The sequence below is a fragment of the Cyclopterus lumpus genome, chromosome 10, assembly GCF_009769545.1.
Source record: "Cyclopterus lumpus isolate fCycLum1 chromosome 10, fCycLum1.pri, whole genome shotgun sequence".
NCBI lineage: Eukaryota > Metazoa > Chordata > Actinopteri > Perciformes > Cyclopteridae > Cyclopterus > Cyclopterus lumpus.
In genome coordinates, this window is record NC_046975.1 from 13,251,410 (window position 1) to 13,374,739 (window position 123,330).

At 42.0% G+C, this 123,330-nt stretch overlaps 3 protein-coding genes across 3 annotated transcripts; 2 read left to right on the forward strand and 1 right to left on the reverse strand.

Annotated features, from left to right (window-relative positions):
- Positions 1-16,157: 16,157 nt before the first annotated feature.
- Positions 16,158-106,765, reverse strand: LOC117737082 (dedicator of cytokinesis protein 2-like). Its single transcript, XM_034542728.1, has 51 exons — positions 106,621-106,765; positions 104,027-104,110; positions 103,742-103,782; positions 103,500-103,555; positions 103,321-103,417; positions 103,093-103,241; positions 102,708-102,843; positions 101,804-101,961; positions 100,789-100,870; positions 100,403-100,538; positions 99,972-100,047; positions 99,741-99,817; positions 97,778-98,028; positions 97,446-97,544; positions 97,151-97,223; positions 96,824-96,927; positions 95,360-95,558; positions 93,896-93,993; positions 93,709-93,798; positions 93,420-93,520; positions 91,376-91,510; positions 79,707-79,815; positions 79,279-79,349; positions 77,028-77,134; positions 63,412-63,554; positions 59,207-59,302; positions 34,195-34,293; positions 33,944-34,038; positions 32,857-32,935; positions 32,676-32,776; positions 32,325-32,383; positions 31,824-31,972; positions 31,573-31,658; positions 31,112-31,268; positions 29,248-29,288; positions 26,942-27,032; positions 25,896-26,006; positions 25,284-25,373; positions 24,302-24,406; positions 23,665-23,806; positions 22,414-22,495; positions 22,234-22,318; positions 21,169-21,255; positions 20,820-20,996; positions 20,221-20,304; positions 19,985-20,122; positions 19,347-19,474; positions 18,781-18,976; positions 18,538-18,643; positions 17,781-17,929; positions 16,158-17,283 (listed from the first exon to the last, which is right to left on the reverse strand). Exons 1-51 carry the CDS (start codon positions 106,661-106,663, stop codon positions 17,221-17,223), a joined length of 5,511 nt encoding a protein of 1,836 aa, XP_034398619.1. The 5' UTR covers positions 106,664-106,765; the 3' UTR covers positions 16,158-17,220.
- On the forward strand, positions 48,819-57,131 carry LOC117737083 (protein INSYN2B). Its single transcript, XM_034542729.1, has 3 exons — positions 48,819-50,380; positions 52,930-53,004; positions 56,948-57,131. Exons 1-3 carry the CDS (start codon positions 48,819-48,821, stop codon positions 57,129-57,131), a joined length of 1,821 nt encoding a protein of 606 aa, XP_034398620.1.
- A 3,165-nt stretch (positions 106,766-109,930) lies between the features above and the next one.
- Positions 109,931-118,070, forward strand: hrh2a (histamine receptor H2a). The gene is made up of 4 exons (XM_034544254.1): positions 109,931-109,960; positions 115,186-116,443; positions 116,630-116,801; positions 118,046-118,070. The coding sequence occupies exons 2-4, from the start codon at positions 115,438-115,440 to the stop codon at positions 118,068-118,070; spliced, it is 1,203 nt and encodes a 400-aa protein (XP_034400145.1). The 5' UTR covers positions 109,931-109,960; positions 115,186-115,437.
- The last annotated feature ends 5,260 nt before the right edge of the window (positions 118,071-123,330 follow it).

Below are 123,330 nucleotides of genomic sequence, written 5' to 3' on the forward strand. Positions count from 1 at the left end.
GAAGTCAGTACACATGAAACTCTACAGAAAAGACAAAGTATACGAATAATCCTATTCCTAGCTAATAATAGCTGGCTATTTACAATTTTTTTATTCTATTGCAACTATGAAACCCGAGTTTGAGTACAGAGACTAAACTAACACTTTCACTATAACTTGCTTTGAGAAATATGAATATGTTTTTCTACAAAATCTATTTAACAAAAGAAGTTCAAGTCAATTAGCTTAGCTTAGCATAAAGACTGGGAGCAAAGAGAGTACAACATGTATGTGTGTATGTTTAAACTGTACATAAACCAAGCATAAGCACTTTACTCACATACAATTTCTTTAAAATGGTCAAAATAGTGGTTAAAATCAGGCACCATATGATAAAAAATAAGTAGACAAAAGTGTGATCTGACCAGACATTCAATTCCAATTTCAGTAATCAAGTTATTTTGTGCTCCAGAAAACATCTCAGTTGATGTCAAAACAGTATTGAGGTTCCATCCCCATGCAGCTCTATCCATTAGAAATACTGTCTAGCCGTGATTCACAACAACAATAATAGCTTAACAGAGGACAAATATGTGTAGGTGTTCAGATCTTAATGTTCTTGGACTGTGGTCCTACAACTCATTCTAGTCCATGGCTTCAAGGAACTACAAAAGCAATTGAGTGTGTTGTGAACACCAGCGACATCTCTTCACTTCTCAGTGAGTTCATCATCCTCCCGACCTTCACAGGGATAGAAAGACAAACAATCCCCTCAGGACACTGAATTGTGTCCTTTGTGTGGCCGTGTTTTGTGTGAATAAATTAGATATTGTAAAGGGGGTGTTGTCTTCTTTGGATTGATGAGACCTCCATTGTCACAACCCTCCCCTTTTGTAAACAGCCTGTCAGCTAGAAACATGAACATACTTCTTCGTTGTGTACCGTTGACTTATAACTGACAAGCCTTCTGCATCAGCAGGAATAACGAGGTGTTTGGTGGTTCACCTAAAAACTGTGATCCGTAGACTAAGCTTCTTTTTCTTTTTAATGGTTTTTAGTGATGAATCATTTTGACATCCTCGATATATCCTTTTAATGCATTCTGCAGACCCGTCTGTCTGCTTCTCTCTGAAATCAATTCATGCATTTATTTAAATATAGTCAGGGAGTGCAGTTAGTGACAGTGTGGGCTCCATGGCAGCTCTGACAGCTTGATGAAGGAGCAGCAGTGGGCGGAGCTTAGCAAAGGTAATTTACTACGACAGTTGTAATGCTGATGTTATCTCACTTTTGTCTCCATGGTTGACTTATTTGACAATAAATACACAGACAATAATACCAAGCACCTACTTCATTTATACTAACACTGGTGTACTGTATATTATCCCACCATCAGTAATTCATGATTCATGACTTTGGCTTTCAACTTTCATCCATCTCTCGTATTTTTCTTGCTCTTTTTTTTCAGTCATTTGTCTCTCTTCCTGCCGCTCACTCGGTCTTCTAATAACATCATTCAACTGGGAGTAGATAAGTGTGGCTGTTGTGATAAGGAGCTGGGAGATGGAAAGATGCAATCTGTCTCCATCTCCTCCCACTGTCGCAGCAGTTCTGATCTACTCGTGGATATGAACGTCAGCTCTACTGATGTGCGTTGCAGCATGGCTGGTACAGAGGATGCAGCATCTCATCTACAGATGCTGATAAGTTCCCCGCGCTTATCCTAGTATTTCTCATAACGAAAGATGAAAGCTTTTGTGAGGATGGTAATGGTCGTCAATGGATCTCTTTAAAAGGGTTTAACAGGTTCAATGTTTCAAGTTTTTGAGTAATGTTTGATTGTAATTAAAAGGTATACATTGATAGCTCATTTTGAATCCTGGGGATGCATGAAACCTTTAATTGTTTTCTATTTACTTATTATTCCTTTATGCATGTTCCAGATACACTATTTGCATCCAAAGGCAGGGCTATGCTGTTCACAGGTTAAATAGTTATTGATTCAATTATGCTGGTATTCAGCCACTTTTCAGCTATTTATCCAGTCTATCTAAAAAGGAGCACATTGTTTTGAGTAAAGCAGTACACATGAATGCATTTTGCATGACAAACAAGAAAATGCATTCATTAAAAAATGTAGTAATATTATTATTATTGCTTGAGCTTACACAGCTATCCCTTATGCTTGACCTAAATTGGCTTCATTCTTTCATCACAATACCTAAACTGAATTTATAAAACAAAACAGGACTCACTGGGAATTATTTCACAACATGTAGTGTTATAAAACTGAAATAAAACTGAAATCCAGATACATTACAGCCACTAACTAGCATGGTGCATGCTTGCATGTTTAAAAAATAAATAATCACAAAGAGAAAAAAATACTTTAGATATTTAAGTTTCCCTCATCATCCCCACCTACAGCTAAAAGCCTAATGTTCAGCTGTGACGTTAGATTTCTGTTGTTAGCAAGACAACGTTTGTGGATTTACCATTATATGGGATTCTGTGTTTCTTGGCTTGAAGAGTGTATCAAGTCCATTTCACACGTTTCACTTGTCACCAATTTATCTTCACTCACCCAGAAAAAACAAGTCATGTGAACCATGTTGGCTAAACTGGGCTGGCTAAACACTGTTGGCCCTGATAGCTCTAGACACACTGGAAACGTGCCCCCCCTAAAGAAACATTAGCAAGGTAAATAAATAAAATGCCAACAATCTCTTCAAGCAACAGTCTTGAAAGACCCTGCACACTTAAGGAAATCCTGCACAGGTGCGTTACAATACTTTAGCTGATTGCACCCTCCTCAGGACTGTGCACATGTGTACAGTCCCACACATCACACAAATGTACACACACATGCACACACTCACTCATTATCTCTCTCCCTCTACCTGGTTGGTTAAATTTGACTCAACCACTTCAGTCAGTATACACATTTTCTCCTAAAACACATCTGTATTTTGCCCACAGTTCCTCTACGTCACCTGCCTAGCATACATGTTTTTGATCCCCTCCATGTCATTCTTTGATCCCTCTCTCCCGACTGCCTCGCACTCAGACACACATCTGTCTTTGTCTCTCCCTCACCTTTCCATTTCTGGTGACTTACTTTGACACATGCTTTCAACTTTTCTTTATCCCCCTCCCATGTCTAGTGGCCGGTGCATGATTTGATTTGCCACATTGCCATTTTCACAGCAGGTATGTTGGTTAGTTTGTTACGGTCATTAATTACATCTGTGCTTTTCTTGCTATCTGCTGTGCTGGTGCTGTCTAAGTTAAGAACAACTCTTTCCCCAGTTTTAGTTCTAATATTACACAAAACTAAATAATTACTGCCATGCTGTGTGATTATTTTTATCACAAGAAATGTGCGGGAGGAGTCTAAAATATAATGTGAAAACAACCCTCGGCTCTGATATCACCACCTCCGCTCAGCAGGACTTTTCAGATAACTTTACCTCTGGCAAAAGAAGAAAACAAACGTCTTCGGGGAAGTCCACCGCTGAATCCCGACATTTAAACTCCCCACGAGTCTTCCTTTTATTCCTCTTTGCGAAAGCTATAACCAGCCATCTGCTTTGTTTTTGAAGCATTAATATCCATTTCAGTTTCTCTTCAGTGATGCATTTGTCTCGGTGGGAGATTTGTTCAAAGATTGTAGCAATTTTAAGCAGATAAGGGAATCATAATCATAATATATCTTTCATGTGAGCTCTCACACCCCATGCTGTATGATTATAACCAAAGTGTAAGAACTCTCGCAGTAAGTTCATTCAAGCAAATTGTACCACCCTTTTAAGAGTCTTGGCATTGGTTACATATATTGAATGTGAAACAACTTGCAAAGTTTGTCTGATGCAGCCATCGACTCAATCTAAAGACTGACAGACTCATATATTTACATCCAAATCTTCTTGTACTTCAGGAAATAATTCAGTTTCACCTTCCATGTGGGAGAATGTTTCTGTATTGTCAATACAGAATACAAATACTTTTAAACTAGTTTTAAAGTCAGGGTTCAAATTACAAGGGGATTGTCCTTCTTATCTGTAATTGTAAATATTACAATGTATTCCCTATTTACATGCCTGGAAGAATCTTGGATTACAATATCAGACACACGTAACATTTGGGAACATCACATTTCAGTCAGCCGTTGTTTTGTGTGTGGGTTTGACTGGCTAGCAGTTTTGCTCTGGAATTAGCTACTTAGTCGGTGACCCCTGACTACAAAGGTTGTTGTGTGGTATGAGCTCCACGAGGTGGTGTAATGGATTTTATTTATCATCATCTACAGACTGCAGACATTACGTTAAACAAGCAAAATACTGCAAGGACTGTGAGACTTCACTGAAACACGCACCTGTTCTGTACTGGGTAGTCCGAATGCACTCTGTACACAATGTGAAATGGTGTTACCTAGTAGCTATATGTTAATGTAATTGTTGTCTACCCTATTGGCAGAGTTTGTCTTCATAAAGTTTCACTAAATTCAGAGGTTTTTGCCTGTTTCCAGTAGGGATTTCCTCACGTTTTTGGTGTAACTCAGCCTTAAGGATGTTCTAGTCACGCTGGTGTTTTAATCTCTTTTCTTTATGTTCTATTCAATTCAATTCAGTTTATTTTGTATAACCCAATATCACAAATTACAAATTTGCCTCAGAGGGCTTTACAATCTGTACACATACGACATCCCTGCATGTGTTCTGCATCTTCCTCTTGGAGACAATGTTCTCTATAAACAGGCAACAGTACAAGATTTTGGTATCGGAGGTGTTCTTGTTTTTGTTATTGTTGTTAAATAGTCCATGCAGAGAGCAGAAAAGGCTGAATATTGGCCAACATGCAAACTGGGAAATCACCGGCTATCGTCTGACGATGAATTTGATTTGCAGTATATTTGTGGAATTTGGGGAGTCGAGAAATGGCTGTGGACTTGTTTCTCGATTTCAGAGAACAGGCAATGGGGACTGCACCTTTGTGATGCACACTTCACATTAAAAGCACACATTCATGCTCATGTGGGAAAATTCAAGAGAGAACCACCTGGCTACATTATTTTAAAAAAACATTACTAATAATACAAACAGAGCGTCAGTGCTATACAGTTACATGCGTGCTTGTTCTCATACAGGATGACATTGAGACAAAGCATGCTGATCTGGAAACCCCAGAGTAATTAATAAGCCCACTGTGCATCACAGGGACGTGAGAGGGAGGAGAAGAAGAAAGAGGGATGGAGAAGGAGAAGGCTGTGTTTAATTAGACTCAAACAGAGGACTGTTCATCCTGCGGGACCTGCCAGTCCTCCATAAACTCTTACACCAATTACCATTCTGCTGAGACAAGAACCAGCGTATGGAGATAGAGAACAGGAGAACAATACAGGGTAGTCAAAGGCAATTAGGTGTCCCAGTGGCTAAGTACTGTAAGTAGGGCAAATACTGTACTTTGCATTCACAACTCAAATTCAAAATTACTTTTCTTTTATTCTCAATTCTAAATCACATTTGCAAATTTATATTGCAAGCGTTCCAAATAATTGGTAAGAATCTAAAGAAACAAAGTATGAATGCAAGAATGACAATTTTCAAATCCACAGAGGGAAGGAAAACATTTTTGCGAGGCCCACAGTTCCAGGTGGGTAGATGCGAGTTGAGGTCTGTCTTGCTCTGATACGGGCCAGGCAAAGCTCAGCATCCATCTGGCCGTCAGGCGCACACAGATGGAGGGAGTTGTCTCCGAGGCTCAGGGACGATCACTTAATGCACCCGGAGCTTCGGAAAAACGTGTGATTCTGACCTGAAACCACGACTCTTTCTGTATCTCTATTCTCCATCTCTTGTGAGGTAGAAATTAATCTCAGCAGTGTGTCTCACTCTCCCAAAGGCAATCTCATTCTCATCTGCAGATATACAGGTCAGATATATGTCTGCCCAGGTCCACATATCTTGTTTTCCCATTTTCGCTGTAGCACTTATTGATTGAAGGTACAATGATTGGAACATTTAGCTATAAATAAACAAAAAGAGACAACAACTGCAGCCTCCAACTCCCACCCCTATTATGATTAGTGCCTTACTTTATTTTGAAAATAGCTTAAAACCCAATTTCCTTTCAGCCTTTTTTGCACCTGGAGATGTTGTTCCTGGTTGTCACACAAACAGACATCTTTCTCTTTTCCACTGCATGGATGCTTTTTTTCAATTATCATTTGTTCTTTCTCCAGCTATGGTTCGGGTATAGCCAGTCATATCTCCATTTCAATACAATTCTTGTTCATTCCTTCCATACTTCTGCTACTCCCTACAATAATGTCTGAAAAGAAAAGTGAGTGAGAGGAAAATGAAGAAAAGCAAACAGGAAGTGGACATGAGAAATATGGAAGAATAAGGACATAAAGCCAGGTTGGACTCATTGAAGCAAGAAAGGAAAGACATAAAACAGGAAGCCAAGGATGATGAAAGCAGGAACAAACTTGGGGACAAAAACATGGAGGGATGACAAGGTTAGTGAAGAGAAGAAAGCATCAGACAAGCAAAATAATCAAGGCACTGGAGAGGTATGGAGAGTAATGAGGAATCGGTAAATGAGGAAAAAGTGATACGTACGAAAAATGAGGGGGATAGAGCAGAGCGAAAACAAAGATTAGAAGAAGGAAAAAAGGTAGGAACGAAAGCAAGGGTGAGGGAGATGGAGAAAGGGAACGGTGAATTATGAACAACTCTCTCCGTCTGTCTGTTTCCAGCTCAGTACTGACAGATTTGTAGTGAGCTGCTGCCACAGATTGGCATCACAGTCCATAACCAGGGGAGACAGTGGCCACTCTGCGTGACCGATAACACAAACATGCTGTTGCGCACTCACACCCCCCCCACACACACACACACATACACCCACAGACTTACAGACATGCAGATACACGCATGCGCTAGAAGTTTGCGAGCACTTGCCCTTTGAAAAAGAAAAAGACAAGGAGCATGTCAGAGAGTGAGAGCGCAGCAGAGAGTGGAGAGCAGCAGGAAGTGAATGAGAACAGGAGGTGACAGAGGGCTGTTACCTTGGCAACCAGGCCTCTGTTGACAACTGCCTAATCAGTGGGAAGACAGTCAGATACCCAGGGTGATTCCCCAGAGACGTATGATCATTTCCCTTGTGGATCACTGGAACTATTTCACATTACCAAGATGCAACTTTTCACACAATCCCTTTGAGTCCTTACAAAGCCTGCTCCTGTTCTGTATGCACACTATGTTGTTTAACAGGAGCTTTAGTCCAACACGATGCTAGCTGCACTTCATATTCTTTGATTTTGTGGGAAGTAATATGCTTTATTAGAAAGACTATAGTTCCCTATCTGATTTAAAGTGGTGAAATTAGTTGTTTTTTCATATGAAAATAGTATGTATAATATAAGAAACCCCACGTGTATTTGTGAAGCATCCTCGTACACCAGGAATCCCACAATCTCAGAAGCACGGGTCAATGGGTCACTAGAGGCCTGTCATTGGTGGAAGTCTACTCTGGGAAGTAAAATACAAACCGATTCTAATCAGCTGACAGTATGTTGACAAATTAAGACAAGCGTCAAACACTATTTGCATGAATTTAGGATTGCGAGCACTAAATATGCAAGGTTTTGGAATTTGAATGGCCCCTCAGGCTACCAGCTTCAGCACCACTAAGGTCCTTGGGGGTTTTACATTTTAATCACGTCAATGGAAACAAGTGGCATCCTGAAATAGAGGATCTAATAATAAATGCAATCTATTGGCTGTGGTAGATCAAAGGTCAAAGCCTTGAGTGACAAACAATTTTCCAAACAAGCATCAACCAGATTGGGGTCAACACTGACCATCTATGATGGGGGATGAAATGCAGTGTCTACTCATTTAGCAAAGGCCTTTGACGACATCACCATATTCAATGCGTTGATCCAAGAAGCTTTTTTTATTTATGAACACACCGTCTAAGCATGTCGACTAAAGTATAAATAATAATACATTTTTCTTTGCATTGTTTTTATCAGAGCGTATTCTCAGTTCATAATTCTCTACACAAAGCACTACACTGGCTATTTCTTTCTTCCACCAACAGATAATATCCTCTCCTTTCAGTTTCCCTCCATCTTCCGGTTTCTCCATTTCCTCTGTTGCCATTGTGTCTCTGGCCGGCACAGACTGTCATTAGGCCAAGGAAATATCTGTTAGCAAAAATAGTGTCACAGAGGACACAAAGACACCCATACAACTCATGTAGCACTGCATTGCATACACTGAGCTTGGATACAGTAAGGTGATCACCAATTATTAATGTCCATTTAAAATGTCAAACTCACTCCTCTGCTGCTGCCTGCCCTGCGGCTACCTATGAATGTCATATTTGTTAATCACACTTCTATAAAGTGTGTTGCAGAATTGACATGGATCCCACTTACCAAACTTTAATTCCAGCCACTGAAGATCCAGCAGATAAAACTGAGGAAGAGCTGCTGCCCTCATTGCTCCTGTCTAGAAATCAAAAGTCTGTGCAGTGTTACAACCCTGGCAGGTTAAGTCGGAGATATGTTCCAGTTTATATGGTCTTGGTTATGAATATACACCTTAATATGACTCTTTTACTTATTATTCACATAATACAGTCACAATTTGTTTTTCTTCTTTTTTTCTTTGTGTTTTACTGTACTACAGATTTCTTCTACGTGACAGATTTTTGCACAAAACAGGCTCCAAAGTCAATTATGTGTTTAGTTATTTTTACCACACTTTCAAAGGAAGGGTAATTTGCTAATTCTTGTTTCAAAATATAAACTACACGCGACTCTTTTCCTCGAAAGACTCTACAACATCTAGTCCGGTATGTTTAGACCAGAGACTGTATACGAGAAGGTTTGACATTGAATTTAAGAATTAAACAATACGGCATTCACGAGGACAGCTACGTGTTCTCTTGCTATGCTCAGCAGCGCCGTAACTACGACAACAACACGCATTCGGCCGAAAGTCGCCAGTTAACACGGCCGCCTGTTGAACCATAACAGCGGTAAGGCACTGACTCTGTCAGAGTCAGATTTACAAACATATGAACCCAGTAGAGTAGCTTAAACCACCTTAAACCACTATTCAATTAACAGCTTGCAAATTAACTACTGGTTGTTTTTCATAGTTCATATCAGCATTCTTTACACTCACATTCTCTACACATACGTAAGGTACATATTTGAATCCACCAATGTATAGCGGCTCAGAGAATGAGCGCATTTCCTCTGCACCCTCTGCATGCTTTTAATTTGCCATCGCAATTCTACAATTAATATTCAATACAGATACAAATAGGCCAAATATCCTACTGCAGTGTATGAATGGTTTTACCTTTACTTGTAAATTAAATCTCCGTGACTTTGTTGTAAAAGTCCTCCGTATATTCTTTGTTTTAAAAGTGTAGAAGAAGAGCAACGGCAGAACAAGCATATCTGACCCGTGGGCTCTCGCACGCCCCCTTCCTTAAGACAGAGGTACTGTTGGCTTTTTCACTGCGGTTTTATGTCAATCAGATAGACTAAATAGGTTCTACACATACATGAAACACACTACCTATTCGACTGCACAGATCAGTAGAGAAATATTAATATTTATTTTATAATTATAATTTTTTTTAACTTGTCATGATGACAGGTGAAGCATGCAGATCCCTGGTGTAACTATTTTTCTGTAGTATGTTACATTGTTTAAGTTTGACTGACGTTATGATGTTATTTAAAGCCCAACCATGATATTGTATGTTTAAACTTAACTAGTTGCGTGAAGTGTATTTGTTTAAATGTACAGTTTGTGTGTGCTTACTGCGACCCACCGTTTTAGAAGGTGTTACCAAGGGGTCTTACAGAGCCTCAGTATGTGAAGAGGTTGAGAACGTGTCGCATTACGCAGCATGTCATTTGCTTCAAATCCTGATTATGCTGCATTCACATGGAATCAAACTGGATATCTCACAAATGAATGGGCTGTCGTGCTGTTACGCCTGATTAAAGGTGCTAAACCATGCTGATTACAATTTGCTGCACACCACACCGTAAAAAAGAAATCCTAATTTTACGTAAAATAACTATTTTTTTAAAGTAGTTTTTTGTTTTTTTAAATAATATATATCCTAATAACTCAGTTATCCTAATAACAAATAACGTTTTTTTCTCATTTTTGTCCAGAAAAAATACTGTATTATTTATACAGTATTTTTACTGGTTTCTTAAATTATATCCAAATTCATGTAAAATAACAATAATTACATGTAATTAAATATCTAGCTCATTATATAAAGGTTTATGTCCATACTAACAATTTAACGATTTTTTTTGTAATTGTAAGGTAAATAATTGTAGTTTTATATTCAAACTCTGTAATTCTGGAACTCAATTTAGCTAACATTTTTCATTACATCAAACATAATGCAGTCTTTTTTTAAAGAGTACAAAGTAGAAGCAAGAATGATACGTTTTAAGTCCTTTAGAGGCAACATAGGGCGACCGTGGCCCAGTGAGTAGAGAAGGTCCTCTGGTAACCGCATGTGTCGTAGCGTCCCTGAGCAATACACCTAACCTCTAACTGCTCATTGTAAGATGCTTTGGATAAAAGCGTCAGCTAAATGGTATGTAATGTAACATGCTTGAAAGTTTCAACCTCAAGAGAGCAGTGCAGCAGAAACTTTTGCCATATGGGATTTAGTGTGGACTTGCAATTAAAAGTTGATGTTGGTTGATGTTGATGTTCACAAAAGGAAGGCTTCATAACGGAGAATAACACAAAAGACAGTGAAGCGTCAAACACCCTTTATTTTTAGTCAAAGCAGAAAAGGCAGATTACAAAATAGCCTTCATATAAAATGTGAATATTGTTAACACTCTTGACTGGAAGGGTCCAGGGATACCCTCTTCACAAAACGTTTTCAAACATCAGATATGAATGGTTAGATACAAGTATAAAAGTACACAGAATAGCAGACTCTTATCTCAAATGTCAAATATCCTACTCTTACATCTTGGTTCCCCTTCTTCATACAGTTCACTATGTTCTGCTTAAGTAGAGCAGCTGGTGCCGGGTGAACACAGGTGTCCTACAAAACCACATCAGATCCAAAGTTGGTAGAGTTGCATTTTGTCACAATGTCTCACAGCATGTGGGACATGGATCATGTAGCGGATGCTCCACCTCTACACATGCTGCCCTGTAGTTACCATCAGACTCTGTGCATGATGCAGTTTGGGGGATTTGCATTGAGCTCTTCCTGCTCTCACTTTCACTGGTGTAAAATGTCAACGTTGTACCGAGTTTAATGAGTTTCATGAAGGCTTGCAGCACCAAATCAATATATTTATATTTCCTTTTAATTAATGTTCCTATACTGTGAGTGAGTTTAGAGACTTAATTATATCAACCTGACACAGTTACAAAGGTCTATCGGTACCCCCTACAAAATGAAAGAAAATATATTGAGTTATCAGTAAATTCTATTACATTATGGTAATTCTGAGATTAAACTGTGCATTGAAATCTGTCAGTAGTCCTGCAAATTGTAAAAGTGTTCATCTCTGCCCTGTCCATCCAATGACGCACTCCATCATCCTGTCATTTGCAACTTTAGGCTGAACGAAATGCTGCAGTATATATTAAACAGTATATGTGCTGCAGTATGTTGCACATCTACATAATCCATACTCACAAGCCTGCAGGCACATGATTACATGTGGAACATTACACTCACATGCATCCTGGTGAGCGATTCCAGAAAGAGGAGCAGCACGGCCTGCGTTGATGAGCTGTCAGATAAAGGATTACCAAGGAGCGCACAGTTACAAACTCAAACACCTGGAGAGAATTCAAATGGAAAATAATCACCAGATTCTTCAGAACACCAGAAATAGTAGCTAAGATGGGACCAACACATTCCAACTTGTGTTGGCGGAACTGTGGAAGCGCTGCCAATCATACACATATATTTTGGCTATGCCCTAAATTAAATACAAACTGGAGAGAAGTCTTTGATGGCCTCAAAGAAATCTTTCAACAGGACATCCAACAAGACCCTACAGTAGCACTATTGGGAGTGATACCTGAAGGCCTGGATGGGAGGGCCAGAAAATACCTCCTAAACATATTACTCACAGCAGCATTGAAGGGTATAACCATCAGATGGTTAAAACCGGATCCCCCAACATACGACTTATGGATCCAAAAAGTATGGGACATCTATCAAATGGAGCGAATCACATATTCATTAAGACTCCAGAAGCCGATCTTTACCAAACGGTGGGGTCCTGTCGCAGCATTGTTACTACAGTGATTGTTATTACTGAATGTTGCTCGGCCCTCTGTTTGAACTGCTCTTGTTAACTGTCTCTGTGCACACACACACATCATACACAATCCTCTATGAAAAGCATATATAGCACATACACTCAGGAGTGGACAATCATTATTCAAACTATTTATTTTATTTTATTTGTATCATTTGTATTTAATTTCTATTTTATGCAATCTTTTCATCATCCTCATTTCTCCTCTTCTTTTCATTCTTGGAATGAGCACCTTTGATGTTTGTTGTTCTTTATGTGTTGTACACTGTACCTGAATATCATGTGTACCAAAACAAACTGAAAAATTGACAGGAAGCGATTGTATGAAAATACATATTGTTTGTTGTTGAAAACTAAATAAAAAAAAGTGAGTTAAAAAAAAAAAACTCACAGCAGGACTGTTCCATTTTCTGCTCCCCCATCACTGACTCATTCAACACTGCACTCTACAGACTAGAGGGGGATTTCAAAAGGTAAAGGGTGTCTTGGAATGGATACTGTAGACACAGGCTGATATTTGGAGGGGGGAGATAATTAATAATGCCCACCTATTAAGTATCTGATACAATAGCTTTGACGTGAAATTGAAATTAATAGGAAGCAGCTCTCAAAGGCTAATGTGTTTGGTTTCCAGTTTCTCCTCATTGACACATTAGTCAACATGTAACAGCAGAGTTCATTGACAATGGCAGCTGTTGTGTTATGTTGCTGTTTAGACAGTCACTGCACTGTGAAACTGGCTGTAGAAATCAAACTGGGTGCATATTACAACACAATCAAAGTAACAACTCAGTCAGTAATTAACAAAACTATTGAAGAAAAATCACTAAGTGCTCAGTTAGAACCAGTGAGAAAAGTAGACTGAGGAGAAACAAGAAGACTTCAACCTTGCATACCACTGTAATATCTTCCTACACAATTGCTTTCTTGTGCACTTTCCCCACAATATTCATAGTCTACCATTTATTTGCACAAACACACAAAGACTACAGGAATAGATTTGAAGACCTGGGCTGGAAAAAGGGGAGCATAGATCAAAACATTGCTAATCAAAGACAAAGTAAGAGCTGAGGAAATGAGAAAACGGACATTGTGCATACGTTTAACTCTGGAGGAAGAAAGTTTAATATCTTGGAGCCAATTTGAAGTGAAATTTACGATGCAAGACCAACGAGCCCATAACACTTTGTTCTTTCCTGAACTTCAAGAACAACTCCGGTGTTAACCCCAGCAACTTCTAGCTGTGTTGCAGAATATACATAATTACATTTAAATGTGCTACAGGATGTGTGAGGATGTAATGAGTTACCCTTCATGTTTCTACCAGCTGCCATCTTGGTGAGGTGGTTGCTTACTAGGAGAGGAGATGAGCAGAAAGTCCCTGCAGCTGTGTGTAGCTAAAAACACCAGCAGGAGATTCACTGAAGCCTTTATTCTCACAGGGGTGGTCCGCCTCTCTAATGAGAGAACACAAAGACCTCACCTCTCCTGCTCTTACAACAGACCAGAACATCTTCCATTCAGCCACCAGTTCATCAGATGATTTCTTACATTGCTCTGTTCCTCTGAGGATTCACAACATGCATGATGGTGATCCGTGTCGTCATTCGTCTCTGTCCTCTAAAGCCTTACATCCTACTGCCCCCTAGTGAGGAAATATCATAACTACAGCTCTCATCATAGTGCTCAGGGACATGAGCCTGCCATCCTCAGGTCTACGGGTCGTTTTCACTGCCACAATTATTACAATAATGACAACGCTTATGAGGAATTTAGGATGCTGATCTATAATTTGCTCTAAATTAGGTGTAAATGAGCTTGCTTCCACTGCGCTGCCTACACATTAGTAAAACTGTTTTTCTTTATTACGTTCCCATTAATTTCTTTAAACTGATATCTGCACATGAATACTAAATCGTCTTCAGACCGTTTGCCGATGGAACTGCTCATTATGAAATTCATTATGATTTCTGACAGAGCGGAGCTGCTCAGTCGTGTCTGTCATCCTCAGAGCTGCAACAGCACCGAGCAGCTTGCAGATCTCAGGCTCAGTGCAGCTGCGCAGTTTAGATAGATATTGAAAACTCCAGTGAGCTCAATCTATAATTTACTGACCACTTCACTCCATCCTAAATAAATTAGACCTTAGACTGTGCTTTAATCACATTCCCCGACTAATATGTCAAACAGCGTTAAACAAACGCATCCACTCTTTAAAGTGTTTTATGATTTTAGCTCTCTGGGGGAAGCACAAACAAGATACAGCTTTGTTTCTATATTGATTTTTATTTAAAGTATAGATCCAGGCTTTCTGTCTGTCCAGAGGCGGCAGAATCTTATGGAGATATTTATGTGTCTGTTAGTGTATTTACTTATACATTATGTATATAGAGATATTTGAATAAATCATTAATTGTGAGGAAAATATATTAGTGATTAAGTGATATACATTAGCCAGGTAAACACGCAGGCTGTCTTTTTATGTTGTTTTCAGAAAACTCTGAGTGTCTGTTGCACATGCAGGCCTCCACGCGATACATTATACCAATTAATATGACATGTAAGTTGCACCAAACAAACAGACAGCTCCAATGAAAATCATTGGAATCTGAAATGTCTTCAGAGGCTCAAAGTAACACTTAATAATAATTGCAGGAGTTGTGTCTTGAGTTTTTGACATGTTTACTGTCGGCACACCCAAGAAGCCACAGCGCAGGATCATTAACTTTGATATGAATATAATGAATATAGCCATGGGCCATTAATGAGTCTGTTAGTCAAATAAATCTCTAGCGTCGCGACCATTCTTGTACTTTTAAAATGGAATATTTTACACATTTTTCCATTTATACACAAGAGATTTTATTGATTAGTATTTTGATAACTTTGCATGACAGTCTTGGTATTTTAGATGGGAATTAATCTGTTGGTCAGTGATCCGATGCAGCGCTTTCATCCCTTGTGAACACACAGCGCGTATCATTTGACTGAGCCACCCATCCATCCTTTTCTTGCTCAACTGATATCATCACTCTGTGGTCATGGAGCAATGGTTTAATCAGCAGATCCACACCCCAGACTGAAGTATTGCAGTACAGGACTTGGACGAATTGTATAAGGCTATTCTGCAACTTTAAATGGAGAAACATTGTGGTCAGTGTGGCACCAGATAATGTCAGTATTAATAAGAGAAAGGAAAATGTCTCCGTTGTTCTTAATTGTCCTCTGAATGTCTGTACTCCTTCAGGAGCACAGAGAGGCTGTTAGGACATAAAACCACCATAGGGCAAATGGGAGACATTCATTCACATCTATGAATCATTAAAACAACCTTATTTAAAATGATTTTTTTCTTCTTACGTAATTACCTTTTTACAATGTAGGTGATTTGTTATCTCTCTCGTTGACTGCACTGGCCACTAATTAATATTCATTGTATGCAACAGCTGGTCTTCTTTAAAGAATTGATTTTAATATTTTTATTAAAATGTCACTAAAGTCAATGAAGAAAGTAAGACTTCAGTTAATATCCTGCCAGCTTCACTTACTCACTATCTGTCAGGACGTTGAAGTGTTGTGTTGCATGGATAAAGGATGGACCTGCAGGTTGACTGTACCCGTGGGTTTCGCCAACGAGCGGCGTGAAGACGGGATAACACAAGTTGTACATTAAAGTTCCACACTGGCCTTAAGGCTGCAGTGTTTCTCCTACTCACATTCTTTCTTCTGCTGCAGGAGAAAAGACAAAATCAGCTCAACACCCTCTTGATTTTTTTTTCTTCCTCTGGCCGACAAAAGTTCCTCAGATCCAGGGAGATTCATGCCACTGCAGACCCGTCCGTCCTTTATTACATACATTATTCACACTCCCTCTTACTCAGCGATCAGATTATTTGGGGAACCAATGTGCTCATATCGAGCAACATCAACAAAGATTACCAGTGGCAAGTGACCCCCAAAAAGACCAAGCAAAATCTATGACATCATCAGAAAATAATGAATCACTCGCTCAACATTTCAGGAAATGGGCGTACAAGAAGTAGTGACTAGTTACATTTACTCAGTCACATGTACTTGCGAGACTACTTTTAATGCACCATATCTTTCACTCAAGTACATAAAAAAATAAAAAAGGGCAATCATTTTGTTAAGACTAGAACAGACTAGCAACATACACTAAATAGAGCCAGGAAGCAATTAGCAGAACACACTATTCCTTTTAAGCTTGACGTTTTAAGATTAGAAATCACAGTAAATGGTAGTTTTAACTCATGCACAATATATAATATGATTTAGGTTGGAAAAAAAAAGATAAACAGTTTTGTCTCATCTCCGTGAGCACACAACACATGCTGTAGCGTTTCTACAGTGGGCTCCACAGTTTGTTGCTCCCTATTATTTGTGAATGTATTAGACTTCGTTTGTTGTATCAGCTCCAAAGCTTTTTGGCAGTGTGTTTAAAGTCCTTTGGGATGACACGGTAAACCTCTGTGCCTCATCAAGTGATTATTTTCTCATTAACTTCAGTCAGTCACAACAATGCTAAAAAACGTATAATAAGAAGCTTTTTAATCAAGCACGGTGGGAGGATGGTTTGTGTTCGCTCGTTCTTGTGGAAGCAGAATTGATTGAAAAGCTGTAAGATGGCATTTAGCTTCAGTGGAAATAGAGTTCAGTTGAATTACCAGGAAAAGGTCACGCCACAAAAATAGTCTTTATTGATAGGTAAAATCAATTATATTAAGGCAATAGCAATACTGAGACTGCCAGGCAGACTGAGTGAGTGTGTGTGTGCATAATGTGTTTGTGTGAACTTCTTTGCAAAACAAACGCATAAAGATGAGTAAAGGAAACAAGAAATAAAAAATAAAAAAAGGATTTCAGAAATGATTGGCACTGCCTTTGGCTGAATCACTGGGCTTCACGTCCTCTGATTTGGAGCTCTGTTGAAACAAATGTAAACACAAGGTTTTCTCTTAGTAGGAGGTAAAAATAGCTGAAAATATGTCTGGAAAATATTAAAATATCAGTAGATCAGATCTTTTACATTGTAACACTGTTTGTGATAATCAAGATAAGACTGATAAATATTGAGAAATATTAATATTAATTTTCTCGCCAAGAGTTAGATTAAAGGATCGATACCACTCTCATGTTTGTTGGATAAATATGAAGTCAGTTAGCGTAGATGACCATAGCATAGTATTTGTACTATTGAACAGAGCGAGGCTAACGGTTTCCATCTGCTTCCAGCCTTTATGCTAAGCTAACCTTCCCCTGGCTGGAGCTTCATATTCAGCATACATTGCGTTGTCAATATTCTCTTTTCAGTTTCGGCAAGAAAGTGCAAAAGCATGTTATCCAAAATCCTATCAAGTTACACCCAAACTGCTGTTCTGATTCTTGGACGTCAAACCTGCATGAAACCTGTTGGTCTCACCTTGGACTTGAAGAGGAGGTTGATGACGCCCTTGGAGCGTCTGTCCGCTGTTCGGTCAGAGTTCACACAGACAGACATACTCTTACTGTCCCTCTTGGCTCTGACAGAGTCCAGCTCCTCTGCGCCCCCCATCACCGCCAAGGACAGACCTCCACACAGAAAAACTGACGATTTAGTGTTTGTCTCATTCATAACCAACTTACAATGAACCCTCCTCCTACAGCCAGACCATTTAAAGTGACTGAAGCTGTTCTGCTGATGAACTGTGTGCTCTGGTGTCACCGGTAGAACTGTGTGTATGTTCAGTGAGGCTGTACAGCTGTAGTCAGCGATGCTCAACAGACATGGTGTCACCTCACCAGAGTCGATGCTGGCTCAGCTGGCCTGGACCAACATGGGAGGATGCGAGAGACACATACACCGTTTTGAGGTGAAGGGTTATGTAACTGAAGCAATGATGTAGAAACTGAATAAGGCTGGTGCCCATTTCTGAAAATATTACAATCAACAAGACTGACTCACTAATGTGCCACCTTGCATCAACGTTTCTTTTAGGTCAGGCTATTACTGCAACAGCTTGCCAATTTGTTTTTAACACATTATTTTAAAAACAGGCATATTCCTGTCATGACCTTATGTGTCAGGAAAACAACACAGGGCATACCTTTCTATTCTGACCCTGTGTGCCCTTGGTTTACAGGTGAAACTCACTTCCAGTACACTAGGTAGCACCATGTAATGTTTGTATGTTAGTCACCTGTGATGGCAGGCAGGGATCTGGAGTTGGCGTTGGTCAGCAACACTTTTCCTTCATTCGGCTCAGACAAGTTGGTGTCACTGCGGAACTCCTGTTTCTTGGACAGCTAGAGGGAGACAGAGATCACACAAAATTCAGCAACAACACTTCCACAGATACTCAGTGCTCACACTCAATCACTTCTTTCTTTCTACCTTTCATCTTTCATCCCATGGTCTACCTCCCACTACAGCTCAGTCTCACCCGTTTGGAGTCCAGTGTACTCGTCCTATCTCTTTCCTCTGTGATGAAGATCATGCTGCTCCTCTTCTTCTTCTTCTTACTCTTCCTCAGCTTCACCTCTGCATCCCCCACCGTCACCACTGTACTTGCACTCATGCTGCCGCTGGAGCGCGGCAAGGTGGAGCTCCAGGAGGAGGGCGACTCTGGGGGGGAATCCCTGGGAGGAGGCAGGAAGGGTGCAAGTTGTAAATAAAGGGGCTTAAATTAAATCTTTGTATATCCACGTTGTTGTGGCGTACATTTGTAAATGAAGAATATATCTTTGCAGATTGAGATAAGATGTTTGCCTGACCTTATGCCATTAATTAGAAATTAATGGACATTTTATTGCACTACAGCCATATATGCGTTCACATATAAGCATAGAGACATATCCAGTATGTTCATCGATGTGGGAATGAAAAAAGATGGAAATAGAAACAAGCTTAAACACAATTCAGCAGTGGACTAAAATGTCCAACATTGTGGAGATTGGGCCCAAAATAAAGACAGACTTTTAAAACTGGATACATTTATGACAGAGCTACCTGTCTGCATAGAGCTTAGTTGGAGTCCCACACTCAGATCCCTGCAGTGAGGAGATGGAGATGATGGACTGACGAATGGAGCACAGCATGGAGCGAGGACGAGTGGACTTCCTCTTATCCATGTCCGGCTGGAAATAGAGAGGTGAACATTGTTCTATAGGACAATACTACAATATACAAGACAACAAGGATATTACTCTACGGACACTACTGAAGATATTAACAATGAAACAAAGAGAACATCATTCAAAAATGTAATCAAAGTGGAGTTACTCTTAGAAACAGTGCATCCCTCCTGCCCATCATTAGTTTAATCGCTCCTCAAGGGCAGAACCAGCTTACAAGTTAATGACCATATTCAGCCAGTCAGAGCATCCCACCATGCTCTGGTTGTAGAGAATTTAAAAAGGTACAAATCCTACATCAACAATACACTCAAAGGCTTTTGAAAATGCTTTGGTCTTTTTAAATCCGCCTGGGCCAGCTCATTTGCAGCTTAATTAGCGAAGCTTTTCCACAGTAACTATTTGACCAGCCTTGCAGAAAAGAACATGTTTTGGATTATAGAGAAACACCATCTTTTATTAAAAAGTCACTCCCCACATTTAGCCTCTTCTCCCTCTCTCATCAGTTCTTACCAGCTCTCTCACTCCGTACTCCTTCTCCACTTTCTTCTTTAGCTGCTTGAAACACTCCTCCATGCGCTCGTGGAAAGGACGGAGGTCATCCATCACTCTCTTCCCATGGAGCGAGATCCCCCCTCCCAGTAAAGGGATCTATAAATGGTGTCAACAGAACGACCACATAAAAGCAACATATTCATATGTGTGTCTGTGTACATGTATTAAAAAATGTGTGCTAGCATGTTCAGTACCTGCCATGCGATGAGGTCTTTGAGGCGCAGCAATTTGTCTCTGTCCTCTGGGTGCTGCTGATTGTACTCGTCGGTAAAGAACGCCTGATACAGAGGAAAAATTATAATTAAAAACTAATTTAACAGATTGCGGCTATACATATCACCTGCCCAATAACCTGTTCAGTTTGTAAATGAATTAAATCTTTTCCACCCACATGTGCACTTTTCTTGGGCCCCTGAATTCAACCTGTGCGTGATATTATCTCACCGTTTGAGGATGAACTCTACTACTACCCGAATAAGTTCCTTGTATTTAATGTAATTTTTCATTTCTATGTAAGTCACCCTCAGGAAGTGATACTGAATGTACTCTGAAGCTGAGATAGTCTGTATATATAAATAAAAAAGGTGAGGTGGTTGAATCTTTTTCTACACACTCAATGAATCATAGCTTTTTTAGATACAAAATCAAAGCCTATGAAAAGCAAGCCATAATCAAAATAAACTTGAGATAAACAATGGATTGTAAACTCCAATGCCCCCAGACTATCATAAAAAACAATGTGACCATCGTCATAGCAGAGGGTTAGAAATTGGGTTGATTCTTTACATTTTACCTTTTCATACTTGGCAAAGCCGCCCATGACAGCTGGGTCCACGATGCCATTGAGCAGCATAGAGAGGGGGTTGATGGGAAGGGTCCAATCAGTCTGATATTGGTTAATCATGGTCAGAATCTTCTCATTGGTGGACTCCATCGTCTCTATGGCATTCTCCAATGGAGACAAGGTAGTCTGGACAGAGAAGCAGAGTGGTGGAAAGAGAAGAGGTGGGGGGGGGGAAGAAGAAAAGAAAGAAAGATATCTTTTAATCAGTGGTGGTGACACTTGACCACGCAACACTGGAGGCAATAGCTCACAGCAAACATGGAGTAAACCCCCCACCCACACACACACACATACTTACATGTTTCATGTCAGTCGCCTCAAACCAGCGCAGGATCCCTGGCAGCTTATACACAGTGGTGAAGGTTGTGCGCTCAATCCACATCGACTAAAACACAGGAATGGAAAGTAAATAGAGTAAATAAAAAAAACAGTAAGTTGAGCGTCAGCCACTTATGAATGAATGCTCATCTTGTATCAAACTCTTCCCAGACATGTAATGCTGCTAAAGACATAATTTCTCAAGTCCTGTTCAGAAGATTGCTGTATTGGAGTGTTTACTGGTATACTGGTTTGCGCTGAAATTACACACATTTATACAGTAGACTAAAAGTTAGAGAATCAGTCCTAAATGGGACATCTGTTGTCTTCGCTGTGGGTGTATATCTTCTTCAGTTTTTAGCTGTAGCTTCCTCTTCAGTGGCGTTACTCCTCTGCTCCCGAGTTAACTGTGGCCATCCCCCAGTTTCTTTTAGGACTCCATTAACTGTGGTTTCTCTTTGCATAAGAGGCCAATCCCAACGATGCCACCAGCAGCTCCACAGGTGAGGAGGAAGAGGAACCAGTGAAGAGCATGGTGGATGAATCGTCCTCTGGTGAGATGCATGGACCAAAGTAGATCAACTATAACCTCTGACTGCTGTATTGTTGGTAGCAGCACATCGTCTGGTCTGGACCAGCAGGGTTTCAGGGTATCGTCAGAGTTATGAGGCAGATCCAGTCTCTTGGTCGGATTCTGTGGGGCCCAGGCCTTTTGTGGTGTTCTCTACCAACTAGCATGGAGTGAGATCACATGGTACATTTCCATACAGGTCCTAGTGTTTAATATGCTATCATCCCATCATTACGCCTAAAAGGTAATAAATAACCTTGTAATACATCAATGTAAAAACATTTTGTTTAAACGTTGCGTCTTAAATGCTCATTTGAAATCATATAATATAATCTGCTATCCCACACTCTGCTATTATACAGATCTATTATTATTTTTAACAGGAGCTCATCTTTTCAGACAATGCAAGTACATTCTAGTTAATGTAACACGTTCATGGTCCCAGTAGTCTTTAGTGTTTTCATTCAAACTCACAACAAACTCATTGTTTGGGTCCACGGGTCCTTTCCTCACTGGTCGGGAGTAGTGAAAACGCTGCACGTAGTTGGACTTGTAGAAGCTGCAACATTACAAAGACAGAACTAGACAATATCAGGACTGTCTATTATTTTTCAGTGCATATCATTTCACAGAAAAACATGTTGTTTAACAAACTTGATAATCTGGTCGGGAACAGGTTTGCTCTTCAGGCGAGGAGGAATCTCCAGGACTGGCCTCACTGTGAAACACTGGATATCTGGTTCAGATCACTCAGGAAAAGAACATCACGACATGCGTCTCTAAATCTGTGCGTCGGAATATAAGACTGATGGTTGAGAGATGCATCCGACCTCCAGGTACAGCAAAAGTAAACAAAACATGTATTTAGGATTAGCAGTGTTACGGAGTAACTAGTTACATGTAATTGATGTAATTACAAAATAAATGTCATTGTTTTCTTTTACAGGTACTGAACAAAATTATGTAATTAAATTACAGTTTCTAAACAAAAAAAGGTTACACCTGCTTATTAATCCCATTATTAACTCTTTATGTCCTTTTGACATATTTACGGACAACTCAAGTTAGCAAAAAGCCGTTCACACCATCAGAGGTCAGAATGGCTTACAAGGAGCCGTCTCTACGTCCGGGCAGTCTCCATTCACTTGGCGGTATGTGCTAACAATGTTTATGTTTTTTGATTGATTCTCTGGTTTGAATTTGCACCACCTCTCCTCTGCCAATCACATTAATGCGCATTGCTCAAAGCACCCCGAGTCTGTTATGTCTGCAACAAGCCAACCGCGCCAAGGCGGGGCCATGCCGTCGGACAAGAACGCTTTTCAGGACTGGAAATTCAACAATATTGTCCCTCTGTAATCAGAAGCTGAATGTACAGCGTAAGGCTTGTTCACCAGCAGTGAACCGGCTGTGCACGCTGAAAGAAAACCCCAGCTTTATTGCCCTGTTTAAAACATCTATTAAGAACAAATAATAATAAATTATACGTTTTTTGATGGAGTAATTCAAATGGTTACATTACTTATCAAATGTTTTATGTACATTTAATTTGTATCCTCACCAAAACGGTTTAGAACAATAGCATTGCTTTACTCTAGGCTGTAAAACCATTGATAGCATTTACATTCTGTTTGCTCCATTCATCTATATATGACTATACATGTGTGTGCTATTAAAACAACTTTACTTTATTAGAAGCATCATATCCCAAAATAAACCTCTGCATTTAAGCCATGCTAAGCAAAAGGGGCAGTTGGCTCTAAAGCACCAGGAGACGACCTTGTGGTTCAAATCAAGGACACTTCAACATGCAGACAATAAATCTATTAACCTTGAGGTTAAAGAACAAGTCGCTCTCCCCATTGAGCTACAGCCACCACTTCACTGATGCTTGCAGTAGGATACACTGCAGCGGAGAGTTCCTGACGTCGTCTCCTGGGATGGTGGTGGTGTTGAGGCGCACGGCGCTGGGGAACTGGCTCATCAGCTGGTTCTGAAAGTCCTCTCTGCGTTCATACTCCTTTCCTCGGTGGATAAACACCTTGTTCTGAAGCCACAAGAAATGTACTGGTGTTGGTAATGATAAAGATGAAGCCCTTAAATCTACTTCGATCACAAAGGGACATTCTGTTTTTATCTCGACTTCCTTATAGGCCAGTCAGTACACATAGAGCTGGTAGACACTGCACACGTCTCCTTTCTTTACCCCGGCCTCCTCAAAACAGACTAACTGTCTTTCTCAAACCTGAGAATCACAGCACTGAAATATATATAATGAGTAAAGGAGTATAAACAGTGGAACATTTTATTTCTGCACTTTGTTGAAATCTACAACGCTCCTCTAAAAGGTACTTCATGTCCCATTCTGTTAATCATCTCACTGGTGTGTTTAGAAACCACTGCTGCAATGTGCTGATAACCTCTTTGCACAAGGAAGGGAGTCTGTGATACCTCCGTGCTCCAGACACATAGTGTGAATCTGTTTGCTTCTATTCTATGAAAAGAAACCTTGTGATCTCATCCAACAGTGACAAACACAAACCCTGAGGAATGGAGGGTAGCCATGGCCATAGTAGCCCACTGCAAAGTAGTCTGGTTTGGGCCTCAAGATCTTCATAATGTTTTCATAGAACTTGGCTTGCTTCTCCTGTCGAGAGGGAGAGAGAGACAGAGCAGGTGTTCAGAAGAGAGTTTCAGATGTGCACTGTGTGCAGCCGTCGCAGTTTTATCAGCTTGTGCCAATGACAACGCTACACTCAGCAGAAATGCCTTTGAGGGTGATAGATGGAGCAAAAATAAAATGCACAGCATACAAGGGCAATGTCTGTAATTTATATAACCACATAAATTCGACATTAGCAGAGAGAGAGACACTGCTGCAGTCGTATAAAGAAAGAGTTTTTTCCATTGTTGGGAAAAAGTGTAATTCTCTGTGGGGAGGGGGAAAAGAGAGTTGAGTAAAGGGGACATCGAGGAGAAGGTGGTGCTGGATTTGGGCATGGAGCGAATGACTTCTGCTTTATTGTTTAGACAAGAGATGAAAGAAACAGAAGAGTGATTAAGAGGATAAAGTAAGAAGTATTGGGAGCGGTTTTAAGTTGCTGATGATTGGCAACGAAGAATCACACTTTGGGGTTCATGTGGTAATTGAGGAAGCTCAAACCAGTTCTTCAGATAATAAATTTAAAGGAGGACTTGAAGGGTCAAGTAAGTATTTGTTTTTAAAGATGAATGGTTGTGCTGAATCATTGGTAGTATGTGTGTAGATGACTGGGGACAATATCTTCTGAGGTTTAGAAAACTGTGTGCAATTTAGAATTTATTTAGAGACTGGCAGCTGGACAAATTACCCAGTGAAAAAAATTGCTGAACTCAAAGTGAGCTTTGTTTCTTATACCCAGGGACATCTATACCATCTAAAAAGGGAATTTAGGAAAAAAAGGACGAGGGAGTGAAATACAGAGAAAAATGTGAGACCATGTGCAGAAGATACAGCATGAAGGTTTGAGATAGTCATGCATTACCAGTCTCTTGCTGAGTAACTCGTAGTCAAAGATCTCGTTTTCGTACTGTTCAGCCAATTCCTTACACAGAGTGATGGCTTCCTCCCACATCTAAACACACACACACACACACGCACAGAAGGAGAGGAAGAAGTGTCCTTCATTACGCCATCTGCTTATAGATCGGCAGCAACTGTCGTGGTGAGAATTCATCAGGTGGAAATCTCTGTTGCAGGTTCTCTGGAGAGTGAAGGGAAACGTCTCTTTCACTGCTTCAGAGAACATGAAGCACTCACAGAGAATTCAAAATGAATGAAAAACCAACGTAGCGCTCAGAGACTATGATTGCAACACTGTCTCATCCTTGAAAAATTGTGAATGTTAAATACAGGAAAGAAACATTTTCCCGTCAATAAATCTGTGCATTGAATTCTGATTTTATTGCCTTTCGCTGAAGTGAACAACGTTATTTGCCTAGTATTGTGATTGTTGTAATCGTTCTGTAAAAGTCAGAACACTTTTTTTTCAGAGTAAAAAGCCTCTGTTTGATGTTAGCGCATTGATCAACATTGTTCAAATCATCATATTGCTCTATGAGGGTGTTGTTATGAAAGAGCCGAGAACATGGCTGACCTTGCCCTTGTCAAAGTACTCAATGATGGTGTCGTAGAGCGTTTCTTTGAGCTGCCGCTGGGTTTGCGAGCCATGGGACTCAAACTGAGGGCTGCACATCTCATCTAACCACTGGAATGGAGACAGAAGGGAGATACAAATATAAATAAAGTGAGATACAGTATTGCGGAAACGAAAGAGAAAAAGTTACAGTCAGACCAACTTTGTTTTTCACTGTCCCATTTATCAAGATGTTGAAACAAGAGCGGAGAAGAAATAAAAGCTTTGTGTCTTTGTGGAAACAAATCAATATTAGTCATAAGCCGAGTGCGCACAAAAACATGCAGCGCAATGTTCATTAATTATGATGAGACAATAGTTAATCTTCCATTACATAAATTACGCAGAAATTCATTTAGAAACTAAACAAAAAGTGCACAATGATCTCTCCAAAACTGACTTTTATTATTGGAACAGGTCTATATGCTTAGAAGAAGAAGAGGATTAGAGCATGCTGTGCGTTACAGCCCGCTCTTATTAATAATGTGAAGCGGGTATGACAGGGCTGACACTGAAGATGAATGGAGATTATAAAATGTTTTTATAGAGTTCAACTGCTTTGATGTAATGACTCTAGACAGTGAGAGGAGGAGAGAGACCGAGAGAAAGGAAACGATGCCCTTATTCCCCTGTTCCTCTCTGTGGACCTCTGAGTGTCCCATAAAAGAGATGAAGAGACAAAAGAGATCGAACACACATGCGTGCGCTGATGCTCACACAAAAACCTGCGCACACACGGAATCAATCACCATAGGGATGCACCCACGGCGGCCGATGCAGAGACATAAATTAACCTTGAGGCTTAATCTTTTGGAGGCCAGCGACGAAGCAACAATTTATCAGCTAATAAAAAACTGTTCTGTTCGTGGCAGACAGAAAAGTGATTAGACAGCGAAAGACACTGGGTCCAGCATTAAAACGACAGAGTAGCCCTCCATCTCTCTCTAAATATATATATATATATATATATATATATATATGTGTGTGTGTGTGTGTGTGTGTCCTACCTTGAGCAGACGAGAGTGGAGCAGCAGTGTGTATGCTGCCTCTGTGTAGTTTTCACCCTCCAGATGAAGGTCCCTCAACTTGTAAAGGTACCTGAGCACACACGTGTACAAACACACATGTACACAAACACACACACACACGCACATGTACACACATGTACACACACACACACACACACACGTCAAGTTACTTTAATATGCAATGTATACATCACTCCACTAGATGCCCCTGTTGGGCAACTTGAAGCAAGTGGAGCACGTGTTTGTTTATTTATGGACATGAACTCATCCTGATTCATGTCCACACAAACCTATACATACCCTGAAATAGATACACAGCGTAGACGGGACATTCAAGAGCACACACACATGCAAACATACAAAAGCACAGTTTAAGGCAATGTCTTTTTAACGGTCTGTCAGATATTTTGTAGCCCAAATGTTTTGTTTTATAAGCCCGACAAAGAGGAAGATCCTTTTCTGTATCTCTCGGTCAGAGGAAAGCGTTTGGGCACATAGCCAGTGTATTGATGACAAAGCAAGAAAGCAGCGTCTTCTAGATGCGTGACGCACTCTCAGGTCAATCGTTCATCCCGTTGAGTTAAGTGTTGATGGGTCTTGCTTTCTATTCTTTTGAACCTCATCTCCTCCTTTATCTTTCCTTTTAACCAGCTAACTTCCTGTCTGTAGAGTCAGCCTGTTCTATTGGTTAGGACAACAGTGTGAGTGTCATCTACTTTGTTTGTTTTCACTGTTGTCTATTTGTCACCTTTGCTCTTCATCCTTCCTGCTCTTCCACCTTTCCCTCTATTCAGTCTTCCATCTCTCTGTCTTTCACCTGTAATGTACTTTGGCAAGAGGCCAATTGTTCTATAGCTGGGTGTTAGTCAACTTTTTATTCAGGGAGAGGAAGTTTGTAGAATTTTCATTTCCGATCAATCTAATGTTGCCCTTATTTAAGTAAAATAATATATTATTACTCAGTGTAAACATTGGCCAAGGTGTGCTTAAATTGTTCCCTAGAAACATTGCTGATTGTCCATAAATTTAGAAAAACTACAGCCGTTTACCCTCTTTAAGCATGGTGTAAGCTATCACCAATTCCACACTACACTCCACTTCTAAGAAGGTTTTGAGTAGTATGTAGTGTGTTAACATTAAAAAGGTGACACAATTCCTGGAAGTACATTAAAAAAAAGTCAGAAAACTAAAAAGCTCTTAATTATTTAGTGTGCTATATTGTAGGCATTGTAGGTGGCACTCAGGGCTGCGGAATATTTAAATAAATTAAATGTCCTATTGAGACCGCTCTCCAAAGATCTCTTAAGACAGAAAATAAAGATAAAACATTTTTGGAAAAACATTTTGATTCCTGTTCGAGCAACACAGTCAAGAAAGTTGAATCCTTGCATACTGCAAAAGACGAAATACTATAAGGATACATATTTAATACACCGAGCACATCATTATTACAGTTGAGGGAATAATCAGTTGTCATGTTATCATGAGTTTCATTTTCAATATAAATGTAAGCAATTAAGATGCAAATTTAATGATCGTTAATTCACACGGTGGGCCAGAGCATAATTAGTTTGAGGTTTTATTATCCATGCATGGCTTCTGGTAATATAGCGAGAACAGTGTAAGATAACATTCTGGCGTAATATACAACACGTAGGCCGACTGCTTTAATGTGCGTTTCCATTAAACTATGTTTGTTTGCTAATGTTAATTGGCAAGCTGGCCAAATGTTAACGGTATTCTCCAGAGGATAGACGGAGGCAGCTGATCAACCACAGAGTTGAGCTCACATTCACAAATACAGATAACTAATTATGTCCATAAGCTATCCCCAGAAATTCATGCGGGACCTGATGGGTTCTGTATTCCCTCCCTCCCTCCCTCCCTCCCTCTCTCTCCTGCCGTCATCCTGTCTTCCTCCGTCTCTCCCTCGTACCAATCATGTCTCTCTTTCTCTCAGCTCGCCCTGCAGTCAGACTAAGAGCTGATCCTGTGGATTCTGACATTAATTCAGTGGAACTCATATAATCCCTTGTCAGATTACAAAGCAACACACACACACACACACACACACACACACACACACACACACACACACACACACACACACACACACACACACACACACACACACACACACACACACACACACACACACACACACACACACACACACACACACACACACACACACACACACACACACACACACACACACACACACACACACACAGCAAAAATGCACCACTTAAATGTATTTAATGTCAAAGTCAGCTCATAAATACCTGATGTACATCCCTTCACGATTGATGTCCTTGTAAAAGTTCTGCAAAATCAAAAGGAAAAGTCGGGTCAACGTGTGTGTAAAATATTTTAAATAATTCTGGATCACTGCACTGATTACTAGTTTGTCGTTTTGTATTCATGTGGAGGAGTGTTTGTTATAACAGGCGGTTTGTGTGCATTATGTGGGTTATACTTCAGATGGCCTGTGTGTGTTAGTGTGTGGGAGTCACGCACATTTGTTAGTTAAGGAACACAAACTCCCAGTTTAATGAAGTTTAATGACGTCTACAGAGAACAGAGGAGTGGAACGAACTGCTGTAACCCAAACTCTCATCACAATCACGAGTCAGCAGAGACACACACACACACACACACACACACACACACACACAAAAACCAAGCTCAATTACTGTGAAATTCACTTTGAAGCCTAAGCATATTTATGTCATTATTTTTGCAAAGGTCAGATACATGATACATGTAGGTCAGATGGTTTTGCTCTCAGCAGTCTTTTGAACATGCAATAGTAGAACGACAGTATTACCATCTATCTTTCCTAACCGACAACACACCGCGTGGCAGCCATTTAAAAATGTACATACTGTATATCTTATATGGACAAAGTGTTATCTGCAATACCGACATGCTTTTCTCAGCAGCTGAAAGTGTCCATGAGTTATTCTGGAAAGCCTTTAGCTTGCGGTTGGCCAAGGTTATTTTAGCCTCAGCGCTAAGTATATTCTTGTAAATATGTCACAGTGTATTTGTGTTTCTTTGAGTGCATCCACATGAGGAGGCAGAGCAAATACCTGTGCGTATGTGTGTTTACTTCCTGTGAAGTTAACCTGCGGGGGCTGGGATTATTTAGCTGGCCAAACAAATGAAAGTGAATCGCTATTAGGTTGCTGCCACGCGCTAGTTAAACATCTCCGTCATGTGCCAACAGCCTCAAGTCCTCATGGGAAAATAACACTTCATAGATACCAACCTCATCATTAACTGATCTTCCTAAATGTCTGCTAGGAATCCAAATGCAAACAGTTAATGCAGATATAAAAGAACAAAAACAAATTAATGGAAAATATGATCATGATATGATATAAATGTCCTGTATAGACAATCGCATGGTGGGGAGATGGCATCCGTTTCTAAAGTTGAGTATACAGTTGGAAAAGATGTGCAGCAGACAGGAGCTGATGCAACGCTCTGCAAAAACTGTGAGAGACCAGACACGGAGAAGAATCTTTTCCTTTAGATCAATCAGCACACAAGTCAAATGAGGAAAAGGGAAACAAGGACTTCGGCATGAAAGACAAGACATAAAATCTGTGTTGCATAATGAACGGTTCAATCTGTGTGGCTCTTTTGGTAGGGATGAGATCATTGACTGAGGTCTCTGGAACAAACTCACTCACTAGTCTGTTCTACCATACATCAACTTAATTTAAATAATAATGAGTTTAATGAAGTGTGTATGTGTGAGTGTCTGAGACCAGCACCTTTCTATGGGGTTCAATACTGCATCAACAAAGTACAGTACAGTGCCTCACAAGGTTAGTGGCAATAAATTCAAATCCATGGCGGCACATGCCAGATTCACAACATATGGGAGATTTAGAAAGATTCACAGCATCAATGAATCATGAAGAAAACAAAAAACAAAATTAAAATACTATGGAGAGGCTAACAGCAATATGGTGAAATTCAAGGACCAAACTTCCCTCTTTGTCCCGTACACACGTTGTTAACTGCGCTTCAACAAAGCCCACTTAAACACCTCGGTGGTGGAGAGGGAATTTATAAAGCTGCTCAAGCCTGCAGCAATTGTAAAGTATTCCGTACTTCAAAGAAGTTGTGACTTACCAAAAGGTTGACAGTGCAGCTCATGCGGTTGTTGCGGCTGTCATCGCTCATCACGGTACGGTAGTCAAGGAGACGAATCAGGAGCCCCTTCACCAAGGCGACAAAGTGCTGCACCTGTGGCCTCAGCGTGGGTTTCTCTTCAGCACAGTCCAGCAGGCTGGCAGACAACAAGCGTTCACAAGTTAATCGTCAGAGGATTTGGTTTTCATATTCAGTGTTTGAGTGCTGCAAGTATATAAATGTATATCTGTTAAACAGTTACAGGACTCCAAAGGTAACCGTTAGAGGGTGAACAGGAAATCCACTCTCTGAAATCATGTTTTATGACAATTGTAAACCATTTGCCAAATGTTATACCATATTTGATCAGTATTATCCCTGTTATTCTTATACTGTATACCAATAGAATGTATAACCTTATTGGCTATAATTGTCATTTCTGTTCAAATGCTGAGGCCTACATGGTCTCCAGTAGTTGCATGTATTGCTCGTCTCCTCCTCCACCCTCCACCTCATGGTCCAACTTTAGAATGATCTCATTCTCAAACTATAGAAGAACAGAGAGAGAGAGAAAGAGAGAGAGAGAGAGAGAGAGAGAGAGAGAGAGAATATGAAAAATAAAATAAGAGAAGGAAAAGAAGAAACAATCAATTATGCAAGCAGAATTAAGTCTCTTTAACTTTCATTTATGTATGCACGCGTGTGTTTCTACCTTGTGAAAGTCTCCAGAATGTGCTTGTTCACAGGTGATCATGTCGAAGAAGATGGGGATGGTGGCCCTCCTCAGCTCTTCTTCTGGGATCAAAGTCATCTCCAGGATGGGACCCACCATGCCGGGGATGAAACAGATCTTATGACTTCCTGGAAGACACACACACATGCACACGCACACGCACACACACGTGATGTAAATGCAGGTAACACCATATCTGACCCATCTCCCCTTGCTCACCTGCTGTCCTCTGAATGGCTCCACAGGTTTCTGACCACCAACACATCCTAATTCAAGGGCAATGTTTCCTTCTACAATAACATTTTAACTCTGCTTCCTATCTCCAGAGTATAACCCCTCTACATGCTGTCTCTCTATTTGAACAAATTCCACCGACGCTTGGTTGTGCTGTTCAGCCACCTACATAGCGATGTCTTCATATGAGAGTAAACACACATGTTTGCATCCCCAGAAGCAGCGAGGCCAGTTAGATTTTCTTACCTAGTTTGTACCAGATGTCCCGTATAGCAAATCCAATGAGTCCTCTCATATCTCCATATCTTGAATTAAGAGATACAGCAATACCCATAAACAGAGACAGAAAGAGAAATCAGATCAATACTGTTATTCTCATCTCCAGACTCTGAGGCCTTTGGCAAAGATAATGCTTCGTTAATCTGCCCCGACATGAACCAAATTGGATGTCTATCTACCGACATCACACGGTTTTAATAGGCAGTGGGAGTGTAAACAGCAAATGAAGACCAAAATAGATCACAAATCACTGAGTGTGTCCTTAGAGCAGGGGGAGTATGTGTGGTACATAAGGAAATGATATGCCCCGTCTCTCACTTGGCCAGAATCTTGTTTCTCTTGGTTGATGAGAAGTGCTGAAGCTGCAGAGACTCCTGGGTAATAAACGCCACCGCCAAGTGGAAGTAGTTATTCCACAACTAGACGAAGAAGAAAAGCGTCAAAGAGTGGGGATGTGGAAAGAGGCGCTGTCAATATAAATACACACAAACACACTTACCTGGACTTCAAAGTCGTCGTTATTGAGGAACTTTTGGTTCATTGTGTCTGCATAGGTATTGATGGCTCGCAGGAACACTCTAATAACACAAAATAAACCAATACAATACAATGATGGAAAAGAACATCCCCATGCAGCAGTTTGATTATTGATAAATAATTAATAAATATATGTAAACAAGGGGCAAACTCACAAGCAGTAAGAGCAAGTGCAGCCGCCATGCTGAGTCAACAAAGCAAGGAGAAGCTCAGATTACTGCTGAGGTAGACATTACTCCACTATAGCAAATGGTTGTTTGCTGCAATATTAATTCTGACTATCATATAGAGCAGTGGTTCTCAAATGGGGGTAAGTGAGATAAAAGTATATATATTTAAAATTAGCAATTAAAAAATCCTTTAAAAATAGTTATTTAATAAATATTTAATCAAATATAAGTGCAAGTACATAAACAGAATTGTATATATTAAAAATGTATTAACATTGCTTCCGATTCAAAGCGTCTGTCACATTGATAGCAGCTTCACAGAGTGTGCAAGTGTATCAGTGATTTGTGACTTTATGCATTTCTAAAGTTAAGTATAGCAAATCTGCTCCCAGTCTTTCTGCATGAACACTATCTATCTATCAATCATCGTTATTCACAGCCGACTGGCATCCCCTCTCCCTGCCCTTTACTTTTCAGAGGGACGTTCTCTGTCTACCAACCTGCACGTCTCTTCCTGAGACTCTGCAGACTCCATATCAACCTGTCTTTTCCTCTACCTCACTCTTACTTTGACCCATTTGCCTCCCCTCTAGCTTACATCACACAAAAAATACATTGCAGCAGTTCACACACACACACACACACACCTCAGCCTTTTTCATCATCGCAGCCCTGATCCCCAGCTTTACCATCTCTAAGTCATCCTGTGTGGGTTTATGTGGAAGTAAAAGTCACTGTGGATGTCTTTTATGATTCACAAACACCAGGCCTCACTGTCCTAATAGCAGGTCGTACTGAGGCAGTTGTGGCCTATTCAGTTAGAGGGACACCTAAGTGTATGGTTCAAATCGCGGGCCTGTATGTGGGTGCTTGCAGTACCTGTTCTGTACCATGATCATGGCCATCCAGTCAGAGGGGTACACATGTTTCCCAATTAGGTCCTTGAAAAGTAGGAAAGACTCCATCAGGAAGTCCTGAGCAAGAGAAGAAGAATGTGTTTTGTAGAACAGAGAAATATGTTTTATTACCATTGATATGTATTTAACAGAAATCTGCAGGTGTGTGTGTGTGTGTGTGTGTGTGTGTGTGTGTGTGTGTGTGTGTGTGTGTGTGTGTGTGTGTGTACTTACCACTAGATCAGAGGATCCAGCGAAGGTTTCAATGTATGTATCATAGTGACGATCATTCATCTGACTGAGGATAGCTGTCATGCAGGCGACCACCCTGGACTACAAAGGAAAAGTGAAAGTGTGTGAGAGAGAAAAAGTGACGCATTATTTTTTGGGCACTGTGAAGCGTCACAGGGCATGCTGTGCTTCTAAAGCCAAAGACATTAATATCTCTGAGGGTAAATTATTGCTGCAACATGTTGAAGGCTGCCTGAATTAAATATAAAATAAAAAACTTCACACCAGTTCCATCACTTGCTAATTTGAGTCACAGTCCTAACAGCAAAGTCATCACATATTACAGACCCTGGAACAAAAGGGCAAGTCACTGTGATGTTTTCTTTTAACGATGCTGTATGTCTGAACAAGTTGTTACCACCGCGTTATTCACAAATTACTAGAATTACTATCAACAAACACAACCAGGAAAACGGGCAGCCTCTCCAGTTTCTAAATTGTAGTTTACAGTTTAAATGGTGACCGTCTGCCAATTGGTACAATTTTTAAAATGTGTTTTTAAATGACTATATAACAAAGAAAAAGATCCACAAAATGGCAAAATTGCTAAAAGTGCAAACAGCTTCATAATAAATTCCTTTCAATATTTATTTTACTTTTGTAAAGAAGAAAAACAAAAGACATTCAGGACAGAGCATCAAGCCAGCACCAACACTAGGGCGCTGTTCATATAATGTGAAATGCAAGACGTGGTCAATAAAATGTGACACTTTACACAGTGGGATAGTATAGCATGGTAAAACGATGTATTAAAAAAATTATCATTTAATACCACCAAAACAAAACATTTAAAGCTCCTGATTTCACAACAGCTACTGGTGTTCGGGGGCAAACTTACATACTGATTTACAGTTTTTTTTGTATTGGTGTCTTTAATGAGGTATTAGCTCCTCCGTATGGGTACTTAACTCTAAATATGGGCCTTGGTAAGTACACAAAAACACACAGAGAAACTGGTAATAGGGAGAATTGGATATAGATAAAAAGTGAAGGGGAGTCATGAGACAGGAGAGGGGGCAGATGAGTGAGCATCGCTTTGAAAGTAAGACAGACATGAAAGAGGAAGATAGGGGAAATAAGTTTCAAGTTTTAAGTGTGTGTGGAAACTACTTATGCTGAGACAAAATCCTTGAGCTGGATTAGCACACTAAATTCATGGAAAAGTGAGAGCAAACCTTTTCCACAACCAGAGGCTGAGAGGAGGAAGACACTGAAAGGGGCAGCAGGCAAAGAGAGGAAAACAGAGAAGAATACCCAACTGCACTGATCACAACAGAAATAACCAATGATATGAATGTACAAATTGTTACATTACAGAAGCTATTTCATTCCATCAGCCCCCCCCCTCTTCTCCATCTACTCCACCTGTGTATCTGATTAATCATTCCTCAATGTGAACATCCCTGCCCTTTGTATTTTTTATCTAGCCAATACAATTACCTATTGACCACCTGATATGAAACATGGTGAAACATTTTAAATGACAAATGATCTACGAAACAGAAAATGTCCCCATTACTTTTGTTATTCAAATTTGTTTCCACTCATTTCCATCTGCAATCTTTTTTTCCCTCATTTTTCGTCGGTAAACATGCAGAAATGACCCTCATACTAGTGAGAGCCATCAGCGGTCTGCGGAGCTGAAAGTCATTCAGGTTTGTTCTCCTGCTACGTTAATGTGTGCTGATCCTTCCCTCTGCTGGCCTAAATTGTTGGAATGTCGTCAGACCTTTTCAGAAACCGTGGCAGATGTGCAGGTGTTTCTGCTTCAGCGTAGCAGCCAGGGTTTGGGTGAAATTATTCTCCAGAGTTGTTGGCACAAATGGGAAACACGAGACACCGATCACGTTTGATGGATGGCTGATTGAAGATGAAAGATGAACGGCATCTCATGTGGTGACAGCTTTCGTCTAATTAAAATGAGCGTGTGTGTGTGTGTGCACTTGCCTTCATTCTAATAAGAAAACATACTTTTTCAGTCACATATGCGAACATAAAAGGCAAATACACGCACCGATTGGGAAAGGAAGTGTTTTCTGTTGGACTTCAAACAGTCTGGGATGTCTAACTAATCTTATGTTCTTGGATGTGTATGTGTATGTGTATGTGTGTGTGTGTGTGTGTGTGTGTGTGTGTGTGTGTGTGTGTGTGTGTGTGTGTGTGTGTGTGTGTGACCACCTCCGCACTCCATTCAACTTTCTTCCTGCAGTGCAGCGACACCAGTCAGCAAACTCTCTCATTTAATCTCACTTCCTTTCAAACCTCCTCATCTCCCCAACACATGTTCAAAGTGACTCTGAGATCACTTTAATGTGACACTAAAGTCAGTACTGCAAGTAACACAAACTAAAATGAAAAAAAAAGGTTTAGATTGTCTTTAAATAATGAACTCGTCATTGGAAGTAAAACTCAACATGGAGACATAGTTTTCCGACGAAGATAGCAAGCGTTTAGAGAGTAGCAAGTAGAGAAGCTCTCTTCTCCTTCACCCTCTCTTGTAATGGTGAAGGATGTAATGGTTGATCAATAATAGGATTAAACACACACAAACACACAGACAGACACACATCAACATTACTCTACAGTTTAGTACTTTTTGGTTACAGATTCACGTGTCGAAATGCCCTACTTCTGTGTAATTGGTCTTCTCTGAGGACTTGTGCTCTCAATCTCCTGTAACGCCGTCTAGAAACACACATGAACCCCAACGCTCAAAGGGCCGTAAATATCTGACCATCATCTGTTTGTGTCCTCACACATAAATAATGTGTTTCATCAACACATTACATGGCATGCAAAGGCAAACAAGAAGCATATGAGCCTGGTGCATATTAATACAACTACTGACAATTACAGTGAGTATGGGAGACCCATAGAGAGAGAGAGAGACCCAGAGAGAGAGAGAGAGACCCAGAGAGAGAGAGAGAGAGAGAGCTCAGGGCTTGTTGAGGCAAAGGTCTTACGCAACAGTGAAGAGATTACTGACAAAACAGGACACAGATGCTGACAAGGACTGGGATTTCGCTCCCCTCCTCCACCTCTTCTTTCCATCATTTATCCATCCATTTTCTCACCTTTGGACACTCTCATTAATAATGTATTAATGTATTAATAATGTAGCTGTATTTTCAGATTTGCATCAAAATGACGGGTACCTGAAAATGCACCTGCATGAATAGAAATACATCTTAACTATGCCGTGTTAGCAACCTAGAAGCTGCCATGTTGATTGAAGTCCATGTTGCAATAGTGTCAAACTAAACAACTAGAACAAAAAATAAACTAAACATTACAGCGTAAAAACCTAAGTCTACGCATCAACAGAAGAAGATGAATAGACAGAAAATGTATGAATCATATCGGCAAAAAGGCAACAAGACAGTTTGTGATTTGAACCTCTGAGAACTGTTGGCACCAGAAGCAACAGGTCACAGTAACGCTGGAGCTGCAAATGCAAAAGTTTGTGCTATTTCTTCTTTCAAAAGTCAAGTTTGAATTCTCTATTGTTATCCCCAAGAGATGCCCGGTGGGATAAACAGTGAAACACTATAGAGGCCGTTAGATATAATTACCTTATCATTCATTTCAAATTAGGACATAGCATTAAAGCAATTACTTTGTCAACTATCATTTAAATACATTCTTCTGCTTAAAGTACACACATATTTTATTCTGTCGTGTTGGTTGGTCTCAGCTGTCACTCAATAACATGGAACTCCTCCCCAGCCTTTCTTTTCCTCTTTTCCTCTTTTCCTCCTCCCTTCCCTGTTTTTCTTTTCTTTGTGTGGTGTCCCCTACAGGAGGGAAGTCATTTTGCCGCTCTCGACTGTGATTTAAAAAAATAAATCTAAGAGAATGGGTGCATGGGTGACTATGTGTGTTTCACTTTCAGTCTGGAGGTGAACTTGATGGTCTATTCAGAAAACAGTCCTCAGATTCCCATCTCATGTACAAAGAGTGAACGTCAGGTGATAGACATAAGGAAGAGGCAGGCAAGAGAAGGATGGAGGTCAAGGGAAGAGGAACAACAAGAGAAGAGGAGACATGCAACTTAGTCTCCAGCTCAGACAGTGTACTCATTGTCCTTGACAATGACACACTTCTCCTCCTCCACTCCAAAATATAATTACTTTGACTTGAGAGATTCAGACAACTTGCTCATGCTTTGTTAAGCTTGTATGTTTTTTTTCCATACGTCTATTGTACATTGTACAAGGAATTCATGCACACACACACACACGCGCACACACACACACACACACCTATACCTTTGCTTGCCTCATCAGAGGTCAATTGAAACACAATGCAAGGTGAGTCAACCACTTTGCAGTGGTGCATATATCACTAGTCATTTTCGGGTGGGGGAAGGGTCAACAGGGACATTTACGCGGACATTGCATCAAGGGACCACTCAGGGAACACACACACACACACACACACTTTCACATGAAATAATTCATTGTCCATACAGAACACAGATACACAAGTCCTTACGCACAAAAGTAACACAACGAGATGTTAGAAATATTATCTTCTTGATGCATGACGAATGAGGAAATCATTTTGCAAACAGTCATGCCGTGCACAAAAAAAACAAAGCAGTCATAATTAAGCATAATTAGAGCCTGATGTCGTATGGCGTTTAATCTGACTTTCTATTCAATTAATCTTGTTTTTTGTCTCGTTTGCCTGGAGAAAGAAAGCAGCCGGTATGGATAGGAGCAGACAAACGAAGAGAATGACAGAGGGAATGAGACGGTGGGAGCCGGGACAGTCAAACACAGAGAATGAGGTGAGTGTGAGGGATGAAGATGAAAGAGGAGGAAAGAATGGTGTGAGGAGGCTAAAGTGGGGCAAAGAAGAAGGAGGACGGCGACAGCTCAAAGGGGAGAGTGAGGTGGAGCTAGAGATAGACCAAGAGAGAAAAAGAGAGAGAGAGAGGAAATAGGAGAATGCATTTGAAAAGCAAAGATATAAATAAAGTGACTGATAGAAGTGAGTGTGTGTTTCTGTGTGCGAGCAAGCTTGTGTTTGTTTGGGTCCTGGCTTGCCTCCCGGGAGGAGATACTTCTGTGCTGCCAAAGTTTCATTGGGTCTACCACCATGCCAGGGTCAATGCACACACACACACACACACACACACACACACACACACACACACACACACACACACACACACACACACACACACACACACACACACACACACACACACACACACACACACACACACACACACACACACACACACACACACACACACACACACACACACACACACACACACACACACACACACACACACACACACACACACACACACACACACACACCATGGGATTAGCCACCATTAAAGAGACAGAAATGGAGAAATAGACAGAGAGAAGGTGGAGGAATTAAAATCAAAGTGACATATTTGAGAAGGAATTGGAGGTAGAGAAACAAATTAGCTAGAGATAAATCAGAGAAAGGCAGCAGAAAGAGAGGCACAGAGTTAGAGAAGGAGAGAGAGAGAGAGAGAGAGAGAAGGGAGGATCACTGGGCTCCGCGAGCATGCAGGGATCAGTAGCAACGGAATGAGACGGAGAGAGAGGCTAGAGCTCTGTAGAGGGTCGGAGGAGAGCGCTCCAGAGAACTAAAGGACTATCAGAGATGAGAGAGAGAGACATCAAGAACAAGCATGTGGATTAAAAGGGGAGGATGATAAAAAGGTAAGTGACTGAGAAAGCGAGGAAGACAGTTGTTAGAAAAGAGTACAGTGTGTACAGTAAGTGTGTTTATGTGAGTGAAAGCATACAAGCGTGACATGTTTTTTTGTTTGTTAAAGATGCTCAGTGTTGACCCCCTGAGGACTCTTTCCAGTGTCGTACCTCGCGGCTATAGTTGTTTATTTTCTAAGCAGCTCATTCAAGATTTAACACACTGGCCAGAATTTGAATGGATGTACTGGTGATTGGATGGAAGCAAGCCACAGTGAGCCAACTGGACTAATGGACACAATCCTAAGGTTTAACCTCTGGACTCTGGAACCCCTAAGGAGAAAAATAAATCCACAGTAACTGGCTTTGTTTGTGCGTTTTGTTTAAAAAAGGACTCAGTAGCTTTGACAAAAGGTATCTACTTCAGGAAGGCTGTGTATAGCAAGTTTGTATGCATATTTGTGTTTAAAAAAAGAAGTCTGATCACAGTGTGTACGTGTATATATGTGTAGATGTGTGTGTGTGTGTGGCAGGTGAGTAATCCTACCCATCTGTCACAGTAGGATTTGCTGCATATGATTATGTCTGTGTGCCTTTGTGTACTGTTTATGCATAGTGCTTATTTTGTGTGGTTTACCAAGTATAACTTTTGCTTTTAACAAGGAGTCCAAATGCTTCTGTCAATGTGCAATGTGTGTGTATCTGTGTGTGTGTATGAGGCTGTGTTTGTGTGTCTGTTGCCCTATTGCTATTCAAAACCTCTGAACCAATTGTGAGAACAGCTTGTGTAGCTTTAACATGGGATTATATTGCAATAACCCTTCTCTTATACACTAATGCTGCCCCCTGTACATCTGTGTGTGCGTGTGTGAATGTGTGTGTGCATGTGTGTGTGGGGGAGACAAGCAAATGTGTGCAGGAATCTACAAACGAGACAGGGTTGATACATGTACCCTGTGCACTTTTCTATTATATAACCTCATCAGTCAGTTCGAAACATAACTTAAAATGAAAGTGTGTGCATATGCATGTGTGTCTGTGTAACACTATCAAACAGTCTTTCATTGGCAAAGACAAACACATCAAGTCAAGTCAAAAACAGAGGGAGGAAATAATCTTAGTCTCTCTTTTCTTTGTTATTTTGTTGAGTCATATTTAAAGATTTGATTTGTTTGAATCACTTAAGAATTGTTAGAGAGGAAGATCAAACACCCAATTTGCGTGACATATATATATATAAAAAACCAACAATTACAAATATTGGACACACATGTATTGATAGAAATGCCATAATGCTTGTTGTTGGTATGCGGTTCGTGCTTTTCTCTGTTTTTGTCCTTGGATGAAAGAATGATGCAAAACCAATATTTGCAGGAATTTGAGTCAGTACTAATCGAATCTCTACAGATTAAAAGACTGTGCATTATTTTTAAAAAAATGTTTATCATCTTAATGTTTTCTTTTTCAATATGTACTGTTGTATATTTGCTTTATATTTGCTTTAAGTCATCAACTGAGAGAAACAAATCCAAAGTGCAATTGTTTTGGCAACATTTCAAAACTCTGGGTAAGAGGTGCTTACAACATTTTTACATGTCTCGTATTAAAATAATGCAGGCAGATCTAACACACATATTGGAAACAACTGCACCATAGAAGGATCCTTTGAAGGGTTATAATGCAAATTAGAGGCTAGGGAAACCCAATCAATAGGTTAGGACATTAAACAGCCTTGACTTTAATTACATCACTTTTCTCCTGAGAATGACAGCTGATGGAGAGAAAGACCGGTAAAGGTTAAAGGAGATTGACAGCAAGAAAGAGTCAGAAATGTGCACTTTCATATGCATCCTTGTGTGTGTGTCAGTGACACTGTGAAAAAGGGATGAGATGCGGAAGGGAAGGAGAAAAGAATTAGAAAGTCAGAAGGGCAGGGAGATGGATTAGGGAGGGGGAGGGAGGGCAGCGGGGGCAACAGGATGGAGAGATGAGAGGAGGAGGGATAAACAGGGGAGGGGAGGGGGGTTAATGATGGAGAGATTGGATGGGATGTGTGGACAGGATGAGTGATATGGCAGAGGAGAGAAAGATGAGATGATAGAGCAGGATAGAGAGAAGAGAGAGAAATGAGAGAGGAAAGAAAGGTATAAAGGAGGGATAAAAAGATGAGGTGACCGAAAAGAGAAGGCTGAAAGAGAGAGAAGCGTGTGCAGTTTGAGCAAAAATGAAAAACGGACTATACAGTATGACAAACTATTTGCACACTGATGTGCGTGTGGTCATGCATATGCAGCTCCTCGTCTAACTTACATGCTTTGTTTTCCTAAGATGGATCTAGTGTTCCACTTTATTGTGTTTATCTCCGATTATCAAATGTTTGTTGGCAAATCTCGTAAATATTCAATTTGACATTGTTTGCTCAGCTAACACATGATCCTCTAGCAAAAACAAAACAAATAAATTCAGCCGGCAGATGGATTTGTCAATGATACACTCTCTGTCTATACTTCACCCCTTTCCTTGTTACATCCACCTGGTTGTAAATACACCGGCACCATAAAACCAAACAGAGTTCTTGGTTTCCCCGCCGAGGGCCCGATGTGTTCCCTCGTAAACAAGTAAGAGGGGCTAAAAACTTTTAAGAAAAGAAAACTTGTTATCGGATTTGTGGATAAAGTGCATGAAATAGGTTACAAACACATCCTGAATTAATGAAATGATATGTGTGGAAGTGAGGGTAAGTGAAGTATGGCCACTGAATCCCATAAACGTTTAAAATGCAACTTATGACATCTACTGATAATCACGCATGCAAAGTGCAACTGAAAAGGCTCAAACCCTTTCTAATTAAGTTAAAATAATATCATTGTGATGATTCCTCAAAGAAGCTAGTCTGCACCACATAGCTCATGCAGAATTAATATCTGACTAAATTCATTTTCTGCCTTTGTCATATTGATGCATCACTGATTAGACAAACAGCAAAGTGTTTGTTCAGAGGCAAAGACTGTTGGCTCACGTACAGCCTATAGGCCCGATAGGCTTGAGACACATGACGGCGACTCTCAGAATCCTGGAATTCATTCATGTTCAGAGCAAAGTTAAATTCTCAAAAGTAAATCAAAGATGGTGGACCAGATTGGAACGTGTGTATATATATATATATATATATATATCATAAACTCACAGTGGGGCAGTGGCTCCCAGTCGATTTCTTGAGGAAAAGGCCCTGGATGCCACAATATGTGTAATATTGTACATTGATGGTGCTGTTTTACAGTTCAAACACTTTTAAAAGAAGTAATGACTTGATATCCTTATGTAGTAACACAACCTGCTTTACTGCTCAGGAGATTCTCAGGAGCCGGTCAGAGCTCACGATGATAAGAGTTGACAGTGAACAGAGCTCAAAGAAATGATGATACATCTCAGCCCTCTGGAGTAAAGTCAGACTGGGAACTACTTGGATAAATAGACCGGTTCTGGCTGCTGTAGAACGAGGGTTATCTATCATTGTTTATCACCGTGGTATTTCCAACATCATGTGTGTTGTGGCTCTTTTCTCAAAACAAGAAACCAGTGGGGTCCAAACCTGCAGGTTGGGCCCTCTCTCCACATCAACAGCAGGATAACATGTCCTTTTAAAATGCCTGCAACCTTGTTTTGTTTTGTCAATCTGTCCTCGTACACCCGAACAATGAGAGGAACACATTTAACATGTTAGTGTATTTCACTGTATTAATTGTTTATTTTAAGTTAAATATGTATCTAATATAATATTGCATCTGAAACTGTTAAAAACAATGAGCATCTTTGTAGGCTACATATAGATTTGATGCTACATAACATTTGCAGCGGTCTCAAACTTTGGAATCCATCGCTGCCCTTTCTAATATTCCATTTAGCATATAATAATGTTGTGAGTACGTTGTGTGTTTCCATGTTGCCATTGTGTGCACAAGCTGCCTTGAAGGGACACTTGAGTGTATTACCATCAGCGAGGCACACGCAATCTGCCCCAAACAATGCTTCAATGAGAACTAAACTTGGATTATGCGGCGTTGGCTGAGATACTTGGCGTTTGAGAGATAAACAGTCGCCTTTGTGGCTCTTTAGTTGAAATGCTGATTAAAGTGCAGCGTCCCTGAGAACACAGTTGAACCCAATTAAAATGCACAACAAAACACTGCAGAGAGCTGAGCAGGTTGTTGGCTTGTTTTGATCATCATTACTGGATCCCCCTGAAGCCTGAAGTGCAGTGATACATGTTAAACTGTACCATGGCACTTGAGAAAAGGTGAACCCAATTATGTATAGAAAAAAGGTGAAATGTGCACACATACTGTATACCTGCAATGCAGCATGCAAATACCGAACACCTGCAGACATACACTATTCATTCACAAGCAGAAACGATACTGACAGAAAACTAGTCCCGGTCCATCAGGTCACACGTATTACACACACATGTAGAACATAAGGGATAACACACAAGCTGCCATATATTTCCAAAGAGGATTCTCAGTAATTCTAATGAGTTTCCTTTTGACCATGTTTGTTCAGGTAAAGCAGAGCAGTCGTCCAGTAAAGTTGTCCAGCTGACCTGTCTGACAGCTCGCCTGCTGATCACTCCGGCAGTCTTATTCAGGAGAGGAGGTCTTACATATTTATTTAATATTTAGTTTAGTTATTCTGTGCTGACATCACACCCGCTTCTTCCTCCAATTATTCATTAACAGATGAAATACAAGATGTTTTGCAAGAACTCACATTGATTTGGTGAGTGCCCTCAAGAGGAGGACCTTGTTTCTGCAAAGCAACATTGTTGCAAAATATTATCCTAAATTCTTTTCACCAGGATAGAGAAATCCAATTCTAAGAAATGCTTTGAACCCAGACAGCAGATGAAAAAAACCTGACTACACTACCCAAAATGCAGTGTGTGCCCTGTCTCTAAGGGCAAATAAAGAGCTCTGCTTGTTCTGGTGATGGGTGGGCATGAGACAGTGTGATTACAGAGCAGTAAAGTGAGACTCAGTCTCTCTAACACACACACACACACACACACACACACAGACACACACCCGGCGCGTCAATCAGCAGTTGAAAAATGAGGCTCACCTTGAAACGACAGGGGACTAGACTTGCTGGAGCATTCAGTGCTCTGTTACTACTGCAAAGGCGTGGGTGCACTCATTCTCACCCACACACACAAACTAGTACATTAAACTCGTTGCATGTATAAACATAAAAAGCTGCATAGTCAGGAAACTCCCTCCCGTTTAAAGGCTGTGTGTGTGTGTGTGTGTGTGTGTGTGTGTGTGTGTGTGTGTGTGTGTGTGACAGATGCTCAAGCACACTTACAGTGTGTATTGATTACTAGCAAGCCGTGTGTACTTCCCACATCTTCCTCCCTTTTAATGTCTGTGTGTTCGTGGCACCCTTCCGTCTCTGCCACGCTCTTCTCTTTATTCTTTCACTAAACACTTTGAGATTTCAACATAGGAAAATAAGCCTCTTCCTCTCACTCACACACATGCTCACGCATCACTTTCATCTTCTCTGTGATCCTTCTCCTTCATCTGTTCTCTCCCCTTATCCCTCCACCACCTTTCTGCACCTCCCGGTGCTGCTGTCTCTCCCCTGTTCTCCTCTTTTGTCGCCTCCCCTTCATCCCCCCAGGCAACAGAGCCCCCTCCCATTCTCCTCCCCGCTCATTTTGCCCAGTCAGAGGTGTGATGTGGGCGAGAGTTTAAGATTAAATATAGAGACAGAGGGAGAGGGGCGCGAGAAACACACAGTGAATCAAAAACAGCATGACAGAAATGGAAAAGGGGGTGGTAAATGGAAAAAGTGTGAAAGCAAACACAGGTAACGATGTAAGACGAAGGCGTGAAGAGAAGAGCGGTATCCAATAAGATGTAGACAGAGTGACAGAGAGAGCAAGAGAGTGGTAGAATGATGAATAGAGACTGCCTGACAGCCTGCAGGTCAGTGGTGAAGAGTGAGACTTGAGATGGTAGGCGCACACACAAACATGCACTCTCACACACACACATAGATAGGTGATGACAGCAAGGAGATAGAAAGAGAAAGAGAGAGAGAGAGAGAGAGAGAGAGAGAGAGAGAGAGAGAGAGAGAGAGAGAGAGGAACGTTAGTTGCAACAGGTGTCTGTTGTGGCTGCTGGTGGAAAAAGACAAATGCTTGGAAATGAGCTGCAGTGAAATTACCTTCAAATGACTTAGTCTCAATCCCCCCAAAACAAACTGATTGACAGCACATTCACACACTCAAACATGCACATCTGCAGTTCTCACGCTCGCCATCGCACACACAAACACTGGCGACCTCAATTTCAATTTATTCTTGCAAACAACCCATCTCAGTCCCTTACTGGATGCAGCCTGCTTTGCAAATATATATTTCACACACACACACACACACACACACACACACACACACATACACATACACATACACACACATACAGACAAAACTGAAAGGATGTGTGAACTCTGGGTCAAGACCTGTGTGATTTCCAGGACCATTTTAACCAAAGTTACCATGGCAACCACTCTATCAGTGTGGACTGTCAATTATGTGTGACCCCATGCCATCTCCCATGCAATGTAGCAGTCCTTGAGCCAAACACACTGTCAAGATATTCAAATAAATAGCAGCAATATGTCACAAGTATACATCCTTTGATCTATAGTGCCCTATAGCTTACTGGCTGCCAGTGTAGCTCTCACTGAGCACAACTGTGTCCCAGGAACTTTGCCATGAGCCCTAACAACACAGCACTGTGTGACGCAGTGTAGAAAGTTTCATAAACTAGAGATACACACTGAGAACATTGTAAATTGAAACTGTTCTTAATTATATACAGCTGTCCATAGGCAGGCCCACCAGCATAATGAACTGTATTCACTCAGTTTTAATAATTCATGACATTAAATGAAATTTAAATTCCGAAGAGATCGACAAAACTAATTACAGTAGCTGTTGGGGTAAAAAAGGGAATAAAATCGCTAAAATGCCCATTTCTATTCGGCTCATGCTGTCAAAACAGCATGTGACATATGGCTTAAAAATTATTCGAGGCCACAGTCAGTCGTGGCAATACATCTTTAACTGCTTAATTTTGTTTTCAGTATTTTCATTAATTTATAAACTAATAGTTGAACAGGGCCATATTAAATTTATTTTGAAAAACAAACTGTTACCGGTACAACCTTGACCATTCAGCCAGGATCTGTGCTGTGATGTTGCACCAGCTGGCATAAAATAAGCCCTTTTCTTTTCTGTGTCTGTGTGTGTGTGTGTGTGTGTGTGTGTGTGTGTGTGTGTGTGTGTGTGTGTGTGTGTGTGTGCGCCTCAGTTGGTTTAACATCACACGATGACTGCAATGAAAGGACAACAATGTGGTGAACATAGGAGAAAAATAAATTCAGTCTGCTGACTGATGTCTTGGACTTGCCTGATTGTATGCACAGATTTTCTTTTGTGAACAGTTCTTTTTGCCTAAATAGACATCTGTCAGAAATCATAAATATTCAGGTATCCTCAGCTTATGGGCTCTCCGAATTGGGCAGGCGGATAGAAATAAATGCAACTTCTGACCTGGATGTACAACATGTCTTAAATGGATGCTTGTATTTTATTTTTGACTGTTCAAAGTCACAAAGCAATCACATTGTTTTGCTCTCAGTAAAGTATAACTCTTATTTTGACTTGTTTTCCATTGATGTGTCGAGCCAATGTGTACTTCTACAATGACCCAATTTCGTCCTGAGGAAAAATCTGATATATTGCCCGAATTTTGTCAGCTAATCATAGGGTTATCATGCAAGTATTCTGAGTCAATTCTCTAGTGATTTGAAGGGAGTCAAAACTTAAAATTGTACTCCCCTTTTCAAATATTTATAAAGCGTTTACCAATCATAATCAGAAGAGGCTTTGACATAACCTAGCTAGGCATTCAAATAAATGTTCTTACACACAATTAAATAAAAGGTATATATATATATATACATATGGAACATTGTTGCAAAGTTTATCATTATGCAGCTGAACTCATTAGACAGCAAACATAACCTCATTTGAAATGCGTCACGCTGTGTCATCACATAATAAAAGACCACAACAACATCTGAAGTTCTTAATTCATAAGATTTAATGACACAGCTTCTTTGGCTGTGCACAAATTGCGACTAAAGAGATATAAACTATTACCCTTCAGATATCCCTAGTTTCTTTCTGTCCCCTCCGGAGAAACAGCTTGAGGAGATTTAGAGTTGTGCGTCTGTACCTCCCACCCACCTGCTGGTCTAATAACAGGTTGATAGAGTTCTATTGATCTGGTCACTGTGTGCATTCGGTCGAGGTTGAAGCTTTTAAATGGTGCTTTGCGTGCCTAATGTCTCTGTCTTCTGTCGTTCTTGCCAATAAAACATGTATTCCCTGTCTCCCCCTTTTCTCTCCCTCTGTTGTTTCTCTCTTTTTCTCTCCCTCCAGAACAGACCCACAATGCCCAGAGACTCCATCCAACTCATCATCTGCGCGCCATTGATTGGAGACTGAGAAAAGCCTTGACTGTGATGTCCAATTTGTAGTAGCTAATCTAGTAAGGAGGTCAGTAATAGAAGGACATTGAGAGTGTAAAATCTTATTGGATATTGAATTCCTGTCTCCAGCTTTCGCATACAAACGCTCTCACGCTGCCTCACAAACCCGCTGAATCAGCCGGGGTAAACAAAAGCTGGAAACATTCCGGGGTTTTATTGGACCGCTGACGATAACTAATGTCACTGCTTGCCTCCATCGTGTTCAGCTCGTCTGGGGGCTGAGCCAGCCTGCAGAGGATTATGGGCAGGAGGGTGGCTGATCCAACCAATCCAGTGCCTGCGCTGGGGGTTCCCCTGGCAGGGGGGCGATGGGGGCCGCTGTGCAGTGTCGGGGTGCAAACATCTCCCGGACTGCGGACTATCCCCTCCATCAAACGACACGGCAGCCAACCAACCAACACACATCGGCCACTCACCATGGCAACAGACAAAACAACGACAGTGGAGAAAGGGGGACTTATCAGAAGTGACAGCAACAGTCTGCCAGTGTCCAAGGAGAGATCTCAGAACGAGATCAACAGCCTGACACAGGACGACATGGGGTCACAGGGGTCAGGCAGCGGAGTTTACTGCCAGATCAAAACTATGAACCCCAAAGACACAAGAGATAAAAGGACAGCTCGGTATACAAATGGCAGTGTGGTGGCCTCTGATGCGGTGGGAGGGGTTTGCACTGAGGCCACAGAAGGCAAGGAGCTGGCCAGAGAGAGAAGGAGGGTGCAGTCTCTGCGAGGGGAGGGCCATCGCTCGGTATTAAAGACCGGGAGTGTTTGTACGACCGTGCACGCCACCCCACCGCGACCCTGTCGAGTGATGCCGACTTCCCCACCCAGTCTGTGTGTGACATGTGGGAGGAGACGATCACAGATTACACCATGCACAGGCGCATGTCGCAGGAAGGCTGTCAATCAAATAACCGCCAGCCAGACTTTACCTAATCCACCACGGAAACCCAACCAGTCAAGAAAAGAATCTGCTCTGGACTCTCAGCATTGCACCAAAAATACAGACACGGCAAACACCTACACACGCGCATCAGTAAAGACTTCGCAAATACCACAGCTGTCACACACTATACCAAAAACACACAGCTCCCATTCAAACCACACGTCACACACCCAGAACAAAACAACAGAGTCAAAGCAGCAGACAAGGCCACATTCTGCAGACTTCACGTATTACAAGGACTCAGCCACGCAAACAACAGACACACACAACATCGCCGACAGGAGCACAGCTACCACGCACACACAGCAACCACACACCCCATCCGCAGAAGCAACGGAGCCACATTTGACTGACAAACACAAGTATGACTTGGCTAATATCAAGCACACTAACGAACACACACACCAATACACATCAGTCCCTATCACTTCTGAACATCCAGCTCCTTCCCTTCACAGTGACTTAAAATCTACAGACAGCCCACCTCTCCCACCAAAAAACTCTCCGAAACCCACTCGTTCCAAACCGGCCACACCTGTAGCGCAAACCAAAAACACTCAGGAGACCCCAAACACACCGAAACAAACATCCTTAGAACGGATCAAACTCAAGGACTACGGAAAACAGAAGAGCAAATCATTTGACGACCACACTCTGCCTTGCAAGACTCATATAAAAGCACAATGTAATGGGGCTCCAGGGGGGCTGTTGGTTGGACCCCCAGGGAGCGCACCACGCGGGCTGGAGAGGAAGTTGCAGAGCGTGGAAGAGAACCTCCAATCCAATCAGGAGAAGATTAAAGTGCTTCTCAACGTCATTCAAGACCTGGAGAAGAGCAAGGCCCTCAGCGAAGGGTGAGAGAGGGAAGTTAATGGGGGCGATGGCAGGCATGAGAAGAGAAAAATAGAGAGATGGAGGATGTTGTGTGATATATGAGACAGACCTAGAGGGTTAGACACAAAGAGTGAAAAGAGGGAGGCATGAAGATAAGGATGAAAACAGTGATAAGAGATGGACAAAATTGAAGACGCAGAGATATTCTTTGCAATAGCAAATGCTTCAGCTTGAGTGTGAAAGAGTGAGAAGAAGATGAGATGGTGTCAAGGGAGAGCACTGAGACTGAGAGGGGAGTATGTTTGAGTTTTTATAGCAGAATATACCAACAGGCGGATTTATATTTTAAATGTCAGGCCAGTGGAGAATTGCTGTAGTGTGTGTGTGTATGTGTGTGTGTGGGAGAGAGATCCATATATATGAGGGATACATATATATGATAGCTTCCAGCCTCTAGTCAATGGTAGTAGATCCTTCCTCTGTTCCTTAAAGGGCATGTACTCCCCACAGTAACAGTGTCCCTCAGACACATCATAGCTGCCCATCAAAGCCAACTAATCAATAATTTCTTTCTGCTAATTCTTGTATTATTATATTCTCCTCTCCTGCTCCACATCTATTGTTTCTCTCTTCTCCATAAATCCCTTCATTTGAATCTTTCTCTGAGGCTCTTTAACCTGCTTCGAGCTATTCATCCCTTTCTCCGCCTCCGCTTTCACACTTATCTTTCTTCCATTCTTAATTAATACCTTTTTTTCTCCTCCTTATTTATTTCTGCACCTCCACGTGTGAATCATGCCTCTAACAACTAACACAGTCATTTCCCCTTCCACCATGTTGTGCTCTTCCCTCTTCTCTCTGCCCCGACAACCTGTCCATCACTCTCCCCTGCTGTCACTCTGTTTGTTTCCATCCCTCCCAATTCTTTGCCTCCTCCTCACCATTTCACCTTTACTGTCAGTAATTCTTCCCCTGTAGTTTATATCAGATGTCTTTCTCCCATCCTAACTCAAAACCCCTTTCTACCGCCTCCTTCCAAAGCACTCATACTCATTGGTTGTTCTCCTCAGCCCAGACAACCTATAACAGGAGTTGTTCTCAAATCGGGAAGGAAAGAATTGAACCCTCACCTTTTTGCCTAATCCTTCCTATAATGATCCATATTTCCCCACCTAAACGCTCTTTTTTTACTCTTTATTCATGTTTTTACCTGGCTTCTTTCTGATGTATCTAGCTCCAGACTAATTCCTATCATATTAACTTTGAGAAATGCAATTATTGTGCAAGTTGCAAAATAAGGCTGTGTGTACACACTGCCCTGCCCTGTGTGAGTCACTGTTTAAGAGTGAGGTATGCATATTTTTCAGTGTGTGTGTGTGTGTGTGTGTGTGCGTGTATTCAAATGCCTCATGATAAGTAAGTGACACAAAGTGTAAAAAGGCAGACTAAAGTGAAAGAGAGCGACAGAAAGAGGGCGTAATTGAGAGATAAAGACATATAGAGTGAGAAAGTAAGATAACCAGCAAGTAACATGTATCTGATGCTGTGCCAGAAATGAAAGCACTTTAAGTGGGCCGCTGTGATAAAAATGTCGGCAGAGCTTAGGGGTTGTTGCTGTGCTCAGGTCCTTGTTTTCTTTTCTCTCCCGAAGCAAATAGATGTCTTTTCTTGTGCTATTCGTCTTTGATAAAGACTGGTATAATATGAGAACAAATAATAAGCCAGTACTTTATCAACATAAATCTGCTGTCTCATATGAACAGTTCAGTAAAGGGGCAGCCAACATATCTTGGCAAAATAAAATGTTCAAATTAAATAGCAGTCAGCATGAGCTTGTCAGATGTTTTTCAAGTCTTAAGTTCTGCAGTCTTGTTCAACCTTGACAACACGGTGTGCACGTGTTATCATGTCATTCTTTTCTTTTTTTTATGCACACCATTTATTTATTTATTTTTAAATAGCGAGAATAAAAGATAAAAATCTAATGTTCACGGAACACTGTGCTTATGATATTTGCGTCATGTGATGTTTGGCTCCCAACTAAACCTACCTACAGCGTCACTGCACACAGTGCTCGGGGGATAGTTTCACATGCCTGGAATGCCAAACAGGCCACCCACCAGGACTATGGAGGACCTGAATTGTCCTGTTGTGTACATCGCATGACCTAAACATCGCAAGCTATGTTGGGCCCTTTGACAGACCGCTGAGAAAACACCAGCGGAGGGACCAATACACATTGTGACACCAGCAGTCAAGAGCACGAGACTCTTCACAGTAAAGAAAAGCAAGGCCTGCTAGTGCAAACACAGATCATCAGCATACAATGTTAGGTCTAAATAAATCAGTGGGAGATACCAAAACCTGATATTTATCAATATCATTTGAATCAAGAAAAATCTTTTTTTCAAAGATGTCAACTCTATAGCAACACAATATCATTCATTTAAAAAAAATAAAAAAAAGGTATTAGTAACATCAGATGTGGAGGTGCAATCCAGATGCACAAGTATGTTCAATAAAACCTCTGCGAGTGTGTGCGAATGTTTTACATGTGTTGTTTCTGCAGTCGCAGCTCATACAGAACTGGTCAAGACATTAACAACTGCCCAACCTGCCAAAAGACAGCCTGCATCATCTACAGGTAACCTGATCAAGATAATGAGCTTACCGCATTACATAACCCAACAATGACAACTCATTATTTCCTGCAGCGGAATAAACAGCCCTGAAACTTCTCAGACAACTATATGCCTTTTGTAGCCTTAAAAATGTTCCATTTCACGTTGTTTTTCTCACAGCTTTTCCACATTTTCCCAATTATTCAGCACATCTTCCTTTAAAATGTTATTTTTCATTAGCCTTTCTTCCTGGTATCCTGCTGGCTTTGCCCTTTCCCCCCACTCTTTGATAATTGTGCTACTCACAGAATATATCCATCCCTATTATACGACAAATGCGATACTATGAGTGATCCGCCTCATCAATATTGAAAGAGATTAGACAAGGATGCTCTCTCCAGGAAAGTTATTTACACATAAAATAATCTTCTGTACAAACAAGAAAATTAATTCAGCACCTAAATGATGTCTCTTTCCCTTTCCAGTCGTCCCTCTGGTGTGTGACCTAAATAAGTAATTGCATTCCTAGATCTTCTGCATTTTACAGAGCTGCAAACTTTCAATCTGATACCATATACTGAGTTTAATCCTCCCATCACCTCATCCCATCCCTCTCTTATTCAAATCATCTCATGCCTGCTCAAGCTCTCTTTCTTTCATCTCTAACTTTCAATCAAACTGGTTTCCTCTGTACATCGTTGCCTCATTCCATCTGTCAAATGTCAAAGCTATAAACACCTGTGACCCACTCCCACCCAACCTCCAGGACTCCGCTCTGTATGCACACAAGCTGGAAATGTGTGGTTTCACATATACAGTAGCTCCATGGAGCACAAACATGGATGTTAACTTGCTGTAACTGGAATAATCTGGCATTAAAACATATTTTTAGTCCCAAACGTTGGTGTGGGCACTTATCAGACCAAAGAATCTACTTGTTTACTATCATAAATATAGATACACCTCTCTTGCAGGCCACAGGGGATGAAGACACATGTTACAAGGCCTATATATATATATATATATATATATATATATATATATATATATATATATATATCTCCAGTTCTCTCTAACCCAGCAGTCACACATGCATCCCTTCTGTATTTTCAATTTCCATAACTTAGTTGTTTAATCTCTACATCTCTTCACACACACACACTTCTCAAACTCACTCTTCCTCCGATTCTCTCCTCCCCTTCATCTTAATTAACACAGCAGGATCCTTGGCCAAGTAATGATGAACTCCAAGGGGAAATGACTGCCACATCGTAACATACCATCCATATATCCATACAGATGTACACAGATGGGAATAAACAAATTAACTAACAGAAACCTTCCCCACAGAGTCATATGCAAGCAGACAAAGATGGAAAACCCACAACTTGCATTACAACAGAAATTGCTCACAAAAAGCATTATTCTGGTAAAATATATTCCCTCACATGAAAATGATGGAACTAAATTTTGAATAAGCAACAAGACGAGCAAAACGCAAAACGCTTCCAAAAAGCACTGAATATTTATGTATAGTATAGATATTTAAGATTAGATAGATATATTTTTGAGGGCCTGGGGCTTCCGTAATCTGAAAAGTGTGTTGCTGCTTGCTCTTCACATCAATTTCATCCAATTTAGAGATTTTCTTTCATGCTCCACTTTCCCTTTGTTTTGCACACATGCAAATACAATCATGCATACACATATGATAATTAATACAACAATAAGGGGGATCAGCTTTTATTAGGAAGGTCTGTGCAAGCTTGTCATATGCATACTTGGATGCACACACACATACATACCGTTAAACAAAGAAATGGATATACTTCACGCTATTTAAAGGACATTAATGACTTGGACAGATATGCGGGATCTCCTTCGTAATCATATTTCTTCTCATACATTAGTAGACGTTTCTTACAAAAGAATAGCACATTATATAAGCAGAAAACATTTTCAGTGGATCATTGTGACAAACACACAAAAGTTAGTCTCCATTTGGACCGCCTTATCAAAAACACAGAGAGGATTCTGGGTAAAGAGGACGGCAGATAGGGGAAGAGAGAGAGAGACACAAGCAGAAGATAAATTACTTGTGGGACTGACAAATCCATCTTAATGAATTATGGTAAAAAAATTGGTTTTGATGTGGGCTGATTGCCTGAAGATGTTTAGCCATTGTCGGTCCTTATTAATCTGTATGTTGAGAGACAAGGGTAAGAGGAACTTTTGACAGCCCCTCTGCTTTTCTCCCAAAGCTAAAAAAAACAGCTCAAATACAAACACACAAAGAGACATACGTATGCACCGTTGCACGTATACACACACCCACCTTAACAGTTCTGCAGTTCTTTTTCTCATACACACAACTAATATGCAAGAGATATGACATGCAAAACCTAAACCTTAACCCTGTCAACTACATCAGTAACATTCACCCTCACTTAGACTCAAAAGTAAAGGATAACAAAATGTAACAGGTTGTCACAAGGACAGAAGCAACAATAACTCAGTCACGCACAAAGTTGTGGAAGATGACAGCTTGCACACCAAATTAAGAGCAGCAGCTTTCACCATTGTACTGCGATCCCATGAATGACAGTGAGAGGTAAATACGGGTCGAGACAGGCAGTTAGAGAGGATTGAAAGGAGGGGGAGGTTGAAACCTAGAAAAGTACTGCGCTCTCAAACATAAATTCAGTAGATGTTGGACAGGTGCACCACTTTATCTTTCCTTATATATAGGTTGTGTGTGTGCACATGTGTGTAGTGAAACAGGAGTACATCTCCTTTATCATTTATTCATGGCAGCCATCTCCCTTCCTCTATGCCCATCGGAGCTTTTACTTCCTACTCTATTCACTCGTTCCCTCACTCCCTCCATCCCTGCACTCCTCCTCCCCTTCTCTGGTGGCACTCATCCTCTCCTCCTTTACCTCCCTCTGTCTTGTTGTTTCTCTCTTTGATGACCTACTCTGCCCTTTTTTTTTTTAAAGCTTGCCTTTCTTTCATTTATGTATCCCTCCATATTGCAAAGGAGAGTCAGTGTCTTTCCTCTCTCCTTATCGAAGTACCTCCATGTTTTCTTTTCTCCCTCGCTCAGCCATGGGCTTGTTGTGAAAGATGCGTTTGGTGTACAGCGCGCGTGTGTGTGATGTGTGTGTGTGTTGGGATGTTGGCATACTGGAGGAGGGGAGGGTGGGTTGTTGTCTCTGCTGTCCTTGCCTCATCATGTGGCTCATTACCTCCAGATGCCCCATGCAGCTCCGCCCCTATAATCCAACTTGACACGTGTTTTTTTCCACACACAAAAACACACTTACCAAAAGGAGAGACTATATGACCCGGAGCGGTGGACACTTCAGAGAGATGGTGAGAAAAAGAGCACCAGTGAGAGCAGAGTAGGGAGGGGGAATGACAGAAGCATAGAAAAAGAAAGCCAAGAGGGTCTGCTTTGAACATATCAGAGGAGCAAAAAAGTTCCTTCCTTCAGCTCCTCCATTTTGCAAATGCTCCTCTACTTTCCTTTCCTCTCCTCCCTTCCTCGCTCTTTCTTTCCTTCTCCTTCCACACCTCTCGTCTCACCAGCCTGTGATCCATCGGTGCATGAAGCACAGAAGAATACTATGGATGTGAAATAAGCTGAGTTGAGGCCTGTGTGAACGTATATGTGTGTGCGGAAGGTGCATATATCAGAGTTAAGAACACAACATGATTTCACTCCTCCATAAAAAAGCTGCTATACCCGTAAGTACAACCTAGATACACTTTACATTTTGATCCCTCTTTCTAATCTCTTTCTGCACAGTAAACTTCCAACTGTAGTCACATCCCTCTGTTCGTCCTCTGCCTGCATCTCCTGAAAAATGAGCTATATCAATAAATGTGACTTGATTTGACACCACCCAAACCTCTCAGTTGTCCCTTATCCTTAGCACTGCTATCCCTTTCTTTCCTCTCCAGCGTAGAACATGATTTCCGACAGCAGGAGGGACGTTTCCAGGGGGTTATGGAGGCCTTGGAGGGGGAGTATGATGTGCCTCCACCCACTCTGACCAAGCCCACTCCAGCCCCTTCCTCCTCCAGTCGGCCCAGCGCCAAGGCCCGTGTCAAGAAACTCCGCAAGAAGTGTTTCTGGTGGCTGTAAGATTTAGAAAAACATCAACCTTTCGAGCCGTATGGCATACTGGTGGTGATTGTGTTTTAGGAGACCACTGGCCCCAACGTTTGGAAACAGAGCATCTCTCTCATAGGCCTGTTGGTGAGTCGTGTGTTTAAGTGGCATTAAATCAGTGGTGGCATCCTGTGCATCCCTGTAAATGGCACTTCTTCCACAGCAATCCATCCTCACCAGGTAACCACGTAGAGAAAGAAGAAATGCACTAAAGATGGAAAACAGGACTAAAGGAGCAGCTGCATTTTCCTTGCTGATATATCTCAAGAACAAGATCAGCATGAATTTCTCTCTGCAGGAACCAGACTCCAGCGGCTAATTTGTGATTCCCTTTTGACTCTGAGGATACCATTTCCCCATAACATGTAGGTAACAGAGAGATGAAGCATTGCCACTTTGGGACGACAGACACGCGTATTGTTTTTGTCACTTGGCTGAGTGGCTGTCTAGACAGATGGACAGATGTATGAACGAGTTGAAGCCCAGATGGATTCACGCTACAGCTCGGAATGAATCCTCACAACAATTGTGGCTAAATCACAGCCACTAGCAGAGGAATTTGGAACAATTCTGAAAATCCAACCAATTTAACAACTAATCGGAATACTGTGTCTTTGGACAGCTTGACAGGCACAATTTGAATGTAGAAACAACTCAAGAGCTGAAGAGGATACGAGAGGAAAATAATCAGATGAGCTCTCTGGAGACAAAGACAGCTTGCTGGATGGATAGCTGGGTTTTGGAGAGCAGTGGAGTGTTAAGACTGTGTTTAGAATACATTAAGACACAATATGATAGGCAGCTGATCACAAACTGACGGGGCGTGTCAGATAATTGAAAATGCTGTCAACGTTGTCTGGCAGAGTGATTGATTCTCTCCTTTATTACCATTCAACACAGAAGTGTTTTGATGTAAGCTCAATCTAGTTTCAAGGATGTTCACGCACACGTGTGCATACAAACACAAATGTACAAATGGCATATACTTATAGGTACCAACACACATGCTGTAAACTCATTGCAACACAAGCGAGTACACACACACACACACACACACACACACACACACGTGTCAACCAATGCAAGCTAGGGGTAGTAGGGCAGTTATCACTCCACAGTTAGTTATTGGCCTGTATTCATGTTTCAACATTGTATCAATAGTTGTCAAGCCGTGGCTAATGAGGCGATCCATTCTGTACAAATTCATTTGAAACTAGTTGATTATGTCTGGAGTCTTTCTTAAGTTTAAATTGCACAAATTGTGCAGAGGAATGCTCTGTTGTCGTGCAACATATGGAAAGGCCTACATCATCAGTTTCATGTAATCTAGCATCCACTAACTGTGACTGTTTGCAGTTTAAAGTTATTGCACAACAACAAACATCACATTCAAAATATCGTAAATAATCTATTAAGCATTCAGGTCACACTGACACTGCTAGCGGGTTCATTAAGCTGCACTAGAGAAACAAAAAGGTATGTTAAAAACATACGTCTTACCAAAATGTACAAAAGAAAAATCTGTATATTTTATCAGGTCAAGGTACGTTATCCCATTTCTACAATTAGTAGAAGAATATGGTATTTAAATTTTGATTGAGTCTATCCCTGTTGCAAACACACACCCACAAAAGGATTTTGAACACACATAAAAACACCATTTGCACAATGCTTTGTCCACAGCAGCTCGGAGGTTAACCACTAATCTCAGAAGGAGCTACTTCAGCTGTTTCTGGCTGACACGTTGCCACCAATTAGAATCCTGGATGACACCACACTTACTAATTAACCAAAACAGTGTGTGAGCTCCCATGATGCCCCTATGTTCCCGATCTTCCTCTTGTATGTGCAATAAAGGTGTGTATTTTAAACAAAATATGCTGGTGTTGACATACGTTGTGTTTCAGAAAGAAGTGGATACGGGGTTGGCTTTTGGTTTTCTTTCCAAATCTACTTTAGACAGTAGAGAAAAAGACAAGAAAGAAGATTCTGCAATGCTTGACTCAGACAGGCATTTACGGCGCTTATGCAACGTAGCATGTACTTACGATTAGAGCATGCTCGCGACCCATTGTGATGACTGTCCGGATGATGATCCTCAACAGAGACACCACAATGTCCTGGATATGTTGAAATGTGTCCCCCTAAAAAGAGAGACAGAGAGCGGAGTAAGAGAAAGAGAAAGTCAAAGAAGGATGGAGAGAAAAAAAAATAGACAAACAAACAGATGATGTTAGAATGTCTCAGGTGTAAAAGCACACAAACACACGCAGAAGCAGAACAGAATCCGATCCTGTTCATCATATTGTTGCCGCTGCTCTGACAAACATCTCAGAACTTCTTTCTCGACAAAACTTTGGAGATTCGTCAGCTTTTGTGTGTCGAGCTGTTTTCCCTCCAGCGAACTCTCCTCACTGAGAAAACAACCAAGTTTGCAAACACAGTCCAAAAGCTTCACCGGGGCTCTGAATGGATGATTGGCAGATCAAATGAAACAATAAAGAGAATAAAGTTTTTTTTGCATCTGAAATTGAAAGTCTGTTCGCTGATCAAAGGTTGAGCCTTGCCAGAACATTCAGTTAACCGCCTTCGGTGTGGACATTTGAACCTCAAAGGCACGTGGATGTGGATTGTTTTTGTGCAGACCTGCTTTTGTATTCCTATCTTTCCTTTTGAAGACACTTTTCTGTCATCTTTCTTTTTCTCCATCTGGCCAGCGGCAAACAAGGCGGAGGGGAGGTATCTATCTATCTGTGTTCAGACCAGTTCCTGTTTCAAATATTTAATATGTCAGGAAATCTATATCAATAAAATACCATGTCAACAACTGTTAGACATTAAGACCGGAACATTTTGGTTGTTTCACCTATTGAAAGCTTTCTTTATTTTTACTATTTAAAACTTAAGAGTAGAAGATAGAGATACATCTTCTGTATAGCATACAAATATCTTCTGATAATTTAATTGAGAATTACATCTAAGTAAGCTGTGGTGATATAACAACATTCAAATCCTTTGAAATCTTACATCAAATATGTCATAATCATGTTCATAAATAATATCAATATATGACGATATAATGTGAGGATCACTAAAGGTGCTTTAAGAGACACTAAAACATATCTTTATATCTGAATATGATGACCCAACAAGAAGGATTTTCTCTCCATTTTGGTGAGCCATATTATTTAGATGTATTGCTCTGCTTGAACCTTTTCAGCAATCATTCATCTGTATTACTTTGACATTGGAATGCAGAAGCCTCTCAACACATGATGACAGGAAAGCCTTTAATGGCATAACATCTCAGACATTGCGTTAGCTAATAAGGCAACATAAGAAATACAATTGTTTGATGACCTGTGTGGAGTGAAAGTTTAGAGAAATGAGGTCTGACTAATGACACATTGAAATAGCACAAAGTCCTTTCTCAAAAAGCACACACGCCCACACACACAGGCGCACACACACAGGCGCACACACACACACACACACACACACACACACACACACACACACACACACACACACACACACACACACACACACACACACACACACACACACACACACACACACACACACACACACACACACACACACACACACACACACACACACACACACACGACGCTGACTCAGACTTGCCTGGAGGTAACTCACTAGTGAAGCATCTGCTGCATCCAAACATACCTTAGCAAAAAGGCTACAGGGAGCATCTGTGCGTGTGTGTGCAACATTGTGAGCATAATCCGACCTAAATATGTCTGTGTGTGTGTATGTGTGTGCGTGTGTAATTATGTGTCCTTGTCTGATCAGTAAAGCATAAAAGCAAAGATTGGAGGTCTGAAAAAAATAGAAGTAAAAAAGTTTCAAGCACTCTCTTTTGTACGTGTGTGCATGTGTGGGCTGGCCTGACGGCAGATGATTTGAAAGATGAAAATCACGGAGGCAAGATTAAACCACATTGAATGCACCAGCTCACCACAGCCCACAGAGATAAACAACTGTACACTTCTGCTTTGTGGCCCCAAAATAACAATGTGGGCATGCATGCCTGGAAGTCTTTGTGTGTGTGTGTGTGTGTAATAATGCACAAAAGAAAGGGAACTCCCAATGTTCAACGTATTCAAAATCAGCCTCATAACATGTAAATACGCCTGCCACATGTCCACTCTGTCAACGCAGCGATACCCATTAACCAGAATGCTGTTTGGTTTTGGATGATTTCTCTGGCTATGAGATACATATGCAGCTAGAATATAGCTGTAGACAAACAGCCAGAAGTGGGATCGGTAGCTAAATAAGTGCATATGTTATTTCAGGTTCCACTTGGCAGTTTCTCCAAGTTTCTCAGACAGTTGTCTCAGAGCAGGAAGCGGTGAGCCACAATGCTGATTATTCATTCCAAACTGAAGCCAGACTGGTTTATCATCTCTACTGGCGACGTGATGTGAAACGAAACCCATCGTTTTGTTTTGCCTTGGTAGTCATGTGTTCTCGTCTATGACTGTTAGCACCGTCTCTTTATCACACATGCGCACACACATACAAGTTACTTATGCATTCAACACAAACTCTCCCACAGACATGAGCATCTGTCTATTGCGGAGTCATCTCTTCCATCTCTGCTTCTCTTTCTTCATCTCTCTCCGGTTTGGAGACATCTGTGGTGCGACGGCTTAATCAGGTACCACCCAGAGCGAGGAAGAGAGAGATGAAGAGATGGGTGAAAAACAAAGGAGAAAAGATGCAGAAAATAAGCGATGGAGGGCAAAGAGGTGACACAGTCTGTCATCACCTCTTCTTCTATTTTCTACCTTACCCGGGCTAATTTTAGTGCGTCATCTCTACAGCTACCCGCATTGTTTTCTTATAAAATATTATTGTCTATGAAATACAAACATTTACCTCCATCTGTTTAGTTGTTAACTCTCTGCCTTGCTATCCTCTAGTCACTGTTTTCCTCCTGTTTTCATTTCTCTGGCCTTTACTTTAACAACAACAAAAAACACATCTGTGTGTGTGTGTGTGTGTGTGTGTGTGTGTGTGTGTGTGTGTGTGTGTGTGTGTGAGTGCGTGCGTGCGTGCGCGTGTTTGTGTGTGTGTAGCTTTTCATTACGAACAACTGTGTCTGAGTTTTACAAAAAGCTGTCCAGCATTAAGAGTTGCCAGTCTGGATTGTGAAAGACTCATGTACTCGAACCCAGTGGTCCCCACCACCGGACTGCGGGTTAATTGATTATCACAGTCTGAAATATCTTTTATTTTGAAAAATGACCAGATACATCTGCCTTAGCGTTGGTGCCACTTGAAGGCTGGTCCGTGAAAATATTGTCGAAACCGGTTAGTGGCGCAAAAAGGTTTGGGGACCGCTGCTCTGACATCATTTTCTCCATTCTTAACTTCTTTCATGACAATTTTGTCTCTTCCGCTTTCTTACTTGAGTCTTCTTGTCCAGATCCACAACAGGCCAACAAGCAGAGAGATCACTCTTCACCACGCCGATGTTATTGTTGGTCACAGCCTGCTTCATTGCAAGACTTGAGGCCAAACAGCTTAAGGCTATTTACTTTACTCTTTAAGAGACTGGTTGCACTGCGGTGGCACAGAGATCTGGCGGAGCAAGAGTTGGGTTGGATCATTTTTACCCTAACACTTTCCAAATATTGAAACGTGTACTGAGGAGAGTGCAAAGACCACTGCTGTACGGTTCATTAACGCCTGGGGGAGATACAAATGCTTTGAAAGAAGGTGTTGTTGTGACCTACGTATACTTTTAAGTATGCAGATTGTGTCGACATAAAAGTTTAAACTGGTGTTTTTGCTTGCTCATCAGAATCAGACAAAATCAGATAAGTGATCACTAAGTGCTCCTCAGAGGATCACTTAGTGTCTGATTTTGCTTTCCACTGGTATTTGATAATATCCGTGGAAACTGCAACCGCATAGCCAAACAGCTAATGTGCTAATCTACAGATGATGTTTGTACAGACCACCTCAAAGTCAAAGAAGTTGTAAATAAATAAAACAAAACAAATTAGGTGACATGAGATGAGAGAAAGGAATACATAGGAACTTGTTATTAATAGAAGCTGGGATTGGCAGTTTGTCGTACTACGGTATATGAAACAGCATGGACTAGGTTGTCAAAAACATAGATATATGTTAACACAACACTGAATTTGAAACAGTCTCCCAGAATGCAATTCAATGCCATGTGTGAGCATATACAATGTGCTGTGCGTCTCACCACATTGTCCCTGCTCAGGACCTCCAGAATGTTGTTGAGCAGCTCCAGACTATTTCTCCTCTCATCATGAGGCCCGTCAGCCATACTGGCCAGTGCCCCGCTCAGCTCCCGCAGCATCATGGGTAACAACACATCACGGCACTCTGGAGAGTAACAAAACCACAGGTGGTTAAAGATGACGGTCAGGTTTAAATAAGCAGGTCTGTTAGAACAATCGGATAGTTTGAGAAATGCAAGAGTGATGTTTTATCTACTTCTTTTAGGCAAAGCCATAAAGATGAGAATGCATTCAGATGCGTAAACACAAACATCAACGGGCACAATAATGTGATTTCTCTATGAAAAACCCTTCAAAACCCTGGACGCCTACATCAATTGGTGCAGCACCTATGGAGACAGCTGCGCCCACACAGCGTTGAGTAATGATGCCACCGCAGCCTGAAGAAGAAAGTCAACCCTAACCCCAGACTGCACAATGGAGTGATATCAATCAAGGGTCTATTTACAGTCCCATGCATGGCTCCGTCAGACACACAGGCAACGCATCAATCACCGTGGCCTAGTGTTTTCTCTCTCATATCTCTCTGATTGATCCTAATCTTTACTAATTCACTAGTTAATTTGGTCGAAGCTTCCGACAAAATCCACGAAAACAGGGGAACTCTTGTTGAGTAATTGATAATCAAATGATTATTCCTTTGAGACATCTGGAGTTAAAAATAGTGCACATGATTGTATCTCTTATTACTTAGCCCCGGTGCCAAAGCACTCCATAAATTATTAATGGTTGTTATATAGTCATAATCTTCTACGGAGATTGTCCAACCTCATTTGAGGAATTATAGAAAATCCCTGAAGGACTAAAGTAGCAAAAGTATTGTTATGAAATAGAGTTCAAGCAGACCTGAGTAAATTAAAGTATGTGTAAAAGCAGTAAACATAAACTTAAGCTTTTTTGAATGTGTCATACTCTTCTCAAAAGGTTATTGCGTATTTAATAATAACTTTGAGATTGGTAGCTTGCCATCCAGATAAACCAAATAACTGATGCACACTGATGTGCTTCATGCACACTGACTATCATTGGTGTTTAATGGCATACTGTGTGGGAGATCCAAATATGAAAAACAAATAAACAGAACTTTATTTGCTGTTTGGAGAATAATCCAACTATATACATACAACTAAAAAGGAGGAATAAAAGTAAAACATCATACCTATCAATGTTTGTTTTGTTTTACATTTTTACTGTATTGCTATAATTAATTAAATCAATGTTGTATTTATATTTATTTATTTGTCATAACTTTATTTGGTGTGCAATAGTCTCTTCACTTTCTCATCTGTGCTTTGTGTGTTATGCATCCGTGTTAATAATAATAATAATAATGCATTCTATTTGAAAGGCACTCTTCATCCAATAATCTCAGAGTGCCACAGAGCCAGTACATAGTTAAAATTAAAAAAATTAAAAAAAGGAATAGTTGACAAGTCATAAAACTCAACTCAAAAACGCCTTCCTGAATAAAAAGGTTTTTAGGCCAGTCTTAAAAGAGTCCAGTGTCTGTGTTGCCCTCAGGTGGTCAGGGAGACTGTTCCATAAGCGCGGCGCTGCTGAGCAGAAGGCCGGTCGCCCATGGTGCGGAGCTTGGTGTTGGGGACCCGGAGGAGCGAGCGGTTTGTAGATCTGAGGATGCGGGTAGAGGTTTGGGGAGTAATGAGTTCTTGTAGGTAGGGAGGTGCATGTCCATTCATGCATTTATGGGTTGAGGAGTAGGACTTTGTAGTCAATCCGGGTTGAGACAGGGAGCCAGTGGAGTGAGTGGAGAACAGGTGTTATGTGCTCATATTTCCAGACTCTCATCAGGATCCTGGCAGTGCTGTTTTGAATGTATTGTAGTTTCTGGATGTTCTTGCCAGTGATCCCAGTGAAGAGTGAATTACAGTAGTCCAGTCTAGAGGAGATGAATGCGTGGACAAGCTTCTCTGCATCTGACAGGGTTAAAGTGGGGCGGAGTTTGGAGATGTTTTTGAGATGATAAAAGGAGGTTTTGCACAGGTGTTTTATATGGTCATTAAAAGGTCAGGTGAGGATCAAACCTAACTCCCAGATTAGTGACTGTGGAGGAGAGGGATATGACCTGACCATCGAAGGTGAGGTGAGTTATGGAGGATGACTGAACCTGGTGTGGAGTGCCAACAAGGAGGGCTTCAGTTTTGCTACTGTTTAGCTGGAGAAAGTTGTTGCTCATCCATGTGTTCTCAAATGCAAACAAAACAAATGTCATTTCAAACTTAAAGTGATTTAAGTTTCCGTTTATTTTCATCCAAATAAAAAGCTGTCTTCCCCAGAGGCTCAGAAAATGCAGAGCTAAACCTTCTGCTTATTACAATGGTTCACTTTTCATTTAAGATGTCACACACACACACACCTCATTCCTCTCTTGTAGCTGCAAGTTGACAGAGCACATTAAAAGCTCATTTAGGCTGATGCTCGTTAGTCCCATTATTAACTGAGCCAGGCTCATACGCCTGCTGAGTGGACCCTCATCACAACACTCACTCCATCACACAAACATGCAGAGAGGACAGAGGAGGGAGGGAGAGATGGGGAAATGCATGAGTCACTGAATGACTCAGAGAAATGGAGGGAGGAGGCGGAAAAGGAGACAGAGGAAGAGACGGAGGTTGGGGGCCTCGACGGGTAGAGGAAATCAAACGGGAGGAGGTGGATATTTCAGTGAGAAATTTCAAGCAAAAGTAGTATCTCAGTGCCATGAAATTTAAATGTAATAACATCATGTGACACAAACATGTCCATTAAAAAAAGAGGGAGGCCTCCTGGTCTGTGGCCTTACAAGACAGTGTTTTAGATGCTGCCGGCTTTGTATTTGAATAGAAACCCTGATAAATGTGTTTATCCGTGAAACAACAAACTCATCCGTTCTCCTTGTTAGATAGAGAAAACAATGGGTTGTGCTTTATAGCAGAATTGTTGGGTGTGCAATATTTGAATCTATCTGCCGGGCTCTGGATGTACCTTTGAATCTGAGGGGAACTCCATTGCTGGTTAAATGACCCCAAAGCTACCCGTTTTCTTGTTTCTATTGATCTTAGAAATAAACCAAGTTGGTATTTATGGGTGCAACATGTTCAGGGGAGATAATGTGATATGGAGAGCAGGTGGGGGGTTTAAAAGGGTATATACTGTTGCATGCGTTTTGATTTTACTGTATAAGGAGACACACGTAATGAAAATATAACCACAATAGTAAATTTCAAGGACCTTTCTTTGTAGGTGCACAATTTTGTCTTGAGTAAGGTATGATCGGTCTTACTTTCTATATATATCTGTCCTCTCAGCCAACACACAGTTTGCCTTGGTTGAAAAGAAAAAGCGATAGAAAGAGTGGTAATAAAGAGCGTGTTACGTGTCAGTGTGTTTTCCCCTCCCTCCATGTTTTCCTTCCAGGTGCCAATCAGTGGCCACCTGTACAGGCCAATCCAGCTGCACCTGGGTTCCAGAAGGCCAGCTAGCCAATCAGCTGAGTGGGCCCCGTTTTAAAAGGGAGAAAGCCTGAAGAGTTCAGGGGTGTACCCACTGACACTGCTAGGTGTGCAGGTTTGTGGTGGGAGGTTGAGGACAGTAGGTACGTTTGGGGTACCCTGTACATTTGTGCACTCACGTAGGTATTTGTGTATAAAACATTAGACTTGGTTGGTGCTGCCTCTGTATTGTTTTGATGGAACTTTGTTAGATAAGCAGGTGAAGCCATTTTGTTTGTTTCTTTCCTAGAAGTTAGCCAGGTCTAGTTTTGTTTTCTTGATTTCTTTTGTTTGGCACAACCACAACTGTCCCAACCTCTCCCACTTAATAGAACTGTTGGGTTGTGTGTTAAACCGCGTCATAATAAATGTTATTTGAAACAGTTACTCCTACTTTTGACTCCTTTTCACTTATTCTTTGACTGCCATGTGTTTGTCCCCCCCCCCACATATCCCCTAGACCGAGAAGAAGACATAACAGAGATTTACTATTTTATTGTGGTTTTCTAAATAACGACAACTTTAGGACGCAGACATACTCCGATTTTATGAATAATACCACAGATCTTCAAAGTCATGGTCCAAACAGTGACACAATCTACACAACTCTGTTTGTACTTTCTACAGCGCGTGCTGACACTGGAATATTACATCAATTTGAAGAGGGATGGAAAAACAACCAGTCTCATGCTTTTTGAATACTCCCTATACAACCTGTGCTCTCCTGTGAGATTGTGTATGCAGAGAGAAACACCTTTAGTTAAGCCTGCAGCTGCTTCTCATCTTTAAATTCAGAAACCTTAAAGAAAACCATGAGCACCCTAATAGCTAGCTCATCTTCAGCCTCCTACTTTGACAGATCTGTCGGGGTGTGAATTGTCCGTTTTGCTCGTTTACCTTCGTTTCCTTTCCCTTCAAAATGCCTCTGGAGCTCCTGAATATGCATATAATGATGAAGTACAGCCTGCCTTGGCAATGCTTCTGCAGACTCTGGCTGATAGTCTTTTGTCCCCAATGTGGAACGGTGCCTTTAACTTAGCAGGTATTTCTCTGCACCTTGCCTGACCTGGAATAACATCAGGAATGTTAATATCTGCTGCTTCAGCCTGAACGCAAGCTTTTCAGAGACTTCTTTGAACTGTACTGTGGTCCTCAGGGCTTTCAGTCTTGTAAGAACATCAGCTACAGTGGCGTACAGCTCACAGGGTCGAGGTCATTCTTTAAGAGGGCATTTGAAATTACAGCCTGCTCTGGGGCACTGCACAGTGGCTGACCGTGCACTCTGTGAAGAAGGTGTGTTTGTACCAACAAAGGATATGCACAAATATGTTCATTCACACAAATGAGAAAGTGCTCTTCTTTTTAACAAACAAATGATGCTTCCACACAGCGGATCACATCAGTGGTCCAATCAAACATGGTGGATGCCTCGGACAACTACTATTGTTTTAACAGATAATGCATATACTGCAAGTGGAGCCACTTGAGGTCATTGCAGTGATTTTATTTTTTTGACTTAAACTTATTAATGTTTATTTGGCCTAACTATCTGTAAAAAGCTGAAGCTTCTGCCAGCTTATCCTCATCTCACTCCTCCTGGTGGCTTCCTTCCCCCCACTATCTTTATCTGTTATTTATATTCTTTGTGCTCCCTGGTTCTCTCTGCATAATGCAATCTCCGTCTTCTGCATCCGGTTCTTGTCTCTGTTGATCCCTCTACGTGTCCTTTCACACATTCCTCTTGAATCCCATTTATTGTCTTTCTGTCTGTCCGTCATTATTCTGCTTCTCCAATTCAACATTTCAGGTCAAATATCAGTAGTTTGAAACTCATATAAACTAGTCTGACCAGTCTTGGGTTGTCACAAGCTACATATCTTGTTTTCTAGTTGTTGTTTTTTCGAGTAGAGAACAGTACTACATGTGCCATGTGCTCTAGATTTGCTCTGGCTTGAGCCAAAGAACTTCCTTTCGGGCTCCATACAAATCCGGCATCCTTCTCTGGGATTGGCAGTTTCTAACCCCACTCCTGGCCCTGTTCCTATAACTGTAAACCATTTTTGCAGAGGTCTGTTTGATCGGGCTTGCTAGCAGATGCTTTGGAAAGAAGCAGCTGAAAAAGAGATGCTGCCTGAGGATGGGTGGCGGTAAAACGAACTGAAACCTACTAATTTACAAGCCATTTTGTATAGGAAAAGGGACAAATTGACATACTAAAATGAACATAGGTGAACAGACCGATGGTTTCACTTTCCTATGCACACCTATGTTTCTATGTTCCACTTGCCTGTGTGATTTAAATGCATGTCATGGGTTTTATCCTGTGGGGCAACAATGGAGTAAATCAATCCCGCCACGCTGTGGAAGAAAGCTTCGCCAACGGGCACTGAATGGAAATCCATGTCCGAGAGCAAACATTGGGATGCATTTTAACTTTTTCTCATCTAGCTTTAACCGTGTGCCGTTATAGACACTAGTTCAAATAAACAGAAATCCACACAGGTGCTGATGCACAAGACACAACATATTCAGAGTGCACACCGACAGAGCTTAAACTACTCATCTATATTCAATTGTAAGTGTTTATTTATTCTAGCTGTTATATCTCAGGCTTTTATTATTAATACCAATGTGTGAACTGTCCTTTTCGTATCCGATTTGGTGCTTCGCTGCTATTTGATGTGGAAGAGTTAGAATCTCTTTGTGCCTTGTGTGAGCACAGTGATGCGTTTGGGTTACTAAGTTTGTGAGAGCAGACCGCCACTAGCGCGGTCAGACAACCACACAGAGAGAGTAGCTTTGATGGCTCAGCAGCCAGCCCATCTCCTCTCTGTTTCACGTTTTTCATTTGACAGCCAAACACAATCAACTATAGCACATGATAATGAGATGCAATCTCAGTTTCGAAGAAGCCTGTAAATCAGAAATGTCTTCCTCTCTCTCCCCATCCGTCTCTCTTCTGTCATCCTTCGCTTTCGGGAAGATAGAAAAGATGATAATGAGGAGGTTTGGCGGCGCAAAGACAAGTAAATCTTTTCGGTTGAGAGGGGTTGGGACCACGCCAACTGTCTTCCCACTTGGTGATGACTAAATGTCTCTCAGCAGGTTTTTCATCCCTCTGTGTCACTGTGGGTGTCTCCTCTCATCCACTCTGCCTCCACCCCTCATTTGTCTTCTTCCTCATTTTGTTCCCTCTCGCTCCGTCTTTCAAACCCCTTTTAAAACTCAAAGCTGTACATTTTGTCCGTATGAATTTAGGTTGCGACTGTCCGTCCTCACTTCTCCCTCTTTTGAAAATCGCTGGTTTGTTATGGTGTGGTGGCAAAATATATTTGACGAATGAATTTTATACAAGATAGCTGCCTCAAAATGGTTTAGTGGGATGATATTGCTTTCATAGAAATGCATAACATTATCTTGCCTTTGTGATTGAATGCCCTCGCGATAGGGACATAGGTTACTAATGATAGAGTGAATTATATATATATGATGATGCCCAAAAGTGCATTTTTTCACTTTGATTTTTGCTATGATGCTGATGAGAACTTGTACAGAACAAATACCGTCAGCAAAACCAAAGTAAACACAATCACAGCAAATGGCGCCGTTTTGAATATAATTACTTTTCTTCACGTTTTCTTCCAAGTGTACACAAACACACGTACTAAAAAATACCAGAATTTACTATAACAAGCAAACAATGTATATGTATAACACCATGTATATGCTGACATTTGCTCATTAGTCCAGTGGGCATGGTTGTCATGTTTAGCACTAAAACAAGAACAACAAAAACTAGATACTGTTGATACCTGATCAGATTATCCCTTGAGCTGTGCTTCTAGATCTAGCTTTCATTTATTTTACCCTGTTTTTCAAACAGCTATATTAGTCACTGTCGAGGAGTCACCCACTAATTGCCACCCTGCCTGTGCCTTCCTCCCCAGCTTCATCTTCCATATGACTATTTAATTGATTGACCAATTAGAGTGTTTGTAGCATTAGTTGCAACAGATTTTTTAATAAATTTAACCAAGGCAGATCAATGGCTTGCAGTGAACCATGTTACTGCTTTGACTGTTAGGTGGGCTAATTATCAGTGTCCCCCAACAGGAGACTGCAGGCTCTGCTTACGCCTATATCTGATTTAATCTTTTTAATCCTGCTTTGTATTTGTTCAGGTTGAATAATAGGGTGAGCACAATTGTGATACCTATGCCAAATCTTCAAATCTTTATTCCCATTTTCTTTATGTCATCTCCAATTTACTAAAGTGTTGAAATAATTTGTAATATCTTCAATGCCATCGAATTCAAAATCATATTGCTGCCGCTGTTTGATGACCCAGCGTCCCACCAGGGATCAGGAAGCTTTAATCAGTCCAAGACATGCTATTTTTCTGTAACCAGAAAAAACACAATCAGACCAAACCAAGCTGTTCTGTCAGGTAGCTCCCATCTCTGGTTATCATTCAACTCCTTTCACACCTGTACGAAATGAATTAGTGGCTAAGTGCTTCGATACACCGACTGTTGTGTCCCTCTAATGTCCCTGTCTGCATTCAGTTTCCATTGAAGTTAACCAACTCAAACATGGATCAGAATATGAAAGACCAAAAGAGAGTGTGAGACAAAGGCATTTCCCAAAATAATTAAACTCCATTCACTTTGCTCCATTAGTCTCATCCATCCCTCTTTTCTTCCAGCATTTCATCTACAATATCCCAAACTGCAGCCTCTGAATGAATGACAAAACTACCTCCCTCTCTCTCAACCCTCTGAAACCATCAACCATCCGCTCTACAGTAAGCACAGCTAACATGTGGCAGACTGTGCTGTCAAACACACGCCACTGCTTCATTTACATTCCACCAGGCATGGTGGGCACTTTTTGCTGGTGTTTGGACCGTGATCTCCATTACAGTTACAGTAAAGCATGACATGCATCTGAATGTGACGCAACAAAGGCGGATGTAATGTCTTTTTAATTATTTTTATTTAACCTTTATTTAGCCAGGCGAAACGGATTAAGAACACATTCTTATTTACAACTGTGGCCTGACAAGAGGCGAAACCCTCTTGAGGGAAAGGAAAGGAAAATAAATAAACAGGGTTAAAAAGTGCCAAGGAGCGGAGAAACCAACATGCTAACAGCCTAAGAAACAGCTGCATTCGTCTTTCAGCAAGTCCGTGATCTTGGCTTTAAAGGCCGACTTGGAGACGTAGGACTGTAGTTGCAAGGATTTCTGTAGTTCATTCCAGGTTGTGGCTGCAGCGACATTAAATGAAGACAAACCAAGTGCAGAGCATTTTTTTGTAATGTAACACAGCATAACATAATATATCAGAGCAAGACACAGTATGAGGGAAGAGGACAGAGAAGAGGAGTGAGAAGTGAATATGAGATATAATAGAAGAGGTGTGCAGTGAAGATACTGTAGTTCACAAGGAGCAGAGTGGAAGACGGAGATAAGCACTTTAGATTTCAGACAGCTTTAAGAGATACAGCAGCCATATGATTTTTTTTTTTTTCATCAATTCACATAACTGTCTATATAACTAGGGATATAACATATGGACACATGAGGGCTTATTGGGCCAGCAAGCAACCTGTTACATACCCAGACACCCTGAGCAGCAGTAAAGCTGACAGCTTTGAAATTACAGCTCAACTAGCTGCTTTGCAAAAGGCTTTGAGAAATCCATAACAATAAATGCAGGTTGTTTGTGGGGCTTGCATACCCTTAGGGTAACCCTCACACATATACTGTATCACACACACCATATTTTCACTATTAAAAACACTGGCATTTGCTTGAAAACAATGATTTAGTTTTAGATATAAACTCAGCCTAATCTTACTTAAGACCACATAAATCCACATGTATAGCCAAATCCTAGGTTACAGGGTAATATCTCAGTCATTTGAAGCTCTCTTACAGGCCAGATGTAGAAAATCAGGTTCAGTATCCCCATAACTGGGGCCTAAAGTGACCTGTCACTAATGCTGATTGGTAGAGAATGCGGGAACAACCAAGATCACTCAACACTGATTAAATCCTGACAATACCAACTGTACAGAACATCACTCACCCATATTCATCAAGCACTGACATGCATCTGTTAAGTAATAACAGCGAGGGAAATATAGACATAGGTGTGAACAATGCGGTATAATGCACTGCAGTAAAGCACAAGCAATTTATTCAATGGGATTGCTGTCGTTTATATGGATTGATGTGAATGACACATTAAAAGCATTTGTGATTTCTGTGTTCTGGGATATGTTCATGTAGTGTTACAGAGATACCTTGCTGGGGCAACTCAACTTACAAGAGCATTACACCAAAGCCAACGGGGCTTCCTTTAATCCGTTTAATATGTCCAACAAGACGAGTGACAGGACTGCAGCCTTTCCTACAGCTGTACAGATGGAGGAGGGGAAATGGCGTCCTGGCTGAGAAAATGTAGAGAGTTAGTGGATTGAATTGGGGACTTTGGCCAGCTTTTGGAAATGAGGGGGCCAACACAATGACAGTCATCCCTCTTTCCCTCAGCTCTTTGCTTTCCCTGATCTCTCGTTCTTCCCCTCTATCAGTGTTGATGCTCTCAATCTGTCACAGCGATTGCCTGACTGCATTGTAATTTGTCTAAATTGAGCCATAATGCGCCTCGTAAATTGAATTTCGTCTCAAAACCAGATTAACCCATAAAACAGGATGCACATGCGTATCTGTGCATGTTGTATATTTGTGTGTGTATACAGTATATGCTTGCCAAGAGACTTAATCCTAGGAGCGTAAGAGAAAATATAATTTCCAACCCCTTCAAATGCTGCCCATGGATGCAAGCAGTCATGAGAAAGCCAAGAACATGGATAGGCAAAATCAGCAAGTTGGACACACACAATTCTCATCCATCATCTAACCTCTCCTACACTGGCATTGACATTTTTCCCTGGTGAGCGTGCTTGGCAGGCCTGCACAGACAGACAGTCAGGTAGGGTTATTAAATATGTATTGCAGAGCGGTGATAGGACACTGGGGGCCATTAACCATTATAAATATCTGATCTAGCTCTGCTGCATTCTTGCCTTCTGGACAAATGACACCCTAGCATACAATCCCTCTGATTAGCATCCCAGTGCTAAAATGCATCTCAATTAGACCAAGTGTCAGGGCATATTTGGTGAGGCAGGGGTTGAGATGGAATAGACCAATGTATTAAAGAGCGAATAAATAAATAAGCACAGTGCCAGAGGATGGGGGGAGAAGAGAGGGGGAATGCAGGTTTGCTGATAGATTGCGTGTGAGCAGGCCTTAAAATTTTAAACACTTCTAGGCTGTTTAATAGCAAAACAAGGCTCTTTCTCTCACAAACTATTCTATTTTTCACTCTCCCCAAGCTATTTTGTTTCCTGTTGGCACGAACCACCATCCACCTGTTCTCTGCTCTCTCTTTATCCGTCTCAAATCCCTTGTTCCTTCTTTTTCTAACCAGCCTTTGTCACTTCTCCACTCCTCTGTCATCCATCGTTCGCATCCCTTTGCTTATCCCTGCCCCAACTTTACCAATCATGTCCCTCTTTCCTTTCTTCCCAGTCTTGTTCCTCCTCTTAGTGGAGGAACAATAATAACGTTCACATAATGATTGATAATTCAGTGGATTTGGTTTGCCAAAACGGACATGTCACATTTTGGCACGACACACTACATTACTTTGCTTTGTTTCTCTTTATTATGCTCTCTCTTTTCTACCTGACATCCCCATTGCTCCCTCTCCTGTTTATTTCATCACTTTCTTCCCTTCCTTTCCTGGTGACAGAGTGCGACCCTGAGCGCGCTGACAGCTAGCCAGAGGCCGAGCCTGTCGTCGTCGCCCCTGGGGAATCAATCATCTGAGCCCGGATCAATACCAAAGGACTGTATTCTGGACCGGCCACTGACTTGGCTGGCAGCGACTGACTGATGAGGACTCACTGCTACACTTGGAAAAAAACAACATCCAAAGCGGTGCACACACCCTATTAGCATGCAGCGCTGCACAAACACTGACGTGCACAAATACACTCATGCCTGGATATCGTGTCATTGTCTCTCTGAGACAAATGCATACAAATGTGTTCACTCCATGTGAGCATGAATGCATTCTCATAGCCAACCTGCAATGTCCATGAAGTCACTGAATCTGTCTGGCCCAGCCCAGCATGCACCCCGTCTCAGTCCCACTCGGAGGGAGTTCTGAACGAACTTTGGTCTCCCGCAATCACTCACAGCCTACTTCCAATTCTTCAGTTTGCACTGCAGAGGCCCGATTATCCTCTTTATCGACTCTGTCTATACACCAGCAAAACATTAGCCCACTCTATCCATCAGAATGTGGTCCTCTGCAGGGGAAACCACCACTTATAATCCCGCTACAAGCAAATTAGACGGACATAATAGGGCTGAACAGCGGTAGGGGGTGGACTCAGCTTGGTGGGGAGTGCGTTTTCATTGACGTGTACTGGATTTCAAAGGTATGATACAGATTAAAATATGTGTCCCTGGCAACTATGGCAAATCTAGTGAAATCACTAGGCATGGTCTGACAAGTGACACATTAATGGCATAAAAACTGCAGCACTCTGAAAACACCTTCCTGTCGTACGTATATGCCTCAAGCATTAGGCGATAGTACCTCTTCTCTTTTGGCAGAAGAATCACATTAATATGGATAACCTTTATCTTTATTCACCACCAACACCTACTGAGGCATGAATGGCGTAGTTATTTTCTGTTTGCAATAAGGTTCAAGGAAGTTTTCAGTCTGGGCGGATCAGGGATGTCAACACCTCAAGGACCAAAGAAAACAGATTTTTCCAATGGCTACAAATATATGTTCACGTCGAATTTATTTCATGACTGTTTAATCTCAGCAAGAGTGACTTGTATTGACATTTACCATGACATTAATTGGTGCCTCTTGTGCTGATTGTAATAAGGTGGGAACTGACTGGGGTCCATTGCACTGATTGTAATGTCAGTGGAGGTGAACATAGCAGCACTGAAATAGTTTGTCCCAGCATCAACAGCAGAAGTCCATATTGCTTTCTTTATCTCAAAATAGCCCCTGAGGAAGAGTGTTTGGCAAACTACTCACAAATATCCATGTTGTCTTTTATTTGAATGTGGAAACAGCAGATAACCGTGAAGCCGGTGTATCCTTTATTTTTTTAAACCTAAAAAACATATGTTAAATCCGGCAAATATTTGCGATTCAAAATGTTTTGATTATGTTACATGATGAGACACGTAATTTCTGTATAAATGAAATCGACTTGAACGTGTGTGTATGTATCAGTAAAGCAAATACAGCATTAATGCATAAACTCTCGTATAACCTTTCACCATTTAGCTGATGCTTTTATCCAAAGTACTTTAGTGGATTGCCCTACAGGGAATGGATGTACCCTTGCAGTTTGTACCACACTTTTATCCCCTGTTCTGTATCAAGATAAAACCTTTGAAGCAAAAGACACCCTTACTGGTCATAAAGTACAGTGGGAACAGCTGTGTGCTCAGTCCTGTTGCTGGGCTGGAATTACTCACTGTATAATAGATTTTTTAATATGATCTCAACCATTAAGTGAGAAGCAAATAATGCTCTGTAGGATTTCACCCAGAATGAGTAGGCATTAGTTTGGTACCGTATGTGGTGGAAATTTATCGTTAGTGTTCTTCTGTGTAACTGTTACTGGAGCGAGGTGGGCAGGGGGGATGAGGGGCAAACATTTCATCAATAATTGTAGATGTAAAACACTCTGTCTCACTATCTTTCTGGGTCAGTCCTCCTAACCATTTGTGGGGTGGAGCTCTGGTCATTCAATTGAATTATTCCAAGTTTAATAAATGCTGAAAGACATTTAAGTGGATCGACATCACATTTGTTTTCTCTAAAGGAGATTGAAAATTAATGAGTTCATTTCCATTACACCTGTGCACATCTGTGATTGGTTCTTCACACAACCATTAAGTCCACTATTGGTTAGCAGCTCAGTGCAGAGGCCTAGAACTTTAAAGATTGACACACCTTGTCTCTGGAAGAGTTGGCTGCTGACAATTTCAGTCATGGAGGTCACCTTCTGTTTCTGGAGTTTCTCAGGAGGGATGCAGGAATAAAAGTCATGCAGCTGCTCACTGGAGAGAGAAAGCAATAGGCAGTGGAATAAATAATCAGGAATATCATTATACGGGAGGAGCAACAGAGTTGTTTTCTTGAAAATGAGCACAATAAATAATCAGAAATAAGTTTCCACAAGTGAATGCGTATTTACACTGATTATTCCCAATACGTAATACCGATTAAAAACACAAACACACCTTAGTAAATCAAGGTTTAAACATCATATTCAACCACTAAAAGCAGAGTGCAGCATAGATATCAGCAAAATATGTGTATGCAGCATGAAAACAAATGATCCAAAGCCTAAACACGCTTTAATGAAGACACAGGTTTGAGTCATCCTCCGTCCCAAATTCAATTTTAGAATAATTAAACAGGCTGGTTGCAACCGCTGTTGTCACTTAGGAAGATTGAATGCTCAGAGCATGGCAAACCCTCTGTCTCAATTGTTTGGTCTCTCTCTTACTTTGTCTCCGTCTCTTTAAAATAGGCCACACAGGTAGCAGAAGCACTTTCAATAATAGTATAAAATAATGAAATGCAGCACCTCTGCTCCCAAACACAACTAAAAGGTTTGTATGACTGTTGATGTGTTTAAACCGGCACGAAGACACAGTGGGGCACAGAGGCTCAGTGTAGACTTATCAGGCCCACTAATCATCTGAGCTGAATTTAATTAAAACCTCAAATGTCAGCCTATTCCCACATAGGCCCTGTTCAGACCTGGCATTCACATGCATCCTGGGCAATCCAATCACAAGTGGACAGCTCCAAGTACAAGTGCGAATGCGCCCAAGACGCATTAAGATTGAGTTTAAGCGTATTCTATATTTAGAATGTTTTCTGACAGGGAACTAAACTGAAAGTTATCTTTCCTGTTTTTGTAAACCTCGTGGCTCTGAAGAGAGCATAGATAAGCTTTGCTTTAAGTTCAGTTCCAAACCCCACTTCAAAACACAGAGCTATCGCTTTAATGCCACGACCGAACAGGACCAAAGACATACAAAGGACACCATAGAGCAAGTGAAACAAGGCATCGGCGAAGATGTCTGTGCTTGTCCCACGAGGCGGATCACACTACAGGTGAGTTCACAAAGTGCAGGAATGTGACTATACAGAAGCTGAGACAAAGCTTTGGTGTCCACTTCATTGTGTGGTGATTGTAATTCACACAGTTTGCTTTTGGAAACTCAGCCTGAGGCATTTTTTATCAGGAATGCAATGGGGACCTTACTTTCAAGTTAAGATGGCTCAGGTATATTTTTGTGCATCTGTGAGTAGAATAAGTCAGACAATAGGGGTGAGGAAATATGTGAGCAAGAGAAAATAAATGACAGAAAGGGAGAATATGTGTGCTGATTTTGTAATGCTCTGCCCCTCATCACCTTTCTACCTGTGTATGTGCGTATTTGCTGGTGTGTGTCTTTGCGGCAGGTGTCAAAGGTAGCACCTTTGTGACATCGAACCACTCCAGAGACTCAGCTGGCAGATGTGGATAATTTAAACTCACAACAGCACACACAGGTCACAGAAAGGTGAAAAAAGAAATCATGAGGCGGAGGGTGTATGAAATACGATGTGGCCGGTCATGAGAACATCATTTCAATTCTTCATTCGGTGAAGTTATAAGGCCATAACAAAGAATTTGATCCATGTTAGTTGTGGAATTGCAAGAGGACAAATCAACTGCCTGAAATTTCTACTTTGAAAAACCGTGTCGCAACTGGTGAAGTATATACACTGAAGACCTTTTCTGTGCAAAACTGTGTATTGTCCATTTGATGTGGGGTCAAAGAGAGGTTAAACAAGCCATTCCAAGTTTGTTGTATTGCTCATATAGCTCAGAATAAACCCGAGAGAAGAGGTTCAAATGGCTTCTGTTTGATGGTTTCACTCAGGGACATATGGAGGAGGCGCCAAGTGCGTTTGAGTGTGTGTCCTTGTGTATATGTCAGTTTGATGAGATGTTTATCACCTGATGAAGAAGGGAGGGCTCATCGAGGATGTAATGTGTGGGGGACAGAAGGATGGGGGTCACTGAACAAAGCCAAGCGGAAAACTTCAGGTGAGCTGTCTCCTATCAATGTCCCTGAATGAGACGAAAGATAAGGTGCTTGTGTGTGTGTGTGTGTGTGTGTGTGTTTAAAGGCAAGCTTACCTGAGGAGTTTGGCATCAAACACTTTCTCAATATCATGCAGGACTGTTGGCAGGTACTTCAGAGCAGCAACCTGATGACAAACACACACACACACACACAGGCAAAGTAAACACTGTTAAAAAAAACTGTCTTAAAATCCTGTGAAAGCTGCTGTTGAACAGATGGTGACTTTGCCTTTAAATAGCCTGAGATTGAAGTGTGAGAAAATAATAAATAACTTTTTTTTAATGTTTCACAAGGCCACTTGTGTGTTATAATTTTAAGAGCATGTTTGAGCATGAGGAGGAGTATGAAGATGAGACAGACAGGTAGTTGTAAAAAGAAAAAAAACAGAAGTAGAAGCAAGAGAGGATCGAGATTAAAGTTGAGACGAAAGAGGAGTGCTAGGTGGTGCATTATAGTGTGAAGGGTGAACATGCATGATTACCCTGAGCAGCAGAGTCGTGTTGTAGTCTGTTCTCATCAGGCTGTTGATGGACTCAAAAAGCTTCTTCAGTGACTCTTCAAACTCCTCCTGCTCCTTCCCCTCATACAGCCTAGGAGGGCAAGAGGACATTAATGGAAATGCTGCAGGAAAAATAAAAAAAGATTGAAAGACAAAAGCATCAGACGGACGTCGGATAAAATGACGTGACATGATTAGCAAGGGAGATGACGGGAAGTATGGAGAAACAAATCGAAGAATGAGAAAACACAATAGAGGGAATGAATAATTTGAGGTGGAGAGACAATAAGAGACTGAGTGTCAAAACAAGGATGGCTGGTAAGAAGCTCAAGTTGGATGTATATGTAGACAGAAAGAGTCTTATGTTCCAGAACAACAGAAATGTGGAAAGACTATGTGGCGTAATACAATAAAAAAAGGTTTGTCAGTTACCTTACATAAAACTAAATGAAAAATTCAATGTGTTAGATGAATATATAGCTGGATAATACATTAATGGTTTAGTTCACAGCATCTCTTATACTCGCTTCCTTTGCTTGTGTCCTTTTCATCATCTGTTGCCTCCATCACTTCAGCCAGGACTGAGTTTCAATCAATGGGATGTAAATTATAATGCAGTAGTTTCTCATCACAGTTTAAATTGATTCTGAGTTAGTAATGATAAAGTTTTTTGTAGTAATCTTCATAAAAGGGCCAACGCAGGCAGAGTAGTCTAACAACAAGGGAAATTACACCTAGATTCTTGTAGTTTCATGGAAATGCGGCATCAACTAAATAGGGTGCAGTTCCTCACTTATTCTTTCAATAATACCGTCCACCTTGGCTCAACGAGGGAGTTAGAGAGAGAGAGAGAACAGCAGTAGTCAGGCAAGCTAGAGAGTAATTGGAGAGAGGGAGCGGTGTTACCTAGGGCAAAGCAGTGATTCAAAGAAAGAAAACCTTATTTTCTGATTGTTTCATGGAGATTAGGTTCCAAGGAACAAATAATCACGCCCTTCCACACAACTTTGCGGGAAAGTGCAGCACTGACGTATTTTGAATGAATGCAGTTGAAGGGCACGCCTCATCCTGTTAACTGTGACCTCTCTGCTCTGCTTGTGCATGCCCCACTCTTGGTAAAAGAGACACACAGACCTGCAGCTTTTCATGCATCCATGACAAAGACAGAGAGGCAGAGACAGAGATGTAACCCGGTCACTACGTTTTAATAGAGTCCCGTCCACACCTGAGCGTGCAGTGTTTTGAATTAAGGAAAATGCTTCATAGTATACCTTTAAGTCAAAATAGAATTATATAAAGCTGTAAGACTGTGACACCAAAAGTGTCACACTGCCTCAATAGTTTTTAAAAAAAAAAAACAGTACACAGGCGTGTAATCCAAGGACTGCAGTCTGTTAAACAGATACAGCAAACTACTGCAGTATTATGTTGACACGGTTAAATTAAACATTGACAAGCAATGACTGCAGTGATTATAACAATGCTCCTCTGACTAAACACAAATCAACTGGGTTATCTTTGTTGCTGCTATTCACATCCCATACACACACATTCCTCTGCCATCCCTTCAGTCAAATCTCTCTCTCTCTCTCTCTCTCTCTGGAGGAAGCTGGTGGTGGTGAGAGCGTGCTGAGACTAAATGTTTGGTGATTTTTCTCAAACTGTTTACAATTCATTTATTTCATAGTTCACTGTGTGATTGAGTTGTTGTGTGTTGTCTGTTTGTGTTTTTGGGGGGTTTTTTGGGGGGGGGTTTTGTTGTGGGGATAAACCGTGTTTCTTGTCCGGGATGGCGTCCTCTGAGACGCCGTCCATGAGAAATGGGGTTCGGATTCAGCCCGACCCGGGTGTCCCGGTGGAGGAGGCTCTCCTGGCTGTGGGGGACCGTGTGGGTCACGGTAACCTGTCCTCCGCCTCCAGGATGAACCGACGTGTGCTGGTGTTCCTGAAAGAGGAGCGCTTTGTGTCCGCGTTGATAGCGAGCGGCGTCACGCTGAACGGCGTCTACCTGCAGGTGTCCCCGCTGGCGGTGCCCACCACCCGGGTCACCGTGTCCGGGGTTCCCCCGTTCATCCCCGACCAGGTGTTGCAGCGCGAGCTGCAGTGCTTCGGGAAGCTAGCGAGTAGCTTCAGAACTCTGGGGCTGGGCTGTAAGAGCGAGAAGCTGAAGCATGTCCAGTCCTTCAGGAGACAGGTTCTAATGTTCCTCAATAGTCCGTCTAACACGCTGGATATCTCCTTCAGGGTGAAGCACGGGGACGGGCACTACATGCTATACGCTAGCACCGGTAGCATCAAGTGCTTTAAGTGTGGGGGGGGCGGGGCACAAGCGGGACGCTTGTCCTCACAGGCCGGCCGAGGGGCGCCCCGAGCCGGGGGACGCACCGGCTGAGGAGAGAGGTAGCACCGGGGCTCCGCAGAGTGGCGAGCCGGTGGTGATCGCTGGCCCGCGGGGCGGCGATGCCCCGACCGGGGACCCGTCCGCGGAGGCCGGGGACCCGCCCGCCGTGTCCGAAGGCCCGCCCACTGCGGCCGGGGACCCGCCCACCGCGGCCGGGGAGGGGCTCAGCGGGCAGACTGACAGTCAGGTCGGGGGGCAGGGAGCTGATGCAGGTGGAGGGGAGAATAATGAGGAGAACTCAGATGTTCTGAGTGGAACGACAGAGGGCAAGAAGGTGGAGGAGTTACTGACAGGAGCAGAGGAAGGGAAGAGGGATTGTGGAGAAACAGAGGGGAAGAAGGTGAAGGAAGCACTGGCAGGAGCAGAGGAAGAGAGGAGAGAATGTGGAGAAACGGAGAGGAGGAAGGTGAAGGAAGCACTGGCAGGAGCAGAGGAAGAGAGGAGGGAATGTGGAGAAATGGAGAGGAAGAAGGTGAAGGAAGCACTGGCAGGAGCAGAGGAAGAGAGGAGGGAATGTGGAGAAATGGAGAGGAAGAAGGTGAAGGAAGCACTGGCAGGAGCAGAGGAAGAGAGGAGAGAATGTGGAGAAACGGAGAGGAGGAAGGTGAAGGAAGCACTGGCAGGAGCAGAGGAAGAGAGGAGGGAATGTGGAGAAACGGAGAGGAAGAAGGTGAAGGAAGCACTGGCAGGAGCAGAGGAAGAGAGGAGAGAATGTGGAGAAACGGAAAGGAGGAAGGTAAAGGAAGCACTGGCAGTGGAAGGGAGGAAGGAAAGTGGAGCAGGCAGCAGCGAAGGGCCGACAGGTGAACCTGACCAGAGTCAGGCTGCTGGTCCAGAGGTGAGTGGAGCGGCTTGTGTTGTGGAGGAGGAGATGGAGTACGAGACGGACTCCGACTGTGTCTCTGTCGCCGAGTCACAGGTTTACAGTGGAGATCTGTACAAGTTGGAGGAGATCAACAACTTCCTCGATGAAACGTTTGGTAAATCGGTGCAGGTTCTAGAGCATTTTCCAGATGCGGAAAAGTTCATGAAGAGTGTGTCATCGATCCAGAAAGCGGTCGGGTTTGAGGTTTTAGATAAGAGGAAGTGCTACAGTCTTAAAAAATACATGACGGGTCTCAGGGGGATGAAGAAAGATAAAAGTTCAAAAAGGATGAAAATAATTAAGTGAGTCTGTCATGGATGTGCTGCACTTAATACTTCTGTTACTGTTCGCTGTCTACTTCACGTTTCTTTTTCATATTTCAATGCACAAGGTGAGGGTTGGGTCTTTAAACATTAATGGTGGGAGGGACCGAGAGAGGAGAGCGGTCACTGCAGAGATGATTAAACAGAAACGACTAGACATCGTTTTCCTGCAGGAAACACACAGTGACCCACATAATGAGGTCGACTGGGGCTTGTGGTGGAGGGGCCAGTATGTCCTGTCTCATGGGACCAACCTGTCTGCAGGTGTAGCTGTTCTGTTTGCACCTGGGCTGGATGTTAACATCATCTCCTCCACAGAGATAGTGAAAAGCAGGGCTCTGATGGTCAGAGCCTCCATACAAAGCATTTTGTTTGTCTTTATTAACATCTATGCTCCAAACCAGGGCTCACACAGAACGGGTATTTTCCACAAACTGAGACATGTCCTGCAGCAGTGTGACCAGAACGAGTGTGTAGTGATGGGAGGGGACTGGAATTGCACCATAGATTCCTTAGTGGACAGAACAGGAGAGGAACCTCACCTCCAGTCATCTACCACTTTGTCACAGGTGATTGCGGAGTCGGGTGTAGTGGACGTTTGGAGGGTCAAACATCCCAGGGCTAGGCAGTACACATGGGTGAAGGTGTTGGATGGGAACATTAGGGCAGCCAGGCTAGATAGGGTTTACATTTCACATAGTTTTAGCAACAGATTATTAAACAGTCACATTCACCCAGTAGGATTCACCGACCATCACTTAGTCACTTTAGATGTGCACACCTCACCAACCACCAAGGGTAGTTCTCACTGGCACTTTAACACTCAGGTGCTTCAGGACAGTGATTTCTGTCAAAAGTTTGAGGCTTTCTGGGGGATCTGGAGAGGGAAGAAGAGCGATTTTGAGTCCCTGAGTCAGTGGTGGGATGTAGGAAAGGCACACATACGTGTCTTTGTTCAACAATACACAAGTCACTCCACAGTAAGAGTCACAAGGCTCATTGAGGATCTAGGGAATGAGATAAGGGCTTTAGAGCACAGTTTATTTACTAACACCAGCACAGACACTCACAGGCTTCAGCAGAAGAAGCAACAGCTAGGTTCTTTTTTACGAGAACGAGCTAAGGGGGCTTTGGTCAGGTCAAGGTTCACCAGTGTTAGGGACATGGATGCTCCGACTTCCTATTTCTTCAACCTGGAGAAGTCCGTCTCTCGGACCAAACAGATGGTGTCTCTTCGCCTCCCTGATGGTGTGATGACGACTGACCCGGCCGAAATGAGACAGCATGCTGTAAGTTTCTACAGTGCCCTCTTCAGGAAGGAGGATAACCACAGGGAGAGTGTTGACGAGCTGCTTCAAGACCTTCCTCAGCTGGGTCCCGAGGACAGAGCTGTCCTGGATGCCAGCATCTCCCTGGAGGAACTGACCACTGCTGTGGGTCAAATGGCTGCTGGAAGAGCTCCTGGACTGGACGGGCTGCCTGCAGATTTCTATAAGCACTTCTGGAAGTGTTTGGGAGCCGACCTGTGGGAGGTGCTGCAGGAGTGTGCCCGGACAGGCCTGTTACCGGCAACATGTCGGCATGCAGTGCTGTCACTGTTACCCAAAAAAGGGGATTTGTCCCTTCTGAAAAACTGGAGGCCGGTGGCGTTGTTATGCACAGACTATAAACTCCTTTCCAAGGTGCTCGCTAACCGGCTCAAGAACTTTCTAGAGACTATAATCCACAGAGACCAGTCTTACTGCGTACCGGACAGGTCCATCATGGACAACATTTTTCTCATGAGAGACTTGTTGGATCTTTATAAACTGTATAATGTTGATGTTGGTGTTGTATCATTAGATCAAGAAAAGGCGTTTGATCGGGTCGATCATGTTTTTCTTTTTTCCACTTTAAGGGCTTTTGGTTTTGGTGAAGGGTTTGTGTCTCTGTTGGGTTTGATGTACAAGGAAGCGTCTTGCTTGGTGAAGGTGGGGGGTGCGCTGAGCTGTCCAGTCCAGGTCCAGAGAGGCATTAGACAGGGATGTCCTATCTCTGGACAGTTATATTCTATTGCCATTGAACCCCTTCTACACAGGTTGAGATCCCGTCTGTCAGGACTCATGTTGCCTGGGCTGCCTCAGCGGCCCTCCCTGGTGGTGTCAGCATATGCTGATGATATTAATGTGTTCGTCAAAGACCAGAGGGATATCTATGTTCTAGGGAGCAGTTTAGCTTTGTTTGAGAGGGCATCTTCAGCAAAGGTAAACTGGGGGAAGAGTGAAGCTTTGCAGGTTGGGCAGTGGTTAAGCAAAGAAACACCAAAACTACCAGGAAGCATTAGTTGGGGTAGGCAGGGCTTGAAGGTTTTGGGTGTTTTCTTGGGTACAGAGGAGTTCCAGAGACAGAACTGGGAGGGTGCTATGGAGAGAGTGTGTACCAGACTGTCTAAGTGGAAATGGCTGCTACCTCAGCTCTCTTACAGGGGGAGGGTCCTAATTGTCAATAACTTGGTTGCCTCGACCCTTTGGCACAGACTTGTAGTCCTACCTCCACCACAGGGCCTGATCGAGAGAATCCAGAGGGCAGTTGTGGACTTTTTCTGGTCCGGGCTTCACTGGCTGAGGTCTGCGGTGCTGTACCTGCCGGTCCAGGAGGGAGGACAGGGCCTGGTGGACATTGCATCCCGCATAACAGCCTTCAGACTGCAGACGGCTCAGAGGCTGCTGTACAGCTTCGGCCTGCCATGGACTGACACTGCCTGTGTGCTGCTGAGGAAGGCTGGACGGTTAGGGTATGATAAGCACCTATTTCTACTTCAGCCCCAGTCAGTAGACCTAACTGGTCTGACACCGTTCTACCAGTCCGTCCTACAGGCATGGCAGGTGTTTACAGTTCACCGGAGAGCTGTGACGACACCAGGGATGTGGCTCTTTGAGGAGCCGCTGTTTGGGAGCAGCTATGTCTCATCCCAGGTCCTGACGTCAGCCAGCCTGAGATCCAGACTGAGAGAGGCCGGCTGTGTGAAGCTGGGTCATCTAATAAAGACCTCCATCTCTCAGCTTGCGGAGCTGACCAACATCCAGCCCAGCAGGCTGCTGCTCAGGCTGGTGGAGGAGGTCTGTGCTTCTCTGCCAGAAGCCCTCAGAGCGTTTGTTGGGGACCCCACAGTATCTGACCAATGGGACGATGAGTGTGAGTATGTCTTCCCACCCCTGGTTGTCTGTCCTGCAGTTGGACAGTGGAAGGAGGAGGAGGACATCCTTCTGTCTCTAAAGACACCCCAGCTGGGGGAATTTGAGACTCTGGGGAGTAAAGCAACGTACCAGGTCAGTGTGAAGGTCTCTAACTTGCGTTCTCTGGCAGGGGTGAGGGTGTCGAGGTGGGCCGAGTTTTTTGGCACGGGATCCTCCCCACGGGGCAGTTGGCGGTCCCTGTACAAACCCCCGGTAGACAAACGGACAGGAGACCTCCAGTGGAGGATTGTACATGGGGCCATAGCAACGAAAAAGTATCTGGTGCACCTCGATCCTGGCGCAGGGGACGGCTGTCCTTTCTGCTCTCAGACAGAAACCATCCATCATCTGTTTGTAGAGTGCTCCAGACTGGTGAGACTCTTCAGGCGCCTGCAGGCGTGGTTTCAGGGCTTAGGAGAACCGTTTTCTTTCTGTCTGTTTATTTATGGTCCAAATTACTCGGAAAAAAAAAAACGTGTACACACACTAATGAATTTCCTTTCAGGACTGGCCAAACTGGCAATTTGGAAAACGAGGAAGAACCATGTGAGGGGTAAAGGGTCAGAAGACGCAAGTTTGATGCTGACGGGACTCCTGACTGCTCGGCTCAGGGTGGAGTTTGGTTTTTACAGACTCACAAACAACACAGAACTCTTTGTGAAATTTTGGGCTCTGAAGGACGTCCTGTGTTCAGTCAGAGGAGATGCTCTGGTTCTGAACTTCTGACTTGTGTTTTTTTTCTTTATTAATATCTTCTTTGGTTTTGTTTTGTGTTGCATGATTTAGTTTTGTTGTAAGGATTTGATGAACTGTATAACTGATTTGATTGAGAAATAAAGACCTCTCTCTCTCTCTCTCTCTTGGAGTGCTGAGTGTTAGGAGCGTGGTAGCTGAGAGCGTTTTTGTGGCTAATTATCGTTATTTCACCGGGTAGTGTGGGGTATGAGAGTGGGTAGCGGGGTGTAGGTTTCACGGGGTTGTGTGTGTGGGTTGGCGGGTGTAGTGTGTGTGTGTTTGTGTCGGTGTGCAGCCGAGCAGCGCGCGCTGCTCGCCGTGCTAAGCAGTAGCATGGAGCTGCACTACTTAACCAGGAGACACGGGATCCGACTTTTACCCGGGTTCCCGTGCTCGGTGGAGGACTGCAGCCTCGCGGTGGGGGTGCTGGTCGGCCACGGCAGCGTGAAGTCCGCAGCGCGGATGAACAAAGCCGTGGTCATCTTCCTGGACACCGTGAGTAAGGCCGACGCGGTGGTGGAGAGCGGAGTCGTGGTGTCCGACACGCACGTCCCGTCTCTCCTCTGTACACACCGGCGGTTAAAGTGACGGTGTCGAATGTTCCTCCGTTCGTGAAGGACGAGGATTTGGTGGGGGAACTGTCCAGGTACGGGAGGGTTATTTCCCAGGTGAGGAAGCTGTCCTCTGGGTTTAGGTCTCAGCTCCAGAAACACGTGGTGTCTCACCGGAGACAGCTGTTCATGGTCCTCAACGACAGGAACGGGGCCCTGAACACCTCATTCAGAGTGAGAGTGGAGGGGGTTTTATATGTCGTTTTCGCAACATCAGACGACATGAGGTGTTTTAGTTGTGGGAGGGAGGGACACCAGAGCAGGGCAAGTGGGGGGCGGGAGGGGAGCACAAAGGGGGGATGTGGGGTGCAGCAGGTGGAGGAGGAAGGGGCAGAGGTGGTCCAGCAGGTGGAAGATGAGGGGGCAGGGAGGGATAAACGTGGGCAGGAGGCTGAGGTCGAGTTGGCAGACAGTGAGGTTGGCATGGAGGTGGATGAGGAGAAGAGTCAGGCTCACCGTCTGAAGAGGAAGAGTAGGGAGGATGAGGAAAGCTTGCAGGCTAAGAAGGGGGCTTCGGGCAAAGGGGAGGAGGAGTCTGAGGCCGTTTTGGAGGAGGACTCCTACTCAGATGCTGAGGGTGACTCCTGTGAGGAGGAGAGGCCAGGAGTGTACAGCGTGGGCAGGATAAGGGGGTATCTAGTCAGGACCAAGAACCAGAGGGTGGTGATAGACAACCACTTCTCGGACATGCCGAGGCTCGCTAGGTCCATTAGGCACCACATGGCCGGTGAAGCAGGTACAAGCTTTACAAAGCAAGAGGGCTACAGACTGAGAAAGATAGCGCAGAATGTGGAGAGAGAGATAAGGGAGGGTGATGAGGTCCTGCAGAGATTTCCAGAGGCGACGGTGGCTGCCCTGCTCCGAGGACAAAGGAGAGATGATGCAAGAAGAAGACGGGACAGAGATGCTGCAGGAAGAGGAGGAGGACGGGACGGAGAGGCTGCAGGAGGAGAAGAAGGACGGGACAGAGAGGCTGCAGGAGGAGGAGAAAGACGGGACGGAGATGCTGCAGGAGGAGGTTGAGAAGAAGATGCTGCAGGAGGAAGAAGAGGAAACTCCCGACTCCATACTGAGTGGGGTCTCAGGACCACCTCTCAGGGACAAAAGGGTGTTGAGGGTTTTTGTTGTTGGGTGTAGTTAGGTAGTGTGTCTGTATGTTCGTATTGTTCTATGTAGAAATAAAGTTTTTGTAAAAATCAATCTCTCTCTCTCTCTCTGCCCCTGCCCCTTTCCTTCCCCCATCTCTTCACTATCTCTGTGTGATTTAGTGGAGCTGTGCATTTGTTAATTACGACAGAAGTTATGAGTTCTGGAGGGACGGATTAGCATGTGGCACACAGCAAATTCAGCATGTGGGGGGAGGGATTAGGCAGTAGCACACAGAGGTATTATCACTGGGCTCTTTGCAGAGTACAGTTCTGATTACAGACGCATTGTCCTATTTAATCCATCAGGCTGGTCTGTGTGTGTGCATATATATATATATATATATATATATATATACACACACACACACACACACATATGCTTCACTAAGATAGTTAGACTAAGTACAGTATAGCACCTGTAAGGTACCACTTCACACACAAACAGGCACTCACTACCCACACATGAGCACAACAGCAGAAGCACGTCATACAGCTGGAGACGGATGGAGAGGAGAGACAGAGAAAGAGAGAGAGAGAGAGAGAGAGAGAGAGATGAAGGGCAGGAATTGAACAGGGAGGAAGGAAATATGTGAGGAACACTGAGGAAATGTCTGAAGAATGGAGGTAGTGAGAGGGAAAGTAGAGAAGGACGGCTCAGCTGCATGGTTTCTGATAAGAGGAGGAAAAGGAAAAAGAGAACAAGGGAAACATGTCTCCCGTGGAAATCTACGTCTAACCAAATCAGTCAGAAATGTCAACTTGTTGTGATTTATAATAACTGTTCCCCTCTAGAGTCTAGACCATCAGTAAACATTTGAAATGCAGATAATTTGCATGACGGACAAGCGAATAAATGGTGCAGAGACCAACTTTGCTATGATGCATCGATATCTAAGTTATATTGACAAGATGAATGTAATGTGCTTCCATAAAAAAAGGTAATAAAAATAATAAAAGAAGCAGAACGAAGGGAAGGGAGAAGGTGAGATTTAAAGTTAGAGGGAGGGATGGAAAGAAAGAGGTTGAAGGGAGGATAAGGCAGAAGAGAAATATAGAACATAGAAGGTGCTCCAGGGAAGGAAAAAGAAACCGATACACCTGATGAGCTAGACCACAGGGAAGTAATGTGAGAGCGAGGGTGTGAAGGACAAAAAGAAGGTGAAGGAAGGAGCATAATCTAGTACAGCGTGCCTTACATATTTTTGAAGCAAACATCACATGTTCCTAATAGACTTTGCATGAACACAAAGTCTGTTTGACAACCTAATAAATCTTCAGTTCTGCCTATTTAACTATTAATGACTGCTAGTCTTGATGGTGATGATGATGGAGCATTGCAGATGCACTAACAGCACCAGGGGCGCCCTTGAATAGCTGATTCTCTGTTGGCATGACAAGGCCCTGCAAGTGGAGACATCTGATGTGAAAACTCTAGATGCAGAGCAAGTTGGAGTTGTCGGCTGCAGGAAGAGGAGGAGAAAAAGATTTGTTGGATAGGAGATACCCATGCGGTATAATGTGGTACGCGCACGCGCACACACAGAGTATAATAAAATGTATATGTGTGGGCTATTGTACATGCATGCACATACACAAACACACAATCACCCACTTAGGAATCCAACATCATACATCCACACAAATCCGCACACACTGAATAAATAAACAAACACACCATCCATGTCGTTGAACAAACACACCAATTTTAGACAAACAAAGCCGGCACAAACAATGCCCCCTAGAAGATTAAAAAGGCAGACCTTCATCGACGAGTGGACTTCAAATGACACACACACACACACACACACACACACACACACAATGAGGCACACAACTCAAAACAATGTACACCTTGCATTATGTGAACAAGCACTTAATTACACACACAATTGCGTCTTATATAACACACACGCACACACACACACAGGTACTCATGTCACCAATAGGCGAGGCACACAACACTTCTGTCAGCATCAATTTCTTGCGCTGCAGTTATACATGGTGTTTACACTTATCGTAGGGTGCAGCTCTGGGCTCCACAATGGGTGTCATAAGTCTCTCCTGCAGGAACTTTGTCTGCTGTTTCGATGGCTGGCCATGCAGCAGTCCTGCCCTGCCCCCCCATTAGCTATGATCAGGACACTGCACCTCATCATCAATGCTTATTAGCAATGTTAGTGCTGCAATCAGCAGCCTTTTCTCACAGAGCTGTCAGAAACTATTACTCCTGCAGCGTCACTGGGCTCTGTGTGCGCTCAACAAGAATCTCTTTTTGCATCATGGTGGGTCCAAAAAGAAAGCAGGAGTCGTTATGATAATGATCAGTCTACAAACCAGGTAGACAAACACTCACTGGGAATAGAGCATGCGAGAGCGGACGATGAACTTGAAGATATACTCGAGGGCTTTAAGGGTTCGGAGGATGGGCTCACACTGTTCACCTCGGCTGGACACATCCAGATACCTCCTCAACACCGACATCAGCTTTCTGGGAGAGGATGATATGAGAAACAATTGACAAAATCATCCACTGAGAATGCTCATCCTCTTCTGACGTTCCACAGGTTGGAAAATGAATCACCAACTCCATGTTTCACTTCCGTAGAGCAGAAAGACAGAATGCATCAGAGTGAGAGTGAAAGAATGGCAGAGTAAAATCACTCACTACATCATCCCAAAAGGCATGCAATACTAGCATATTCGTAATACATAAAACAATACTGAAGGCCTAAAGAGGGCTGGCTTAGTAATAGCTTTATTTCCATGAAATGGCAACAGGGGATCACTCATTTACTTACCCAATCCTCTTAAACAATGAAAGTCTCTAATCTGGCCTCACTGCCATAAAAATATGACCAACTTTACTTGTTACTATTCAGTCTACCCTGGTTTTGTTTTGGTGCATAGCTTAAAGGCAAGCACAGGAGGATTTATTATTTCTTAAGAGCAAGCGATAGGGAGTTTAAAATGTAGTTAGAGAGTTTTACATAACAGCCTCTGGGCTGATAGGCGTTAAGCTGCAGTGACCCTCTTAAAGAGGGTGAACACCAACACACTGGGAAGGGAGGAGTGGAGTAATGGTGGAGAGACAGATGGAGGGAAGGACAGACAGGAAAATAGAAATGCAGTTGAAAGAGGAAGAGAATCGCAGGGATAACTGGGCAAAGGAGGCAGGGAGGAGGAGGAGGAGAAGGAGTTGGTAAAGGCAAGAAAAGATTCAGCAGACATAGAGTGCAGGAAGAGTTAGAAATGCTTTTAATTTCCTAACTGAAGCCTTGGCAATGCAAACAAATGTTGTCTCCAGCGGCCACTGAATCAAGTTAAGTGAATTGACAGAGAGTAAGAAGCAGACAGAAGTGTTTGGGGTGCATGCCTGAGTGCTAATGCTGCTACTCCACAGAGAGGCCGGGTTAAAACTTTAATCCGATTCAGTAAAGTGCTCCAAAGGCCAACACACAGACTGACCTCCAGTGGCAGCTAGATACAGTGCAGTATTCACACACTTCACATTAGATCTTCGGGTGACATTGAGTTTAGCACAATAGGTGTAACACTTGTATACTTTGGCATGAAGTTTGGCGAACCTGACAGGATGAGAGGGGGCTTCTGAATGGGACCACCCACATTAATGCAATGAATGTGTGTCTGGACTTCCGGCTGCTATGTCCAACTTTCTAGGAAGCCCAAAACAGCCTGTTTTCTGGCTTGATGACAAAGCATTATCGAGATTATCTAATGGGATTTAAAAGATTTCATAATTCCCTAGAGGTGGGAGAATTGCCTCGTGAAAGATCGTAATCCTTCATTTGAAACACAAACAACAACATTGCTGATAGACTGCTTACGTTTCGTTTTCACACAATAGAAGTATGGTATGTTTTTTTCTGTTTGTTGAAGTTTAATATTGTCATTACTCATCATACTAATATTTAAATATGGTTATTACATCCCTGGAGCACACAGTAAAATTGTTTCCACCTTAAACAGACAGTTTTGCTCAGGAGGAGTTTAACTTCTCCCGTAGCAGATTAGATGCATGAGCATACTGATTTGAGACTGAACTTAGTTTTTTGTGACCACCTATGATATATCTATGTGACTCTTGATAAATATTTTTACTCTTTTACACATTATATGTTTCCTGCATACAGGGTTTTTATTTGTCTCGTTGCTTCTAGTCAGGATGCCTCACAAATATTGTACCATCATTTTCAGATTCACATTCAGTGTTCTGATGAGAAAAAAGGGGTACAAACTTTGGTCGTCATATATTGCCTAAAATCTGATGTGAAGACATACATGGTGAGGAGAACATTGTCTCCAGTCATTCAGGAAACGCATACAATGATTAACAGTATGAGATGAAAGGAAGGGCTGTGATCCAGGAAGTAGCCTACTTGTAGGCCAGTGTAGCGCTGAAATGCTGCTTGATGTAGGCCTCCAACACTGTGTTGAAGTGCTGGAACTTTCTGTCAGCGATCAGACCTATGATGTGTATCTGGCAGACAAAGGGGACAAAAAGAGAGACATAATTGCATAGCGGTAGACATTTACAAGGCGTCTTTATTTGAAAAAAAGATAGATAGGTAGACAATGCAACGATGTCAGACTCAATACACACAAAACCAGCCATACAAACATGACATTAAACACACCACACACACACACACACACACACACACTCACCAAGGCATCAAACACGAGGATGTCGTAGTCGTCACTCTGAGAGTTCTCCATCATGATGTTGAACAAGGCATCCAGAGTGTCCTGCAGAAACTACATGCATACATATAGACAAAAGAGAGCCAGTGAGAGGCCACTCATGGCAGTCTGCACACCAACGCGAGGGAACACGTATATTCACGCCACTGACCTTGACCACCTCCTCTCCATCGATGATTTTGAGCTTCTCCAGGTTTTCTCTGAGGAGTTCGGGTCGAGTCCTCCACTTGAGCAGCCCCAGCAGGCCCACTGGAGAGGAGAGACACGGGGAGTACATTTCTGTTCAGCTGTCTGAAAAACAGCTCACTAAAATTGGGATGCTGATCAAAGCTGTTGATGTCATTTTCTAAATTGTTATTTTATCTCCTAATGTGTCTCATTCTGTATTGTGAAGAATACATAAATGGTAACACTGTATTTACCTGTCAGTGATACATATATATATATATATAATGTAATGTACTATTTTTGCTTTTCCTCTGCTTAGTCAACCTGTCAGCTGAGCATTCAAATCCACAGTTTCTGCCATTAATTCTGCTACAGTTTGACATGGGGCAGATTTCCATGTCTCTGTAGAGCTGCCTGCTGGAAACTCACTGCTTTTCCTTTCCAATAATGTCTGACTCACCAAGCCAAGCCGCACATCTGGTTGGTGCACCAAAACAACACCGTGTGCATGCATGCCCGAGGTCTTTGTGTGTGTGTGTGTGTGTGTGTGTGTGTGTGTGTGTGTGTGTGTGCGTGTGCGTATGGTACAAGTGATTAATGCTGCAGGATAATGTTCATTATGGTGATGGACTGTAACGCCAGTAACAGCTGTGGCACTGCACCTGTGCCTGATGCACCGCAATGTCTGGAGTGTACGTGCGCTTCTGCATTTGTAGATGCGCACTTCAGTTTGTGTGTGTGTGTATGTGTGTGTGGTCTGCTAGAGTGGATGCCTGCCAGAGAGTGTAGGACAAAATGACGTTCCTCTTCACTAATCAAACCCATGTATACACAGTTCCCCTATCCTGTGCTCTCTATCCCATGACCAAAACACGTCACACCCACATACACTTGTAGTTCTGTTACCATTTACCTAATTAATATACAGTTGACTCACTGTTAATTGTATGAACGTCTCCTTTAACCTTACCTCACCTAACCCTTCAGCTATTGTCATCATGCCTTAACTTTGAGCCCTAATCCTAAAAATAACACTCGGCCCCACAAGGTCAGATAGGGTTCAAAGTTACCTGCAATTCAACACCAATGCTATAGGTTTTCTGAGGAGAAATCTGAATTTCTTAATCGTTTAGCCCAAGAGAGGACGGTATGCACACTAGATCAGATTGTTTTCAGACTCAACAAGACCTTCTAAGCAGTGGATTTGTCCTCTACCAATGTGTTAATGTTGGTTAAAGATGTTAATTCATGTTTATTTTGACGTTTATAATTTCTGCCCCAACCTTTCTTTAACCCGTGTGTGTATAAGAGGGTGTGTGTGTGTGTGTGTGTGTGTGTGTTTGGATGAAAATGTTTTCCCTGCCAAGTCTAGCTTAATGTCAACCACAAGGTCACAAAAGACACCTGCAACACACACAAAAGCGCACACACACACACACACACCTACCGGTCTGTGTGAGTTTGGTGGAGCAGACCAGGGTGGAGATGCTGAAGCTGTCTCTCGAGCTGACTGAAAGGCCTCCGCTCCCCGACACGTTGCTGGAGCTGCGGTTCAACGCTGCCACCTTGTGGGTGTCACCATGGTGGTGGCGGGTCGAGGGCAACGACAAGTAACAGTTCACATCTTCCATGCGCTTGCTGTCACCCTGAGAGGACAACGAGAGGGAGTCATTTTCAACCCATTAATGTTGACACACCAGTAATGCTCCAACGTGCTAATGATTGAACAGATGTGCGGTGGCTGTCGCAGCAGCCTTGGGATGAGAACAATATTTCCTGTGTTTAATCAAAATGTCTTGATGCAAACAAAGAGTAACCGACTCTGGGGTTTGCGACACTTGCAGTGATTCATCAGGTCAGGCCTGAAGGAAAAATAACAAACAAAGACTCACATCGCCAGTTCCACAGCAGCAATAGTCTGTGTTCACCATCTATCAAACTAAACTTTGGTTTGTAAACTTGTAACTTTAAAAACATTGGGGCCAGGACAGATCACAATAATATATATTATTTCAGCATTTCTCTTGCAGTAGGTAACTAGAGTAAACACATAAACAGGATATCTTGGCATATTGATATCATGTTTGTCTTAAGGTCATGGATTCATTCGGGCCTCAACCTCAATCTCTGCCCTTTAATGCCAAACCAGTAAGTAATAATGAGTGAGTGGGTGGCAAGGCAGGGAATACTAGATTGAAGCCATGAGTGGCACAGAGGAGAGGAATGCAGGGATAACAGGAGATAATTGAGAAAGAGGGCACATGGAGACCATCCATTTGGTCTTTGAGTGCATCAAGAGCAATTCATCTTCATTGCTTTTGGCATTTAATCAATATCGGGATTCACTCTTAGCTTTGGCTAATTAGGCAGGAAATCTAAATGGCTTCAACCATCCTGGGTGGCCATAATCTTCCATCCAAACTCACGATAAATGTGTCTGTGATGATGGATGCAACTGAGCACAACTATTACAGTATATACAGTATATTTCAGACAAACAATTAATCAGCTTTTTTTCTTCCATGTTTAAGGCAAATCACCTCAGCGACTTGTAAAATCTACTATTCATTTTTCATCCGTTATTACGTGGGGAATGGCAGCGAGCTTTGGTACAGTTAGAATAATTCTCCCCATTTATTAAAGTCTGACCATGAATGATGTATCAAAATAATTATATAATTATACTGTACTGGCTGTGTTACTGTACTAACCACCAGTTGGTGAAATTACACTTTTAATTTGACTTAATACTTCAGGGAGCGTCTTGGTAGCCGAATGGTTACAGTGCTTGCCATATAACATATAAGTCCCAGGTTTTATTCCAGCCTTGGGACGTTTGTCGCATGTCATTCTTCTCTCTCTCCCCCAACCTTCGCTGTCATCTGTCTAATAAAAAAGTTCTGTTTCTGACCTTGAAGACGACAAGGTCATGCAGCCCATCTTGTAGAACTGTCCCGTCTTCCTTCATCAGACGCACAAAGGCCATGGCAAAGTTCTTTTCACTCTTGTCCTTGGCTGGAGACGGATTTGTAAACAGAAAGAGAATCAGGGAAATAGAAAGGGAGGAGGAAGCACAACTGATTTATATAATCAAGTGTGCGGAATGATGCCTTGGGTCATTTTCCAAATTGCCTCCAATCACTCGGTCCTTTCAGGGTCCCACAATGCTCCGGGGATCAGAGTAGAGGTGAGTGTGGATGTATGGAGAGAACGCACCGGCAGAGAGGCTGATACTTACACTCCTGGGAAGAGCGGTGTCTGAACATGAAGCGTAAATGAATTTTGTGCATTTCTTCCAGAGGGACTGCCACCTGCAGAACATGTAAAAGAGATATCTTTTTACAGGTATACCAGGACATTCTGGAGTTTCTTTTTCTAGAAAGTTATGGTTGAGATGAGGAATGCAAAGGCATACACATCAGACATGTTCAAGGAATCTCAAATACAAATGTACCACTAACTACTTTTGAATAGTTCAGCAACTTCCTCTACAACACACACACACACACACACACACACACACACACACGTACCTTAATTGTCTCCATCCAGCGGGGCTGTTTGATTTGGTAGTAGATGACGGATCTGTACTCACTGACCGCCTTATCCCCTGCTCCTAGACAGATAGAGTTCTAGGAAAGAGGCACAGAGAGAACAATATGTTTGATATTGAGCTGAATGGTTTTATGTTTGTGTGTGTATGTGCTAAAATAGATTTTTATTCTGGGATTAAAGCCACGTCTATGTGTCCCTGACTATAAAAAGCGTGAATAAGCGCTTGATCAGTGCCGTGCTTGCTCACAGGCCCATCTCAGACACACACATGCACGCACGCACACGCACACGCACACGCACACGCACACACCTGTATGACCTTGCCCTCCTCATCGCAGACCCACATGATGACCTCCACATTTTTCTGTGTTGTCTTGTTGTATTTATCAAAGTCGCCGCCCTGTAAGGTGAGGTAGATGTCATTGCGAACATCTCCCGGCATAATGATCTCTGGGAAGCCCAGCTTGCGGGCCACCACAGTGCTGCGGTCCACCAGGTGAGGGTACTCCTTTCGGATCTGGACTATGTCCCCTACCAGAGCCTTCATGGTCACCCACAGACCTGGAGGGAGGTGGGGTAGAGAAGGAGGGAAGACTATGCATTAATGTTTAATTTATAGTTTTACACAACGTTGAGTGTAAGACCGCCAAGTTATTTTATCCTATTTTAAGCAATGTTCCGTTAAAAATACATATTCTTGATAAGCCCCTGAAAAGGTTATTAGAGCATCGAGAGACTTGATCTCAAGACTTGTGAATCTTTAGACAGATGACAGACTTGGATATATTACTACCTTGAATTGGGTCGTTAATCCAGACACTAATGATTTAACACATTGATAGATGTGTTAATTAAAGGATGTCCATCTTCAGTAAAGTGAGGTTATTTATTCCAAGTACTGATGTACTGCTTATTCACTCTGAACTCTTTTTACTGTCCAGTTTCACAGACCTGGGAGAGAGACATATTCTCCCGTTACACTTTATTAGTGACCAAAATTAAACCCCAAACAGGTGAGGAAAACACAGTGTATGTGTAGCTTTCAGAAAGCTAAAGTCAATACTGTACTTCACTGACTTTGTGGGACCAAATATCAACAAATTTAACTTAAGTTTTACATTTACTTGGACAAATAGGCACACCAGGTTTTTTGAAATGAGGGATCCAGAGAGGAATTTTCATTTCTCTCTGCAGGTAAGTATATTTAAATTAAAGCCAAATGTATGAACAATGAATTTCAAGGCCCTGGCATTATTAAAACAGAATCTAAAACATTTTAACATGTTTTCAGGACCTACAGAAACCCTGAAACTTTCAGCTTGAGGGCTGAACTTAGAGTGAGATCCACTTTGTGTCAAATGTTAGTATTTATCTATGGGAGCATAACGTCAAAGTGTTTCAAATTGAAGAGTGGAAATGAAAATGTCTGCTATTGTTCCACACCACACTGTAATTAATAACACTATAACAATGTCTGTCTCCCGTTTGTGAAAGGGGTGTAAAACGGGGGGGGGGGGGGGGGGGACAAAGAATGGGCTTTATTATATTAGGCAGAAATTTAGGTCAAAGGAATTGTTAACGGTTTCAGAGAAATTATGTGAGAAAGCATAGACATAAAATAGAGCGTAGATAAAATGGGGTTAGTTATTTTAGGGAAAGAGAGTTGGTGAAAGGCTTTGGCTGAATGTCACAAACCCACATTTTGAGGGTAACCACATACCTACAGGGAATACTCTGTATGTGTGTGTCAGCGTTTATGTGTGTAGCTTGGCAGAAGCATCTCAAAGTGAGAGGAAGGACAGATTAGGGGTGAGTAATGTTAAGAACAGACATCTGGAGACCTCCGGTGCTCCGTCCATATCTGCTCGTCCAGTTTCTCCTTTCCTATCTAGGTTATGCCCTGGGTTTTCAGGAGCAAAGATAAAGGCTGAGTGAGTTGAATGTGTAGTACAACAATGTTTATGGGGAAAAAGACAGTGTCACCCATAGGGGCTGTCAAAGTCAGCCATAAACATGAGGTAGCGGGCAGCGAGACTGAAGGCTGGTGAGGGAGAAATAAAGGGTAAGTAATATGAAGAAAACGACTCGAGGGCGCATGCTATCCATCAGGATAATGTCCGTCATATTTACCCACGGAGCAGAGAGAAGAGGTGACGAGGTGATGAGAAATGGCCATTTTTGTCTGACTAGAAATGACTGCAGCATACACAGTCCAGTGACCACTGACTTTTAGTCACATGGCTTACACCCCAAGAAACCGAGAGAAGCCAAACCTTGTCCACCACTGTCTCCTCGCAATGCGGTCACTTTGTTCAGCAAGGAGTGGAGAAAGTCATTCTCAGCAACTACCCTGCAGGACAAAAACACACTTTAAGAATACACAAAAACAGTTTGATCTTAAAATCGTGCAGATGCTGAAACCGTCACAAACTAAATTGCAATATTGCTATTTAATTACCAGGAGGATTTGTAACAGAGTAATAGAGAAGGAAAATGGGACATACGGGAAGAAGGGGATGAAAAACTGTTTCTCCTCATCGCATTCGACCTTCCCTTTGATGAGATCACTAATGTCCATCACTGCCAAGAAAAGGAAAGAAATGTGTCGGTGATAACAAAATCAAAGAAAATGTGACAGAGATATTTCTGGTGTGACTGTGACTGTATTGATTCACATCAGTCGCAATGAAAGCCTCTGTGAACATTTGGATTTAAATCTCTCTGTCACAGACTAGTCCAGCCAGCCGGCCCAACTACACACCCCGATAGCTGTTTGCAGCGGTTGATTCAGGATAAACGTTTCTAAACCAGTGGGAGCAACAATATTCTCAAGGTAATGGAAAAATGAGGCAGTGGAAAAAGGCAAATGAGTATAATAAGTACAAATAAGACATCACACATTGCTTGAACATTGTATTGGCTGGTCTTCAAGTACCTGCCACCCCGAACGGCCGCCTCAGGCCTTGAGTGCATTTCTTGTTGTTTGTCTCTTTTAGGTCCATCCTGCCAACTCTCACTATCTGACAGATCAGGTAAATCTTATCTCTGCACAGGTCCTTGTTCCCAAGGTCCTGGTGGAGACAAACAGTAAGGAGAACAGAGAAAGAAGAAAGCAAAAGAATAATAAGTATTTAGTGGAAGTGGGAATAAGAGATACAAGGAGGAAAGAGGAGTTGGGGGACATCAGGTTAAGTGGGAAAGACGGTGCGAGAGAAAAATAAATAGCAACGCAATCTTCTAAGAGGAGATGAAGCTTTTTATACTGTGATGTGTCTGTGGTGCTGAGAAACAGTGTGATAGTGCCCCCCTTTGGTTACTTACTGTAAAGACAACCTTCAGGTTGTTGAGCATGTCAATCTCCTTTGGGAATCCTTTACTGCCCCAACGTACCAAATAGTTCTCACTGCACAAAGCATAGAAAACAGTTGTTGTTACGGTTCTGCAAAGCTATACGACACAATATTTCATTTTAAAGCCACACAAAGCATTTGAAGTTGGAATAAAGAGGGTCTCATTCCCCTCGACTGAACTTTGCAGAGTCACTCTACTGGAGAAGATAAAAAACATCTTGTTTTGGGTATGTACTTTTCCATCTACAGGACCTGATGAAACCAAAAGGTCCATTCCAGGCCTGAGCGAGTGCTCGGCCTGTCTGGTGTACATGGGCATGCCACAGTATACCAGATGTGACATTGCATTATTTGTGGGAAAATAAAGTTAAAGATTTGACAATTTAGACTAAAGTGCTAAAAATACAACCCCTCTATTCTCAATAGACTTTGTTTCTGACACACAAGCAGGTACCAGACACTGACAGAGGGGTAAATAAGACCGACACATAGGAGGTACAGCGGGGTGAATCAAAGCTGAGAAGCTGAGAAAAACACGATCGATCCAGATCTATCTTAATACTCCCAGCTGCAGTGGCTGAGTCTTAGATATACACAGTATGACAGTGAGTGGCAGGGCTTAGCATCAGCACTGTCAGGCACCACATAGCACTGCCAGTCAGTATCTGCTGCCCTATAATTTGTGTTTTCTGTATTCTTATTTTGGGTATTCCATTGTTCTAATTTAGTGGGGTTCAACAATCGAGGAGAGGACAAATGAAGAAGTAAGAGGAGAGGTATACAGACAGCTGAGGGATGGGGTTGAGGTTAACTAAAAAAATCTGAACTTTGAATTAAATCTGCCAGACTCTCACCTAACATCAGTTTGTTATTTTAAGCCTAAACAGACACATTTATAATTCCATGCAAATCTGGGGCTTCAAATCCTCAAATCAACTTGAAAACAATAAACTGAAAAAATCTAAGAATAAAAGGACAAGTGACACCTGATGATGGCTTGTTTGACAGGGTCATAGAGGGACATGAAGAGCTCCGAGTCCTCGCCGATGCGACAGACAAAGTTCCTGACAAAGACGTAAAGGCTGTGGGTGGGCGAAGACTGGATTCGTGCTGAGATCCCGCTGTGGTCCGTCTGGATGTTGGACTGCAGAAGAGTTTGAAGCAGTTGAAGGAGGTTAACTTGAGATAAGGGTTTAAGAGGATAAAATGCCAGCTGAAAGCCTTCATTTCAAGGTACTAAGAAATATCTCTGGCTGGTATATGAATTAATAGTTGGTTACTTCATTCTAGGATCTAACAGCTGCTCCATCCAGATTGTGGAGAAGAAATTACGGAATCAGAAAAGTGTAATAGAGTGCGTTCTCTTCTTACTAATGAGTCAATGTAAAATAGTCTGTATGGAGATGAAATGAAGTCAAACCAATTTGCATGGAAGTGAAAGCTTGATTAGGCTTGACTGGCAGATATGATTGGCTGATTGGCAAGTAAAATATGTGGCTTTTTAATGCAGATAAAGTTTCATTACTACATTTCATCACTACTTTCTTAGAAGAAAAGCTAAATGAAATGGGAGAAGAAAAAAATTGCAATTCCACCTATTCAATCTGTTATCTTTTAATAGAGTTCTGGTTCACAATAGCTTTTATATTTTGTGAATAGTTTCCCAGGATGAATTCCATGGTTCAGATGTCTCTTGGAAGTCTAGTGCAGTCAAAGCACGGCAATATCAAAGAAGTTGCCAAATTAAATATATTATAATTGCAACATCTGCCATCACATTCACCCATGAGATTATCTCTCTGTCCCATGAAACGCTCTGTGTGACACTTTACCTCTTGGGTTCTAATGTTTCTGTTCCCCACTGCATTTCCTTCTCATCTTTTTCCTTACCTGCTCCTCTTTGATGCGCTCATTAATCTTGGCTGTGGCCTCCTCGTGGGCCCGAAACAGACTGATGACACTCGCCCGTTCTGGGTCTAAGATATTACCATTGTCATCCCGAACCACCTGGTCCAGCTCCAGGATCCTGGAGTGGAAAGCAGGAGATACCGCTCAGGTGAGGATTGGGAAGATTGATTGAAGGCATACAAAGGACCGAGGGCAAAAAAGGTGGAGATTGAAATGCTGGAGGGAAGAAGACATAGGAGGGTAGGAGGAAGAAGGGAGAAAAGAGGAATGCCATATAAAAGGGAGAAGATGCTGACAAGTTTGTGGTGAGAAAGATGTGAAAAGAGAACTAGTGTGAACGAGTGATTTAGTATATAAGCAGACGTACTTGTTGCCATAGTCAATCTTGGACGTGACTTTCTGCTTGAGCTCCTTGAATTCATCACTGGGCAGAGTGCCAGACAGGAGCTGGGAACGCCACTCCATTAGCTCACACATCAGCCCCTGGACCTGCTTCACACGCCTCCGTTTATTAGCCTGGACAGGGAGATGTATAGTGTTACACTCAGACATACTCAAATTCACATACAAGGGTTTTTGCTTGTTTGTTTTTTACCACAAAGAGTTGCTTCCATATGCTTCCCCACTCCCGCAATGTGGTGGTAACCTCCTTTACCAAGGGCATCTCTGCAGACATCACTAGCACCTGATCTCTGTCGTCGCACACACAGACCAAAGAAAACATAAGGTCAAAAAAAGTTTGGAGTCAGATAGAGACTTTTTAAATGCACTCACCCTTGTTTTTCAATGACGACCTCCTTGAGATGAACGAAACTGGCAGGGAACGCTCCCTGGAGAGGAATATGCAAGAGGGAGATCAGGGGAAACAATTTATCAGTCGTAGCTTTTACCTTTCCTATCCACAACACACAAAAAGAAGATCTCCCAGTTGAATAAAAGTGGTTGTGTTATGTTCACCTTCCGGTTAATGTGATGCGCTGTCTGGTGTAAGAAAACAGGAGAGTGTGAGGTCTTACCCGTTGGGCATTGTTCCTAACCAAGCAGCCTCTGTACCATCCTGAAATACAAATTGACTGTCACCTTACTGCCACATTGACAAGTCTACATGTGCAGGCCTGTGGGGTTCACATTGAAGTCTAGATCATATGTGGACGGACTGAAACCTAGAGCAAAAACTGCAACACATTAACATATCTTTAAGAAACGCGTGAAAAACTCACATGGAAAGGTTACGTAGGGGCACTTTACAACATAAGAGGTAATAATAATACTTCCAATCTTTATGTTTTAAATATTCTTACCATCGCAGACCTCCTGGATCTGGACCGCATCTCCGACCTCGAGGGAAAGCTGCGTCTCTCCGTTGCCGATAAAATTCCACGTGACTAAAAAGGAAATAATTACAGTCGGATGAGGTTTGCAGGCCGCTGTTTAGTGGCAATGCAATGAAAACACCTTCCCAATCACACAAACAGCAACTGAGCAGAGCCAATGCTCATGTGAGGAACGTCAGCGGGCAGGAAGCGGGCGCTAGCTTGCAGGGTGGGGAGCAGCGTCGGCCCCCAGAAAGGTATTCCTAGATGAATACAAGTTTAAAGTAGTTCATGTCAAGCTCTAATGAAGCTTTATTCCTGCCTATATTCTTACCGACAACCCCTTCTCTCTCCCCTTTTCCAGGCCTCTTTCTTCAGTCAGTGAACCCAAAAAATATGTACAGCACGTGGCCACTTGAAGGGCAGGCCAGCTTGCTTATACAATATTTACACTGAGCTGAAATAATTAGATTAAAAGCTAATCAGTTATAATAGTCAATTAAAGGAAAATAACTCTTAAGTAATTTGTGAACCCATAATGTCAAACATCGCCTGGTTTCTGCCTCTCAAATTGTGACACATCAAATATAAACTACATTATCCTTGAGCTTGGGACCGATGCTGGTCAGATAAACGGGCAGTCTGAAACGTCTCTGTTACGCCCCCTGAGGAAGAGGGCGGAGTTTCATATCTGTTTCAGGTCTGGCACGGCTGGAGCACCTCCACCTGAGAGGCATCACTCAATCAGTGGGCTGATATATAAACTCCCGGATCCTGTGCTCCTCTCTCTCTCTTCTCCTCTCGGAGCTGCTAACTGTCGGACCGGCTGTGTTATGGTGCCTGAGTGCACGCTGCCATTTGCGTCAATTTGGGGAAAGCTGTGTGCGTGTTCTCTGCCATTTTTGTAGTTTCTATTTGCTCCTGTTTTGTGGCTAGACAGAAAGCTCAGTATTGTTTTTTTGTTTGCTACGGTAGGCCATTTTGACCTTATGTGCTAGTTAGCGTGGGGGTTTTAGTCACCCTAGATAGGCCGTGACAGTGTCTCTGTCTCTGGGAAATTGTGATGATGTCAAGGCAGCTTTATTTACATGGCACATTTCAAATCAGAGGCAATTCAAAGAAAACCATTAAAAGGACATCATAAACTAATTGTAATAAAATCAATATAGATAGAAATGAATTTATAAAAACCTTCAATAAAATATACATAAAAAAACAAATGGAATAGATCACAATTTTATGAATTTAACTATTTATTGACATTTCATGGACTAAATAGTTAACCTAAAAATTATTCTGCAGATTGATCAGTAATGAAAAGGCTATACTTCTCATTAACAGACATAGATTTACTGTATAATTGAGTACAAGCAGTGGTGGCAATAAGCAATGCAGCAGCGTGGCATGCAGAGCAAAGGAGTCGGCAGAGCATTGGCCGTAACTACTGCACACTCCCTCCCTGCACAGAGTGCATTGATAATAGTTTGTTGCAGAAAATATGCGTCGTAGTGAAGCTGTTGTTATCCGATTGTCTGCACAAGCTCACAGGCTTGCTTTGTTTCTTCCTATATTTCATTGCTGAGGAAAACAAGCACGTATACACAAAATGAAGGCTAATAATTCTGACTGTATAAAATGTTGCAGATTATTTCTGGACCAATACTTCAATTAAAATACATAATTATTTTGAAATGAAAACACAAGATGTACAGTTCATAACATGTTGTGGTTTTTGACAGTATTTCTATGTATGGCTTTAAGGAAAATACGTCCCTCCTTCTTCCTCCACTTCCTCTGTTGTAGTCTTACACAGACAAGGAAGAAATTCAGTCTAGATACTGTAGATAAACAACACTTATTTGAGTAATCTTAATAGTGATTGATTCAAAATGTAAGATGAATACATTTCCATTTTCAGCGTCAATCTTAAGATATAAAGCGGGAGAAAGATTTAATGACTTAAATTATTGTCTTCCTTCACTTCCAATGCAAACTATATGCCGAAGTAACTGATAAATCAATGCATCGTTTGCAACAAGCCAGAATATATCCATATCTAACGGAAACACATGCTGATCAGCTATCAGGCCATATTCAACCCACATTGTATAAACAACAGATTCTAGTGAGAAGTTGAGCTTTACCCATCTGGTGCCAAAAGCAATCCCTCCTTAAAAAAATAAAAAATGTCATTTTCTTGCTTCTGTATTCTTGAGCTGCGTAGTGTAATGCATTAAGATTGCCTACTAGCTGCCACTCATTTCTCCATCAATTTAGGATGGATTGCAACTTTAAATATGATTTTATCCACCAAACAATCTACTACTTCTTATACGTTCTGTTGCATTGAGGGTAAATGGTGAATAGGATTTAAGTTCTTTTGAGAGAATTACATGTGATGTCTACATCCTAAAGTTATGTAAGGCCGCTAGCACCTGCTCACATCCTGTTAAGCAGGAAGTGATGGGCATCTATTTTTCTCATTCTTATTCATAGCACGAGTAAATAGAGAAACGCTATAGAAACATGTATGTGCATGCACACATACAAAAACCCAGACAAATGAGCTCACACTGACTTACCTACACCATACCGCTCCGTGGTGGTCCTTGTCCAAGGAGCCATGATTGCATGTAGCCTTACTTTCAATTTTGAGTCTTGTCTTTCCAATTCACCTCCTAGTCCTCTCGCTCTCTCTCTCTTTCTGTTTTATGAAGAACAGTGCCTGCTTTACTTCTGTATTTTTTCTTTACTTCAAATGAAAGCAGCAGGCCCATCCCCCTTTGCCTCTCTTCCTCTTCTGTCTCTCTTCTCTTCCTGACTGCAGGCCGTTAAGGGGAAGTGACTAAGTGAGTGTGACAAGGTGGAGTCCTGTCGGGCCCACAGGCCTACGCAGTGTGCGAAGTCTCCATTTTGCTCATTTGGACTTATCTGTATTATAATTGAATGTACAGTTCTTCTTACAGTCGGAGTTGAACAGTGATGTAAACAGCATGCATGTTATATTTGTGATCCATTCTAAAATCGGATCAAAATGAGTACTGTGCAGAGTATATATAACTTCAATCGATAGTTTACCGGCTCACACTGTGTGCCCTCACCTCTTCTCTTTATGCGTCATCCCTCAACCTTATGAAATCCAAAGTGTTTGAAGTTGTAAGGCGCAGAATCACAGGCGGTATATAGCTTGATGTTATGTTCCTGTATGAATAAATTGACCTCTCAAGTCTCCTTTAGTTGAAATCTGGATGACTTCAGTCAGCCCATCTGAACAGTGTGGAAAGCATCTGTGTCTTTGAGTATTATGAAAAGCGCTATATAGATCAAATGTATTATAATAATTATTATTATTATCATTATCTCTAGTTTACACATGAACAGTATATATACTGTCAGTGACCATGCATGTTCTTGGCACTTTCAATGAGCCAATATTATTTCTTGGATGGCCAAAGTAGCATTTATGATATAAAAGGTTGCTTTGCAGGTTGGCTCCTAACCAATGAGGATGTCCAAACTTGATAGAAGAACAACAAAGATGATTCACAACATAAGCAGCATTTAATTAGCAGATGGTTATAGAGACAAGCTTGCACATTCATTCATTTTAGGACAATTTAGTTGTAATTTTCTGTCATGGGATGTAAACTGTGGGTATAAGCCTGCTATTGGCTACGTATTATACCTGGCTTTGTCCTCCCTTTCCGCTGCCCCTGCCATCAGTGTATACATGGGGGTGAATGGGTGACTGAACATGTAGTGCTAAAGCGCTTTGAGTGGTCGGAAAACTAGAAAAGTACTATAAAGGCACAAGTCCATTTACCACTTAACAACATCTCATGTCTTGCACACCAACACAAGCATGACTGTTAAATTGCTATAGCGAGCTAAGTTAAAGGGGACTTTTATTTATGCCCAAATGTAATGTTATCTTATGTGTTTATAGCAACTCTTGTATAATTTGTGCCACAATTCAAACAGGATAAAAAAAATGTTTTGTCTTTGTTCACTACCGTACCAATTTATTCCAAAATAAAGTCCCATCAAGAGGGGCGGCACTTCGCCTCCATATCTGTTTTGCAAAGGCACCATCGCTGCATCATGTGTTAAGATACTTGGTTTAAAGAAATATAAACAAGCCAAAACGTTTTTTTACCCTCCATAGCAGAATAATAATGGGTGGAGCCAGACCTTTATTTAGTGCTGACACATCGCTGTGGGGATAGGCATGTGTGAAACTATACAATATGCAACATGCAGCCGTTCTAAGTGATTTTTCAGCTAAATTTGTCTCCCCTGTTTTCCTGTGGCTATAACACACTAACACACACTAACAAATGGATTATTTCTAGAAATTATGTAAAAACTTTGCATATCCAATGGAGGGTGGTAGAGAGTTCTAAATAATTTTTCGTGTTTTGTTTTATTCCCCTGGCAATACCTCATCTTATCTTATCAATATATGGCATATTTTAAATTGCAATGCTAATGGTATTTGAGGTATCACTGCCAACTGCCCTTTTCACACTACCAGACAAATAAATGGCCCCTTTCCGTACTCTGCCTTGCATGGGAACACTCTGGATCAAAGGCGTCAAAGCCATTTAACATTCAACTATGAAGAGAATTATTAAATATATCACTAATGACAGTATTGACCCAGAGGTGGCAGTAGCAAAGGTATCTTCACTAGCTCAGAAACATCAGAGAGCATGTTGTTATGGAAACACAAGGGGAGACAGAACTCGCCAATACATGGATTGGATTTGGATTCAACACTGACAGAAAGGTGAGCATAGAAACATCACCCAATATGAACATGTGAAGAGGTGACACTCAGTAACAGGTGCTTTATAAAGGGAGAGTGAGAGAAAAACAGACAGGTAGATGAAGAAAGAAATGATTAAGAAAGATATGTTATCGCATAGTTCTGTGTAGTGGAACAAAACTGGAACCTTGTTTCTGTGACACAAGGAGAAAGAAGGGTGGAGCTAAAAGGTACATGGAAAAAAAACCTGACTGATATAACCAGAGATGAAGCGATAGACAAAGGAATAAAAAGAGACAGCAGGCGGAGTCTATAACAGAAGGAATATGCACAAAAAGAGATTAAAAAAGAAGATTTAATTCAGCATCAGCTTTGATGTGAACAAAGCCACGGGAATTGAGACAGAGCCAAAGACACAGAGGTGAGACTGATAAGGAACAGGAAGGCAAAAAAAGACTAAAGTTATGAGACGTAATAATGAGTTGTGAATGTCAGCCTGCAACCCAGGAGATGCCTTTAGAGACATGATAGAGAAGCCACACCAGGGGCCATAGCGCATGAAAAATAGATACGAAGGCTGAGTAAAAGGCTGCACCAGAAATAAAGAGATTGATTTAGAAATCTTTGTGACCTTTCGGGTCAGTGAAATAAATCCAGTGCAACTAGTTCTCATAGACTTACCCAAAAGCCATCCATCCATGAAGCGCTAAAGAATTATTAAACTGTTTAAAGTTTAGAGTGCAGTGGTATTTATGTTAGCATAAGACATGAATAAAAGCAAATCTTAAAATACATTAAATGATGCATGCCATGCCTTCCTGTGTGTCTGCCCCTGGTCTGCACGCTGCAAACTGGACCTTTTTTTTGCCAGCAATTCCATTAAGGCTGAATGCAACAGGTTACTTTGATTATTCCTCCCAGTCTCCAAAAGCAGTAACCCTAGAAGCTGCACATGCAAGTCAGAAGGCATGATTAGAGAATGGAAGAGCTATTAAAATAATTTCAAATGCAAATTACCCGAGACAGAGAGAGAGAGAGAGAGAGAGAGAGAGAGAGAGAGAGAGAGAGAGAGAGACTCTGTGGCTCTCTCCCTTCTCAGAGAGCAGAGCAGAGCAGCGGGGGCAGTCGTCTCAGAAGGGAAAAGCAGCACGGAGGTGAGTTGATGAATTCCTACTTTATAATTGCTGAATAGATTTAATATGTAAACAATTTGAATGAGTTGTGTTTGTGACAGCATAACGTTGTTTGACTCAATATTTGCTCTGCGTCTGCATTGATTTGCTGGTATGTATTTCAGCAGCCAAACAAGAATATTAGAAGGAAGAAAACATGGTTATCAAATAAAAGATAGAGATAGCGAGGCCGTAGGCTATGATTGGTTAGTACGACATTCAACCTCTGTCCTGACCAGACGCATAGCATCAGTTCCTGCTCTGAAAGTTTGTCAGCTTAGTAGTATGAAAACTATTTATTTATTTTTTGTAATTCATATCCTATATCCTATATTCAAATTTATAGGTTTGTGGTTGTGGAGAGCTCAACTGAGTCGATCCTGAGCCTGGTGTGATCATGTGAACTATGCACAAAGACAAATATACAAAGGGGTCATTTAATCAGTACTGAAAATGAGGAAGTGAGATTATGCTGTGTGTAATTTATCTTTTATTGGTTGCTACATTACATATTTTGAAGTTCTACAGTTAAACATCACCGTTATCTTGATACAGTTTCTGTAGCTTATGCTCTTTTATATATTTGATATGCTTTTTATTTTCATATAATGATTTCTAATGCTGACCACATACTTTACCTACAGAAGTAATATCTGATGTCAGATATTTAAAACAAGAAATCACTTTTCATGGCAGCAGCCTAAAGAAAAGTGAGTAGAAAAAAAATGTATTGCACTCAAAATGTTGCACATCATTATTTTTAGAGCTCAAATTGTGGAGGTTAAACCAATTGAGCAACACAATTCAATGTGCACTGTGTGTATCAGCTAAAGCAGCCAGCAGAAAAGAGAGGATGTGTCAGGGAACCATACGCATACCTTCTAGTTCGAGGTTTAAATAGCGACCACAAAGAGCAACTTTAAGAAAAGACAGAGAACTAGTTGATTCTGAACTTGTGCAAATGTGTTTTTCTTTACACATGTCTGAATGTACACCTGTTAAGCTGCTGCATCCAGAAGCTGTAATGTTGACATTATAGAGGTGTGGTGAGGACAAGAACGACACATTGAGGGCAATCCATTATTCCTGTGTGACCTAAATTTAAAACTTAAAGTGTGTGTATGTCTGAGACACAGAAAGGCATGCCGTTAGTATCTATGCATATTACCCCCCCACGTTGTCTGTGTACCTGTCTGAACTCACGTCTGTCGCTCAGATAGTTTCATTTTCACGCTTCGTCAAGATTCCACTGCTTCCTTCCGCTGGTCAGGACACACAACTGTTACCAGGCTACCCACCATCCACATCCCTTTCTCTCGCTCTCTCTCTCTCTCTCTTGGTCTTTCAGTCAAGGACAACACAAAGACAAACAGGAAGACACACACACACAGACCCACTCACATCCACGGCACATTCACAAAAAATGAAGGCAGCTATAGATTTCTTTGAAAAGAGGGAGCGAGTGAGCCAAGTATTTTTGCTCAATTGAATTACATCAGAATAAATCAAGCATTCAGATGTCTGATTGCATTATGTTGCTGTGATGGCCGCTGCATGCAGGGACATCATTGGGCCTATTCACTCTCAGTCCTCAGTAAATAAATGTGTATTGGCCTCATAACAATTCCTTGCTGGTCTTTTATGTGGGCCAATAGTACATCTAGAATAAACAATCTACAGCTCTGCTAAAGAGTTCAGAAGATGGCATAATGAATACGAGCCACTGCCGCTTCCACTCCCACGTTTGACCAAGCTACCAAACAATCCATGTGGCTAAGTGCATGGCGTCACTGTGTGTACTTGGGCCGGGCAGTACTGCTGACACAAAGCTCTCCACACGTTTCAGCAGCATTGTAGAAACATGGCAGGTGGTGAGTCACCTTGCCAAACCTCCTAACAGCCGTTAGGAGGCAGATACGCTGACTGTGATTGAGTTTTAGTGGGCTGAATGAATGAATGAATGGGTTATTTCCTGCAATTAATCTGCAGCAATCACATAAAAAGTGAATTTGACAATATTTCAGTGGGGGCAGAATTAAGCAATTTCCTCCGTGTAAACACATTTTACCACATTGCATTGCATTCACGACAATATACATGATTACTTAATGATTGATCTGAAGAAGAGCATATATGCTTATCTCTAAAAGGGGCACAGCTGGCTGGTAAAAAAGAAAGGTCACAGAATGAGTACTTGGTATTTGGAGAATCTCAAATCAAGCAAGAGTCCCAGCTGAGAGGTAAATAACCTCATTACTCATCTCCGAGCTCAGACTGTGTCTGGTAAAGAGCCACTGCTCCAAGTTCTTTTCTGCCGGCCTTTTATCTCAATACCCAAATTGGGCTCTTTTCACCAGACCACTTACTGAGTAATGGAAGGTCTAGATGAGGCAGATTGAAGCCTCTCCAGCTCATTTACATCGTTTTTGTGCTGAATGATAGTTGACAGGGAGAGGACGCTGTGTAGGAGTTCCTTAAGGTTAACGACTTCATATTTTATTTCCCCAACTGCTACACACAGATAGACCTGGACCAGGATGACCTCTTAAAGCACTGCCCTCAAAACCACAGATCCATGGAACCCTTTGTTGTCTCTTGAAAACATGAAATGGCATTCTCCTGCAGAAAACCACAGAAAGTAGAGCAACCTTTACATCCTCTGGAAAACAGCCCTCAGCAGTCATTACAATCCATTACAGTCCTCAAAATCCATTACTAAGACATATGTTTCAGGTTATGGGTTAGTGTGTACATGCAAGCCGACATGTGACTGTGTGTGACTGTGTGTCTCTGGTAACATATACAGATGTAGTAACACTCACCATGGTTTTCCAATGGGGACAACTAATGAGAAGTTTGTGAAAGAAAACAGATGGTCGGTAATAAAGTAGCACTATATCTGAATGACTGATGCTTTATTTACTACAGAAGGATATCATCCTTCAGCATAAGGTGAATGACTTTGACTGTGACCTTCTGCTCGAATGCAGCCTGCGCAGACTAACAGCGACTTGATGAAGTCGTTAGTGCTAACTAAGCTTGTGCTTATGAGGAATTCTTGATAACGGACTGGGCAGGATTGTATATTAATAAAGTTTTATTATAAGACAAATGTTTATCCAAAAATAAACAGGAAACGAATATGGTTATGCTCTCAGACACATGCACTGTAACATGGGAAACAAATGCATTTGGCTGAAGGCAGATAACAACTGAACACACACGCACACACACGCACACACACACACACACACACACACACGTATATACATTATGTCCCAAGGTTAAGACGAGGTTATTCAAAAGCCTCTATTGACTGTAATACATGTCCTTATGTGGACATTCCTCACAGACACGCGTTGGACCCGAGCCAGAACTGGTTGACAGTGTGAGACAGATTTTGCTGATGAAAACATTTGAAACGTGTGGTCTCAGTCAGTGGCTCTGTGAAACATAAAGGCTGAGATGGCATGTGCATTTGAGAGCTGCACTTCATAAGTTAGTGGCTGTGTTATCAGTGTTTGCTCTGGATGAAGTTCAAAACAATGAGTCTGTGACAAATGTGTCCACGGAACAAAGCAGCCAACATTAGAAGAGTTCATAGATTAGAGACGGTGTTCTGGTTTCAGTCGATTCAGATTTTAATTAAAACCTTTCTTTCTATGTTTTTTTTTTTTCTTTCATTATGGAGTCTAACGCTCTTTTTTTTGTCTTCATGCGAAGCCAGCGTGTGCACCTCTCCACGTGTCTCTCTCTCTCTCTCTCTCTCTCTCTCTCTCTCTCTCTCTCTCTCTCTCTCTTTGAGGTGATAAGTTAGCGGCTCCTGATAAAATCTGGCAAATGTCCCAATGTCCATTACAGTGTTAGAAAATAGAAGAGCAAACATTACCCACCACCCAGTGACGCAAACACATGTACTCCACACACAGATCCTCACTTATCAAGTAGGTACGCTCATTCTGCCAAGCACACATTAAAAACTCATGCCGGCACGCCATTAATGAGTTCACAAAAGACAAATAACACTCTAAAACTCTCTCGACAAGGTCTATGTCAGAAAAAAAAGATTACATATCCAAAAGAAAATTATTTTTGTCCAAATTACCTTTACAAACTAGTAGAAATCGTGTTGATGTTGATTGTTTTATAAACAACCTTTTTGTTGTTCATGGCCATTATTTGGAAACTGTATTCATAATCATATCATTATTCTCTCGCTGCTCTCAGTCAAACCTAACTTCCATCCATAGCATTGGCTGCATCAAAATGTGAATCATATTTAACTGAAACTGAAACAAGAGCTGGCTTCATATCAGCTGTAGCACATAAGAGATACTTATCCGTGCTGGCTGTTTGCACAGTTGCACATCTTGGCCTAAGCTAAGCAAACTACTGTTTTGGTTCATGGATTTATTATATGTTGGATTGGAATTCCCATTAGCAGATATGGCAGCTTCACTTTCACCATTAGTGCTACACATGAAACCACATGGCCACTGATCAGCAAAAGATAGTAAGTTCGTCACGTTGTTTAAAATTTATCACAGTTTATTGAAAAACTTATCAGAGAATACAATCATAAACAAAAATCTTCAGAGTTAGCTCCAAAAGCAGATTAAAAAAACACAAAAATTCTTTCTGTCAGTGGTAACTAATTCATTATCTTTATCAGCTACTTCCGACCTGGTGACAAGTCAGTAGTTTATGTCTTCATGACTAGAGTTTCAGCACTTGGTCTCTATGACTTGTTTTACTTGATTTATTTATATTCTCCATTCTCTAGATAGTTTGTGAGTCTGTTTATACAAAAGAAACATTCTGCAATAGTGTATTCCATCATTTAGGGTACTGTGTCAATCCATGGATGGAGAAAATGGTCTCAGAGTCCATGTATGCCCAAAGATAAAAACAAATGCGTGCATACGCACTGAAATGAAATACTGTGTCTCAATATTTTTGGTAAACAAGAAAAATGAGAGTGTTTTCTTTATGTTCATCCAGTTATGGTTGTGGTACATACATATGTAATGCATGTAAAGTAGGCTAGTGTAATAAATAAACTATGAATGAAAAACTAAATGATATATAATAAGTAACAGCTAAAACCAAACCTCTTTGTTGAGTAACCATGCCAATGTAATTAATATCTGAAACGACAGGAAATACTGTGCCGATTACCAACTGTGTGTCTCAACTCTGTCCACTAGGTGTCACTACAGCCATAGAAGATGGTGTTGAGGCCACAGCGATGCCATGGAAAACCAAGAATAGGAACACTCTGAATGATCATATGTACCAGCAGTATATGTGAGGCCAAGGCTTATAATGGGAATGTCCTGTTTGAAAAAAAGGGAGACCTCTCATTTAATATAAAACTGAAAAGAAAAAACATAACAATGGTTCACATAAAGTTTCAGCGATGACGTCATCAGATTGTCTCCAGTGAAGCACCAGCGATAATGTTGTCACAAGTGATGCTGGGTGTCACCCTGTCCCTCCTCATCCTTCTGACTGTCAGCGGTAACGTGCTGGTGTGCCTGGCTGTCTGCGCCTCCCGACGCCTCCGCTGCCTCACCAACTGCTTCATCGTGTCGCTGGCTGTGACAGACTTGCTGCTCGGCCTCTTGGTCCTCCCTTTCTCCGCCCTCCTGCAGCTCAACAACGAGTGGCCGCTCGGCCCGGCCTTCTGCAACTTCTACATCTCCATGGATGTCATGCTGTGCACCGCCTCCATCCTCACCCTCCTGGCCATCAGCGTGGACCGCTACCTGGCAGTGACCATGCCTCTGAGATACGCCTCACTGGTGTTGCCATGGAGAGTTGCTGTGGCCATGGCCAGTGTTTGGACAGTGTCTGTGGCGGTGTCTTTCTTGCCCATCCAAATGGGGTGGAACACTGTTAATGGCACAGTGCAGAACTACGGTCCCTGGGCTCCCGAGGGAAAATGCCGTTTTGAGCTGAACAGGCCCTACGTACTGACAGACTCTCTTCTTACTTTCTACCTGCCTCTGGTGGCTATGTGCTGGACGTACCTACGAATACTACGCATTGCACGGGCACAGGCCAAACGCATTATCAGTGCCCGACCCACTTGCATCACAAGCTACAACTGCAGGAACAATCCTTCCACCAGTACCACTGTGGTTTCCAGCGTAACAGCAGTGGCTCTGCGAGAGCACAAAGCCACAGTGACACTGGCAGCTGTGATCGGGGCTTTTGTGGTGTGTTGGCTGCCGTACTTCATCCTGTTCACAGTGTTGGGCCTAAATGAGCATCCAGACCCAAGCACAGTACCAGAATACCCCATTGTGTTGTGGCTAGGTTACACCAACTCAGCACTCAACCCTATTCTCTATGGGGCCCTCAACAGGGACTTCAGGTCAGCCTACACCCATCTACTGAGATGTCGATGGCCTACTTACGGTGGGTGGATGAGCCGGCAGCCGTCTCCTATTCTAACAGCAGGTAAAGCTGTTAAAAAGCTTGAAGTGTGTCGGTAAATCTGTACAGGTTTCAGAATCCAATCATTTTAAAAGTGGATGTATATTTATGAACAACAAAATGAATCCAGTGTTAATATAGCATACTGTATATGTTCTTATCCCAGGTTCTCCCGTTTTGTTTGACTTATTTTCCTTCTTTTCCCATCAGTCAGATACCAGCTGACAGAGGTGACGCTGCTGTGTGGCCACACCCCTGTCACATGCAGGGCAGGTCAAACAGACCAAAACTTAATGCCTCAAGAAATGAACAGCAGGACAGCCACAGCAACTATCCAATTTGCAAACGGCACTAATGTTACAGATGTCAACGGCAATGAAAGGTAAACTATTATTCAGCATGAACTTATATTATTATATATATTATTTTTTTAAAAGACATGACATGATGCAGAGATGTTCATGTCGGCAATAAAGTTCTAGCATGCAGTCATGACTCAAAACTCAAATTGAATACATCAAATGTGACATCCAAATTGAGGTGAAAATGCTACAACACTCTCTTCACTCACAATGAAACCAAGAAAAGAACTAGTGCATTAGGCTGTCTGTATGTGACACCCCGCTCTAATTGCCCTCATTATATATTCTGTCTCTGTCTTACTTTTAAACCCAAAATCAGAATCAGCGACACAAACATGTTATACGCATTAATCACCTCCAGAATTGACTATTGGAACCGGATTTCTTTATGGCACTTCTTCCAAAATCCTAAACAAACTCCAATACATCCAGAACTCTGCTGCTCGCCTGCTCACCCACTCCCGCTCCCGTGATCACATCACCCCTGTTCTCCAGAACCTTCACTGGCTCCCCGTCCCACAACGGATCCAATACAAAATCCTTCTCCTCACTCACAAAGCCCTCCATAATCAGGCCCCCTCCTACCTCACCGACCTGCTCCACCACCACACTCCATCCCATCTACTGTCCATCCCACATAGGACCAAGCACCGGACGTGGGGTGACAGGGCCTTCTCTATATCTGCCCCCTCCCTCTGGAACTCTCTCCCCAAACTCATCCGAGACTGCACTGATCTTTCCATATTCAAATCGCAAAAATCAAAACCCACCTGTTCAGAACTGCTTTTAATGTGTGATTGTTCGCTCCATGTTTTTATTATTTTTATTTATTAGGGTCTGAGCGACTGAGAAAGTCCCTATTTGTTTTAACTGTTTTATCTGTATTTTAGTTATTCTTATTTATTTATTTTTTTAGCTTTTAGGATGTTATAATTATGTGAAGTGTCTTTGATTATCACAAAAAGCGCTATATAAATTCAATGCATTATTATTATTATTATTATTATATTCTCTCATCTCTCATGCCTCTCTATGAGTGCAGGTCGTGCTGAGCCTGTGCTGGTGAGGTGGGTGCTGGGTGCTGCGGTTGCAACCAAGATCCAAACTCCATCAGCCTGAGAGGAAAGAGCAACAGACAGACGGCGGAAGATGGACAGAGATTTAAAGCCCCTCTATCTGCAGTCGAAGCACTCATAATACGACATGTAAGTAGATATACACACAGACATCCCCATGACCCCCTACACCCCCTGCCCCCGCCCAGACGATGTCGGGCCCAGAACAAATGAACTGTGACACACAGATCCTAGCGGTGTCATCCACGCTGCATCAGGCCATATGGCAATATGCTTATTAGGCCAAGAAATGTGCTTTTAGCACAGAGGAGATACATTATCCAGTTTCACATCCTGCTCTTATTTCTTTGTTCTAACTTTGTGAACAGTAGCGACTAAGTGGTTTGCACTTTGTGTGTGCTGCTCTGGTAAGTGTGTATTAGTTAAAGCAACAAAACAACATCTTCATGATAACCAATACATTTAAAAGACTGCCTAATTCAAACTTGAGAGCAGTTACTAACTTTATACATTAGCATTATACATTCAAAGTGCAACATCAAACACTTCCCAAAATTCAACCAGGTCAGCCAACATAAGAACGGGCCTTGTGCTTTAGCCAGTACGGCTAAAAAAAAGTAATTTAAAAAGAGAAATCATCACAGCACTCAGATAGAAAGATTTTACAACTACTATCTTTATTTATAAAGGAATGTATCTAAAGCTGTAACCAGCAGAATGTATTGTTATTTATGATCTATTGTAATCTCTGTTCTTTTTCTGAACTATTTGTTTGAGTCTTTTACTTACTAATGTATTTACTGACTATACAAATTGTACATGTATTGTGTTAGGATTAGAGCAGTTTCTGAGTGCTAAAATAATCTTATGTGCACACAACTTCTCTCTAGCACCCATCATACCTCCTAAAACATTAATGTGCAGCTCCGTATTGTAAGTGATTGTTGATGCAAAATGACTGATCTCGATACCAAGAGGTGGAACTAATCCACACTCGCCACAGTGGTTAAGTGAATAATCCCTTCCTCCCTGCATCCTGTACACCCAAAGCAATTGAACCCTTTTTTGATTGCCGTGTCTGTTCTGCCTGTTAGCAACCACTCTATAATTCAACAAAAGAATTGGAGAAAATGGGACCTCAGCAACTCCACACCTCATCAGCAAGAACAAGCTATATGCACACAGGCGGCCTCTACCAATCCAGGACCGAACAGATAATGATGCTTCTGCGTGGATGGAGCTACAGCAAACAGCACACATATGCTCTCAAACTAACGGTAGCTAGTATTGAAGCTCTGGAGGAATTAATGAGACCAGCCGATTAACACATCGGTCATCAATTTCATGAACTACATTATTTATGCTGACTCGAGAGTGCACTCCAGTGGAAACACAACGTATCACAACTCTAACCTGGACAATCTAAATGGAAATGGTTGTACATGTGATACATTTACTTTTATTAAAATAAACACTCCATGTATAAACTAATGTTATGTGTATATGTTGAAGAATACAGATTGTGTCTTTTCAAATGCTTACTTAGTGGCATAAAGCTGTCGAATGTATGTATTGTATCATATTGTAAAAGTAACAGAGGACTGAAAAATGGCATGTTCTGATCCTCTAAAATACATAATTACAACCATACTGTATGAATGAAGGACAGCTTAAATAAAGAATATAACGTATTCTACCACTCTTTAGAGGGCAATACAAATAGGCTGTAGTTACGTATGGATAGGGATTATCATGTGGGATGATGCGGAAAACATTGGATGAGTGGTAATACAAGTACATTGGAAACAATTCATCACAGCTGTCAGCACATATTGCCTCAAACTATTGCCACATTAACACTTAACCTTCTCCAAACTTCAAGCTATTTCCTTTGAGGACTGACACAGTGTACATAATATCCATCTGCATGTCAGATACCAGCTGGAAACAACATTCAACAACATGAAAACACTTTAATCTAACCATCAATACTTTGTGCTAGATCCCTGAATACACAGTCAAATATACAATTATGTGCACTTTTACAGTTAGATTAGCTTGAAAAGGCTCTGCACTTAATGGGAGCTCTCAAAAGGATTAGGAGTCACTACCCCAAAACGCATGGGTCAAGAATCCAAGATAAATACATCATAAATCATTTAAGGAGGAGATTGCGGCAGCAAGCAGTGTGGTCATTAAGAATCAGCAAGAGAAAAATGGGAATTTTTAAAGGCCACTTAGTGCATGTGATTAGATGATAGTTTCCTGATTCAGTGCAATCTCCAGCCAGCTCACCTTTGCTTAACTTTGACTGAGATCAGCCAGTAGAAACCTTGATGCACCCTCATGTTTGAAAATGTATTGACACAATATAGGCTATGTATACACATTATACATATGCTACAATCAATGCAGTATTCCTGACTTGCGATCTAAATGCAGCCCAGTGCATCTTCCAGGGAAAACATGACCTCCTGAAAGAAAACCGATGTTTGTATGGCACCGCTCTGAGCTTCACCAGCATCCACAGAGGACCTACATCACATACCACAGCGCCATTAGTGAAGAGAATATAACTTTTTAGTAAACTTTATGACTATGAGAGGTGCACTATAAGGGATTCAGAGCATTAACATAGAAGCAAACAACTATTTTCTATATAAAGATGCGTGCGGCAATGTCTACCGAGTTCATTCTAAAAGAGTTCAGAAAGAGTTCATTCTCTACAGAGAATGAACTCTTTCTCTGTGTGTGTCTCCTTGCTTTGTGGACGTAGCCGGCCACGTGTGCTTTCCTGCACGTTACATGTGAGCAAGCCCCGCTGGTTAGCTCACGGACGCCAATCTGCACTGCTGTCACATGGCGGTTACAGCTGAAAACGCCATTGATGTTGTTCCAACAGCGTAGCACCCACCAACCAGTTGCCCTTCAGGTAAACATTGTTAGATCTATCTGCACTTTTTCCATAGTTTCTGTTTAGCGCTGTCAGCACAGTTAGCCACGAGCCGCCAGCTCAGCCGCTGCCATGTTAAAATCTGTTGAGAGACAATAGAAATGTTCCCAATCTCGTATTTAGCACTTTTCTGTATCGAAAGTTATATTCTGAGTACAGTGGATTGTTGTAATTTTTGCAGTAATTGCAACATGTATGTACCAGCACCAGAACAATAACATTATGTTCTTTTTTGGGGCTATGTCATTAAACAGAAGGGTATGTGGCCATATCTTCATTGTTTAGCTTTGCTATTAGTATTGAGAAAAATACAGAAATGCGACGACCAGGATGTATCACTCAAGCGTGGATCAAAACACAGAGAATAATTTCATACTATAGTTTTACTTTGAAATATAATCTCTTGACTTCATTTGTCCAGACTGCTGAAGCCTCTTATTAGGCTTGGCTCAACTTTAGATTGCATTTTTGCACAGACCAAGAACAATATGTTTCTCCCCCATCACAAGTAGCAGCACGAGAAGGGATTACTTCTTGAGAATAATGATTACAGTGAACAACTCTTTCCAGGTACGGAGAAGTGAGTATTTTATTAACCTAATAACAAAAAATGCATAATTTAAGTGCCTTTGAAAAGGCTTTTTTTAACTGAGTCACAGGGAGAATACAATGACAAACAGATGCAGTAGATGTTTCATTTAGGGGTTTCATGTCTGAAAACCAGAGGAGTTAATACATCAGAGAGTCTGTCTTATCTGTGCCCAGTCTCTCTAACTTAAAGACATTTAATAGGCTTTCATCTCATTTAGTTCCTCTATTCTTACATAAACACCATGTGTTCTTTGGTAATTCTGGTCACTTGCTACCGTCTCCATATCTTGACCATTGACAGCAAATGACCAAACAACATGAAAACCATTCATCATTGCTTCTTTAACATCAGATTAATGTGGAGGAAAACAACACATATGGACTCTCTCTCCTTCTGTCACTCTGACACACACACACACACACACACACACACACACACACATACAGTACCCACACTCGGCTAGCTCTGTATAAGCTATCAATCATAGATATTGTCATTATTCAACTGTGTCATCGACAAGCCCCTCTCCCTCGTTTCTCTCTCTAGTCTTTGACTTTGTCTCTCTCCCTCCCTTTTCCCCTCCCTCTATTCTTTCTCTCCCTGACACTATCTCTCAGACACAGACAGAAGAGAGGGAATCATGAATCATAAATCTTATGAATGCCATCTAAAGACTGCTCTGCGCTATGAGAAAGAGAGATGATTGATAGACGTGAGTGAGTGCGGCGAGAGCAAAGAAGATGGCCAGAAGGTTGTAACTAGCAACACTGAGGTCACAAACCGCAGTTCAAGGGTCAAATGTATCAGAGGAGGCACAATATGGCCAAGAAGGAAGGAGAAAATGGGGGATCGAGGGGGGGGGGGGTGAGGGAAGAGAGTAAATGGTTGAAGGGGAAGTGAGAGAGGGAGGAGGAGGGTGTGGGGGGATGCTGCCACAGTGAGGCTAAAGCCATAACTCATCTTTTATTAAAAATAATGAAAAAAACTTAATGAGTTAATAATATCATGGAGAAGGAGATAGGAACTGAGACAGAGATGGAGGAAGGGACAGGAGGGTGGAGGAAAGAAAGGAAAAGAAGAAAGGAAATGAGGAGAGAGACACGACGAAGAGAGAAAACAGAACAGGGTCAACGTGTGTCTCTTTTCACCCTTTGGTCATTTATTCCAGTTTTCAAAGTTCACACAAGATCCATTACAGCGGCAGGGACAATCTTTCTGCCGACCTAAATCCCAAAGCCTGCTTGGTAATTAAAGGCACTTAACAACCAATTAACAGTGATGAGCTAAATTAGCAGGATATTGTCTCCTTTGACTAGGCTACTGCATTATCAGTGTATTGAAACAGCGATGAACAAACCTCAGTGGCACGTGTTTGCATGTAGGCAAATGACGGATTAATTACTATTAAAACATCAGCATCTTAATGAGCTTGGAAACAATTAGAGAGGTCGTTAGCATGTGGAGAACGGCTGAGAACAGAAGAAGGGGGGTGGGGGGGTGGGGGAGAGTGAGCACAAAACAAGAGAGAAATCTTCATTGGGAAGCAATACTGATTAAATGGACGTACGTTCGCACTCATCGCCCAATATCTGCGGACCTATTAAATACATGACATCACCATTTGTCTTTTCTACCATCAAGCTACTTTTCTCTTGCCATTATCTTTCCCCCTTTCCACTCCGACTTCCCCAAACCTCTGCCTCCGTTTTGCCTCTCATAAAAAGCCTTTTTCTTGCTCTTCCACTCCTTTCTCTACTTTCTGCTTTTTCACTCCCATTTCTTCCTTCCTTCCTTCATGCTTGGGGGGCACAGTCCTGTGAAGGAATTTAATATGCAACTTTTATATGAGAAACCAATCGCATACGTCTGGGTCTATTGGGCTCGCAATCTATCGGCCCGGACGGCTAATGCAATAGAGAGAGCCGGGG

Bases quoted from the DNA above. Each gene is read 5' to 3' on its own strand.
- LOC117737083 (XM_034542729.1), top strand. From the start codon at position 48,819: ATGGGCAGGAGGGTGGCTGATCCAACCAATCCAGTGCCTGCGCTGGGG. The intron at 50,381-52,929 runs GTGAGAGAGGGA...TTGTTTCTGCAG, and splicing joins AGCAAGGCCCTCAGCGAAGG to TCGCAGCTCATACAGAACTG. The intron at 53,005-56,947 runs GTAACCTGATCA...TTTCCTCTCCAG, and splicing joins ACAGCCTGCATCATCTACAG to CGTAGAACATGATTTCCGAC.
- LOC117737082 (XM_034542728.1), bottom strand. From the start codon at position 106,663: ATGGCTCCTTGGACAAGGACCACCACGGAGCGGTATGGTGTAG. The intron at 103,783-104,026 runs GTAAGAATATTT...TTTGTATTTCAG, and splicing joins GATCCAGGAGGTCTGCGATG to GATGGTACAGAGGCTGCTTG. The intron at 25,374-25,895 runs GTCAGCCATGTT...GTGTGTGTTTAG, and splicing joins AGTACTTTGACAAGGGCAAG to ATGTGGGAGGAAGCCATCAC.
- hrh2a (XM_034544254.1), top strand. From the start codon at position 115,438: ATGTTGTCACAAGTGATGCTGGGTGTCACCCTGTCCCTCCTCATCCTT. The intron at 116,444-116,629 runs GTAAAGCTGTTA...TTTTCCCATCAG, and splicing joins GTCTCCTATTCTAACAGCAG to TCAGATACCAGCTGACAGAG. The intron at 116,802-118,045 runs GTAAACTATTAT...GCCCCCGCCCAG, and splicing joins GATGTCAACGGCAATGAAAG to ACGATGTCGGGCCCAGAACA.